The following is a 125,060-nucleotide window of genomic DNA, read 5'->3' on the forward strand; positions in this document are numbered from 1 at the left end:
GGGAATCTCGACTCTTAATAGCATCCATGTGATTCTGAAGCACACTGACGGCTGCCCTGGGGCTCTGTGAGCTCAATCTGAATGGTGTTTAGTTCAATGAAAAGATGGGGAACTGAAACCCAAGAGAGACACACAGCATCACTGCCCTGTTGTTGCTGGCCCACCAGTTAAGTCAGGGGATGACCCCAGGCTGCTGGAGAGAGAACAACCTTCTTCAATCCCCATTTGCCTAAATTCTACCAAGATCCACAGTTATTCTAGGAGTGGGGCTGAGAAGAGGGGAAGGTGGGCCTGAGGGTACTGCACCTAGGTCTGAAAGGAAACAGACTGCGGAGGTGGGAGGCGGTGTCAGTTATGGGGACAGAATCGCAAAGACAGATTTAGCAGAGGGGTAGTGGGAGGGATAAAGAAAAGAGGGGGAAATGAAATAGATGGAGAAACATGAAGAAACTGAGCGAAATAGAAAGCAGAAGGGTTTAGGGACCGATCTAGAGATGTAAAGATGAGGAAACAGAGAGGCAGACAAGCAGGCAGCAGAGAGTGAAGCTCAGCGGGAGGAAGGAGAGGGGACCCGCCGGAAGACGGCAGGCCGAGCCCGTGGGCGGGTGGGCGAATCGCACCTCGGCGGCGGCGCGAGGCCGGCGGGCGGCGCTAGGGCCCCGGGGAGCGGCGGCAGGCTGGGGCTCCCTCCCGCCCAGCGCTCCCGGCTGCGGGTCCCGGAGCAGCCCGCTAGGCGGTGGAGGTGGCTGTGGCGGTGGCGCGGAGGGGGCGCCCGGCGCGGGGCGGCGGTGGCGGGGGTCTCGGGGCGAGGCGCCCTGACGGACGCGGCCAGGTGCGCGTGGGTGGCGGCGCCTGTGAGCTCCGGAAGCACGCGCGGAGGCTGGAGGTGAGTGAGGGGCGCTGGCCCCGCAGGGGTGCGGGCTCCGAGCGCACCTCGCCTCTTGCCACCTGTGCGGTAGCCGGCACTGCCCTGGTGGAAGTGGCACATCTGGGCTCCGGTTCCCGCACGCGGGGGACCTCGGCCAAGTCGCTGCTACGTTCTGGGCCTCAGTTTCCCCATCTATACGGTGGGGTGGAGGGTGGGACGAGAAATCTCGAAGCTCTGGAGCAGCTCAGGAGCCGCGGGACTCCCCGACGCCGGGAAGCTATTCCCTGGGGCTGCGTGGGAGCTTCAGCCCACTGGCCCCAACCGCAAGCCGATCCGGGGCTGGTCAGCCCCAGGCTCACGGGTGGGCAGCAGCCAGAGGTCTGCGCCCCCCAGCGCGCTATGGGAACGGTCGGGCAGGCTGCACTCAGGGAACGGAGGGCTGTAGTCTGCGCGGCGATGACCAACATGGGCGCCCGTGGGGCAGCACAACGGCGTGTGCTGGGCCCGCGCACCCCTTCCCGCGGGCGGGGCGACCAGCGCCCGGGTCTGGCTGTGCCTGCGAGGCCAGCGGGACGCGGAACTGTCCGACCACGACCGCGGGGACCACTTGCCCAAGCCCCGCTGGGGAAATCGAAGCCTTTGCAGCACCTAGGGGAAAGGGGGAACTGTCCTAAGGGCTCTACATCCAATTCTCACAACATGGATGTTCCCGTCCCATCTGCCAGGTGAGCATAGAGGCCCTATAGGTGACCGTGAGAGGAGGGGGGGCTCCTTTCTAACCGCTACTCTGTGGAATCAGGGGGCCCCATCCAGGGTCCTGATAAGACCTCTCTGCGGGCTCTGGGGAATAGACCTCCTTTCCTCCTACCCCAACTTATGGGCTTATTTTTAATAGGGACAGGGACCCCCCCATATCTATGTTGCATGTCTGGGTTGTCTATCAGGGACAAGAGCTAGCAGGGAAGCTGCATCTGACCCACTCCCCACCCTGCCCTGAGTGGCAGGTGGCACTGGAATTAATCAATTTGCTGTGTGATCTTGGGCAATCCCCCTGCCCTCTCTGACTCCCAGTGAGAGTGGGCAGGGTGCATTGGAGATATCAGTGCTGGTGGTGGCTGTAAGGGCAGCGGGAGGATGCCCCGCCCCTGTCACATTGCAAGGATGAGACAGGATGCTGACCAGAGGGGCTACTCTGGAGTAAGGAACTGGAAGCCTTGCTGGTGTCAGCCTGGCCCCACACTGTATTAGGAGCAGAGCCACAAACAAACCGATGACCTCGTCCTCCCAAAATTTACCGTGTACCTCAGGCAGTGGAATAGGAACTCTCAACAGAATTGAAAATGCCCTATTTGCCCAGTGTGGGGGTCCCGTGCCTCTGTCTCTGTATGAGACCTAGGGTTGGTTCCTCCTCTCTGGTCCTGTTTCCCCGTGTGTACAACAAGGAGAATGGACTAGGATCACTCTAGTTTGATATTCAGAGAACTTCCCCCAAACTGTTTGCTGCTGTGCCACCTGGTTCCCAATTACCACTTTTCAGGCTGGCCCCCACTTTGCAGGCTGTGAGCCAACTCCCCCCTCTCCCCACCTCCCAAACTAGTAACAAAATTAAGCTTGGTTGGAATCAGCATTTACATGGTTAAAATAAGGCTTTTAACTCCTTCCCTCCCTTGTTAGCTATTGCCCTTCCCCTAAGATAAAAAGAGGAAGAAGAAAAAGGTCCTGTGGCATTCAGGTGCCTGGTTCCCAACTGAGCCCTAGCCTCTTTAGTCAACATTTTATCTCATCTCCCTATTTTAGCGTTGGGGAGACTGAGGCTAGGGATGGGGAGAAATTTGCCTGGGGTGATTCTGGGAGTAGAAGGCAGCAGAACCCTCTGTCCTTAAAAGAGAGCAGCTCCTTGATAAGCAGGATGGAGCACATATGACCGGAGCCTTCTCTCTGTCTCTTCTTCACACACACACACACACACACCCCTCCCCACATTGTGCCCCTGCTCAACTGTTGACATGCAGCCCCCTGAGCCCACTGCACAGTTCTGGGAGGTGAGTTGGGCAGTGGTCAGCATGCTCCCTACACCTGCCAGGTCTGCCATCCCACAAGGTTGAACACACCTCTAGGCCTAAGGGCCTGGCCTGGGAGGCACCTTTTCCTTCAGGGCAGCTCCCAGGCTTCCAGACATGAGCTCATCGGAGCTGCTGATGCCAGGAAGGGAGGAACTGAGGGGGAAGCAGGGAGGGCTGCCCAGATCGAGGCACCATGGGCCCCTGGGGAAGTGGAGGGGTGCTGTTGTCGAGGTCTTCCAGGCTGTGGTCCCCACTGCAGTGGGGAGGCAGACCCAAGATAAGCCAACAGAGGGTCAACTGGAGTGGGGATGGGGACGGGCCAAGTGCCCTGAGCTGCAGTACAGAGCTAAGGGCTAGGCCAACCTCTGCCACTTGCTTGAAGTTGGACTTCGGGTGAATCTCTTGCTCTCTGTGGATCTCAGTGTCCCCGGCTAGCAGTGGGGTGGGGTGCGTCCTTAGGCATTGGGATTACTGTCAGGTCCCTGCCCTCAAGGAGCTTGCATTTTAATTGGGAAGATAGTCAAGAAAAAGGGAAGCAAAGAAATCATCAAGGTAATTATAGATAAAAGTAGCATGAAACAAAGTAAGCCATGCTGCTAAGATGGAGAGCAATTAGAGGGGCTACCTTGTGTTGGTGGTTAGGGAAGGCCTCTCTTTGTAGGTGACATTGGAGCAGAGACCTGAATGTTATTTGAAGGTGTGGTCATGGCTAGCTTCATAGAGGAGCCATGACCAGAACTTAGATCTAGAATGGGAGGGATTTGGTTGGGAGGAAGGGTGTTTCAGAGGATGGTGAAAGGTCTAAACTAGGAGCTGCATGTGTGTGGGGGGGGAGGAGAGGGTGAGCATTGGCTGTGATTATGAAAACGCCTTTATCCCTTAGAGCTTCAGGCTGCACACCCATAGGACCTTGGGGCCTTGATCTGGTCAGATGGGTGGCTGAGTTAGGCCAGTGTATGTGAGCTCAGAGTCCTTTGTGAACTCACCCTGGACACTGGGGCTCAGTCACTACCCAGAGGAGTCAATGTGGGGATAGCCTCCAGGCTCTGTAATTCCAGAGGCTTACAAAAGCCCTCTCTCTCCAGAATGAAATCTTTACCAACTGGCTACTGCCTGAAATTCCACCATCCTAGCTTCATCTTTTCCACTTGCTGAGGCAGAATTGTATAGTACTGTGTGACCCTACCCTACCCTGCCCCTCCTCCCAGGGCTGCTGTAGATGGAGCGAAATTCAGCCCACTCCTGTTACCTGCTTCCTACATGACCGAGACATAGATTCTGTGGTTGGGCCCCTCCGTTGTCCTCCTGGCTAGCTGGGGGAGCTTGGGCATGTTATATAACCTCTCTAGGCATCTGTTTCCTCATCTACAAGATAGAAACAATAATGGACCCTATCTTGTACTGTTGTTCTCAAAATTAAATGAGATGATACGTGCTAAAAATAACTATTACTTATCAAATAGGATTATCACATTTTGATCTCTGTTAAAATAGAAGCCCTTGAGGAGATGGACACTCGCTCAAGACTCCTATCTCAGTATAAATTACTTTTTGATGTTTGGCCAGGAACAGGTTTTGATGGTGGGAGGATGAGGACAGCATAGTGGAAATAGGCCTGGTCTGTGCTCCAGGAATGGGTACTTGCACCTTGACTCTTAGCTAACGGGCTGGTGGTCTTGGATAAATTATTTGCTTCCTCTGGGGCTCAGGCTTCTGTTCTGAGCTTCTGTGAAAACGGGCTAGGAAGGATATGAGGGGTCATAGGTGTGAAAGAGCTCAACAAACTCCAAAAACATGGGGTCAGCAGGATGGGCTATCACCAGGGTGGATTAGGTAGGGGCGGGTTGGATGACCCCCACAGACAGGAGAGTGGGCTGACTTGAGACTTGCATTTATCCTTTGGAATAACATCTCTTAGAGATGAAGAGTGTTCAAACGGTAAGAACCAGTGTTCTGGAAAAATCGTTAATGTGTATGGTTATTTCCTACTATGTGCCATGGGTTTCTAAGTTCTTTAGATGTCAACAACTCCATGAAATAAGTACTGTCATTATCAGCGTTTTACAGATGGGAAACAGAGGCATAGAGAGGTGAAGTGAACTTCCCAAGCTCACACAACTGGTAAGTGGCCAGATTCAAACCCAGGCAGTCAGGACCCAAGGCCTATAGCTTTAACTACGACTACACAGCATGGGCTCTCCTGCTTTAGGTGCAGTGCCAGAGGCTCAGAGGGACCAAACCACCTGCTTGAGAACACACAGCACTCCTCTTTGATCCTCATCATCCCTGTCCCTCAGGTGCTGGAGGGAGGAGCCTCACGGGTCTGCATTCTGGGGTTCTCGGGTTGGCCCTTGAGCCAGCTCAGTCTCTTTTCTTCCCCTCCCCAGCTCCCCTGGGAGTAGGTCAGGAGGATCACGTGTGGGCATGGAGGTTCTGCCAGGGCCTGGCGAGCGGGCATCGTTAGTGTTGTGGAGCTTGAGTGGATCCCAAGAGTCTGAGTTGTTATGACCTCGCATGGAGTCTGGCATGCCTCCCATCACTGTACAGATGGGGGAAACTGAGGTCAGGGAGTCCAGAGACAGGCCCAAGGTCACAGGCAGGAGGCCCCCTTCCTCCCTGGGTCTCCTGTCCTTCCCCTAGACTGCTCAGTACTTGTGGGTACCATGGGGAGGTGGGACTTGGGGCCCCTCTCTCCGATCCCCAAGGTGGGCCTGGTCTCAGCCAGGACACGATTTCTGTCATGGGGCCCTTCGGGAGGGCACATGAAGTTGGGGGATGGGAAAGGTGCTGATTAAAAAATAGACTGTCACGCGCACGGGGAGCAAGCATGCTACCACCTAGCCTGTGCCAGTTGGCTCCCCCGTGCCCAGCTGCCAGGCCTCAGTCAAGGCTCCCGCTGGGGGCCCCGCCCACCCCACCCTGGCTCTGTGCCTGAGGCTGAATGCTCCCAGCCACCTCTCCTCTCCCTTCTCCACCCCTGCCCAGCCTTCAGGCAGATGGTGCCTTCACTGTGCCTGGGTGGGCCTGAAGCTCAGCTGTTGGCTTTAAGCTGTGCCAGGGGGGTCTGGCATCACCACACACTGACTGTGTGGCCTTGAATAAGGCCATTCCCCCTCTGAGCCTCCAACATGGGCAGAGTGCTCCCAGTTAAAGTTCTTTGCAGCTTTCAGAGCCTTTCTGATTCCACCTCTCGTCTAGACCCAACCGACAGTGCTGGGGACCCCATTCAGAGAGCTCACGTGACTGTAAAGTCCACTCAGCTGCAGTGTAGCACAACAGAAGGCTATATGCCCAGATAATCTTGCAAATCCCAGTCCTGTACAACTTCTCCAGGGTAAGGTAAGGTCACTTGGAACCATGGAGGTGAAGGCTTTGCAGTAGTAACATGAGCAGTGCATTTATTCATTTATTCCCTCATTCAGTCAACAAATGTTTATTGAGCTATGGCTGGGGGCAGGGACACAGGAGAGAAATGACAGCCAAGGTTCCTGCCCTACGGGGGCTGCTCACCATCAGGCACGGCAGACTGATGCTACAACAAATAGTGACGGAATTACTAATCTGATGAAAGTTTGGAGGAGAGGCAGAGGGCGCTGTGGCGGAGGAATGTGACCTCCGAGGGCAGGTAAGCCTTCCCTGAGACCTGTGAACAGATCTGAAGGATGGAGAAGTGTGGTCAGAAAGGGAAAGCAGAAGGCTGAGGGGAGAAGGGGGTCTAGGCAAAAGCAGCAGCCAGTGCAAAGGCCCTGAGGTGAGAAGGGCTTGGCCCTTTCTGAGCACTTGAAGGAGAGCCAGCATGGCTGGAGGGGGAAGCATCCTGAAGAGAGCTGCAGCATGGGCGAAGGGACAGTGGGGCTGTCACGCAGGGCCTGGAGCCTGTGAAGGAGTTTGAGGCGCATCCTAGGAAGGAGGAGCTGTTCCTGGTGCTGGCTTCGGAGGCTGGTCTTGCTTCCTTTCTTTTCCTTTCCCTCCAATGCCCATCCTCATAATGCTGCCAATGGCCCCTTTGCACTTCCTCAGCCACTTCACTGAGGACTGAATGCACGGTGCTCAGGCCATCTCTGCCTCTCCCTGGATCTTGTTTGCATTTTAATGGCCAGCTGTTACATGCCACCTTCCAGAAGGCTTTGGGTCCTTTAGGTCTCAAATGCAAGCTGGTGAGGACATGCTGTTGGGCAGAAGGCTACTGTCACTCAGGCTGAGTGCCTCTGTTAAGGTGAATTTTTATTTCCTCTTATTCCTTGTGGGGCCCTGTGGACCCCAGGAGGTTGAGCTTCTGGCTGAACGAGGCCTGTCCCCGGACTAACTCCCACTGCTTATAACTGTTGCCTGTCCTCTACTCCACTCCAGCCACCTCCATGCAACCCCAAAGCCCCCCTAGGAGGAATCAGGAGGGCTGTGTTCTGAGCCCTGCTCTGCTCTATGCTCTTGGGCACATCCCTTTCCCTCTTTGGATCTCGGTTTCTCCTGTGTTATAGAGAAATATGCTGGTTTTTCTATCCTCATTGTATGGCCCGTGGATGCAATATCAGCATCACCCAGGAGCTTCTTAGAAATACAGACTCTCAGCGCCCCCCCAGACTTCCTGAATCAGAATGCAGTTTAACAACATCCCTGCGTAATTACTATGCATGTTACAGTAGGAGAAGCACTGTTCTAGGTCATTTTTAAACTTAACAAAAAATCAAAATGAAAGCTATAGAATCTCCCTGTCCCTCCAAAGTTTCACATATGAAACACGTCAAGGGGTTCCCCCTCCGTACGTATCCATCACGTGAAGAGGGAGTGGGAGGAGGGTGGAAGGGTGGGTTCACGGACCGGGCTTTATTAGAATGGGCATCAGGAGGGAGGAGGAAAAGAAAACACAGTTCTGGTGGAAGAAGGTGCAGTGGTGTAACTTAGCACTTGAGAGTTCCTGACCAGGAACTTCTAAGGCGTTTCAGCTCTGACCTCCAGGGTCCTCGGTCTCATGGAAAGATGGACTTGGAAGGAGGGAGCTTGCCCGTCCACAGCCTAGCATGTCTTTCCCTGCTTGTCCCCGTCTTGGTGCCCTGCTCTCTTCTCCATGGAATCCCGAAAGGGGAGCCAGTGCTATTCTTAGCGTGACAGGGTGGCAAGAAGAGAACATGCTAGTACATAATTTATGCCTCTGAGTCAACAGGATTACATTCAGGGCTCTCAGAACATGGCTCTCCCTGGGCGGCCTTCGTCATTGCCTTGGCAGAGGAAGGGCACTTCCCAGGTACCATAACCCATCCCTTCCGGCCCTGGCCATCCCCGCTCAGTGCCTCCAGCCTGGGTGAGGAAACGGGTCATGAAATACGACGGTAAGCTAGGAATAGGAGAGAGTTGCTTTGCTGATGTCCTTTCTTCATTGATCGGCGCATATTTATTGAGCACGTATTGCATGTGGTAGATGTGGGTGACCTGATGAATGAGACGGGACTCTTGCCTTTCAGGAGCTCCCACTTTAGTCTGTGAGTCATGCTGCTCCATCCTCGCAGCAGTGTATGTGCCAGACCTAATGCTGGGTGCTCTGCACACACGAGACCTGATCCTCACAGGCACCCTGCAGGGTAGGAGTTAGGAGACTTACAGAAGGGGAAACTGAGGCTCAGCACATACAAGGCTTGCTGAAGGTCACCATAGCCAGTGCTCAGCTCAGCTGGACCGTGAACTCAGGCTAGAACAGAAAGACCATTTTAGATCAAATGGCAGATGTAGTGCTAGGGCTTTGGGAATCCCCTGCGCTGCCCAGTGAGGAGGCCCTTCTGGCTGGAAGGACATTAACTGCTTGAGGTTTTCCCCTTCTCCCTGAATCCCGAGTTACTGGAGAAGTCATGTGTGTGCGGAGTTTCTGTCAACCTGGAAGGAAAGGACACGTACACTATGAGCTGGAGGTCAGAACCATGTGGCACAAGGAGATAAGGCCCAAGGAGCCCCCCAACCTGCATTTTGGACACACTCCCTGAGGGATTCTGCAGCACGGCAGGCTTTGGACCTGAGCCAGAGAGGGGCTGGGACTTGCCAGAGGCCTCACAATGAGCTGGCGCTCCCAGTCCAGCCTGCGGCTCCCAGCCCGGCCCTTTCCTCCTACTCTTCCGCTGCCCCCAGTATCGGGAAGGGATGAAACCAGGGGTGGGGACGCTGGGACATGTGGTGATGCTGGTGGCGGCTGGTCACATTGACAGAGCTGTGCGAGCACCTTGCCTGGCTTATCTGTTGAATTGCAGCAGCGGTAGAAAAGGGGACATTCGCCACAGCATCATGATCCCCGGGGCCACTGGAGCAGCAGGTGGCAGATGTGAATGTACCCCTGGAAAAGGGAAGCCATGAGTGAGGTGCAGAGAGGCTGAGGAGGTGAATTTGAAAGCACACCGTCGGTGGTGCTCTTACCGTCCTCCAGTAGCAGGTGCCCTCCAGGCAAGGGTTGTCCGCTACCTCCATCACCTGGAGACAGGGCAGGCCGGCGGGAGGGAGACACCTGTGCCCGCCCACAAGGTGCAGGTGCACGCATGCCAGTCTGCCACCTGCGTACCCGTGTCTCCACGTGCCTACCTGCAGCTGTTCAGTGTGTACACATTCTTGTGTGGGTTCTGCCCTCTGTGTGTGTGCACACATGCACACTCTGCTTCATGCAGTGCAGGTGTGAAGCAAGCAGCAGCTCTGTGTGGTTGTGTGTGCAAGGGAGGAGGTGCTGCTACAGTAAGAAGCTATTGAGAACACGTGTGTGTGTGTGTGTGAGTGTGGGTGTGTGTGTGTACAAACGGTTGCAAGGCAGGGGGTCCCTGAGATCCCAAAGGGCAGAGGTAGAAGGGCCATTCGAGAACCTGTTTTCCTCACTTGTGCCCCACCTGCACATTATGCGTCCCATCCTCAGACCGGCCAGCTGCGAGCCTGCCTCAAGACCTTAGCACTGGCTGTTCCCTCTGCCTGGTCTCTCTTTCCCTGGGCACGTACATGCTGCCCCCACCCCTCACCTTCTTCACTTCTTTACTCAGAGGTGACTTCTCAGGGACATCTACTTTGGTTACCATATTTACCTTTGCAACCACCCCCATCCCTGTAGTTTTCTCTATAGCATTTACCATCTGACTTACTTGTCTAGTTACTCATGTATTCATTGTCTTGCTCCCCTATTAGAATGCAAGTAGAGCTTTTTGTCTGTTTCCTCTTCACGGCTGTGAATAGTGCCTGGCCCTTAGTTGGTGTGCAATAAATAGTTGAATGAATGAGTCCATGCATCTCTATATTTATTTTCTTTAAATTGTCTAACTTCTGTTACTGAAATACCTACTTTGACCTCTTCCTAAGCAGTACTATACATTTCACAGGTTTGATGTGTTTGTTATACTCATTTTCCAATATACATGTGAAATGAACATAATTATTAAGATTTTAATTATCAGGGTACCACTAAGTCCTTTTGCTTCCACGAGAGGTGTGGGGACATCACACTCTTGGAATCACTGGCCAGTCCTGTCCCTTCTTAGAACACATGAACAAACTAAAGTCCAAAGTGGGTCAGAAACTAGTCTACTAGTCCAATGTCTCACCCAAATTGTGACAGGACAGACACTGGAGCAAATCTTCTGACCTCCTGTCTTAGCAGTTTGAGGGACAGGGGGAGGGTAAAACTGGATAATTCAGCCTCTCCTCCAGCAAGAGACTCCTGCTGGAGGAGAGCCAAATATGCCTGGTAATTGGTGAATGGCATGGGGGGGCATGGCCGGGACAGCAGCTTCTGGCACACCCAGGGCCTCGGTGCCCTCCTGGCTGCAGGGCTGTGTACCGAGTGGTAGGAGCCAGCCTCAGCTGCACGTTCCCTCCCAAGAGTCTTGGACCTGGGGACTGCTCCAAGGGAGCCTGGGCACTCACGTTGAGCAAGAGACAGCCTGGGATTCAAACTCATTTCCCTCTGCTACAGGATATTGGCTAGAGGTTGTCACTGGGGTCCCCTTGCAGAAGATGCCGGGGAAGTGAGGGGCTGAGGGTGAGAGAAGTTGAGCTGTGCCTAATGGTTAGCAGGAGAGTGAGACCAGACGCAGAGAGAGCTGGAGAAGGGAGGGAGACAGACAGAGCCCTAGCCTGGTAGAGTTATGCAGAGACGGGTTTGTGCAAAAGGCTGAGTTAAATCCCTCTCAGGTGTGCACAGTGCTATTATTATACTACAGAAATCATATCTGCATCTCATTTGCTCAGCAGCAGCTCTGGAAAGCAGATTTTATCATCCCTGTTTTACCGATGAGGAAGTTGGCACTCAGAGAGGAGAAGTGATTTACTAAAGGTTGCACAGGGTGCCTTGTTGAGTGGGACCTGTGAGGGGAACAGCCAGCACCTCTGGTTGGATTCGGTAAAGGAGGGCTGTCTGGGGGAGGCCAGGTGGGCTGAATGGACATGGGAGTGAGATGCGGAAGGGGAGACCGCTGACCACCCACGGGCCAAACAACCTCGGCAAATTGCAAAACCTTTCTGAGCCTCAGTTTTGTCATGTGTACAATGGGTGTAACTACTTCCAGTTCACAATTTGAGAAGATAAAATAAAACAACCTGAAATAATAATACTTAAGCTGAACACCTGGAAAATAAGAAGCGTTCAGTAAACAGCAACCTGAAGAATAAAAATGAAGTGCACCTGGCCCCTGACAAGTCTGCCGGTGTAGGCCACCTGCCACGGCCTGGGGGTGGATTCTCAGGCCTTGTTTGGCAGGTGCCAGGGAGCCTGAGACCCGGAGCTAACGAGCACGGCCTGGAGGAGCCCCGAGGGGCTGCGAGCCCCTGGGTGAGGACCCCTCCTGGGCAGAAGCAGCAACGACACGGCGTCAGCCCAGGACGCCTCCCTCCGCTGTTCGCTGTTCGCCAGCCGCGCTGCGATTCCAGCGTGCTTGGGCCGTCATTGCCATTCCTCCTGCGTTTTTTTCCTCCGAGTTATTTATTTTTCTGTGAGGAAGGAATGTGGGGAATTTACCACAGGGCGCTGGCTTTCGCATTCGGCTGCTGGGCGGCCTCCTCTGTCAGAGGGAAGCCGCGGAGACAGATGGCGAAGGCTGAGGCCGTGGAGGGTCCTGGCTGAGTCGGTGGCCCTGGCACTTGGGCCGTTCTATAACCCACCCGGAGGCCCCAGGCAGACACCACAGTGCCTCTGGCCTCTGGGCATGAGCCTTGTAATATCATAGCTCCTATGGAATTCCACTTGGACCGGTCCATTCACCCTCAGCCTCTGGGCAAGCCCACCAGGTGCACTCCTCTGTCAAAGGTGCCTCCCTGTCCACCTGGTCTTGATTTGGGGTATGGGTGGGCTCTGAGCAGGGGAGTGGGGTGGGATTGCCTTGAGCCTTCCAGCCTCTGCTGGGCTGTCCCATTGCTTGCAATGCCTCCACTTCTCCATCTTTCAAGACCTAGAGCACATGCCACCCCCTCCAGGAGTATTTCCCAGATTGCTTCATCCTAATTCATCTCACTCTTAGGCTCTATATTCTCCTGGCACTTCGTAGAATATTCTGCTCTTAGGTCTAACACTGTGATGTGATATTTCATCTCCCTGTTCACCCACCGACTTGTTGCTCCCTCTCTCCTTCCTTCTCCCCCTGCCCCCCAGGAACCACCCTCTAGGTCACTGATCTAGAATCTAGACATATCTGGGATCTAGATGACTCTAGAATTCGTCTGCCGGGAGGAATGGTGGAACAAAAGGTGAAGGTGGCTTTGGACTGTGGGAGTGCTCCTCCTTTAGTCTACTCCACACTTATTAAATCTCTGGGAGTGATGGCCTCTGCTGAGTTGGGCATTTACAGAGGATGGAGACCAGCTGCTGCCCCAGGCTACGAAAGGGCCAAAAAGGATGAGCTACATCTTTGCAGGGGCCCCAGAGTACGCCTGGGCTGGGGACTGGGGACCCAGAAATGACCCAGGCCCAGCCCTTCCCCTAGCAAAGGCACAGTTTAGGGGAAACCGGCACTCCCCCGCCTTGGTTCGTCACCTTTTTGTCTCCTGGATTAAGTGTTTCCTTTGGAAGGGAGGGTGTGGCAGTCCTTTCTGTGCACCCAAGGCTCCTGGGGCTGGGATGTTGGAGGCTGAGGCAGTACGAAGGCTTAGGGGGCAGGCCTGGCTTAGCAGGGCTGGACTGGGAGGCGGGAGCCTGGCTGCAAGCGTGGCTCTCGGTGAACCAACCCTTGCCAGTTTGCTGTACACCTGGGGCTGAGCCTGCCCCTCTCTGGGTCACCATTTCCAAGTCCCTGAAAATCTAATTGTAGATTAGTATTTAGGCCGGTAGAAAAGGCAGGAGGGAAGGGGTGGCGCCTGGCCCCTGGTACAGGTCGACCCCACAGCAGGACCCTGGTCAGCCCGCAGTGTGGCTGCAGGGAGAACTGCCAGCCAAGGCCCAAACCAACTGAGGAGCCCTGTCTTAGGCTCCCCCCAACCCACCCATCCTGCTCTGCCTGATCCCAACTCACTGCCAGCAGGCAGATAGCAGGAGTTGGGTCAGGCCCAGCCTCCTTCCCCTCCAGCCTTGGTTTGAGCTTTCTTTTTTCTGCAGTAGTCTTCCTGCTCTGATGCTCCTGGGCAAGGTTGAGAAGGGGGTGAGCACTGACCTAGGAGTCTGGTTGGACTGATCAGGGCTTTCTGGAGGAAATGGCAGTTGGGCTGGGCCTGGGACAGTGGGTGGGGAACGTGAGTGTGCTTTGTGGGCAGAGCTCTTTAGGAGGAGGTGCCCAGGCCTGGGATCAGTCAGACTCCCGGCTGTAACTCCACTCTGTCTGCCCGTTGCTGACTGGAGGACCTGGGGTGAGTTCACTAATTCTCGGGATCTCATTTTCCTCCTCTGTCAAACAGGTAAGGGAGCCTTCCTTATGAGCTGCTGTGAGGATTCAATGAGAAAGTACATGCGAAACCGTTAGTTAGCCTGGTGCGAACCATTAATGTCTGGTGCTCCTCACATGGTGGCTATTGTCGTCCTCATCAACTTCACTATGATTCTGTGAGCACCGCCAAAGGTGTGGGGGCTCAGGGAGGAACACGGCGCCCCCGCCCCCGAGCCTCCGGCAGCCTGTGGGGGGAAAGTAGATCCAAACCCCGGTTGCTGCAAAGGAAGACATTGGGAGGGGGCAGTGTGGCCCAAGTGTGGCCCACGATGGGCCCTGGACTTGACCCTGGGCCACCCTGGGTTTGAATGCTAACTGTGCCTCTGACTAGCTGTGCCCCCTTGAGCAAGTCACTTCACCCCTCTGAGCGTTTCTTCTCCAATATGGAAATGAGGGTCCTGCTGACCTCTTGGGTTGCTGTAAATGAAGCAAGGGCCTGGCATGTGGCAAGCATGCCCCAAAGGGTAACTCTCACTAAAATGAATAAAGTGCAAAGTAAAGAGGTTATTGAGTGGTACATATAAAATACTGGTGGATCAGGGGAGGCTTTTAGGAGGGGATGGTGGCATTCGAGTTAGGTGGGAAGGCTGGAGCATATAGAAAGGGTGTGAAACAAAGGGCTCCGGTTGGAGGTGTCTGTGCAAACCCCACAGCGGAGGCAGGAATTCACAGCACAGGTAGGGGGACCACAAGACACTGGGTTTCCTGTGGTCCTTGCGGAGTGTGCACAGAGCAGGGTAGCAAGTTCTCAGGTGGGCCCTGACGTCAGGGGCCCTGAATGCAAGTCCTCGTGGGGAGGCAGAAGAGAGACATGAGTGGAGCCCAGCTGAAGAAACTGAATCTGGTAGTGTGGGGTGGGTAGATTGGCGGGGGAGAGAATGGAGGTGGAGAGGCCATTTAAAAAGCTGTTGCAAAATCGGTTTTCCTGATAAAGAGCTGGGCTGAGTCATCTGTGGAGGAGAAAAGTCACATCCAGCTCCTCCGCCTTGCTGTCGATGTGGGATTTTCCTCAGTCAGTGAGGCCATTGGCTGCCTTCCCTGGAGGCTTTGAGAACTGAGGTCGGCTCAGCACCCAGGAAAAAGCTGGGCTGCAGGGAGGACCCAACCAGAGTGAGTAAGGCGAGCACTCAGAGATGCCTCTGTGGTTTGGGGTGTGTGGCTTGGGGCACATGGCATCCCTCTCTGGTCTCGGGCCCCTTCTGGGCATGAAGGGAGAGACATATGGTGACTTCTGCCAGCCTGTTAGAGGCAAGGCAGGAGCTGGTTCTGGGGCGCCCTATTCCCATTTCTAGCATCGCCCATGTCCTGGTAGTCCTTCCCACGCTAGTATGAATTATTGTTTTCCTGAGAGGAGATCTGGCAGTCTGCCGGGACTCAGTTAGGTTGCACTCCCCAGGACTTTGGCATGGACAGAGAACTCCCCCAGGAATAGAGTCTGTGTCATTTCCTCCCTTTAACAGTGAGGATATGGGACAGAGGCTGGCAAGGTAGCCAGGTCATTACTCAGGCCCAGTTCATCTTCCTGCCCCCAGCTGAGCCAGAGGTTGTACAGCGGCCAGCCATTGGTTCCTTCCTGACCCCACCAGGGGGGCAGTTCACCCAGCCTGTTTACCTGTCCCTTTGCCAAAACTCCCCGGCTGCCACAGTGGGCTGCCTCCAGCCAGCCTCTATTCCTACCTCTGGCTCCCTGTCCCACTCCACCCTACCCAGGGCCTGGACACTCCCATTGACGGCAGCCGTGTGAAGAAACATTTCCTTGAATTCTCTCCCCGTCCTGACCTTCTGCTCTGGACTCCCTTCCCCTGGCCTATCTCCCTCCTTCGTCCAGACAGGCCTGACAGTGGGTAGAACAGGCAGCTGCCCGCAGAGCTGATGGGGTGGGAGGAAGGGCGTATACCTGTCTGAGCACAGCTAGAACTCAGGTCTCTTGACTCCCGACACTGTGCTCTTCCCCTCTGCTAGTCTTATATGTCCTAGCAGTCATTTCTACCATAGTAAGAATGAGTTCATCAGCTCTTCTGAGAGGAAGAAGGGAGAGAAAGCATGAGTTGTTCTAGGCAGCTGAATATGCAGGGGAGAGGGCACTGCTGGGGGCATTGATCATGAGAGGAGGACACAGAGGGTTCGGCAGACCCTCGTCCAGGGCACGGGAGCCTCTGTTGGTGCCCACCCTCCACAGTCAGGGTCTGGAGGGCGGAGTGATTAAGAAATGAGGCTCAGCACCCAGACTTTGAGTTTGGAATTCCAGCTCTCCTACTTACAAGTTGTATGACCCTGGGCAGGTCTCTCTGAGATCTGGTTTCGTCTGCAAACTGGGAAGAGTAACAGTTATCTCCGGGGCTTGTTGGGAGGACCGGACCAGATGATGAGTGTGAAGTGCAGAGCACAGCACCTGGGCTGGAGTGACGGCTCCAGCCACTGCAACCTTATGCTAACGCCTCTCAGGGCTTCCTGCTCCCCGCACCCCACCCCACCTTAGGGATTTAATCCTGTTGAATCCTGGTCTCCTATCCCTGGGCAGCTCTTCCTTGTGCCTGTCCTCACACCTGTGTCTCCTGAAGGCCTGTTTTCAAAGCTCCTGATCCATTGTCCAGGGTGGGTCTTTTAAGAGCCAGCACCCCAACCTGGCCCTGCAGAGGCTTAGAGAATGGGGGATGCATCATGACTTTCACAGGTGTGGGCTACAGCCAGAAGACTGGGGGCTCGGCGGGGTTCCTGCCCCCTATGGCCCTTGGCCACCTCCTGCCTCCCTGACACCAGGGAGTACAATCTTGGACTCGCTGGCTGGGCATTTCCAGGGGTGGCAGTTCCCTAGTCTGGGGAATTTTGGATGAAACTGCCTTCCCTGGTGCCCTGCAGTGGGGGACCCTGGAGTGTAGTTTGCCCAGCCCCCCTTCTCTCAGCTTTGTTTATGCAGGGTGGCAAAAACCATCTGGATTACTGGCTGGGTCTGGTCCAAGCCTCCTGTCGAATTCCTTTTCGGTGGAGTCACTGCAGGCTGGGGTTGGGGGCACGGGAGCGTCTCTGCCCTGGCCTTTTCTGCCATGTGTCTCCCGTCCCAGAACAGCAGAATGGAGGCGGCTCCAAGCCTCGCTGGGGGTCAGCAGACGGGGTCCAGGCCCACGGCCTCCTCTGTGACTCTTTCCTTCTCTAAGGCTCCCAGGCCTCCTTATCCCTGAGGGCCTTCATGCTCTGCCATTTGAGCATTTTCTAAACCCATGACCTTTAGAACCAGCCGAGGGACAGGATTGAAACAGACGTGAGGACAAATACAGTGAAGTGCAGGGAGATGAGGAGTTCTGGATTATTCAAACACTGAAGCACTTTCTATGAGCCTCGCACTGTGGGAACCTGCTAGCCAGAAAGCTGGGTGCTCTCTGGAGTCACACAGAGCCAGGGTTGAACCAGCTCCACTACGTTCTGGCTCTGTGACCTTAGGCAGCTCACTTTGCCTCTCTGAGCCTTGGTTTTCTCGTCACTAAAAAGTGGATAATAATAGTTGGTGCTTCATGGAGAGGGTTGTCATGGGAATTGAATAAGACAGTATGCATAAGGCACACGTCTAGGCACACAGCAAGAAGCCAGTGAGTGTTAGCTGTGGTTGCTGCATTGTGTCATAAGAAATATCAGTGGGACTAGGAATGTGTATCCCAACCATGCCCCGCAGGGATGTGCTTTATGCCTGTGAATCTCTGCAGGGCTGTCAGGCTGGAAAGAGGAAGCTTGTTCTCTGTGGCAGTAGGGGCAGAACCACTTGGAGAGGTGGAGGTTAATGTAAGGAGCAACTTTGTAGCTGAAGCATGTTTACCAGTGGAAGGCACCTCTTCAGGGTAGTGAGTTCCTTGTCCATTGAGTGTGTAAACAGAGGCTTATACCCGCAGGGGCATGGTTTTAGGGACACAGGAATTGGACCCAGTGACAGCCATCTCTGCGACTCTGGTTCTGTGATTTGGGGCAGTAATCCCTGTCCCCTGCCCCAGAACTCTGGAATCCCCTGCTGTGTGACCTTAAAAGCATCAATCTCTCTTCTGAGGACCCCAACTTGTGGAGTGAATCTCCTTTGCTAGAAGAAGCTCTGAGCCCTTCCGGGGAGTAGAGTGGGGTCACCAATACCAGCTCATCCCAGGGCAGCAGGAGCCCTCTTCCCCCCACACCTGGCTTGATGACAGTAAGCCGCGTGGCATTCCTGAGCTCACTGTAGCCCCCTAACCCTAATGTTAGTGCTTTTATCACCTTCTCAGTTAAAGAAATTGAGTCTGAAAGGTTCAGTGACTTGCCAGGGTCATACAGCAGTAAATCACAGAGCCCAGATTTGGGCCAGGAGGCCTGGTTTCTAAGCAGAGCAGAGGACAGAGACACTGCATGAGCCAAGCACCTCTCAGGGCCTTCCTGTGGGACTGGCTTCCCCAACCTAAGCTCCACCTAGGTGAGCAGATGGGCTAAACTCCCAAACCCTTCATATTTTATAGATGGGGTGATCCAGGCAAGAGAGGAGCCCTACCACATGGCGCAGGCTGTGTGCCCTCACTGTTCTGGACAGGTGGGCACAGGTGTGTGTGTGTTGGGGGTGTGGGGAGCCAGGTCCTGATGGGAAGAAGAAAGGAGATTGGGGCCAGAGAGCGTGTGGCCGCTGGGCCTGGTCCCAGTGAAACTGCTCTCTGCGGCCACTCTGCTCTGTGCGGCCTCCCTGCTGACCCTGGTGGGAGCTTTACACTGTGCCACTCTCTGGACCTCAGTTTCCCCATCCATAAAATGGGAGTGGTGGTGAAATCACTCCTCCATAAGGGCCTTTCTAGCTCTGCGAGTCCATGAATTCTAAGCCTCCCTGGCAGGATGCCTAGAAAGACTGTCCCTGGAGAGTCACTCAGCATGTCATGGCCAGTGCTAATGAGGGCAAGGGAGGAGGGAGAGCAAGGTCAGATTCCTCAAGAACTAATTAGCTTCCCACAGTGGGGGCAAAGAGGAGTGACGGAGGGAGGAATTTTCCCAGCCACTGAGTGAGCTGCTAACCCTGGCCACAGCCTGTCCCACCCATCCGTCCATCGGTCAGTTTGTTCATGCAGTCATTTGTTTAGTCATTGTTCAATAAGCATAAATTGAGCATCGACTTTGTGCCAGCTGGGTACTGGGGATATAAAAAGAAATGGTTGCCTGCAGTGAATTTACAGGTTAATGGGGGTCTGACCTCATCCTGATCCCTGACCTCAGGCCCCAGACTGAATGAACTCTGACCCTCATAGACTTTGTCCCCTGTGTGTCCCAAAGGGACGTTTTGGGATAAGCAGGCAGCTTGAGCATGGGATGTGAACCCAAAGAGAACTGGTTCTGACTCGAGCTTTGCCAACCTTTGCTGTGTGACTTTGGGTGAGTTATTTACACGTCTCAACCTCATTTTCTGCTTTTGTAAAACGGGCAAGTGATGCTTGTCTCCTAGAGTTCTTGTGAAAATATAATGAAGTAATGCAATGTTCTAGTATAGTTGCTGCTGAAATTAGCCCAATTCATTACTTTTATAATATTAAAATGTGAGATTTTTAAAATGATTGTTTACATAAAAATGGGAAGAAATTCTGCAAGGACATAGAAAAAAAATAATAACTCTTCTTCCCTGATGTGTAGTGTGTGGAGCTCAGGTAGAGGGACATTTGTCACTGTACACCTTTTTACTTTTTTATTTTTTAGACCATGTGAATGTATCACCTATTCTAATAAGAGATAGTGTCAGTGTTGGCAAAGGACTATATTATGAGTTTGAAAGTATAAAGGACTCTAAGAAAGACACATAGACAATGTCCCGGGGAATCGGTCATGCATTCAGTCATGCTTACTGAGTGCCCACTTTATGCTAGGCACTATTCTAGGGGGCAGGGGGAGAGTGCTGAACAAATCAAGCAAGGTCATTGCCCCCTTAGAGCTTATGTTCTGGGTGGGAGACATCATAAACAAAGACACGTGGAAAGAAGTGAATCCTGGATTGTGGCCAATGCCATGAAGAGAATAAAATAATGGCAGACGATAGGAAAGAGGAAGGCTCCTCCAGAGGTGACATTCAAGTGAGTCCTGAGTAGCAAGAAGGAACCCACATAGAATGCCACCTGGGAAAAGACTGTTCCAAACAGAGGGAACAGCAAGTGCAAAGGCCCTGGGGCAGGAACAAAGTTGTCATTTTCAAGGCACAGAAAGCCAGCAGGGCAGTGCCTAGTGAGAGAGGAGTCAGGGAGGCAGTGGAGCCTGGACTGCTGGGTGAGGTGTTCTTCCTGAGATTGGTCAAGTGCTGTACCAGCAACCTTCAGGGGAACTCCAAATGAAGGGCCAGTTAATCCTGAAAGGGCTACAAAGGTGGTGGCATCTGAGTTGGGCCATGATGGTTGGGTTGAGGATCTTTAGGAGTAGCGGGGATTCTAGGAAACCGTGAGTAAAGATCACATGCAGAGGAAAAGAGCTCTGTAGGAGGGTATGGTGACCATCTGACTATCTGTGTACCCCATGGCTCTGCATTCCCATTTGCTAACTGGGCCCCTGTCCTTCCCTGCAGCATTGGGCCGGAGCACTAGCCTCACCGAGAAGGATCTGAAAGAGGCCAAGGCTCGCAGCCAGCAGATCGCTGCCCAGCTGACCACCCCTCCCAGCTCCAACTCCCGCGGTGTCCAGCTCTTCAACAGGCGCCGGCAGAGGGTGAACGAGTTTACCTTGGAGAGCCACGGCCGGAGGGGGGGACAGAAGCCCATCCAGGAGTCCCTCAGAGTGCCCCCTGCCAGCCCCACAGGCCATGCCCCAGGGTTCAGCCTGAGTCCCACCTCACTCTCCGAGCCCTGCCCTCCAAGGAACCCTGACTGCCAGAGCCCTGACATAGGGATCTCTGGTCACGGCATGGAGGGGTGCTCAGAGGAAGCCAGCTTGTTGCGGCACCTGGAAAAGGTGGCCAATGAGGAGGAAGAGGTACCGCTGGTGGTCTATTTAAAGGAGAATGCAGCCCTGCTGATGGCCAACGGGCTTCACCTGTCCCAGAACCGAGAAGCCCAGCAGACCCCACCAACCCTGCCTCCGGCTGAGGTCCACAGCCCAACTGCAGATGTCAACCAAAACCTTCCCTCACCCAGTGCCACACACATCGCACCAGCTTCTAACAGTAACCACAGCCTGCCAGCCACAGATGTTAATCAGAACCCACCAGTGACTGTGACCCCTCAGAGCCGGCCGCTTTCTAGCATCCAACAGAATTCTTCGGACGCACAACTTCCACCAAATGGCACAGTGACAGATTCTAAGCCCAAAACCCTGTGTGCTAGCGGGCCACCCCAGGAGCTGTCTGTGGAGGCGAGATCCAGCACACTCCTAATTGAGAAGGTATCAGCTCCACCTGCCACCACCTTCTCCAGAGAAGCTGCTCCCATGTCCAGTTCGGGGCCCCCAGCCCCTGATTTCACGTCCAGCTCCCTGCTCATCGATGTCCAGCCCAGTGCCCCAGCAGCAGCAGCCGAACAAGAGACAGCTGGGCAGACCGTTGCCACCACACCCACCAAGCTGTATAGCGAGGTCCACCTCACGCTGGCCAAGCCCCCATCCGTGGTCAACAGGACGGCCAGGCCCTTTGGGATTCAGGCACCAGGGAACACCAGCCAGATGGAGCGGAGCCCCATGGTAGAGAGACGACATCTCGGGGGGAAGACTCCAGGTCCCCAGTCCCACAGCATGGCAGACAGGAGCCCTCGAACACAGAGACACGTAATGTCCCACAGCCCCATGGTGGAGAGGAGGCCTGTGGCGCCGCGAAGCCCTGCCTTGGAGAGACGCCCTTTGGGGAACTTCACCCCACCCCCCACCTATGCCGAGACCTTGTCCACAGCACCCCTGGCTTCCCGGGTTAGGTCTCCCCCCTCTTACTCTGCCCTGTACCCCAGCTCTGACCCTAAGCCTTCCCATCTGGCTCTCCAGGTGGTTCCCACCAGCAAGACGGGCATTTTGGAGGAGTCAATGGCCCGAAGGGGCAGCCGGAAATCCATGTTCACCTTCGTGGAGAAGCCCAAGGTGACCCCGAATCCAGACCTGCTGGACCTGGTACAGACGGCTGATGAGAAGAGGAGGCAGAGGGACCAGGGAGAGGCCAGCCTGGAGGAAGAGCCCTTTGCACTGGGAGCCGAGGCCTCCAACTTCCAGCAGGAGCCAGCGCCCCGGGACAGAGCCAGCCCCACCGTGACGGAGGATGTCCTCCCTGAGTGGGCCTCCTGCCTCAAGTCCCCACGCATCCAGGCCAAACCGAAGCCCAAACCCAACCAGAACCTGTCCGAGGCCTCTGGGAAGGGGGCTGAGCTCTACGCTCGCCGCCAGTCCCGCATGGAGAAGTACGTCATCGAGTCATCGGGCCATGCTGACCTGGCTCGCTGCCCTTCACCCACTATGTCCCTGCCGTCATCCTGGAAGTACTCCATAAATGCCCCTGGCAGCCTCCGTGTGGCATCCCGAAGCCCAGCTCGGACCCCGCCTGCCTCCCTCTACCACGGCTACCTGCCTGAGAATGGAGTCCTGCGCCCAGAGCCCACCAAGCAGCCGCAGCCACCGTACCAGCTGCGGCCCTCGCTCTTTGTCCTGTCTCCCATCAAGGAACCTGCCAAGGCCTCTCCAAGAGCCGCCTCACCCGCCAAGCCAAGCTCCCTGGACCTGGCGCCCAGCCTGCCCAAGGCGACCCTCCCTCGGTCACCTGCCCTGCCTCGGCCCTCCCGCTCCTCCCCAGGCCTCTACCCGGCCCCTGGCCAGGATGGCCTCCAGCCCACCACCATGAGCCCCACCTACAGCAGTGATATCTCCCCCGTGTCTCCCTCCAGGGCCTGGTCCCCCCGAGCCAAGCAGGCCCCCAGGCCTTCCTTCTCCACCCGGAATGCTGGGATCGAGGCTCAGGTGTGGAAGCCTTCCTTCTGCTTCAAGTAACGGGACCACAGGGATCCCACTGCCTGTCAGGGCCCCCTCTCTGAGGGCAGGATGGAGAGCAGATGTGGCAGGAAGTGTCACAGGGCTGAGCCAGGAGTATGGACTCAGGGCTCAAGGGCTAATGTTGCCACCAGCTAGCTTTGTGATGTTAAGCAAGTCACCTCCCCTCTCTGAGTTGCAGCTGCCTGTACCCTACCACGAGGGAACTCCATGTCTGAGGGATGTGAAGTCTGCTACTGTGTGGGGAGGAGGGTCATGGAGAGACAGTCCCTGGCAGTCCTTGATGAGGCTGGGGGTTCCTTTGGCCTTCGTGAGCTGTAGGGATGCCAGCGTCTTGCTGGGGAATGGCCTAGAAGAGAGCCCTAGCAGGCGCTTCTGGAGCAAAGAGCCTGCCAGTGCCTGTGGAACCAGCCAGCCAAGGGGCTGCCTCCTCAGTTTCCCCCGTGGGGCCACCCTCACTGTGGCCTCAACTCCTGGCATCTTTCTTGCGTGTTGCTGGATTCTCACCTCCACGGGTCTGTCTCTTCCACCTCTGCCTTCTGGACACCGTTTCCTCTCCTCTGCTTCAGAGAGCTTTGCCTCGGCCGCCACCTTTTCTCCTCTCCTGGGTTCTTCTGCTGGATGATGACAGCCCACCACTGCTGCCTGACGCTTTTCCTGCCCTGCTGCTCAGCTGCCTCCATGCTCTCTCCAAACACCTGGCTCTGCTTTGGGGACAGTTAAAACAGCTCATCCCAGACCTCCGTCCTGGTTCTACCGGGCTTGTCCTCACTGTTCTGGGGGAGGGGAGGGCCCAGGGGATCCCGGACAGGAGAGCTCTGTAGGAGGATGTGCAGATGTGGGTGTGCAGCAAGGAGAGAGGCCCCTAGCCATGTATCCGCTGCTGTTTTGGCTTCAACCTCAGCCGAGACCTGCCCGATTTAAAGCAGCCATCTTTGTACAACAGAAGGGGCCACAGGGAGAGAGGCAGGAGAGGAGGGTTCTGGTCCCACCTCAGCCTCCCATTTGCTGAGTGACTCTTTCCCTTTCTGGGCCTCAGTTTTCTTATGTATACAATAGGGACCCTAGCAGCTGTGACAATTTGTGAGGATTGAGAGGATAGGCTGGTGCTTTGGGAGAAAGGCCTTGTAAGTGATAAGACAGTCCCCTGGGAAGAGAGGGGAAGGAAATGGGCAGTTGCCGTAGTACAGATGCAGGTTAGATGTCTGCAAGAGCATCCTGAGGAAGGGGTAGCTGGAACGAGCTGCTGTAGGAGTCAGGGGCTCAGAAGCATAGGCTGGGATGGCTGAGGCACAGCGCTGCCTAGAGGCAGTGGGGACATGGCAAGGGCTGGAGCAGGAGCACAGCAGCTCAGTGGCCCAGAACGGAGACTTTAAGGTTTTGAGGAAAAGGCTGGGAGTAAGAGACTGACTCCATGTGTATGTATATTTGGGTCTCAGTTTTCCTATTCGTAACAGTGAGGTTATTGAGTCAGATAGTCTGAGAGCCTCACCACCTCTGACACCTTTGATGGGTAGCAGCCCCCCAAAACCAGGCTTTGTGGGGGTGAGAGAATACAGACACAAGAGGCAGAATTCAGATGGAAACTTCCCAAGGCTGGGGCCGACCGAGCACCACCCACTTTCTCTTTCCCAGCCCTATTTCTGGGCTCCCCAGCGGGAAGAGGGGTGGTGGAGGCGGTGCCCATGCTGGGCTGAGCCTGCAGTTTTCGTGAGCTCCAGGCTCATCTCCATGGGAACAGGGGGTGGCTTCCCAGTGAATTCATTCTGCCCAGAACACAGGGGCACATGTGGGGGAGTCGTGAGTGAGCTCAGCTCCTTCATGCCAGGCCACTCCCAGGACAGAGTAAAGCCCCTGCCCCTAGACCACTGCTCCCTTCAATTCTTGAGGGCCAGCAATGGAAGAGCCCACCATCCATCCTGCAACTCCTGCAGCCAGGCTGGCAGAGCCCTTCCCCAACTTTGTTTTCTCTCCTGTTCTCAATACACTCTGCCTCAAATCTGTCTTGCTTCTTTCTTTCTTTCGCGCTCGCTGAATGGTGGTCAGGTCTCTCTCCCACCTCCGATTCTGGCCTGGGAAGTAGGGTGGAGCTGCTCAGTTACTGTGTGTGAATGTGTGGTGTGTTTCGGTGCTGCCTGGGTCTGCTGTGTGTCTGGATCAGCAGTGGGGACAGATGCGTGCTGGCTTGGAGGTGAGGGCTGCCCTCTCTTCCCCAGGAACCAGAATCCTATGGAAATCACGTTCTTCTGTTTTCTCTTTCGGAGTTTGGCCAAAAAGACTGGGGAGCATGGGGAAAACCCACAACCTTTCATGGTGCAAGTTTGAGTTCTTTAAATGTGGGATTTAAATGCCGTTAGCCAGAGCATACACTTTCCAGTTTTGTCAGGTCCCCTCCTCCTCGCCCTCGGTACTATCTAAAGTGGTCCATTTCCCATGTTCGTCCCCACCTGCCTCCTGAAAACACTGAGTTTCTGCCTCTGGTGGAGAGCAACAAACTGCCAGCAAGAGTCAGAAGAACTGGGTTCTAGTCCCAGGTCTGCACCTGACTCCTTGTGTAACCTTAGACAACTTCTTCCTACCTCTGGGCCTCAGTTTCCCCTTCCATGCAATAAAGGATAGCATCAGGTGGTCAGGAGGCTAGCTCTGCTTGGTCTCTGATAGTTTCTGTCTGACTCTGCTCTACTCATGCCTTCACCCCATGCCCTTCTTTGCGGCTGGTGCTGAGTTAAGTGGGTGCTGCCTTCTGAATTTTCACCCATGTGTATTTCCATGGCGTTCTCATGCATACAGTGCATTGAGATCTTTGTCAGAAATGAACAGTTCTGAGTTCCCACAGCCTTTTTGTATCGTGTACCCCACCTCCTCCTCTGCACACACAGTTAGTCCCCAGCCGTGGCAGTTCCGATGAGGTCAGACTCTGGCCCACCACCAAATGACAAGGAGCTGTTCACCACTGCCCTTGACATTCAATCCAGGCTTGAGAAGTAAATCCTGTTACTCCTTCCACTCGCTGGCCCTAGCCTTCTCCTTGTAGCCACCAAAGGCAGAATCAACCCTTAGAGATTTCGGTTATCATAGCTCCCCCTGCCCCAGCCTACTCTCCTGGCTGAAGAGCCCTGGTTACTCTGTCTCAAAGCATGTTGATGGGCTTTGATCATGAACTCTTGGCCCCACTTCCCACAGCTGGGCTGACGGAAACCTTCCTGGGATGCCGCACAGACAGAGCAGCTCCCGGTGTCTCTGGCTCACCTGGACACAACTCTGACCCTGCGAGTAAAAGGGATGGACCCCAGGCCGAGATTTAACTTCCCTACTTGATTGGGGCCTTGGATGTCCCCAGGAGATCCCTAAGGGTCACTCCAGCATTACTATCACATGAAAAATCTGTTCAGACTGCTGTACAGCATTCTTCAGGTTCAAGGGCTCAAATTCTGGGTCTGGACTCATCTAGGAATTGCTGCATTGTTTGGAGAAAACATATACTTTATGTTTATTGGTTCCTTTTGACTGGGAAATACTAGATTCTGATTGGATGAGAGGCTGTCTGGCTTGGCTGTGGCTGATTGATTACTGACTGGTTGAGATAATGGACATTATGAATGGTCCTACCTTTTGATCGGGTAGGAGGCACTAAATGGACTGGCTAGTTCCGAATGCTGAGGGATGACAGGTGCTGAATTTGGATTGGATTGAGGCCTGAGTAGACTGGTTTATTGCTGATCTGGTTGAATGGACAGTTGGAAGTTTTAGCAGTTACATGCTGGGCACAGATCCCCACTCCCTGTACTGTCAAACCAGTTCAAATGGCTTAAGCATGATGTAACCTTAGAGCAGCAGATAATCACACACACACATTTCCTAATAGGGCAGAATACACAGGATAGTTATTACACCTCTGAACTTCACCTTCATCACTGTAAAATGGGTATGATAATGCCAGCTACCCCGCCAGTCTGTTGTGAGGCTCTAATGAGTGATAAAGGATGAGACTTAACCTTGTAGACTGGAAAACCCCTAAGTAGGCAGGAAACAGATAGGACAGTATACAGCAGAACAGTGCTTTATAATCGCAAAGATGTTCCCACTCCCCCGTCCCATGCAGACAGAGTCCAGTGAGGGGAGTATGCTGCCTAGGGAGGAATGACCCAACTTCCTTTTGTATTTCCATCTGTCAGTGGGAACTTCCTCCCTGCTCCAGGCATCCAAGGAAAAAGTAGGAGGTTACCATAGCAACATGGCAAGGGATTAGGGCTGAGAAGGCCTTTTGCCTAAGTCCAACTTTAATGATGATCAATGTTTTTAATTTTTGAATAGATACATCCATATGGTTCAAAAAACCTAAACTTACATAAAAAGTAATACAGTAAAAGCCTTTTTTTCCCACCCTTGTGGCTGTGTACCCTGCCCTGTTCCCCCCATTTCCTAACAGAACCACTTTGGTTAATTTCATGTATATCCTTCCAGTATTACTTTATGGTAACTGACACCTAGTGCGCACTTACTTTCTCCCAGGCAATCTTCTAATACATGTAATATTCCTTTACATGAGTTATGTCATTTAATCCTCATAACAACCCTATAGGATACGTGATGATATTAGGCCCCCATTTTGCAGAGGAGGAAACTGAAGTCCAGAGGCTTCCAGTTGCTACTGCTGCTGAAGCAACTTACCCTGGCTCACTCAGTTAGTAGAGTGTCTCCAAAGTGCGATTCTTCACTCGTCATCTGCCTCCCTGTTAAGCGCAGGGGCAGGCGGTACGCGCTCTTTCAAGCATCCAGGCTGAGAGTGGGGCGCCCACGTTTTACGGCAGGTACTACCCACCTCTGGTCGCCGGCTTCCCCGACTACAATGGACAGTCAGACTCAGCCCCTCCCGAAAGCCCGGTATAGAAGACGCCCGCACTAATGCCTGCCCTCGCCCTCTCTGCTCTCTCCCCAGGACCGCCGCGAGAGCCTGCCCACCTCCCCGCCCTGGACGCCGGGTGCGTCCCGGCCCCCCAGCAGCCTGGACGGCTGGGTGAGCCCGGGACCGTGGGAGCCGGGCCGAGGGAGCAGCATGAGCAGCCCCCCGCCGCTGCCGCCGCCGCCTCCGCCGCCCATGTCCCCCTCGTGGAGCGAGCGCTCCGAATCCCCGATGCGACCCGAAACCGAGATGCGGCCCCCCAGCCGCCAACTGCAGGCGCTCCTGGCACGAAATATCATCAACGCGGCCCGGCGCAAGAGCGCCTCCCCGCGGCCGGCCGGCGCCGAGAGCCTGCGGCCCTTCTCCCCGCCCAGGGCGCCGCCGCCGCCGCCGCCGCGCATGCGCTCGCCGCAGCCCGCCCGGCCCGGCCCGGCCCCCGCCCCCGGGGCCACGTTCGCCCCAATCCCGCGGAGCCCGCTGCCGGCGGCGCCCAGGCCCTTCCCCTACCGCCGCTCGCCCACGGACTCCGACGTGTCCCTCGAGTCTGAGGACTCCGGGGCGAAGTCGCCCGGCATCCTTGGCTACAACATCTGTCCCCGCGGGTGGAACGGCAGCCTGAGGCTCAAACGTGGCAGCCTCCCCGCCGAGGCCTCCTGCACCACCTAAGGCCTCCTCCGCCCCACCTCATCCCCTCCCCGGGATGTCCAAGCCGGAAGAAAAAGCATCAGGCTTGGGAGATCCCAGCACCAAGCCCCCAAGGGCTCTGGTCTCTGGACAGCCCCTGAGAGAAGGGGGCAGGGAGAAGAGCTCTGGGCTTGAGGGTGCAGTAGTGATCCAAGCTTGGGTTCCAGCCCTAACTCTCTCATGCAGTTGTTCTGTGAACCTGGGCAAGACCCTTCCATTGTCGGACCCTCAGCTTTCAAATCTGTTTAATGGGGCTTTGGCCAAAGCAATCTCAAACTTCTTAACGCCCCCTCCCATCAACACACACACACCTTGGAAGAGGCAGGGCATTGTGTATATGGACCCCTGGACTTGCTGCATTCCAGGCTTCCATACTCCTCCCTCCCTTCCTGGCTGTGCTCTCTGGAGTCTGGCAAAGGAGGGGTGTGTTCAGAAGATCCTAGGTCTAAGTTCCCTGTCCAATCCCTGGCTTGACCATCCGCCTCCCTGGCACCAAGTCTCAGGCAGGAGCAGCTGTTTTCCATCCCTTCCCAGACAAGCTCTATTTTTATCATGGTGACCTTTAGAGAGGTCTCCCAGGCCGGCTCAAGGTGCCCCTCTGGCTCCTCTGGAGAGAAGAGGCAGGAAGATTCCTCCTCCCAGATCCCTCTCGTGCTTCTCTCCGCCCCAGCTCAGATGGCCCAGTGCATCTTCTATGCAGCCAGAGAACAGTCAGTAAGGCAGTGATTTCCCCCAGGCCCAAGACTTCGCCCTCCAGGTTCCTCCAACCCACCGATTTCTTCTGGGTCCTTTCATGGCAGCCCTTTCAAACAAAGCTGAGCCCTTTCAGAGTTGATGTGGAGCTATCTATTATTCTGTAGTTTACCTGATGGCCCTGAATTTGAATTTGCCCATTTGGAAAGAGGGAGGCAAAGAGTTCCTTGTTATGGGACGTATGCAAGCAGTGGCCACGATGCATAGAGGAGATTCTAGTAGGGAATGGATTGGCTCAGATGACCTCTGAGGGTTCTTCCAGTCCTGAAATGCATTCCATGGTATTAGGAAGGGAGGGAAAGTAGTGATGGAGGATTGGCTGGGCAGAATTTAGAGTCAGGTGAGCTTGGTGGGGGGTTAGAATGAGGGATTAGACCAGAGTCAGCCTGTGTTTCTGCTTCCTTAGGAAGTACCCTACTCTTAGGTAACAGGCCCCAGTGTCCATATCATGCCCAGAGGAATGGGCACTGTTCTGCCCATCGCTTTCCCATTACTCTCTGGCCTAGCTAGTGCCTGGTGCCCAGTGACCTTAGGGGGCCTGGCTGCAGGCCCTCGCCTGTCCCTTAAACCTTGATGGCTCTGATTCCAATCCCCTGGAGGAACATGGGGAGGAATGTGGCTAAGTTCTATAGTTTCCAGAGTTGGTTGGTGGTGCCTTCTAGAGGTTCAGATACTAAATGCAGGGATGGGGAGCAAGGGGGTGAAGGGTGTTGTAATTGGCTGAGGATCAAAGGTGTATAGGGGAAAGGATACCAGGATGTTGCCAAAGATGAGGGACTGTGGTTTGGGGTTAGAGGTAGACTTACCCATCAGGGTTTTGTTAGACCTGGAACCCTTAGGTAAGGCTAGAGAAAGCTGGGGTCAGGATGGCAGTCAGTGTGTGGGTGGGGTGCTTTGGAGTAAAGAAGTGATCCCAGAGGCTTCCTGAGGCCTAAGGATTGGGAATACAGTCCCTGTTGGTGGGAAGATGAGAGGGTGCTCCCGCTTAGTCAATGATGAGTGACCACATTTACCAAAGTCCCCACCTGCTTTAGGGTCCCTTGTATCATGGAAGACAGGGGCCAAGGCCTCTTTCAGAGAAGAGACAATCTTAGGCCACTGGCTGATGCAGTGGCATAGAATATCTACTTTTACCTGCATTTCCACAAAGAGCCAGCAGGAGGCAGCTTTGAGAAGCTATAGTTCTGTTTGGCTGTTCTCTCCTATCACAACCTTCTCCCCGAATCGTCTCCTGTAACCCTTTAGAGATCGCCTGTGTCCTGTCTCTTGCCTCCTGTAGAAATCGGCTCTGGCCCTAAATAAATGCTTCCTGCATCCTTCTGCCTCCTGGGTCTTTTGCAGCTGCGTCTAAAGCCCTTCCCTTCTCCCCAACCAGAGAACAGTCATAGGGACTTTGGGTGAATGAGAACATTTGACACACATGGAATGGGAGCTTGAAAAATAGCAACCATGAGGAGAGAAAGGGAACAAAAAAAAACTCTGGGCTATAGAAGAAGTCACTGGGTTAAAGTCCTGGCCCTGTCATCTACAGGTAAGCTCATTCCTTCTCCAGGCTTCAGTTTCCCTATCTGTGTCATGACTGAGCTGGGCTAGGTGATGTCTCAGGGTGGTATTATCCAGGTCCTGACCACAAGACAGTGACACTGGAGTGGGCAGGGCCAAGCTGGGTCAGAGCCCAGTGCTCCAGGGCTGCTTTCTCCTGGTAGGTCAGGACTCCAGGCAGAAGGAGAATCTCATGTCCAAGTCCAGGCAACCCTAGTGAGCTCAGGACCCAGACCATCAAAGGTGCTGATGAGGGTATCACTTGATGAGGGTATCACTTGCCTAGAGAAGGGGATTGTGGCCCGACTTTTAGGTGAGGCCGATCAAGACTGCCCTCAGAAGCTCCCTCACCTTCCTCTCTAGAAGCTCAAGGCTGGCGAGGCACCTGAGGGGCAGGAAGCTAAGTACAAGTGGTCCACAGCAGAGTATGGGCTTCTGCCTAAGAAAGTGTCAGAAACATGCCCTTGGACAGTGTCCCGTCACAGGCACAGGTGCTCCCTGCTCTGGACCCAGTGCATCCCTGCTGGCCCCACCCTTCCATGGGTGTGGTTAGTGCACCTCTGAACCAACCTTTATCTTCAGCTGGAACCTCTCCTGAACGCACTATCCCCCTGCCTCTTGCTGATCCCAGTCTCCAGACACTTCAAACCAAGTTCATCGGAAACTGAACTCAGTATTCACTCCCCACCACAATCTGCTCCTCCCATTACCTTCACTAGTCGCTTAGCCAGACATGAGAGTGGCCCCCTCCTCATCTCCCACATCGGGTCTCTCACCAGGACTTGGTGACTCCCCCAATCTCCCAAGTCCCTCTCCTCCTCTGCATGCCCTCTGTCCCTCCCCTGACCACAGTAAGTCCTGACTCCAGTCTAGCTCCCCCTCCCCCATTTTCCACATGGCAGCCAGAGATATCTTCAGAAAATACCAATCTGACAACTCCATTCCACCACTTTAAACTTCAATGACTATAAAGCACATTTGCCTTTTGAAAAGCCTGCTGTGATCTGGCCCCTGCCCACCTGTCTAGCCTCATCTATCAGCACCGCCCCTCCTGCCCCCAGTTCGGGCTCTACTTGTTGACCCCCTACCATCCTTATACATGACGTGGCCTCTGCCTGCAATTCTTGTGCCTTCTCTCTGCCCAGTGAACTCCCACTCATCCTTCAAGGCCCAGCTCAAATGTCTCCTCCTCTGGGAAGACTTCCCCACCCCCAGGCCAAGTTGGTGCAACCCTCCCTTGGCACTCCCAGAGCATTTCCCATGATGCATCTGAAAGTCTTGTTTACGGGTCTGACTCCGGCCTGGCTGAGCTCATTGAGTACAGAGTCCTGCCTTATTTATTTTCAGTCCATAGAGAGAGGCTCAGAGAACGTGAGAAGGTGGGAAGGAGGGAGAGAAGAAGGAAGGAAGCAGAAGGAAGAAAGGAAGGAAGGAAAGAAGGAATGAGTAAGTCAAAGATATCAGAGGACAGTTCATTCATGCATTCATGCATCCATCCATCATCCATCCATTCCTTCCACAAATATCTATTGCATTCCTATCAGGCCATATTCTAGGCACTAAGGATACAATTAGCAAGCTCAAGTGACTGGCGACTGACTCTCAGCATTTCCAGGTGACTTTGGTGTGTGATCTGAATGTGTGTATGTGTGTGCAAACCCTTCTGTTGGCAAGGGCCTGCTGCTGGGGCACCTGTCTTCCCTGGGGGTTGGTACTTTTAGCATCTGTCCCTGGATCCTGTTGCAGCCCGAAATAAGGCTGTGAGCCATGACAAGGCTGAGGCCAGAGCTGGCTGCAGGGCACTCTGCTCCCTGACTGCCTGACTGCTGTAAGGACACCGACCACTCAGCCCTCAGCTTCCTGACAAAGGTGTTATCTTGAGAGTCTGACACTCCCTCTGCCCACTGTGGTCCCATCTCTCAGGTACCAGGTTCCTAGGGGAGCTTGAGGAGCTGTGGGGAGCGGGCGGACATGAGCCAATTCCCAGAGCCCCTTCCCCTCCAAGCAGAGGAAGAGCCCTGCAGAGGGTCTGGGGAGTGTGGGGCTTCAAGGAAGCCTAAATCCTGAGTTGGGAAGGGAGGGTTTCTAAGTCTGAGGTTACTCTATGTTAAATGGGGAGGGGGTGGCCAGGATTCAAGATGGGGGATAGGTAATGGCACTCCTCAGGACTCCAAAATCTTGAGTTAATAGGAGGAAAGTGAGTTTCCATGTCTGGAAAGTGAGGGGCCCTTCCTAATGTCTGTGAATTTCTGGAAGGGGAGTGTTTATCAAGAAACAGCCCTTTGGACTGTGCAGTCCTCAGTGGTCCCAGCCAAAGCACTCTGGATCATCTCATGACCCTCACCCCAAAGGCATGCGGATGTGGTCATATCTGCATCCACTTTTAGGGGGCCTGTGGATGCCTGAAGCCCATCCATGGATCCCCATGGTCTAGCCCAACGCCCTATGTTACAGAGAGGGGAACAGAGTCACAGAGCTGAGTGGCTGCTCACGGTTGCAGAGAAAGTCAGGGACACCGATTAGATTCCAGGTCACCCAGCTCAGTGCCCACTGACCTGGCTGTGGGGCATACAGATGGAGGCAGATTGTTTTTCTTAAGGAAGGAATATAGAAATACCTAGAAGCAAAGCAGAGGGGCACAGGGGAATAATCGGTCAGGGGGCTCAAGGGTCTGCCTTCTCTCCTGGGGGCAAGTTAGGGGATCTGGACTTGGGACCTGCAGGGTTCTCGGGGTCTCTCGACATCATTTTATTTGTAAATCTCCTCCAAGATTCCTAGAAAGTGCCATTAGATGCAAATGGGGGGATGAAGGAGGAGGGAGAGAAGGGACAAGGAAGAAGAGAGCACCATGGGGTACAGACTTACTGGGGTGATCACTTTGTAAATGTCTAATCACTATGTTCTACAACTGAAACTAATATAATATATGTCAACGGTAACTGAAAAGTTTTAAAAATTATATTTTTAAAAATAGAAGAGAGAACTATGTAAGTTAGCTCAGGGATGAGGGTAGAGGAAGGGCGTGATGTTTCTCTCAGCTTCCGTGGACCAGCCTGTGCCCTCAAGCCTTGGGGCCAAGTACTGGGGACCAGAGGGGACGACCTGTCTTGCAGATCCCAGTGTCACCCCAGCCTATCCACCCATATCCCCTCTCCCCCTGACGTAAACCTCCAACCTTTTTCAGCCACTGACCAGACCTCACCTGAGGCAGTGGGTGCAAACAGTCTGAGACCCCCACCTGCCCCACCCCTAATCCCAGAGAGCACAGCCTGAGGAGAGTGCTTCTCCAGCTGCATGGAAGCATCAAGCATCTCCCTCGCCCTCCCTGGGCCACAGGCTTCTTCTCTGTATGAAGAGACCTCAAAGGCCCTTCCAGCTCAGAGACCCCTTGCCTGAGACTTTGAGGTGGAGCAAGGCTGTTCAGGGCTGGAGCGGAGTGGACCACGGACTGGGAGGTGTGAGGAGGAATGGAGGCAGCCTGGCCCATTTGCGGATCATTTCCCCCACAGGATGATCCCCAAGGAGCAGAAGGAGCCAGTGATGGCTGCCATGGGGGACCAAGCGGGACCAGGTAAGGTGGCCCCAGCTGTTGTGCATTCCTTAGACCTAGGAGCTGAGGTTGCGTGCCCTAGACGGGCCCTGACCCCAGTTAAGTCCTCACCTCAGCTCCGAATTGAGCTATGCGGGCTCTGGTCCCAGACCCAGCCCTAACTGCGGCCCCAAACTCCCCTGCACACTTGTCCTTGCTGACTGAAACTGTGGGTCTCACCGACGCCCATGGCTAGAGACAAAGGGTGGGGGGAGAGTGGGACAGGGTGGCAAAAGCAGGCTACCCAATTCGCCTCAAACCTTTTCCCTTAACAGCCAACTCATCCAATGAACAAATCCTCTAAAATACATGTTTATCAACTTTATAAAACCTCTTCCGGAACTTTTGGCATAATTTCGGAGTCTGTTTATTTGGCCTACTTTAGAGCATTTCAAGTATTTTAAAAACAAATTCAACTAAGTCAGGGCTCTCCAACTTTTGTGTGAATCATAGTGACCTGGCGTTGTTGGTTAAAATACACATTCCCAGCGTCCACCCCGGGGATTCTGATTCAGTGGACCTGGGGAGGGGCCGTCCATTCGCCTTTTAGGCCAGCACCCAGGTGCTTCTGACACGGGTGGACAGGGAACCGAGGGAGCGCGGATAAACCCTTGCCCCAGAGCACTGCTACAGCGTTGGCTCCGTCAGAGTTCTAAGAAGCATTTAATCATGTTGTATGACTGTATTTGTGAGTTGTCCTTTTAACCTATCCTGTGTGTTCTTGCCTCCTTTTGTTGGAGTCAAGTTTCTTTGTTTTTCCATTTCATGATTTTGTGTGCTAAAATATGCAAACTTTGGAAGGTGTTGATATTCTAACTAGAAGAAATCAGGCAATGCCTTCTCTCTTCTTGTGTCTAAGTAATTAATTAATTATAGACCTTTGAATATTGACACACATCATTTATGCCAGACTGGAAATGAATAAATTGTTGACTATTACTAGGGTTTTAATTAAAGACAATTTTGAAACTGAAGAAAGGTAGAAAGAAAAAATCATCTCATGGTCTCACCACCAAAAGACAGCCATTGTAAAGTAATAATAATAAAAATACCTACTATTACCATGTGTCAGATACTGTGCTAAGAGCTTTTACACTTTATGCCAGACGGGTTACTTAACCATAACCCTCACAACAACTCGGTAAGTTAGACATTATTATCCCCATTTTGCAGATGAGAAAACGGAGGCTCAGAGGAGCTAGGTGGTCACATATCTAGTAGGTGGTAGAGCTGAGATTCCACTCCAGATTTTTGTCTCCAGAGCTGCTTCTTTATTATTATACACATAACACATCGTTTTATAAAATATTCAGACAAAACAGACATGAATGACTCTGAAAGCGAAAGTTCCTCATAATGGAAGCATCTGGAGATAACCACTGCTCACATATTTGGGTCAATTCTTCTGTTCATATATATTTATATAAATGGATCTACATCCACGTGGGCTAAAGACTATACACTGTGTTCTTCAGCTTAAATTTTTTTTCACTTAGCAGCATACCACAGACTTTCTATCCTAGTATGATTTAGCTCACTGCCTCCCCTTCCCTTGCTCCTTAGTATGTAATATGTTATATACATTTATATTCACACACACATATACACACAGACCTGATGGTGGTCATAAGGGCTATCCTCAGGTTGGGACCCTTAAGAGCAAAGCCTGAGGATTCTCGAGCAAGTGACTTATTGACGTCACGCTCTCAGAAGGGAAGTGACGTTAAGCAAGGATGTGGGCTCAGCTGTAGCTGAGGTTCAATCTGACCCTGTGAAGCCTCCCGAACATGAATTACTCCATAGAATTCATCCCATCTTCAACAAGGGGGCCGGCCACGTCTGTTCACCTGGGCAGTCCTCTGCGGAAGATGGAAGTTTTGGACGGCTAGCTACTGATAAAGGGCATTTGGACAGCATCCACCATAAGACTGATCCCCAGTTTTCACAAATTGAAACCTCACTGTAATAAATATCTTTGTATGAATATCTTCAGGCATGTTTATTCAATTTTTCTCCCCAAGAATGGGTGCTTAGAAATAGAATTGCTTAGTCAAATAGGTTTTATCTATAGCTTTTCTCTTTTCTTTAAATATTGAGCTCCGTTCATCCAGATAGGATTTGATAATACAATGCCAGGGGAATTTTTATTATGTATTTACATATAAATGGTCTTTTATATTTTTTAAGTATGCAGTACATTTTCTTGTTTAAAAGAAAAAAAAACCAGTGCACACAATTTCCAGCCCTCCTCCTCCCTACGTCCCATAAGTCATCACTGCTAACAGGCATGTCTCCTTGCAGATTTTGCAGTATGTGCATAAACATATATTAATGGTTTAAAATATATGAGTAGGACCTTAGAATACAGATTCTTCTGAAACTTACTCCCCCCCCCCCTTTTAACCTACAGTGGATTTCTTTCTGTTCCTGGAAGGTACTTTCTCTATATTTGCTGAAAGAATGAACAGAAACGTCAATCTCCTTTTTGAAAAGGCTGTATAGGAGTCCACAGGATGGAGTCACAGCACCTGAATGGCCTCAGGGCCGCATGGTGTCCACGTCCATCTCCCTGACTCATTCACTCTCCCACATTATTCTCTTAGACAACTTCAGAAACCTCTCTCCTCAAACCTCCCCTACTTCCTCCCCATCTTCATTCTCAGCTAATGACCTTGCTTCTTCTTTCGCTGAGAGAAGTCACCAAAAGAGACCGTCTGCAGGCTGCCCCCTGCATGCACAATCAGTCCACTTGCTTGCCTGTGTCCACATTTTCAGTTTTCCTTCTTGATGTGGTAGAAGAACTCTCCCTGCCCCTGTGTGAAGCCAACCCTTCTAGGTGGGCACCAGATGCCCTCCCCTCCCCTCTCTCCTGCTCAAGGACACTCCTTCAGTCACTCTCCTGTCTCTATTGCATTGTGAAATTTTCCCAACAAACATGCTGTTATTTCTCCCTCTTTAAAAACAAACATGCACTTAACACCACTGAACTGCACATTGAAAAATAGTTAAGATGATCAATTTTGTTATGTGTATTTTACCACAACAAAAAATTTTCAAAGAAACAAAGAAAAACAAACAAACAAACAAACCCCTCTTGATTCCACAGCTGCCTCTAGCCGTGGTCCTTTAGAGCACAGTTCCTCAAAACAGTTGTCTCTACTTTCTTCCCTTCCTCTCGTTTTCTCTTTTTCTCATTTTATTTAGCCAATTCCCAAACACACAGAAATGTAGAGTGCAAAGCCCCATGGTTCCCCTTTTATTCCTGGAATCCAAAGCAAATCCCAAAGAGCATATGACTTCATGTCCTGAATACTTCCAAATACATCAAAAATAATGAAAAGCACATTTCCTTATACCACAAAGATATTAGCAAAATGAACAAAATTAGCAATATTGATTGAATATTATCTAATAACCAGTCCCATAGTCAACTTTCTCCAATTTTCTAGTTTGTTTTAATGAGAATCCAAATAGGGCCATTGTTTTTATTTGGTTGCTATGTCTCTTAAGTCTCCTTTAATCTAAAATGCACCCCTCCCTTTTTTTTCATGTCATTCACTCCTTTGAAGACACCAGGCCAGTTGCCCTGTAGAATGTCCCACATCCTAGAGTTGGCTCATTGCTTCCTGATGGTGTGGTTAAATTGTCCCTCTGTCCTTTTCTCTTGATTCCTTTCCAATAAGACTTTCACACCCAAATACTCCACAGCAACTGCTTTGGTGAAGATCACCAAATAGTAACGGCACGTTACTAAATATTGTGGTCAATTTAGCCCTCATCTTACTTGACACACATCAGCAACATTTGACTGTGTTGATCACGCCACCCTCCCTGAAATGCTTTTATCATTTGGTTTCCAGGATACCACACTCTAGATTTCCTCCTGCTTCACTGGGTGCTCCTTCCCAGACTCCAGGACTGGTTCCTCATCTGTCTAAATGTGGAGGCTCTGGCTACCAACCTGCTATATTCCTAACTATAAGAAATAAACGTAATATTTTTCACTGAAGAAAACCAACAACAAATACCATTTATATGCTTGCGATGCCTCAATTTTTATCTTAGGTCAGTTTTCTCCCATGAACACAAGACTCACATATCCAGCTCCCTCCTTGGCATCTCCACTTGGATTTCTACAAGGCTCTTCAAACCTTATTTGACCAATTTTGAAGAAAATTAAGGGGCTTTGAATGTGGAGTTGGCATGATATAAAACAAAAATTTGTCCACTTGGAAAGGTGGAGATCTTTAATTGATAAAAGAAGTGACAAAGCATGTAGGCTGTGATTTCATTTTGGTTAAAAACTCATATCAACTCATATATAGTCATTGGAAAAGATAGGAAAGGATATATACTAAGGTGTTAATAATGGGATCTCTGAGTGGTAGAAAAGGGTATTTTTCTTTTCTTTCTCTCTTACAGCTGTATTTTCTAACGATCTTTAACACATATAATGTTCTATAATAATAAGAGGCTATTTTAAAAGTAAAAGAACTCATGTCTAAAGCCGAACTCCTGATCTTTCCCCACACCTTCTTCTCCTCCAGCCTGCCCGTCTCAGGGAGTGGCTGCTCCATCTTTCAGGTGCCTCAGGCCAGAAAGCCTCCACTTGTCTCTCTCTTTAATGCCCCACATCCATGGCTTACCTTTAAAAGTTATCTAGAATCTGATAATTTCTTACAACCTCCACCACCGTGGACAAAGAGATGCACCAGAAATTCATGAAAGAAATACAAATGGCCAAAGAATATTTAAAACAGTGCTCAATTTCACTGAGTGTCAAACACATGCAAATTAAACTCGGAGGTGGCATTTCTGCCCACCAGGTGGGCAACACGTCCACTGAATGATGACACCTGGTATTGACACGAGTGGGAGAAGCTGGTATTCTCACACACAGTGGACAGTGCTGTGAGGAGGTCCCCTTAGAGGTGGCTCCGAATACCCTAAGGGTGAGGTCATAAGGGCTCGCTCTGGCCTCTCCCCACAGTCCCTTTGCTGGACCTGGGCAAGAAGCTGAGTGTGCCCCAGGATTTGATGATGGAGGAGCTATCGCTACGTAACAACAGAGGATCCCTCCTCTTCCAGAAGAGGCAACGCCGAGTGCAGAAATTCACCTTTGAGTTGGCAGCCAGCCAGCGGGCGGTAAGACCCCCATTGTGTTCACAAGGAAACTGAGGCCCAGAGAGGGCCAGTGGTTAGCCTAAAGCCAAACCATGAGCTGCGTGAGCACCTCTGGCCCCTGAGAGTCCCTCAAGCTCCAGCTACGGAAGGCTGAGCCCCTGCCTTGCTGTGTGGTCCTAGAAAAGTGTTAAACCTCTTTGGGCATCTCTCCCCAGATACAAAACATAAAGTGGATTGGGCAGGATGAGCTTCAGAGGGAAGGGGTTCTGGCTCCTACAACGGCTGAAAAACAGTCATACGCTCTGGACGAGCAGGATTTAGATTAGACTTGATCTAAGATCGAAAACTCAGAATGCCTTTTTCCCTTCTCACTGGAAGAAGGAAAAGGCCATGGGAACAGTCTAGTCTGCTGGGAGAGAAAGGAATGGTTTATCCCTAGGCTTCAAAAAGGCAGCAAGCAGTTCCAGGTACTTACTTCTAAGGAACTCAGGCCACTGCATCCATGCTCCACACAATTTCTGGATGAGAGGAGGTGACTGAGAAGGAGCAAAGGGTCAGAATAATAAAGATGACAAAACACCTACCTTTGCTATGTGCCTAAGACAGTGCTAAGTGCTTCACATGTGTCATCTCATTTAATGCTCAAAAAGTGATATTATCATCATTATCTCAATTTTACAAAGAGCGAAACTGAGGCTCAGGCAGGTGAAGGGTCAATATTATAGCGACTAACATATAGAACACCTCTGTCCAGAGCAAGGGGTTTAGCGCTCTACACTATTAACTCATGCCCCGCAACATCGCTGGGAAGTGGGCGCTAGGATCATGTGTCCCCCCTTTTTTTGGTGGAGGGTGATCCCTGGCCTTTGCTGCGCTGAACCTCCCTGCGGTTTGTCTGACCCCCACAAATGGTGGCGGGGAAGGAGGCTGGAAAGGGTGAAGGGAAACCCTCCAGGAGGGGAAGCTGGGGAAAGGGGCCTGGAGGCTGGAAGACAAGGAGCCCGCCCGTGTCCAGGTTGCCAACGGCCCGGAGGAGAGCTACGGCTCCCAACTCCACACCTTCCACACTTCTCCCGGGGGCCCCGAGGACGCCCAGCCCGCAGCTTCCCAGGCGGAGCGCGCCCGCAGCCCCAGCGCCCTGGCGCCAGGTGAGTGGCCTCCCCGGGTCCCGGGACCAGAGCTGGGGGACCGGAGCGTGGGAGAGCCCCATGGAGGCGGGCGAGGGAGGAGAGCGGCTAGTCCACGCCCTTCCCCCCCGCCCCCGCCCGTACACACCCCTCCACGGACCTAACACAAGCCCAAAGAGGAGCAGCCCAAGTTCCAGCCAAGACCAGAACCTGCGTCCCAACTCGTGATTCCCCTGCTCTAGTCCTCGTTTCCAGGGAGGGGGAAGGGTCCTCTTTGCTGGAGCAACTTTGGCGTCACCCCCGCCCCTTTCTCGGCTCGTCTTCCCTCCCCCAGCCGCATCCCAGGGGTGGACGTGGGAGTGGGGCCGAGGGAGAAGGGAGCCCAGGCCCCTTCCCGCCCACCTCCCACGCGCGCTGCTCCACCTCCAGGCTATGCCGAGCCACTCAAGAGCGTCCCGCCGGAGAAGTTCAACCACACGGTCATCCCCAAGGGCTACCGCTGCCCGTGGCAGGACTTCATCAGCTACCGGGACTACCAGAGCGATGGCCGAAGTCACACCCCCAGCCCCGCTGAGTACCGAAATTTCAACAAGTAAGGCGGCAGCCAGCTCGGGGAGAGAGAGCCCAAGGGTCCAGGGTGCGCAGGAGCCAGTCACAACGCAGGCAGTAGCTGCATTTCTTGAGCACTTTCTACAAGACAGGCTCTATCTGAACACTTTATATACGTTTAGTGACGCTTGCCTCCGCACATAGTAGGTGCTCAATAAATGCACAGGGAGTAAGTGGGTGAATGTGTCACTCATCTTCTTGGATCCTCCCCACGACAGGGTGGTTGGTGTAGGTGCTACGATTTTTCTTATTCTGTTGGTGAAGAGACCACTCAGGATTATCAACAACCTGCCCAAAGTCCCAAAGCAAGGACGCAGCGGCAGGGCTGCGGTCCAAGTCTGGGTTCGTCTGACTCCAGAGCCGGGTTTCCTGTTCTCTACCACTGCAGTGTGCCACGTCTTTGATGGACATTGAGGTGCACATCCTCCCCTGGGTGGGGGCCCCAGATCTCACCAGTCCTAGACTAGCTCAGCCTTTCCTCACTGGTCTGGAAGAGGCCTAGAAAGTGGCTTTGAGGCTGTAGGAAAGTGGGGAGTGGCAGTGAAACGCTGCACACCAGAGGTGAGAGCCAGAGTGGCTCCTGCTGTTTAGAGCATGGGGCCTCAACGTGGGCTTAAATGCAACTCCTTACCTGGCTATGTGGCCTTAGGGGAAGTCACTTAACCTCTCTGAGCCTCCATTTCCCCATCTGTACAATGAAACTATTACAGTATCTACTTCTTAAGGTTGTTGTGAGGATGGCATAAGGAGCCATAGGCAAAGTTTCTGGCAAGCTCTTAATATTATCAGTAGCTGCTATTGTTATTATTATTTACAGGCGGAAATGAAGGTGATAGCTAGAAAAGCTACTAGAGGAGACATGAAAGGGATAAATTTAACACCCTGCCCTAGGGGCCAGAAAACAAATTATAGGAGTCAGGACAGGAGCTTGGCACTTGGAGGAAGGCCTTGGGCTGGGGGTTGGATTTCAACTGCAGTTGGCTTCCTCAGTCTGATGCTATTTCTGAAAAATGCTCCTCTGGCTTGGACTGCATTTGGTGTAGAAGTGCAGGGTCCACAGAGAGGAGGCCACAGTCCAACTCTTCTGGCACCTGCTCAGACCACACGTAGAGACTCTGTCTGTCTGACAAAGATAGACGGATGGCCGCCAGGGCCTGGCTAGGCCTGGAGACCAGGCCCTCTGAGGGAGGGCTGAAGGATTAGGGATGATGGGCCTTGAGAAGAGAATGTTCAGGAGGGACATGACTGCCTTCATACAGCTCATAGCCACGGAGGGCCCTGACGGAAAGAACTGCACTCAAAAGGCTCTGTGTGAGCCATGAGCCATTGGGGTTTACCACCGGGCAGGCCTGTGCTCTCTCACCTACTGGGGCCCTCAGACCCTGCCTGCCCAGCTATTTAAAACCCTCACTCAGCATTTACTCCTGGCAGCCAGCTCGGATCGCAACCCCATCCATCTTACACCTCAGGTAAGACAGACTGAGGCACAGTCCCTTGAGCAAAAGGAGGGTTTTAGGGAGCCCTGAGCCCAGAAGCCTTCTGGGGCAGAAGGGTGAACTGAGGCAGACTGAGGAGGAAGAGCAGCGTTGGTGGCCAAGCTTTCAGGATCCAGGGCTCTGGGCTCTTAGTCAAGGGCCCAACTGTGAGGCTTGCTCAGCTTGGAAACTGCCCAGCCTGTTCTCACGGGGCCTGGCTGTTGCCGCCAAAGCTGGGGTGGTCCAGGCAGAAACCCTGCCCTCGCTGGAACCCAGGCCCTGGCCCAAGGTTCGCCTCCCTACCGCAGGGGCAAGCACCCCCATTTCCCCATTGGTCACAGGCTGCGGGGAAAACATGACATGAGCCATGCTTTTCATTTTTCTTAAAATATAAAAGGAGTTTTTAAATTGTATACTTAATATTCTCTTAAACGAACTAGGCAACCACAGATAAAGGTAGGGTTCCTTTGTTCACCATCCTCAATCCCAGTTCCCTTCCCAAAGGTAACATGTTGTCAGGCTGCTGTGTAGGTTTTCAGAACATTTTCTATGGGCAGCCCCGTACCTATAGGGGATACAGAATTGTTTTCTGTGTATGTCCATTCCTCTGCCAGGGGACAATGGGTTGTTCCTGGTTTGTCACTAATCCTTGCTCACACCTGCTTCCTTGTGCACACACACACGTTTCCCTACACCATATGCTGGCAGGTGGACTTGCTGGTTGACAGTTTGCACATTTTCAGGTTAAAAATATCCTGCCACATTTTCCTTCAAGGGAGCAGCACCAGTGTACCCTCCAAACAGCAGGATATGAACGAAACTTTGCCCATTATCGAATTGTTTCTTCTTGCCAGTCGTATGGGTGAGAAATGGCATGTGTGTTGTCATCTGTACTTCCCTGATTCTCCATGCTTTTTGTAATCTTCCCTTCTCTCTCCAGTTTGCAGTAGATTGTTCTAAGAGGAGATAACAAGAGGAAGGAAACACTATTCAACTCTACTCCCTCCTGGAACTTAGGGAGAATTTAGAGTTTTGCCTACGACAAACCAATTCTAATGCTGAAAATTTCACTCCAATTTCTAAACAACAAGCCATCCTGACCAGGTGCAGAGCTGGAGAAACCTGTTAAACATAGTACAAAACCTTGCTGTACAGAAGGGGAAACTGAGGCCCAGGGAGAGGCAGGGATGGGGATCCACACGGTGACCCACATGTCAGTATTCTGCCATTCCTGTCCCATAATTCCCACCTCTCCTGCTGCTCTTCTTTCCCCAGGACCCCGGTGCCCTTTGGAGGAGCCCTGGTGGGGGAGACCATGCCCAGGGCAGGCACCCCCTTTGTCCCGGAGCTCATCAGTGGCTTGGAACTCCTTCGCCTCAGACCTAACTTCAACAGAGTGGCCCAGGGCTGGGTCCGCAACCTCCCGGAGTCTGAGGAGCTGTAGCCCCAGCCTGAATCTTCAATTCCCCGATCGCAGACTTCGGGGAACATCTGGAGCCAAGACTTGTGAACAGCACTTCGCAGTATATGAAGGGCCTTTACACACAAAACCTGTTGCAAGTGGCCTCAAAGGTCACAAAGTTCAGTAGTCCTTAAACGTGGTATTTAGAAAGCTTTTCCTTTTACTGAGATGCAGCTGGTCTTTATCTATTCATGCTCTAAACATTTACTAAGTACCTACTATGTGCTAGACACTGTAACAGGGAGAGGGGCCCAGGCCCTGGCCTAGAGTAGCAAAAGACAGCAGGGCAGATTTGTAAGGCAGTAAATTACCTTAATTTTCCCTAAAGCATGCTAGTTGGCAACTGAGGAACAAAGTGCTGTGAGACAGAGGAGGGGGTCTCTAACCCTGGGTGTGGGGTGGGATTCCAGGAAGCTTCCCAGAGGAATAAGAGTCCGTCAAGGGAAGAGGGTGTGATGGGGAGGACATTCCTAGTGAGTCAAGCCGTGTGTGCGGGGAAGATGCAGAGTGCAGGGATTCTGGAGAAGGGAGACGGCTGTGTCAGAGGAGTCGGTGACTCTGCAGAGGGCCAGGTTGAGTGGGCTGTACTGAGACGAAGGACCAAGTTCTTAAGCTGGGGAGTGAAGGGTCTGGATAGTTGCTATGTGGGGCAGATTGGAGGGTAAGGCAGGAAGCCAGGAAGCCTTAAAGGAACAGGCTTGGACTAGGGAGGTGAGCATGGGGATGGAAAGACTGGGCACCCTGTTCTGGAGGAAGGCCTCGGCCTGGGTTTTGGATTCAACTGCAGTTGGCTTTCTCAGTCTGATGCTATTTCTGAAAAATGCTCCTCTGGCTTGGACTGTATTACGTGTGGAAGTGCAGGGTCCACAGAGAAGAGGGCAGAGGCAAAGGGGGGCACTTATAAAGAACCTTCCCACCTCCTTCTGCCCGCCATTCTGAGCAGGCCCTGACGTAGAGCTTGCCCTAGTCCTCAGGAGTAGTTCGGGGCTCTACTCCAGCTCCTTAGGAAGAGGAGAGAAAGGAATGCCTCTCAGTGCAGGTGATGATGGTGGTGGTGGTGATGATGGTGACAGCTGCTTTTTCTACTGGGTGCCTCAGTGCTCAGGCTGGTAGTAGGTTCTCTACAAGTCCTATTTCTAATTTCCAGTACAAGCCTAAGAGAAAGGTATTGCCCCATTTCACAGATGTGGATATCCAGGTTCAAAAGTGGGAAGTGGCTTGTCCAGAGACAGAACCCAAATGGGACTGTGTCCTATTCCAGTGGATGTCTCTTCACTGCGCTGGTAAGCCAATGCCCACTCACTCTGGGATCACGTAATCTTGGTGCCCTGCCTTAGAGTTTAGAGGTTAAGGGAGCAGGCTGGGGAGTCACACTGCATGGGACGTGTTCTAACTGCCACTGTTAGCCATCGAGCAGGTCATTTCTCACATGTGGGCCTGTTTCTCCAGCTGTAAGGTAAGGAAGTCCCTGTATTGGGTTGTACTGAGCACAGTGGCAGACAATACAAAGTAGGCACTCGATCATTATTAGACTTCATGTAACTACTCCTCTTGACTGGAAAAGATGTTTTTGCAGTAGATGCCACTTGAGAAGCAGGCTGCTAGGATGTGACTGGGGGTCAGTGAGCTGAAGCCTGAAGGGAAACCTCTGGTCATTGCAGGGCTCCCTTTGGATATGAATGACCTCTCCTTGCCACCCTCTGTCTCTTCCCTGACACCCTCTTGGGGAGATGAGAAGTTCAGGAATCTAGCTGGTTCTCGGTACATGGGATAATGGTCGCATTTGCCTTTTGCTCTGGACTTCCACTGCGCCCCGCACAGTCTCACAGGGCCAGAAGCCAGACCCTTAGAATCGCTTACAATTAATGGGCTGCCTTGGATATGGGCACCGCCTTTTAAAGCAATGTTTCCATGAAACCAACCATTAAAGTGTCTGAAACAGAAGTGACCGCCTTGGTTTGGCTCTGCTATGCTCTAGAGGGTCGTGGCGCTCATTCCTTTCTTCTTCTGATAATATGACTCGCACTCGTGTTGTTTAAAAAAAAAAGCTTATTGTAAAAATAAACAAAGGAAGAATTAAAATGGAAAGGTATCTGCCCACATGGCCCCTCCCATGCGACACAGACCTTCCCACCCTCCTGCACCTCAGAGATAACCACTGGTAGCAACTTGGTCCTTCTAGAATTCTAGGATTATTTGAATAGATAACTATGTACATGGTAGAGTTGCACAAGTGCAAAGATATGTCTTCGTGTTCATGGGATCATACTACATGTATTAGTCTGTATTTTGCTTCTTTATTCAACCATAAGTAAAATTTGGATCCTGAAAAAGCACGTCATTAACTTTTCATATAATTTGGGGGCCTTCATATAAACCTCTCTATACGTTTGTCTGTTTTTCTTCTTTATATAAATGAAATCACATGATGATATAGAAATAAAAAGGACAGAGGATAGCCAAAACATTGGGAATCTGACATTAGACATGGCAGCAATGAACACGAACGACCAACAGTCGTTCCAACAGGCAACAATCCAGACCAACAGGCAACAATCCAGAGGCATCTCAGAAACAAAAGGGTAAGCCAAAGAGGGCACATCCATATGTTTATGTTTACTGATGCAAAGAAGTGTTGAATAAAGTCAGGATAGTGGTAACTGATAGTGGTAAGAGGATAGTGGACAGAAAGGTTTGCGATTGTCAAGGCACACATAAAATGCTTCTGAGAAAGCTGGAAATTTTCTATTTCTAGATCTGGGTGATTGTTACACAGACATTCACTTTAAAAATATTTAGTTGTACATTTGTGTTCTATGTACTTTTTCTGTACATGTTATGTTTTACCAAAATCATCCCTTCTTTTAAAAAAGTTAGATTAATAGTAGATTACATGTACATGAAGAGAGAATCTGTGAACGAAAAGTGTCCACGATAAATCACAGAGATGTAAAGAAACAGAAAACGTGAGAGCGAAGTTAAAAGACATGGCAGATAAAAAGAAAATGCCCAAACGACTAATAGGGGTTCCAGAAGGAGTTTAAAATGGACCAGCGATTTTCCAGACTTGATAAAAGGTTAACACTCACATAACCATCACCCTGTCATGAGAAGGATAAATTAAATCCACACCTAAGAACGACTGCAGTGAAACTGCAGAATTCCAATGTCACAGAGAAATTTCAAAGGCACCCAGACCAAAAAAGTCAGATTACCTACAAAAGAACAACACTTAGAATAACAGCAATAATGGAAAAATATCTTCAAGAAGCGAGAACAAAATACATTTTTCAGACAAATAAATATTAAAGAGAGCATTCCACCTACCCCAGAAATAACGACAAAACAAAACAAAAAAACACGCTTTGGGAAGGATCCAGAAAGAAAGTATAAAATCTAAGCAGCAATGGTGAGCAGAAAAATCAATTGCATAGTTGGCAGAAAGGATGAAAAAGCAAAGGCACGTAAAATAAAGCGGTATAAATACCTTCAAATGTATCAGTTATCACAATAAATGTAAATGGATAAGACTCACCAGATTGGATGTTCCATGTTGTTCACAAGCATCAATCCTAAAAATATAACACAGAAGTGAAATAGAGAAATGGAAAAGGATAAATCAGTCAACCCCCATCCCAAAGAAATGTGTTTTACCCTTGCGCACTGTTGGTGGGGTTGAAATTGGTGCACCCGCACAACTGGTGCAGGAAAACAGTATAGAAGTTCCTAAAAAAATTTACAACTATGACCCTGCAATTCTGGGTATCCGAAGAAATCCAAAACATAATTCAAAAAGATACATGCAACCCGATGTTCACTGCAGCATTATTTACCATCGCTAAGATATGGAAGCAACCTAAGTTCCCATCAATAGATAAATAAAGAAGATGTGGTACATACGTACAATGGAATATTATTCAGCCATAAAAAAGAATGAAATCTTGCCTTCTGTGACAATGTAGGTGGACTTAAAAGGTATTATGCTAAGTGAAATAAACCAGAGAAGGAAAGACAAATACCATGTGATTTCACTTACACGTGGAATCTAAAAACAAAAATAAAAATAAAGGAACAAAATAAACTCATAGATACAGAGGAGAAACTGATGGTCGCCATAGGGGAGGGGGGTTGGGGGCATGGGCAAAAAAAGGTGAAAGGGATTAAGAAATATAAATTTCAGTTATAAAAATAGTCATGGGGCCATCACGTACAGCACAGGATATATAGTGAATAATATTGTAGTAACTGTATGGTGCTGAATGGGTACTAGACTTACCGGGGTGATCACTTCGGAAGGTATATAAATGTCTAATTACTATGTTGTACACCTAAAACTAATTGAAAACTAAACTTAAAAAAGAAATGTGTTCTAGCCATACTAATAGAGTAAGACTTTCTGACAAAAAGCATTGTGTTAAGGATCCTTACATAACGATAAACCCATAATCATAGTGGAATATTTACACATTGCTTTCAATTACTGATCAGTTATCAAACAAATGAGTAAAGATATGGAAAACTTGAACAATACAATGAAAATGTACAATCCTGTACCACCAAGTTGGAGAATACTCATTATTTTAACTACCTAAGAAACACTTTTAATAAACAGCAAATTAACATCTTGTGCATCAAATGACACTGTCAAGAGAATGAAAAGACAACTCCCAGATTATTACTCAAAGAATACATCCATAGGCCCATGGTGATAAATAAATGGGGGGAACAGGACAATCTCCCTTCTTTACAGATTTTCAAATAATATATGTAGATACTCCCCGCTTCAAGAGGCGGAACATAATTCCCCTCTTACTGATTAGAGTGGACTTCCTGACTTCAAAAGAATAAAGCATAGGAAGGGAAAATAGTATCTTTACAAAGAAACCTGAAAGACACCACCTTAATCCAGTGGTCAAGCCAGAGACCTCGGGTGTTGGGGTCACCCTAGACTCCTTTCATCTCCATTTATCTCAGGTTACGTTTCACTGATTTGGTTTCCAAAATATGTCACATCTCACTCTGCCCCATGGGCATTCACTATCTTACTTCAGTTGTCATGCTGCTGTACCTTCTGAGCCTTCTCTACGAGGGGAGCAGCTCAAAACACTACAGGGGAGTGAGAAGGGTTAGGAGGTGAGGCATTATGACAACTAGTTAGAGGTTAAGTAACATGCCCAAGGTCACATAGCTGAGCAGTGCTGAAGTGAGAATTTGAACTCAGGTAATTTGGTTCATCTGTTTAAACCATTACTCAGTATAAACAAAAATGGCTTTTGGTCTTTGTGATCAAATTTGGCTACATCTGTTATTAGAGTAACATTAACCACTTGAATAGATAAATCCCCAGGTCTCAATGGCTTACTATAACAAAAATGCCTCATGTCATAATGCTCTCAAGGCAGTGACAGAAAAACCGTTTCCTTCCACCGTGACTCCGCCATCTTCCAGAGATCATCCTGTGCATTTGGCCAGAAGGGGAAAAAGCTTATAGAATTGGGTGAGATGTTTTCACAGACCAGGTCTGGGAACGGCACAGGTTACTTTTTACCAAGTGTACCCCCAACTGTGTGCCCTAGAAGAAAAGGAAATGGAGTCTGGTAAGCACCTGCCTTTTCGTCAAGTCTAATTGCTCATAGTTCTGATTTACTTAAGAAAGACTGAGCATCTATTCTACAGTTAGTTTTGTATTCTATTCTATACAATTGTGTTCTATACAATGTATATTGGCTTATGCTATTCAAAAAAAAATATACCCACAGCCAGACAGTGCACAAAATTGAAAATCCCTTCCTTCTCAAAAAGGCAAGAATATACAATTGGATAGTCGTATATTTACAAGTATGTACATGTAAGTATAGGTATAAATAATCAAATCTGGCCATTATTAAAACACTACATGACTCACATCTTATTCAAAACTGGCTAAAAATCTTTTACATGCTCAAAAGTGGACCAAAAAAACAAACAAAAACAAAAAACCCAAAATCCTACTCAAATGTGTCAAAATACTTGAAGTACCCTGTATTGCTTCTCATGTGATATTACTAGAAATAAAATCAAATTTTATAAGTGTTTCTAAATTTTTAAATCTTAAAAAAAAAAAGGCAAGATAAAACCCTCTAGAGGAAAATAAAAATTCTCCCATGAAGCTAAAAGTGTGTTATATGGGGTATGTCCATATCATAAGTATATATTTTATATAAAAGTGACACGGAATTGGTTTCAGGAAAAAGGGATTTGTAGATAAACTTTGTTTTCTTTTCAAATGACTTGTATAATATGAGGGTGACATTTTAAAGCAACCGCCACACGGCAGACTCTGGGACTTTTCTATCATCACAGAACGGATACAGAGATGAAAATCAATTCAAAGCAAAAATTTACATTTATATATAACTTGTTTCTAACTTCCACTGACCTGAAGTTCAGCTGCCAAAGGATAAAGAAAACAGAAATCTAGAAATAAGCCTATGACAACATTTGGAAAATTGACCCATTTTAATTTTTTAAAAACAAAAAACATAACAAAACATCAAATTATTTTTACCATCTACAATTCAGTTCTACCCAAACATTCAAAGACCAAACAGAGTCCCCTGCCCAGAAGCAGGGAATGAAAATGTGACACACGAAGCGAATGCTGAAGGTCAAAGTTCCAGCTGAAGGTCACAAGTCTTCCATTCAAACACACTCCAATGCTTTCTGTTTCACAGTTGGTGAAAGTGTTTTACAGGAAGTTCTTTAAAAATAATTTCATCCCAGACACCAGGTTTCTTCAATGATACACAACTCCACGACACGTTTCCATCCGACTGATAGGATTAAAAAATAGCTTCTCCTTGAGTTTTCTTTTGGTAGCACAGCATTTACTTCTGTGAAACCATCAGCCAGATCCCTTGGTTAATCAATGAGGAAAGGAGAGGTAACAGACCTGGGCTGTGCTCAGTCTGCCGGTTTCCACTTGTCTTTCTGAGGGTGTGACTTCAGATGTGTTAAATCACACTCAAGCCGCTACAATGATTAGTACTAGTAATCTTTTTCCAGATGATAAAAAGGAAAATATCCAATGGACATAAAAATGGTCAAAAGATTTTTACTACAGGTCAATTCCCCCCACCCCCAGAAATACAAAATGAACATATAATTGGGATGGTCACTCTGGCTGGACACTCCAATTCACCCCACTGCTTGTTCCGCACAGAAGTTAAAGGGAACAGGTATTAAGTTTTATTAGTAATGTTATAGTAGTAACCAGACGTGTTCGTGGCAGCTTATTTGAGGTCCATCAATCAAAGCATGGGTGTCATTCTTTGACTGCCCATATCTGAACACATTTAGCTACCATGGAAACTACAAAGGGAGGAAAAATATATTTATTCCAAGATTCATTTACTGGGATTTTTAAGCGCCCTGTCTTCCGTAGAGCCCGAGAGTGATGATAATGTGCTAGGGGCTGCTGTGTTTCCCGGCATGAGCTCCCATCCTTTGAGGGTCCTGAGAAGGATAGTGGATTGGTCCTGGAGCCCTCATGAAAGGAGGTGGTGGTCCCATTGGGTGGAACATGTGTGGCCCAAAACCTACAGATAGATGGGAGAGGACAAATCTGTTAGGCCTGCAGTTCCCCTCACCTTTCAAACCTCTGAATTTCGCTAAGGTCAAAACCATCTACACATAAATCAAATGACAGGGGGCTTCAAAAACTGTCAGTTCACAAGACTTGCTTAGGAATATCTCTTTATGTTACTTCCTTGGTTGGAGAAATCGTTCCTCTCAGTCCAGATTAAAAGAAAACTCCACAGGACTCAAGGTATTTGCCAGTATGTCATCTGAGCCCCTGCTATTTCTCAAACACGCCGATCCTACCAGGCAGAATTCAATCAGGATTTGGGAGCTGAGGCAGCAATCAGGCTGGTGGAAAACCCTGTCATCATTAACTGCAGTGCTTTATATTAGAACGGAGGGTGTTCCGAAACCAGGACCTTCTTCAAAGAGTATAGGATCTCTGCCACAGGAGAACTGGCAACGTGGGATTTACTTACACCGTTCACACTGTTACTGACATTTTCTAGAGCAGAACTATACAAAGTGCTGGTCCTCGCACTGTTTAGACCTGGCCACCAATGAGATAAAGACCGTGAGCCAAATGTAACTAATTACACAACCAAGCGCACTGCTTAGTTAATCTGACAATTTTTTGTAACAAGACTTTCTTAATGAATTTCTATTGTGGCACAAGCTCCTTTTGTTGTTGCAGACAAGTAACAATGCTTTGTGAAATGTCCACAGCATACACTTGAAGCAGTGGTACTCTAGAGCATCGGGATTAGGATGGAACAGGGAACAAATTGGGGATAGGTCACTGCAATCCAGTAACTCCCGTTCTGATTTTACGTATACTCAGATCTTCAGAAAACTTGCGAATTTCCTCTCCTCAGCAGGCCAGGAGAAAAATGAAATATCAAGAATGCTAACAAATCCGATTTACCTGGAGACTTCTATGGGGCAAACTCAAAGGACCAAGACTATCAGGCATGATGGTGAGGTGTAAAGACACGGCTTTCACTTGGATTTTTCCGGACTAAGTCAGACTTATTTACCAAGAAGGAAGATGAAAGTTACCTGGGGGTGGGGGCGGGGCAATACCAGGAGGTGGCGGCAGGGCAATGTTCACCATAGCGGGAGGACCACTGGGCGGAAGGTTAAAGTAGTTGGCAGAGGCCTCCTCTTCTGCTGCAGGAGGAGGAGGAAGAGCTGCAGAAGATAGCCAACAGTTAGAGGGGGAAACAATTGTGCAACGTTGCTTCCACCGCCTTTAAATCCTGGGGGTTCCTGCTGGGAGAACAGGGCTACAACAGAGCCAGAGACCTGGGTCTCTTCTAACATCGGAGGAACGGGCGTCTGAAGCCAGCTAGCTACTGGTTAGGCAGAAACTGCACTCACCTCCTGGCAGTCCTGGAACGGGCTCTAGCTTGATCCCAGAGTCTGTGGTTCCGTCCTTCTCTTTTTCTTTTCCTCTGGCTGCTTGGGACCTGGGAGACACAGACACACACACCTTCTTTCATACCTCTTCTTCTGTTTCCTAGTCACATGGAGTTCCTTCACTCCTTGCCTCATCTTCAGCAAACACTCTTCCCATAAATGCCACAGTGCAGAGTGGATAAAAGCAAAGCTTTAGAAGCCAGAAAGACCTGGGTTCGAAATTTGCTAGAATGGTCTAAGGACAAGAGACAACCTATCTGTGTCAAGCACAGAGCCTAATTAACACACAGGAAGCACTCCATAAGGGTTGGTGCTGCTATTCACATCTCCTGGTTCCAAGTTGAAAACATGTTCCCCTTTGAATTTTTAGGGCACTTTCCCTGTATCTCTCTTACACAATCATCACTTTCAAACCTAAATCAGGTGCTCTTCTCCACTGGACAACCAGCTTATGGAGGACTGGCATTATAATTGGTCATAAAAAACACAAACTTTTTTCAAAGGAGATTACTACACCAAAACCCTGAATAAATTCCAAAGCAGGATGTTCCCAACATCCACAGGAATGACTGTCAGAGAATAAAAAAGGTCCTATTGACTTAAATCTATTCACCAAAGCCTTACTAGTCCCCAAATACTACAACAGTTTCTTGAAAACTTCAATAAAGGTATTTTAGAATAGTCTAACTCTCACCTTCCCCATTTCACGTTGAGTCTACGGCCATTGACAATCAACTTATTAAAGGACTTCTCCGCAGCCACTTCCGCAGCCTGCCTTGTGGCAAACTGGATGAAAGCACATTGTTGTCTCTGTACAACGGTGATCGTCCGGATTTCTCCAAACTGATAGAAATGATTTCTGAAGGGAATACCAGCAGAGAAAAACAAGAGTTAATAACACAGAGATACTCCCAGGAGATCAAAAGTGGATTATGAACTTTTCCACTGACTCACCACAAAATTACCTGCCTAACTATCTGCAGGTAACTCCCCCCAATACTTCACTCTACTGTGGGTGCTGCATATTGAGAAGTAAAGAAAAATAGTGAGCAAATAAAAGTTACTGAACATCTCAGGGTTTTCTTCTGTGGAGGAAAAGGGGCCCCACTAGGTTCCTTAAGACCCCTAAACTCTAGATAAGGGGTTAGCAAATTATAGCCCCATGGACAATGAGCCAAGAACATTTTTTTAAAAAAATTAAAGGTTGAAGAGGAGGAGTAATAAGACGGGAAAAGTCTGCCAACCCCTGGGGATTGTCTAATTCACTTAGACAGGGTTTAATGGAGACAGGCTAACAAGGGCAGGTTATAAAATTATAGGAGTTTCTTCTCCACTTTAATTTCTTTGGAAGAGGTAATTTCCACTATTTGCCCAGATGTCTCATCTAGCTGAGCAAAATACAAGCCAAGAATCACACAAGTTTACCAAATGCCAATCTCTTTAAGCCTACAATTTAAACCACAAGAGTTTTATAATTGCAAAGCTCACCCTCCCCTACATAATTAATCATACTTGGATGTGTGCCCTATTTTAAAAACTCTAATTGGCTGTTAGGCCAAATAGAATCTCACGTAATTATTACCCTGTGCAAGAATGGAATAAGCACTGTTGATGAACACTGTCACTCTGGCCTCATAAAGGACAATTTCATAACAATTCTAGTCAGTGTGATACTTACTGACTATGGAGTGACTAAAGAAAAATGTACTTTGTACAGGATTATCATGCTTGCCTGTGTTTTTGCCAAAAAAAAAAAAAAAAAAAAAAAAAAAATTATTCCAGGGCCGTTAAAAGCAAAAAGAGCTCACCGAAGGTTTATATCCACAAACCTTAGATCTGTCTCGGTAATGGTGTCACCCAGACCACCAACATATAGAGTGGTGATGGTCTTATCCTCTGGCGGGTCCAGACGAGGCATTGTTGAAGCCCGCTTTAGCAGCTTATCTGCCACAGGGTCGTTGATTCCATAGTATCGGTCTTTAATGTTCTGATCAGCAAGGGGGTCATCTGGATCTGTAGGCTTCTCATGTCTATGGTTCAAGAAAGAACGCATAAAGGTGAGACGCAGGAAACACATTTATAGGTATCACCCAACAGGAGCTACGAAAGTCTCAAATACGTGCCATGAAATGCTGTTCGAACTAAAACTTTGGCCATGCCGAAACATAATTATCAAAACAGAGCTAGTATCCACTGATTTACTGTATTACACAAGGACTGCCAGCCTCCTAAAAGCCATTTAAATGGCCATTCCGGGTGGCAGAGTTTCCTTACACAGATATGCTTTGGGCACGATCCACCTCAAAACAAAAGGTAACCAAACCACAGTTATCCCTCTCTAGGTCCATGGCTCTCAACATATCTGAGGCATGCATTCCACTGAGAGTCCGATTACAGCTCTGGACCCAGTCCGAGAAAAAGGAATAGGTAGTTCTTTTCGGCAGAGGTTGGGAAGCCAACTCCAAGTTAAGAACTCCCAATCCAGATGCCTGGCAGTCTTGACCAAAACATACTCACATACCCTTTAAACACCTGGCCTTAGTTTATACACTGAGATTCAAGCCAGCTACACCATGACAGTGAAGACATACAGCTCAAGTAACAACTTTTAGGGTCAGTATCTGTACTAGATGGCACAGCAATTTAGCTTCCCAGGCTCAGATGTGAAGTAAAAGTTCTGTTCCATGTAAAAACAATCGAGCTCTTCTAAATTTAACAGTCTTAGCACACGAGACACAGCACACTAGCTGTATCAACTTATCGATTTGAAAGCAGAAATAGTTTAAGCTAGAACCTCCTGCTTCTTAGATGCCTCGTCATCTGAAAGCAAATACTGAAAATGCACTTCAGCTCTTGCCTGTATGGACATTCTTCTCCTCTCTTACATTCTCCTTTCACCCAGAAGGAGCAAATGTGAGGTCGATTCCTTCTGTAGTAGGGTGTGGTCCGGGCCAGTTTGAGCAGCATGTCACTGGTGGATGTGGCTTTCCCCAGCATGCCAACTGGCCGCGTCCCGTCAGAGTTAGAAATCTACACAAGGATGACAGATTCAAAAGATAAATTATATACGTTGCGTCAATCCACTAGGATTCTTTTATGAGATATAAGAGTACAACAAGAAGGTGGCAGCATACCTCCCTCTCCATATTCTGTGTGTAGTACTCTTTGTTGACATCTGACTTGGGCATGTCATCCTTAAAAGACAATCCTGCATCACGAACCTGGATGGGGAGGCCTGGTACAAAGGAAAACAGGAAAACAACCTCAGGTATATTTAAACACATTCATAGCCAGTATGCACACGCAACACAGTGTCACTCTTCCCTTCTCCACTTTCTTGTCTGGTACCACAGGATTTACTGTATTTTTATTCAAACTCTTTAGTACCACCAGGCAAACACTGCTACACAGCATTCTAAGAAATTGTCCAAATTCCGGAACTGTCACCAATTTGGTTGAAACACATGTTTTAGAAAATCTTCTAGATGAACAAACTTTGGTTACAGTCAGATTTGGCCTATACATGAATAATGTGTCTAGCTTTTAGTGCACCACCATTTATTTACTATAAACATAAAATATGGTTGATTTTTAGGCCAGTCCTCTATATTCTCTGGATAGTCAGTCCCTCATACAAAGGTCACTGTATTCCAGAACTAGAACACCTCCTTCACAGACATATAAATAATACGTGACCAGGACTCTGATTAGCAGAATAACTTTCTGAACTTAACATACATAAACTCCTACTTTCCTTTTCCCTTTTATTTTATTGTATAGTAAATGCTTGTTGAAAAAGTATTTTTCTCATAAACAAAAAGTCACCTGCAGTTAAAAAGAAAAAAATCACTCCAAAAGCAGTTACTGTGAAACAGTGGCAGAATATTAGTCCTAACAACCCAGTTAAGACAAAACCCTAAAACACAATTAGCCTCTGAGCTTCTCGGTAGGGACTGTGGGAGAAAGTTTTGGATCTAGAAAGAAGCCCAAGGCCAAGAAGTTACCTATCATAAGAACAATGCCTTTACCTCACCTTGGCTACATGGATGTACCTGAGGGCGGTTTAGGCCAGTTCTGATTAATTCCCAACTTTTCCTACTGTTGTTCAGAACTCCAGAACGGCCTAGTATGGCTCTTCTCTTAAGAAAAGCAGACCACAGCAGACATTCCAACGCGGGTCAGAACAAGAGATAGGGTGAGATATGGGAGACAAGAACCTGATTTGTTGTCTAGGGCACCTGCACCTGCATACTTTCAGCTCTATTGGACAGGGCAAACGTACCATACTCTAGATCTAAGAGGCAGGTCTGACAGACATTCTTCAATTTACTGCAGGTTTGGCACACTTCAGTCTTCTTGAAACGCATGCGGACCCCAGGGCACCAGCGAAACACTGTGAATGGCCTGGCACAGATCTTTAACACAAAATAAGAGCCACAGAGTGTGAATGGTCCTTCCCTGGACAATCAATCCAGGAGACTTAATGACAACAGGGGATTCAAAGAAAGGATCTCCAAATGCAGGGTGTAGAAGAGACCTGAGCAATCAGCTGGTCTAAATGCCGTCTGCTATTTCAGTATTTACAACACCCTGCCTCAGTAGTAAACAATTCACATAGCACAGAAATGAAATACTCAAAAATCAAAGTCCTCTCCACCCCCGAGGTAACCAGCATCAATAACCTGACCCTTCATCTTTTTTGGGGGGGAGTGGGGAGTGCCATATACTCCTTGGAGAAGCTTATGACAACTATGACCTTCCTCCTCTCATGTGCAGTCATACAGCACTCTGTACACAATCTCAGGGGGTTCAAAGCCCATCCATAGACACTAGGTTAAGGACACTTACAGCAAAGGGCTCATTTTCTTACCTTGCACACTAAATAGTTAACAGCCAATGAGTATATAAATGATACATGAAAGTTGTGTAGCATTGACTTTTACTGGAGGACCTCAAAGCTCCAGCAAGGTGATGGCTAATTTGGTAGAGAAAAGAAAAATACAATGAAATCATTACTCTTTAACAGACATACTTACTTTGCATTCCTTCCCATATTTTTCTTTGGTCTGAAACAGAAAAATAATAGAAAAGTAAGAACTAAGAGTTCCAGAAAGAAAAAGATCAGATGGCTGTTCCTTCCCGAAATACAACCCAAGAAATGTGTCTGGAGGTCCATGGCACCCTAAAAGGGGTTGAAGGGAACTTTTTTTTTCCGGGGTGGGGAGGGATTGTATTTTCTAACCACCTACTATGAGTTATACTCTCTTAAGAATCTTATGGGTCTAACAGGTAAGTAAGTGTCTTTCCACAGCCACAACTCTTAGGTTCACTTTTGATTAGGAGTCAGAAAAACTAGTTTCTAGTCCTGGCTCTCTGCCCAAGTTGCTGAGGTCCCTGAATTGAGAATATCTGAATTTAAATCTCAGATCCACTCCTCACTTGCGATAGGAAGACAAACTCTCAGCCTGTGGTTAATAGATCTACCTTCTGGGTAAATGCTCCACAAGTCTTAGCTACCGTGTTTCCCAGCCAGACCATCAGCTCTAATGTGTCTTTTGGAGCAAAAATTAATGAAAGACCCGGTCTTATTTTAATATAACATATGACCGGGTCTTATATAAGACCGGGTATATAATATAACATAATGTAATAAATACAATCTAATACCAGGTATAACATAATGCCAGGTCTTATATTAATTTTTGCTCCAAAAGACACATTAGAGCTGACGGTCCCACTAGATCTCATTTTCGGGGAAACCTGGTACCACGGCTCCTACATCACAGGACTGTCGCTGAGTTCCAAGGTGAGAGCGTAAGTATGACAGTCCTCAGCAAATTCTCCCAGGCTGTGGGTTAGGGAAGGGGCATCATTACTTCTGCTTGGCTACGAGATGCACTTCAAGGACAGCGTGCGAGGAACCACCGTCACAGTGACAGAATAGAAGTCACTCCCGTTTCACACGCGGTCACTCACCATTCGGATATACGGGTTTTCTCCAAGACACGTCTGGCACAGAATGGGGAAGTCCTGGGGAAAATGGGAAATCTGGTTGGGGGCCCCGCTCCGAAGACGCCGCCACCTCAGCCACTTGGGTGGGTGCGGAGGGGGCGGGGAGCGCGGGGCGAACACGGCAGGGCAGGAAGCCGAGGTCCGGCACCCGCGGGTGGCGGGGGTGGGGGGGGCCGTCTGGGCTTGCGGCGGGCGGCGGGAGCGAAGACCAGCAAGAAGAGGGCAGGGGGGGAAAGGGGGCTGGCCCCGAGCCCTGGCGAAGCCCCCTCCCTCCAGCCCCCGGAGGGCCCTCCAGCCTCCGGTTCTGGCCGAGCTAGGCCGCAGCGCCGGCTCCTCCCTGCGATTTCCTCGGCCGCGCCGCGGCCGCAGCTGTGCCCGCCCGCAGGGGGCCCGGCTCTGCCGCCTCTTTCCGTCCTGCTCCTGCGGGAACACTCACCGCATCCTCCCAGTTCTGCCTGTTGTAGGTGTTGGAACCCAGCGAAGTCGCCATGTTCAGAGCGTCCGGCGGCAGAGGTAGCTTCCGAATTGGGAGAGAGGACCGCCACAATCCCGTCAGGCCCCGGGGCTGCTTCCGGTCTGCTGACGTCTTATTCACGCGCCGTGGGCGTCGTGACGTCGCGCGATGGGAGTTTCTGAGCTGCACAATTGGCGTGTTGGTCCGTTAGGGCCTGTTGCTTCCTTGGGGTTGGTGCCCGCTGGGGATGCAGAGCCCCGAGTACAAATCGTGTATTTAAACATCGAGTGAAAGAATAGAGAAACAAGTAATGAACGAGGGGCTGGGACTAAAACGGCGTTAGCTCGCCCGGAGCGTTTCTTGTCTTGCCATGCCAGGGTCTTTTTTAATTCTCACAATGACTCCTCTGTGGGGTGGCCCGATGTAGCCAGTAGAACCACAGAACGTCTAGCTAAATTTGACTTTCAGACAAACGACCATATTTTAGTGTAACTGTATCGCAAACATTTATACAAAAAAAAAATGACTCGTTTAATCTGAAAGTCGAGTTTAGCTGGATGTGTTTTACCTGCCGGAGCAACCATTACCCTCTGGGCGAAGATGACTGTCCCTCTCTAGACAAGGAAACAAAGATGACTGTCCCCCTATAAGCAACTTGCTCTTGGCCGTGTAACCAATAAATGGCGAAGCCACAAATCCAATGACAACAGTACTGTTTTTCCAACTAATGAAACCAAAAGGGTCTTTCGGATCCACACACGCCTTGTTCATACCGTTTGGGGGGACAACTCCACCACTCTGCCAATATTTTACGAATTTCAAGCCTTCTGGTACCACTGTCAGAATTTTTGACCTGTCATCAAACTACCTCAGTCGTGGAAGTCACCTCGTAGTTTTATAAAATCGGGTTTATTTCAAGTATCACTTATGTACGGTAAAAATTTACCTGTCAGTTGTAAAGTTGGGACATTTTACATACATTCACTACGAATACATCGTCCCATCACCCCAGAAAGTTCCCTCGTGCCCAAATCAATCCGCTTCTTCCCACATACAGTTCCTTCTGTCCCTATAGTTCTGCCTTTTCCAGAATGCCATCAATGGAATCCCACGTAGCCTTTTGGGTCTAACTTCTTTTACTTAGCGTCTTGTATTTGAGGGTCACCCATATTGTTACACGTGCCAGTAATTTGTTTCTTTTTATTGCTGAGGATCCCGTGGTATGGTTATAGCAGGGAGGTTAAAAAACAAAGCCATTTGTCAGTTGGTGGACATTCGAGTTGTTCCAGACTTCCATGAATATACCTAAGTATAAAGCCATTATAAACCTTCACATACAGGTTGTTATGTGGACAAAGGTTTTCATGTGTAAATTCCTAGGAGTGGGATTATTTGATAGCATATGGCTAAGTATGTGTTTTTCTGTATGAGAAAGACCTTGGCTTTATCTGAGTTTCTTGGACCTGTGATTTCATTATATTTTGAAAATGTTTAGACATCAGCTCTTTAAATATTCTTCTGTTTCTTCTCCATCTGGACTCCAGTTAAACACATTAGGCCATTTGATATTGTCCCACGCATCTTGAACACTCTGTTGTTTCATTCGATTTTTGGTGGGGCGGGGGTGGGGGTGTCAGTTTGGATAATTTCTACTGACCTATTTTCAAGTTTCCTGATTATTTCCACAGCGATGACAAGTCTACTGATGAGCCCATGGAAGGTAGTTTTCATCACCGCTCCTGTGTTTTTTCCTTCAATTTGTCTTAGTTTTCACCTCTTTGCTGAAATCTGTTCATACATATTATCCACACTTTCAACTAGATTCTTCAACATGTTAATCAGAATTGAAGTTCCTGTTCAGTAGTTTCAACGTCTGGGTCACATCCGCATATAGTTTTGTTGATTTTCTATGAAAAATGGGTTGGTTTTTCTTGGTATATGTGTTTTGTTTTCTTGAATGCCAGCCATTGCTTGTAGAACAGTAGAGACTGAGGTAAGTAGTATTAATGCTTGGAAATGGACAAGCCCCTTCTCTCAGGCCATTTTTGTGGGGTTTGGTCAATCCAGTCAGGAAGTGGGCTGGGTTTGTGCTCTGCTGCCATGGTTGCCTTCAGTGTACCACAGCTTTCACATCCTCCAGCATTATTTTGTGCTTTAGGTTGGGGCTGAAGAACCCTTCTCAAGTGGTTCCATTTCCTCCTAAGCTTTCAGCTGCCCTTGCTCACCCCGCCCCAGCAGCTGATGTTGGTTACCAGCTGCTTGCTAGGTTGGTGGTGGTGGAGGGGTCAGGGGTTCTTTGTTCTAATTCAGCCTGTCTTTAGCAGGTCCCTTGTGGCCAGGTCTTGGGAATGGGTCGTCTCAGCGTTCCTGCCCCTCTCTTTCTGCAGCAGCCAAACCCTGACGTGTATGTGTGGCTGGTCTTTGTGGAGGAGTGTTCCCTGCCCTTCCTGCAGTGGTAGGAGAGCTGTAATGGTATTAATTAGTACAGAATCTTGGGGCTCAGGACTGAATCCTGTCCCTCCCAAGGTGGAGGCTGTTCTTACCTTGCCCCAGCCGCAGTGGCTCTTTCCCTGTGCCCTGGAGAGACACGATTTTCTGTTCTTCCCCCAGTGGCTTGGGCCTTCTTGCTCCTTATGAGGGAAGGGCCTAGGCAGAGGGAAGGCAAGGTTTCAGGCCTCTCCTACAGTGGCAACCCCCTCCTGCATGCCTCCGAACCAAGGGAGGCTGTGTACCACTCCTCGTCTCCACAGGTCTTTCTCACGAACACCTGGTGCAGCTCTTGGAAAGAGCTTGTGAGTGCATGTAAGCTTCCTTAGTGTCTTAAGCTCCCAGGGGTTTTATACTGTATCGTTAGCCCAAATTTGGCCTTTAGCAATTCTTCAGTATTTCAGTCGATTTCCTCTTACTTGCTTGTCTGGAGGTCAATGCTTCTTCCTCCCTGCTCTGCTACAGGTGAGCCAGTCTACAAGTCTGATCTTTCCTTGGAGGGGCCTGTCCCTCCTTGAAATTCGGGCCACACCAGCTCTCCGACAGGTCCAATAAAATTTATGATTTTGTCATCTATCTTTTCTTTTTGAGTGGAGGTGACACCTTTTCCAGGTATCTACACCACAGGCAGAAGTGGGACTCCTGAATCACATTTTATTTAAGTGTATTTTTAAAAGAAAAAATTGATCACTTCTTTAAATGGGAAATTAGTATCGTATGTTCAGACGTATCCCTAAAAACAAGTACAAGGAAAATGGAACAGTATTCTTTAGTAAGTAGCTACTGTTGTCTGCCAAAGGCTCTGAACCAGAAGCCTATGTTAAAAAAATTTTAAAAAGGCTGTTAGATGTTACAAATATGAGTATCAATACTTTTCCCTTGATTTAACCAGAAGTATGATTTTCCCTTGATTTAACTTTTCCCTTGATTTAAACAGAAGTAACTTTTCCCTTGATTTAGCCAGTAAAACATGTGAGAAGCAATGAACTTTCTCACTGTTTAATTCCATATTTAATGTTACTTTCATTTAACACTTGAAGTCAGTACGTTGTGTGTGTCACATATTTCACTACAGATGCCCCTGACCATCAGAAAATGAGGATAAGGTACAGTAGCCCTTTCCCAATCTACAGGGGATACATGCCAAGACCCCCAGTGGATGCCTGAAACCACGGATAGTTCAGAATCCTATATATACTATGTTTTTTCCCATACGTATATACATACACACCTTTTCACTTCAAGGAAGCACTTTATACTACTCTTTGGCATATCTGAATTGCCAGCATCACTACTCTTGCACTTTGGGGCCATCATTAAATGAGGAGTACTTGAACACAAACACCATGATACCTACCAATAGTTGATCTGATAATCAAGATGACTAACAGGTGGAAAATGTAAACAGCTCGGATAGCTGGACAAAGGGATTATTCCCGTCCTGGGTGGCACAGAGTGCGACAGCATGAGATTTTATCATGCTACTCTGCATGGCACGCAATTTAAAACTTATGAATTCTCTCTGGAACTTTCCATTTAATATTTTCAGACCACAGTTGACAGCAGGAAACTGACATGGAAAAGGGGGGACTACTATATCGCAATTGAGATGTGACTTAGCTCTGAGTTTTTGAGTTTGCTCCAGGCTGCCCTTTGAATGGAATACAGGAGAAACAAATGACAACGGGCTCTGGATTTGGCCCTGAAGGAATCTGCAATCCAATAAAGGAGCTACATACATACAAGACCCCATGATAAAAGGAAGAGGCAAATGCCCTGGAGAGATACAGTACTGATGGGAGTAAGAGCGATGGAAGCAAGAAAGTAATTCTGAAGAAGATGCAGAAAAAGGTTAAGAGTATTTATGTAGAGAAAACACCATAACTAGAAGGCTCAAAGGAAGGAAGATATTTTCCTTAAGATAAAAAGAAGCATATGTGTATTTAAAAAATAGAGATAAAAGATCAACAGCTATATAAATAAGGAAAAGGATGACAGTACTATTCAACAAATGTTGGGTGCCTGCTATTTGCCAGGCATTGCAGCTACAGCAATTTTTTAAAAAGACAAAAATGCCTGCACTGTAGAGCTTATGCTCTAGTATGATAAGTCAGAAAATAAAGTATACAGTATGCAGATGGTATTTAGTGCTCTGGGGGAAAAAGGTGCAAAGTGGGATGGGGAACACATTTAGGGGAGAGCAGTTTGCATCATTAAATAGGGCAGTCAGGCAAGGTCTCACTTAGAAGGAAATATTTGAGCCAAGACCTGACTATGGCAAGGGTGACAGACACCTGGGAGAGGTTTCCAGGGAGAGGTAACAGCCAGTGCAAAAGCCCGGAGAGGGGTGACTCAGGAACAGCAGACACTCATGGCTGGGTGGCGGGGTAAGCATGGAGAAATAGGTGAATTTGGGGGTGGGTTTCAGGTCACGCATGACCTCATTAGCTATTGTAAGGCCTTTGCTTTGCTCCTGAGTAAGCTAAGAAGCCTAAGGGTTTTAAGTAGAGAAATGACTTAGCGCTCTGGCTGCTATACTGAAAATTAATAAAGGTTTCAAGTCTAGTTTAGATGTTACTGTGATGATAATCTAGGGGTCTACATAGACGATGGTGATTTGGCCCAGGTTAGTCATGTTGGAGAGGGTGTAACGCGCTCCTAGTTTGAAGGTAAGTGCTGACAGGATTTGGCTTACTAGACGTGACATCTAGTAAGAGGAGTCAAGGGTGATGCCAAGGTTTCTGTTGTGACAACCACAAGAATACAGTTGCCATTTAGTTAGGGACCAATGCAGGAGAGGCAGGTGTGGTGAGAGAAAATCCAAACTGTGGTTTTGAGATTTCAGACTACCTAGAGTTGGTATGTAAATTTGGGAGATGGCCTGAAAACTGGGTGAGATCACTAAGAGTGAGCGGAGAGAAAAGAAGTGTAAGAAATGATACACTCCAGGGAGGGGAAGATGGGAAAGAACTAGCAAAAACTACAGAAGAAAACTTGCCAGTAAGGTAAAAGGAAAACCAGGAGTGTTGTGTTCTGGAAACCAAGTGAGGAAAATCTTTCGAGAAAAGAGAAAGTTCAACTGTCAGATTGACGAAGTACGTAAGAAGTGAGAATGACCACGTAGCAGATTGTTGGGGACCTTGACAAGAGCAACTCTGATGAAGTTGTGGGTAGCACACCCTAAGTGGGATGGGTTCAGGTGAGAATGGGAGGAGAGCAACTGGAAGGTCGAGTTCAGAGTTTTGCTGTCAAGGGAGAAATGGGATGGTGGCTGAAGAGGGGTGTGAGGTCCATTTCTTTTGTAAGGAGAGGAATCATAGCATACTGCTGGAAACCATGTAGGAGAGGAGGGGTCTGATTGCTGAACTGATGTCCTTGAACAGGTCAGAGGACGCGACCAAGCACATTAAGTGGTGGGGCTGGCTTTAGACCAGTGAACAATTCATTTACAGAACAAGGAGGGAAGGAAGAGCTACAAGAGTACAGGTAAAGGTGGATGAGCGGCTACTTTTTGGGGTTGGGCCATTTTGTGTACCTGAAAGGGTATCTTTGGAAGCAAATGACCCAGGATAAATGCTGGCAGAGACCTAACATTTATATAATGGTTCTGAGGCTGTCGGTAAGGAGCTCACGTAACATCTACCTATATAATGTTCCAGTGAACGGACTTGCTATAAGGTTTTAGCCTTGTTCATTTAAAGAGATGAAGGGAGCAGCCCCACTAATTCTCGTCCTGTCTTGACTCTACCCGCCATCTGACTCCAAGCCATGCCATTCCAGTCAATCTTCATGAAACCAAACAAAAGACACACTCAAGCTTTGTCTGCTTTATTTCACTACATTAAGTTAAGCAATAAGGCAAAACAGGAACCTGTCATTCATAAAGATCGAGGAGTGCCTCTCATCCCCAAAAGGGACCAAAAAGGATGTTTCTTCACAAATATGCATGACATTTAGCTCATTACGCCTATAAGCACTCTGAACAGAAGAAAACTTTGGTGGCCTAATCAAATCACAAATCCAAATTAACTTAGCCTCAAGTTTCCAAAACTGTAGTTTCTAGTGCTAATGATACCTAATTTGCCTGCAGTAGTGTACAGTGACTACGCATTAAAAACCTTGCACCTGATCTAATACAAAAAGGCAACAGATAAAACTGAATTCACCAGCTGCAGGTGTTGAGCCATTTCTATTAACACACAGACTACCAACTGCACTGAAAACTATCTTGAGGAAACATTAAACAAATGGCTCTGTAATTCTGCAAGTTAATTTGGCTTCTGAAGAAAAAAAAAATTCTATGATCAAAAGTGCTTTTGTGTTTGTGTGTCACAGAGGGGTGATGAGATCCATTACATCAACATTACTTTTGGGAACAAATACCAGCTACATGCCATAAACACATGACATACAACTGTGTGTAGTCTATGTCAAGCTGTAAACATGGGAAGCTATTCTACTTTGACGCCCATTTCCTCCACTGGTAAATGTGGAGCAGTGGCGTCACAGTAGGCTCTAGCAGGTAGTGAAATAAAAATCAATTTGACACTCTGTGGGGTCACAACAAATTAAACTATTTCTATAGTCTGTAAATTTGTCATTACACAACCCCCACCCCAACTCCTAAGAGGCTAAACCTTATTATTGTCCTAATGTTAGAGATATGAGTATTTTTTCTTACACTGCAGCATATATTACTCTGTGGAACATTGTTTCATAAAATTGGCTTGACCTTAAGAGTACAATTTAGTGTTTTTCAAAGGCTTACTAAATATTTTTATCTTCCAGGGGAAGCTGACAAGATACTATGTCCTGTCTGTATTCTAGATTACTACATATCCTAATTTTTTTTTTAAACTAAAGGCTTGAACTTAAAAAACAAAAATCTAGGGTAAACAGGAAATTTCACCAAGTCTGTTGGCCACTTGCTAATAATACGTTTACAGAAAATGTGGTACAGCTGGTTGTCTACTTCGTCAAGTCTCATTTTAGAAAACATCACAGAAATTAAAGTTAACAACCCAACCCCAAGATACCAATCGGAAACAGCATATGGCTGTTAGGCAAGTATTCGGGGCTACTTGCTGAGCTATTTTGTGGTTTATAATCAAAATAGTCGTATGTGACATACCGTATGATAAAAGTCAAACCCAGGAAATGGAAAGGTTCTTTTTCTTAATACCCAGTTTTGGATTCAAGAGATTATAATTGTTAATTTCCCCTTCAAATCAATGGAAAGAACGTTAGTTCAGATCATGCTGAAAATCTGACCTTTAAAATGTTTTCTGCATTCCAGAAGTGAACTTGTCCACCAAGTTTTCTTTGGGCTGTTTCAGGTCCCAAATACTCAGAACAATCTATTGTGTTAAAGAGGCAGAGCATAGAAGGGGCAGGGAGTAAGACGTATCAACATTGCCTCCCTGTGACAGCATTAATCCTGTGATATTGTGGCAATATTTAATGAACGGAATTTGCCAGCCCCCTTGACATGACATGTAAGTGCTTGCTTCTCAAATGAAAAAGTTCCATAGTCCAGTGGGAAAAAATTTTAAGAGCCACCAATAAATAAGTATCCGTATTTACTAAGAAGAAGGTAAATAGGAGTGCTTTAAGAATTTCACAGGCTTTTCCAATTATCAGAAAACTAAAGACAAAGTGACAATTCTATTTTTCTGTCAAACGGAAATCTGTGGTAAGATGGGAGCCATGATGGTGAGTGAAGGGATATGTTTAGACTGCTAGATTGCATATAATGGAATGCAGAAAGCAGTTAGTACATTGAGACCAATGCTGGATCATGGCCAGCAGGTCTACCTTCTGATTATCGTTTTAAGTTCATCTGTGAGATTGTGATCCCTTGCAAGATCAAATCAGGAGATAGTATGTAAGAGTCCCTCAGGTTATAAATCTAATGCCACTCCAAGGAATAACCATCCCCTTCCTTGGGATGGAACTATGCTGTTGATATTCAACGTGCAGGGTTCAGAGAGGGAGACATAGATATACTGGTGTTAACAGAAGTGAGAGCAAGAGGAACAGCAATTCCCCAGTGTTCCCAATGCCTTGCCTGTGCCCCCACCCTCCCAGGAACAGGATTCAGTAGAGCATGGGTACATCGTTCTAAACAAGGCCTGATGAAGCAGCGCTTCCGCATTTTAACATGGGTTTGTGGTGATACTGTCCTTTGGGCTCTGCCCACCAGTAAAACCTTTTAAGGAAGAAGCGGGCCCAAGCTGAGTTCCACATGCTGGGTGAGCCAGATGACTTCTGTGCTCTGATCACCCTCTTCGATGGGGCGGATGGGGGCTGCCAGGTTTTTAAAATCATGCTTCATCTTAAAGCACACGGTCACTTCGCCCTCCTCACGTTGTGGGGTCACTTTGATGAAAAGACCCACTTTGTTGGCCTTTCGGAAGGCTATAACACTACGGGAGGAAACAAACACAGTATTAGGCAGGTCACAAGTCAGCCAAGCCGCTAAGACTTACAGTCATTTTATGGCCCAACAGGAAATCTCTGATGACAAGATCTAACCACCATCTCATTTATCAGCAACGAAGAGTTTCTTCAGCAAAATATTGATCCCATTTTTTTAATGTTATAAAAGGAAAATACCGTCACATAAATTCAAATAGGGAAAAGCAAAAGTCTTTGTCCTTATTTTCCCATTCACCATAAGAGAAAAGAAAACTTTGGTTCTTAACCTGCCAGGTATTTTTCTGAGTTTCTATTTTTCTATTTTTTTAACCAACACAAAAGGGACACACTATTCTGCAACTTGCTATTTTTCACACTTTTCCATATTGACTCAAATAAATCTTCTCCATTCTACTTAAGGATTACCTAGAATATTATTCTATATTTACCACAATTTCCTAGCATTCTATTCTATATTTACCATAATTTATACACACTGAGGTTTTTGCCAGTGTCCCTCTGTTATAAACACAGGTGCTGCGAACACCCCTTTACATTCACCTTTGTGCACCTGTGGTCCTATTTCTATAGGACATACCCTGATACTAACCCCGAGCTAAAGGAATATCTGAAACAACGTAAATCAGTGTTTTTGTAAACAAGTTATGTTCAAATAACTGACATGATTGCTGTCTTTAGACTGGATCCTGACTGATGCATTCCCAATTCAGGAAAAGGTTTGGTTTCTACTTTTCAGTTATTAGTTATGAAAATCTATTAATTACTCTAAGGGAGCAAAGGAACGGGGGGAACCAATCTAATGATAAACTATAGGGGAAGAATATTGTATCCTGTTCATAATCATTAAAAATCACGCACATGAAAATTTTTTATTAACGTGGGAAAATATATTCATGTTAAAAACAAAGGTTAAAAAAAGTGCTTATAGAATGATACTAATGATGAAAGAAACATGTAAGGAAAAACAGCAAAATGTTAATGATGCTTATCTCTGGTGATGAGATTTTATTTTATTTTCTTCTTCATAGTTTTATATGTATTTCCCAAATTTGTATAGTAATTATCTTTATAAATAGGAAAGACCATTTTTAAAAATCCAGGCAAAAAAACTGGGATCTGTAAGTGGGCCTCCTGTATCAGCCCATTGTGGCTGGGGGTGGAAGGGTCACAGAAAGCTCACTCACTCAGGATCGTCCTGAAAGTCCTGGGGTTCGGCCAACTCATCATATTCTGCTGCTGCATCCTTGCCGGCTAACACCAGCTCTTTGGGTGGCACCGCCACCTGGAGAGAAACAGAGAGGCCTGCCTCAGAAGGCACCAGTGTGTCACAGGACAGTCATTCATACAGCAAAGTATGACATTCATCTAGACATGCAGAAGTCATCAGCCAGATTCAAGAAACATGCAGCTCCATGTCACTGTTATAACATTTAAAAACGTGGTTTAAAAATACAGACATTTCTAGTAAAAACGTAAGGACAAAAAAATTTAGAGAGTGATAAAGTCAATGGAGTGCTTCCTCTATTGTGTAATTCAAGTGGGAAGGACACGGGGGCTTTAACTGTGTCTCTAATGTTTGATTTCTTAAGGGGATGGAGGTACATGGGTGTGTGTGAGATTATTCTTTATACTTTGGGTATATGTGAAACAGTTCATCAGTTTCTTTTGTTTTGTTTTGTTTTTAAAGAAAAACATAAAGAAATAATGGTTCCAACATTATTTTCTGAAATGGGAATGTTGGTATGTTGATGGTCAGGGAAAACAGTTAAGTGTTCTTCAGACTCGTTCTTGTGTTTTAACTAGTCCTCAACTTTGCTATGTCAGATGTTAACAGATAACAGTATCACCCACATTTCTACTTATGGATACAAATGGGGCTGGGGGAGTGTAAAGAAAGACAGTGAATCCACAAGCTGGGTATATGCACCAGGCACTTATTTCTTCATCCTCACTGGAACCGCCTCTCAGAGTTTTTTTAAGGAATGTGTCATCTCTCTTTGAAAGTAATGCTAATAAGTGAAATCATTAAAAAGCACAAGGAAGAAAAAAGGGGAAAAAATTCTCTACTAATAAATAGTATTTGAATAATAGCTAATTAAAAATATAGGCATCCTTTAGTTGATTAGAGCGTGGTGCTGATAACACCAAGGTTGCCGGTTTTGATCCCCGCATGGGCCACTGTGAGCTGCGCCCTCCTTAAAAAATAAATAAATAAATAAATAAATAAAATATATATATATATATATGTTTATGTATGTTCATCCTTTTTACCAATTTCTGTTAATGAGTATCATGCTGAATTATGAGTCAGTAATAGTCTATAGAGAGAAGTTCTTTATCTAAAATTTCAAGTACTAGATGAATCACCAAGTAGCAAAATGTACAAAGGCCACATTTCATTCATTCAACTAACACCAAGAGTCCAAATCACCTACTGTAATATTTAGTTAGTGCTATGTATCCTCTATGTAAGGAGAGGCATCTGGAGGAGGCATACTAGCTTTCCAAAGGTGTTAATTTCTATGAGTCTTGAAGAACGAGTATGTATTAGACTGAGAGATGTGAGCAAGTATATCAGGGAAGTTGGAATAGGAAGAAAGCATCCTAGATAAAATGAATAGCATATGCAATTCTCCAGCATGAAAGTTCACAACCGTTGGATCTGCTTGGATCACAACCACTAACATGTGATTCAGAGAAAGCTGTACTTGGGGACCTGGGGAAGATCCCTCTGGATGAATAGAAAGAGGTACGCACACTGAGGAGCTCTTATGCTATGCCAAGGAATTTGAATTTCATCTCCAAGTCAGAGGAACGGCAAATAATCAGCACGTCATGATCAAAATGAGATTTTAGAAAGATCACCCCGGCAGCAAGACAGAAGATGAACTGGAATGGAGGCAGTGGTAGACTGAAAATAGTGAGGTCAATTAGGAAGTTACAGTCACAATTTAGGAAAAAATGATGAGTCCTTCATATAGGGCAGAGAATTGTGTATTTACAGATAAAGTAAAAAACTTAGGAGGTAGAATCGAAAGGACTTGATGACTGCTTGGACGTGGAAATGAGACATAGTGTGGGGTCCTTGAAGCCAGGTCAAATGAGGCCACTCGAGGAAAAGTCAGCGTGAGTCAGGATGAGGCAAAATGCTCCTACCTTAGCAGTGCTGTTATTATCAGGGTCCCCCTCATCGCACTCCACGAGTGTCACATGGGTGAGATTCTCCACTGGGTTCGTAAGAGTCAGGAGGACCTGGCTCTCCTGTGGAATAGGAAAAGCATCTCAGACATGGTCCACTACGGCCACCTAGGTCCACTTTCTCAGTTGCTATACCAAATATTTCACAAATGCTTCACCCTCCCTTCTCCTATTATTTCTCCTGAGCGGTAACACCCACCTACACCTCTATCTCATAGCATTCTCAAAGTGCTCACTGATTCCTATTCTGTTATTTATAGATTAGGTCATATACTCTCTGGAGTTGCTGCTTCACTAAGGAATGGGCCAGTTACCAGATGCAGAAATTCTGAGGAATGTACATTATCTAAGTGGTTATTTAAAGTTTACAATTCTTGCTCTACCCAATCCTCCACTTAAGGACTAAAAAGAAGGAAGCCCTCATAAATAAAATATGGAACCACAGGCTAGTCAGATGTATTCACAGGAAAAAAAAAAGGCACATCAAACTGTAAAAGACTTTTTAAGATTTCTTGAACCATAATTTGCCCTTGTTTGGTACTCTGTTGAAATGAGCAAAAAAATCTTTAAAATGAACAGGGACTATATAAATATCTTCATGACATTTATGGCAGCATGAAAGGAAAGACCTAACGAGGCTGCTGCTGAATAGTATTCTGTAATCCAGCAGGGGTGTGTGTGGGAGGAAGGGCCATAGACAAGGACCTCAAAGAAGACAGAGGCTGTGCTCAAGAAGAAATCTAATTGATTCCTGCTATCTGCTCCGTATGCACACATGAGATGGTGGAGAAGAGCTAAAGATGCCTGGGGGTCCATCCATCATCTCCTTTCTTTTCCCCACCCACAACTCCATCTCTATATAATACACAACTGCTCCTTCTGTATACATCCAAAAATGCTATTGTCAAGAATCCCAGCTTAAAGAAATTTAAAATCCCAATCTCTTTTTTATTCCAAACTTTCTTCTTTTCTATCTCTTGCTCACTGTGTCCCGTGCCAAATACACACCGCCATCCACATGCGCACAATGAGCTTTCTTTCTCTTCCTTCCTGTTACTTCAGCAAGTACTAACCTTCATATAGCGAAGGTTGGGGATTGACATGATTCTCACTTCTGGGATGTAATTGCTGTGCATGAATAAAAAAAAAATGTATCAATGGTTACTGGAGTCTCTTAAAATTATTACTTTCTTAAAAGCTAGTGCACCAAAGAAAGATTTCTTCACGTTAATTAGAACATGTCAGAGAAAAAGAATTGTAGAGAATTGTATCATCATCACCACAATAAAAACTTGACATGAAACCAAACTGGTAATAAGTTCTTTCTGAAATCTTATGTATACTTCTAGTTGAGAGCCTGTGTGTGTGTGTGTGTGTGTGTGTGTGTGTGTGTGTACCATGGAAGATATCTTCCTTATATATTTATTAGATATATTTTTGAGATTTTATTAATTCATTTCTGTAAATCTACAAGGCAACTGGCTATGAGACCCAAGATTGATTAAAAAATGCATTGTAGGGGTGTAAAAACACTACCACATATTTTTATATAGTACTTAACATGTGTCAGGCAACGTTTTAGGCACTTCACAAATATGAAGTACAACTTAATGAGATAGATATTATTAGTATCCCCATTAGAAAGATGAAGAAACTAGGCCTGGCAAGAGAAGTAACTGGCTGGTAAGTGGCCAGGATTACAACCCAGGCAGTCTGGCTCCAGGGTCCTTGCTCTTGATCAAATGTTACACTGCCTCTCTAAGGAAGACCACAGAATATTGTACATACACTGCTTGTTCTGGATTCAAAACTGTCCAGGTTCAAACCCCAGATTATATACCAAGGTACCCCTTTGTAAAGATCAGGGCAAAATATTTACCTCTTTGTGTCTTGTTTTTCTCAACTGTAAAATGAGGACAATAATATATCTGTATCTCGAGGTTATTGTGAAGAATACATTAAATAGTAAGTGCAAAAGTGCTTGTACAAAGTGCATATAAATGTTAGTAACTGTGCATACATTAACATAAGACAAAACCTATTGCACAAACACTAAAAGTGGAGAGGGGGAAAGTTACCTTAGAATTGAGGCAATAAGGTATTTTAACTTTAGACTAGATATTTTTCATACTGGTCATCAGGATTACCTGAGTAAGTTAATACAAATTTAAGGGCCCTACTGTCAAAGATTTGAATTTAGCTCGTCTGACTTGTCAGAGATCTGTATTAAGATTCCCAGGCGATTCTGCCATGTCAGAAAAAAGTACTTTTCCTCAAAGCAAGCCTAAGAAATTAATGCTGACTACATCGTGCCATTCAGGGTTTCTGTAATGCGGGTAATTCTTAATCAAGAAAGGCATTGGTAGCAGACTTCACATGTACCATGTTTGTCGTTCTAGTCCTTGCTAATCAGTCATGTATTAAATAAATAAGAGTAGTTACGTAGGAAGACAGAACATATTTTATGGTGATTTAGTTATAAAGCATTTGCAAACAGAACAGTTCATTTCTTCTTCTCAACAACCCTGAGAAGCAGGGTTGGTATTATTCCTATTTCAGAGATGAAGGAAATAACTTTAGATAAATACAGTGATAGACCCTGTATCAGGCCTTTTTAACTTCTTCCTAACTCATCAGACCAACACTTCTCAACCTTTTGACTGCCAGTGACTTTTTTCTAATTGCTGCATAATATTCTACAGCACTAGTGTATTTCAATGTAATCAACGATTTGTTAATGGTTAATCCATTTGAAAATGAAATTGTTCCCAGCTTTTGCCATGAAAATGTTGCCAATATTACACATCCTTATTATAAATGTATCTTTAGGTACTGGAGCTTTTGTTTCCACAAAATAGATTCCTGAGACAATACTGCTGGGTTAAAAGATCTCCATAAGTTTGTCTTGACATTCCAGACCACTCTCCAAAAAGACTAGCAATTCGTATGCCTACCATCAATGTATGCAAATGTTTACCCACATTTTCACGAGCACCATATGCTGTTTAGTTTTTTAAACTTTTCCTATCAAGTTTTAGCATATTTCCACGTTTGTTGGCCATTTGAAATTCCTCTTCTGTGAGGTGTCCGTTCAAATTCTGTGCCCCTCTCATCCCTCCTCCATTTTTATCTTTTTAATATTTAGAAGTGTGTACAAACTTTAATAAGTATAAAGTATATAAACAATTAGGTAAGCTTGTGGAGAAGCTGACCAAGATACATAGATTAGGAGACACAAGTGTCCATCTCAATTTTGGGTTTTCTTTTATATATATAATTTATTAAAGTTGTTTAATGTAAAGTTTCTCATGTATCATTTTGGAAGTTCTTTATTGTAAAGAGGAGTCTTTTGTCTGATGACAAATAGCAGCCACACTGTCAGTGATTATTTTGGACCTCTATCCATGTCACATTGGATAAATTCGATTTCTTCTTGACACAAGTTTCCTTCTGTATTTCTGAGGTAATGTTTGTATTACTTCTGCAGTGTCCGGTGGACTTTGATCCATCAGCCAGTCTAGTGATTTACTTTCCTTAGCATGCTGTGGAACTGAAGAGGGATGAGACAGTAGTCCTGCTCACCTCAAAACTTCTGATGCACTGGGTGTAGGATTGTCTCTTCAGTCAGGGAACCTTATTAATGGAGGATGTGGCTTGATTACCTGAATGACGCTGCTGGCAGATGCCATCTTGCTGCACATCACGACCTCCATTTTTATCCTTCCAATTTGTGGGAATTCTGCATTCCAGGGTATTAAACTTTTATTTGTCATGGAGCAGGCAAATATTCTTTCCTGTTCTACGTTCTACCATTTGTCTCAGGACTTTGTTGTCAATTTTTTTACAACTCATATTTGCTAAGGTCAAAAGTCTATTTTCCTTAGTGGCTTCTGAGTTTCCTGCCTTATATATATATAGGAGGAGTCTCTCACCATAAAGTCAAGACAATATTTTCCTAATTTTTCAAAATATTTTTCTTGTTTGATAGGTGATTTTCATACACAAAATTCCCTTCTAGTGACAAGTCCCAGTGAGTTAACACCAACTTAATCACTTTTATCCCACTCAATGAAGTGTTATTAGAACACACTTAAATACAATGAACTTTGTGACAGGGACACTCTACTATACTTTATTATTTTTCACTTTAATTTTTTAAAAGATCATTCCTAAACTTAGGTACTTTATAATTTGTAATGAATGACTAGTAACTCTCCATCCAATAATCAACATGCCACATTACCACAGACCATACTATCACTGTGTCCCTGATACACACACACCCTGGATTCCGTATCTATAGATTTGCCTTAAATTTCATGACATAATTCAAAACCTAAACCTGAACAGAATAACAGGATTATTCTGATAATAGTTTTTTCCCCCGTTTTAAGCCAAGAGTAAGCACATTTGTCATGGAAAACTAAAAAACAGTAACCAAAAACCAAACCAAAATACTCACACAGCAACCAGCTGGATTTTGAATTTGATAGAAGTTGGATTAAATTCTGGCTTGCTTAAATTATGTTCACATTTCTAGAAAGAAAAAAAACATGTCTCAGGCAAATGAAAATGTATCTGATAGTCCACAGAACTGCTAAATTCAGAAGGACAGTATTTACTAAAGTTTTGTTTCATTTTGCTGCAAGACCACATATGTTCTGAAATAGTGTATACTAATCATATCCAAAATATACAAAAAAACGATGTTTTGGACTTTTGGATACAAACAACCACACTATCAAATATTATTATACCTTTGCAGTGTTTCAGAACTATTGAAATAATAAAACTACCATATATTGAGTACTTACTATGTGTGCTGAACAATGTGGATTTTGCTTATTTTTCTTTCTTGTTTTCTTTTAAACTGATTATTTTTTTATACGTCCTTTTTATTTCCTCTCTAAATGGTGTAAAAGGTATACATTCTTGCTTTAAGTGGATTTAAACATCATGTCCACTTTATGAGGTACCAGGTATAGGTACTGTAACCATTATTATCCCAATTTCACAGGTGATGAAAATGGGGCACAGGAAGAGTAAGTAATCTGTGCAACTTCATAGGGCCAGTAAGAACTGGAGCTGGGATTTAAACACCAAGCAGTGATTCCAGATCTCATATTTTAAAATAGAGTAATATTTATTTATTTCTTGAATAACACACAAACATGGTTAAAAATTTTTTTAACAGTACAAAAAAGGTATAAAGAGACCCATTTTAGCTGTCCCCTTGTTCCTTTCCCCAGAGCCAACCAGTTTCTCACGTGTTTTCTCAGATAGCCTATATATATCATCCTTTTTCACAGTAACACAAAAGGGAGCATTCTATATACTCTTCTGCCCTTTGCTTTTTAAACTTTATTTATCTTGGAATTCCATACCAGCACACACAGAGGTGCCTCTGTATCCTACTGTAACTTACTGAACCAGACCCAAATTGATGGATGTTTCCATGACTTTGCTACTACAAATAATGTCGCAATAGTATTCTTGTACATGAATCATTTCCCACTTGTAAATGTGTCTGTAAGATAATTTCCTAAAAGTGGACCAACGGGTGAGTGCATTAGTTATTTTGATAGGTACTGTGAAACAGCTAACTTTTGCCAATCTGGTAATTATAAAATGGCATCTCACTGTAGTTTTATGTACATTCTCCCCGATTGCTGTATAAGTTTGAGTATCTTTCCTATTATTGAGTATTGGGATTTCCTCTGCGTGACTTGTATGTTAGTATCTACTGGTTTTTTATACTGGGATAGCTTTTCCTTACTGATCTGCTAAACTTCTTTACATAGTCTGGACACTAAACCTTTGTTAATTATATGACTTGCAAATTACCTTTCTAAGTTCACGGCCTATCTTTTCATTACTGTATGGGTTTTCTTTGGAGCAGGAGTGCAAGTTTTACTTTTAATGTGTCAAATATATAACTTTTTCCATTATAGTTTATGCTTTTTTGTCTTATGGAATACTTCCTTACCCAAAAGTTATAAAGATATTCTCTTCTATTTCTTTCTAGAAGTTTTGCTCTTTACATTTATTCTTTAAAGTTTCCAATGTTCTAGAAAGTGACTTTTGTGTATAGTGTGAGACAGACCCAATTTTATATTTTTCATATAATCATTTGACCTGGCAAAACTTAACAGCTTTCCCCAATGATCTGTAATGCCATGTTTAGTAAAACCCAGTTTCCTCGCATGCATGATTCTGTTTCTACTTTCTCTATTCTGTTCCCAGTCTACTAACCTATGGATTTTTCTTTTTGTTTACATATACATGTATTTTCCTTCCTTTCCTACACAAAAAGTAGTGTACCTGCCATGCAACCTGCATTTTGCATTTAAAAATATATCCCGTATTAGTATATTTTTTTAATAGATTTATAGAACTCATTATGTGGCTATATCCCAATCTCTGCTCATTTTGGTTTATGCAGAGGTGTGTCTTCAGGATAGACTCCTAGAAGGGAGGTTGGTGGGTCAAAAGGACACAGCTTATTTACTTTTGGTAGATTTTCTTGTAATGTCTTTCTCTGGTTTTAGTATTAGGGTAATGCTGGCCTCATAAAATTAGTTAGGAAGTATTCCCTCTGCTTCCATCTTCTGAAAAACATTATAGAGAATTTGGTACATTTCTTCCTTAAATGTTTGGTAATATTTACCAGTGAATACATCTTGGCCTGGTGCTTTCTGTTTTAGAAGGCTATTAATTCAATTTTTAATACATATAAACCTATCAGATTGTCAATTTCTCGTGTGAATTTTGGTAGATTGTGTCTTTTAAGAAAGTGGTCCATTTCATCTAAATTAGCAGATTAGTGGGCACAGATTTGTTCATTGTATTCTTTTAGTATCCTTTTCATTTCCATGGAACTCTAGTGATGCCCCTTTTCATTTCTTTTCTTTTTTTTTTTGTTGAGAGCCCACTGGCCCATGTGGGAATCGAACCGGCAGCCTTCGGAGTTAGGAGCATGGAGCTCTAACCGCCTGAGCCACCGAGCCGGCCCCGCCCCTTTTCATTTCTGATATTAGTAATTTGCGTCCTCTCTTATTTCTTAGTTAGCCTGGCTAGAAGCTTATTGATTTTATTGATCTTTAAAAAAAAAACAAAACCGTTTTTGGTTTCATTACTTTTCTCTACTGATTTTGTTTTCAATTTCGTTGATCTCTGCTCTAATTCTTATTATTTCTTTTCTTCTTCTCACTTTGGATTTAATTTGCTCTTTTTTTTCTAGTTTCCTAAGGTAGAAACTTACATTACTGTCTCTTAGATCTTCTTTTCTAATATACGCATTCAGTGATATAAATTTCCCTCTGAGCACTGCTTTCAAATTCATCCCACAAATTTTGGTAAGTTGTGTTTTCATTTTCAGTTAGTTCAAAACATTTTTAAATTTCTGTTGAGATTTCTTTTTTGACACATGTGTTATTTAGAAGTGTTGTGTTGTTTAATCCAGATATTTGGGGATTTCCGTTATTGATTCCTAGTTTAATTCCATTTTGATCTGAAAGCTGACACTGTATGATTTCTATTCTTTTAAATTTGTTAAGGAGTTTTTATGGCCCAGAATGTAGTCTACTTTGGTTCATGTTCCACGTGAGCTTGAGAAAAAAGTATACTCTGCTATTGTTGGCCAAAATAGTCTACAGATGGCAATAATATTCAATGATTGATGCATATAATTGAATTCACCTATGTCCTTACTCCTTACTGATTTTTTGCCTGCTGGATCTGTTCTTTTTTAAATGATTATTATTGAGGAATATTAGGGAAACAGTATGTTTTTCCAGGATATCAAGTCGTTGTTTTTCAATCTAGTTGTGGGGGGCACAGCTCAGCTCCAAGTCAAGTCGTTGTGTTCAATCCAGTAGTGGAGGGCGCAGCTCACTGGCCCATGTGAGAATCGAACCAGCCCGTGCTCTAACCAACACCCGTGCTCTAACCAACTGAGCCATCCGGCCGCCCCTGGATCTGTTCATTTCTAAGAAAGGGGTGTTGAAGTCTCCAACCATGATAGTGGATTTACCTATTTTTCCTTGTAGTTCTATCAGTTTTTGCTTCATATAGTTTAGCACTCTATTGTTAGGCACGTACATGTTAAGAATTGTTGTAACGTCTTGCAGAATTGACCCTTTTTTCATCATGTAATGCCCTTCTTTACCCCTGATAAGTGTCTTTACTTTGAAATCTGATCTGTCTGATATCAATATGGCTACTCTTGCTTTCTTTTAAGTTTTGTGTTAGCATGGTATATTTTTTCTCCATTTACTTTAAATCTATGTCTTTAAATTGGGTTTTTCCTTTCTTTTAAAAAAGGTTTTGCATTATAGAAATTCTCTAACATATGCAAAAACTCAGAACACTGTTATAAATCCCTAGGTACCCCTTACCCAGCTTCAACAATTAGCAATAATGGCCAATCCTGTTTCATCTACATTCTCTTGCACTCCTCATGCTTGATTATTTTAAAACAAATCACACATCATGTCATTTCATCCACAAATATTTTGGTATGTATCTCTAAATGATAAAGGTATTTTAAAAAGTAACCATACTGTTATTATCCCTTAAAAAAAAAAAAAGAACAATTCTTTTAATAGCATATAAAATACAGTGTTTAAATTTCCCCAAAGTTTTCATAAATTTTTCTTTCCTTCCACATTCTTTCCCTCATTCTTCCCTTCCTTTGGCCCCTTTCTTTCTATGTTTTGTTTGAATCAGGAATTCAAGTCTACACAGTATGACAGGCCTATTAAGTCTCTTCTACTCTAGGGCTATGTTATTTGCAGTCACTAGTCATATGTGCTTATTTAAATAAATTACAATGAAAGGTTCAGTTCCTCATCTGTACTATCACATTTCAAGTGCTCAATAGCCACACGTGACTAGTGGCTGCCATGGTGGACTGCGTGATAAAGAACCTTTTCATTATCACATGAAGTTCTGTTGGACAGGACTGATCTAAAAGGTTTCCTTTTTTTCCCTACAATTTTTTTACTGAAGAAACTGTTGTTTCTTCTATAGATTCTCAGAGCCTGGATTTTGCAAATTTTTCTTCTTTCTTGCTTTCTTTCAAATTGCTTCTTTTTCACTAGCCCTTTTTGTTTCCTCCCCTAGACTACTAGCTATATACTTTTTCACCATTCTTTTAGCAGTTAGTACTATGAACTTAAACTTCAGATACCTCCGTTTCCATATCTGGGGTAAGACAGGGGTAAGTAATAGTAGTACCTACCTCATAGATTTATGAGGATTGAGTTTATCTTGAAAGCATTTAAAATAGTGCCTGGACAACTATACATTCTCCGCATTTACTACATTTCAGAGGCTTTGATATTGGCCAGATAGCCACCATGTTAACTTTATGTTTGCTTTTCCCTGGTACAAAAGGGACTTCAATAAATGCAATATTTACCCGGCAGCGCAGGGACCGTTTGATCAGAAGATGTTTGTGACGAGGATAGAGCTGAGAAGCACAGATTGGTTGGAAGTCAGGCTGTAAGAGGCGCTGCTGAAGGGTGGTGACTAGCATGAAAGGCAGAAACCAGGCTTAGTTTAGTAACTTGCTCAAAACCAAACGTAAATGAAATAATACATAAAACAGCACAGCTCTGTGAAGAGTGTTCTTCAAAAAACAATCATATAGAAACTTAAAGTTAAGTGATGATTTGTTACATCTACCTTATTTTCTACATGATTCATTTTACTAACAACTATGCTGCTAAAAATCTCACATCACAAAGTAACAAACGTACAATTAGTTATAAAAGATAAACAAAGTAGAATCATGTATAAAATTACCCTCTGTTAAATTTACTGGTCTTGTATAATAGTCTTCAGGTAGAGGTTCCACTTCATCTACAGCTTGAGCTGGCTCAATCTTTATCTCTTTCTGGTCCTCTCCTTCTTTAAGGCTAAGAGAGAAAATACAGTAATTTTTCAAGGGTCCACCTTAGGTCTTTTCCAAGTATGAGAATCTTCTTCACAATTGGCAATTATTTATTTAAAAATCACATTCCATCAGTGTTCATTCTCATACCTGCTTTTTTCTCAAAGGTACTTAATGTCCAAACTTACGAAAGTCCGGCAAGGGTACTGATGGTTGCACCAGCTCGTGGTCGTTGAAGCCTGGTTCCAAGACCATATTTGTCCTAAACAGAGTTCAGAAATTCCTATTAGACATCCTACCTTTATACATCCTATTTAGCAAAAGAAAGAATTTTGGGTGGGACAGCATGAGAAGCTTAGGGAAATAAGCAAAAAACAAAACAAAACAAAAAAAACAGAAACAATCTTTTAGAAAGAGTAATTTGTAGCCTCGTATCATATTCTTAAAATAATAATAAAAGCACCAAACATGGAGACTGAAACTACATTAATACAGTAAAATTTAAAATGCGTGGGTTTTTGTTTTCTTTTGCTATTGTATCTAAATCTATGCTATGGCTTAGACTAGAACTACGTAGAGTGTCTAAGACACATGATGAATGTCTTCTTGGAAGGAACACCAGTGATCATCTGCTAACTTCTTCAGGGTTAGCAAGAATGGTAAAAGAGAACTTACCACTACATGAATAGTGTGTTGCTGTAGGCCCCAAATTAGCAGCAGGTTGCAACAGAGACAAAAAAAATGCAGCATAAGATAGAAGCAAACTCATACAGCAGGCAGGTTATATGGGAAAGTTGGAAGAATAATGCATTTCATTCCAATTCTTCTCCTAAATACACTAGTGCATATGCTACTTGTACCATTGGACTATGCAGAAATATTCATCGAAATTTCATTTAAATCTTCGATTTTCAGTTGCTTTCCAAGTTTTAATGTTTTATTAAATTCTAAACTAGGTATTTTTATGTGGACCTTACCAATTCTTAGAGTTCCAATGGCTTAATTAATTCTCATGCAGAAGCAGTATGACAAGCCATTTCACCTTTACAAGCCTCATTTCCTCAATTGTAAAATAGGGATATACCATCTATTCCACAGGATTATTGTGAGGATCAAATGATATGTGCAATGATATGATCAAGCACAAGGCTTGACACATCACTGCTATTCAATAATTATTATTCATTAAATGCCAAACTGCATGGCTACAAGCAAACACACAGAAAACACACTGTTCTGTGAGAGCAAATAAAACTTGGGGGACAAGAACAAAAAGTTCCAAATACTAATCTCTTGTTTCTCATTGGTAGCATACAAACTTGTAGACAATGATGTCCATAAATAATTCCTATCCAAAATTACATTTGCATATATTACTATTTATTTAACCACACAAATGCACCGTGTAAAAGTCAGCGGTTTCATACTGGAGAAATATGTGAAGCTTCCCCCCCAAGTTATGATACCTAGAGCTTGGAAACCAGGATGTCAAAGGTGGGCGCCATGGTACTATGAATAAAATCTACCACTTGCCGACTTCTTCTGACTTTCCATAATATCTAAAAGCTGTAAGAGTTCTGTGGTGCCTATAAATGGTGGCCTCTTTGGGGAATAATCAGAAGAGAAAAAGGGGAGTGATGAAGAAAGAAAACACAAATTTCCTTAAATCTCATAATGATACGGCAAAAGCATCACTGCTTAATTTAAACATCTATAATTTAAGGAACTTTTCTCTTTGCCATAATTTCACGAATCTAGGTACAACGGCCACTTTCTGAAACGGTCAGTGTCCTTATGCAATACATGTCGCGATCAATGAAGTGCAAACTCCTTTTTGTACCAAGTCCTCACCGAGAAGGCCAAAGGCATATAGTTTCTACGCCGTGCCAGTTTCTTGCGATCTCGCTCAACCTTCTCTTTCTGAGCGAGCTGCTGGTAATATTCAATCAGTTTGTTCATCTGTAAGAAATTGAAGACTTTTATTTGTTTCATGAAAAATCTAACAGGAAACATACAAAATTAATCAACACCACTTACTAGACACGTAATAAATACAGAAGACAAATTATTAAGGTAGGCAAGTTTGCCCTCTTCTTCAAAATGAATTTGTCTTCATTACATGGACTACTTCAGAATTGAAATGGAACTTTCAAGTTCAACAACAGGTAGAAACGGGCAATGAAAAGGCTTGAAAATTTCAGGCTCTCTTCTCACTGCTTTTATTTCATTACTTATTTCCCTTCATAACTGCTCCTATTTTTTTCTGCATGGCCACAGGACCACCTATGCCTAAGAATGTGACATTTCATACTCTATTTTCTCGCCTACTCCGCAACACATTTTCATTCTCAAAATCTATTTTAATCATAAAAACAATACGTCTATATTAATGGTGAAAAGTTCAAACGATATACAAACATAAAATAAAAAGTGAAACTTCTATCTCAAGTCCACCTTTCCTCTCACCAAAGGTATCCACTATATAGCTATGTTTGTTACACTTACAGATACAAGTATGATATTATATTTTGTATACATTAAAAAAACCCATGTATAGACATATAGCTTTTATGTGTATAAAAATATCTTTTTATAATTCATATAAGAAACTTTTGATAACTTTTATACTGAAAATATCATGAACTGTCCCTTCCAGTACAAATAGACCTACCTCATTCTTTTTAAAGGTTGCATCTCATTGCATTGTACAGATGTCCTATAAGGTATTTAACCATTTCCTATAATAGGACTTAAATTGTCTCCTCATACCCACTCTTGTCCTCTAAATTCAGTAGCAACTTCGTTTTAAAAACACGAATTTTATGCTTTGCTTAAAACCTTTAAAGGCTTCTCAAACTCCTTAACTTGGTCTATATGGTCTGCTCTCCAACCACCTGATGCTGTGCTTCACACTCCAGTCACGCTCACCTTGTCTGCAACTTGCTTTGCTTCTTCCACTTACAAGCTCCTTGTATGTGCTGTCCCGCTGCCTTGAATTCTTTCCCTTCTGTGCTTGTTCTCCTTAAATCTTAGCAACTTCCCTATACATGGACCTAGCTAGTTGAAATTTCCGTAAATGTTTCTATGACACAATTTCTCTTATTCCCATTCCTTACCGCTTTCCTTTATCTGGGAGTTATTTGATTTTTGTCTTCCCATTAGACTTAAGCTCTGTGAGGGTAGGCAACGTGTCTATTATAGTTCAGCATAGTCCGTGGCACACAGTAAGTGCTCAATAAATATTTGATGAATATATATATATATATTTTTTTGTGCATAAGTATTTCTGTTGGTCAAAGTCCAGTAAGTAGACACCATTGAGAGCTTAAGAAATCTGTACTAATTTACACTAACAATAGTATATGTAAAAAGGTTCAATTCCTCACACTATTATCCAGGATATAGTCAGTATTTCTACTTTTTGCTGATGTCATGAGTGGATAATTATAAACTGTTTAATTTGCAGCTTGATCGTACATACTTCATTTCAATACTGTCTAATTATCTTTCTTATAGTCTAGTTCCGGGGGGCGGGGGGGATCAGTTCTAACGTATACATAGTACCAAGATCAGTTCACTATGAACTCTTAAAGGATACTCAAGTCATGATTCTATAAGCAACCACCACTGAGCCCCAGGGCAGCTTCTAAATTAGTGGAGTTTCCAGGAGTTAACAGGTCTGTATGTTGATGATACTTCTAAGAGTATCTGAGAACAAATGGAACCTTAACTTGGTGCGTATGTGAAAAACAAAAGCATACAGTTTCCTTTTTTCAGTTCACATCTTGAGTACAGAACTAAAACTACACCTCGGTTTCTCTATTAACTTAGCGAAAGAAACTGCCATTGTGATTTAATGTCGTACAATGAGAAGCACTTTCTATGTGTAACAGACAACAAAACACACATGATAGATTTCTAAGCACAGGTCACGTCACTGATAAAATGCAAGATCTTCAGTCTTTCTCTTTAACTTTGCTTGTTTCATCCTCTCTCTGATGACCGTTGACTTACCCGTTGAGTGTGAGGATTTTCAGGCTCCTGCCAACCACCACTAGCTGCAAAACAGAAGAACGTCAAACAAGAATTTCCTAACTTGATAATTTTATTTTCACAAAAACGAGTCATCTGCAGGCCACAAAATTAAACTTGAAAACATAAAATCTCAGAACTTCCAAGAAAGAGTCCTAGAAATTATACAGATCAGAATGCCCAGAATAAATTTTTTCTTTAAATGTAATGATAATCCTCATCCCACCACAACTAACACCTGTGTAGCTTCTCTGCCACGCACTTGAAATGCATTTCATTTCATTTCATTTTATTCTCTCATAACCCTCTGCGGTAGGGTTATTAGTCTCATTTTACAAAAGAGAAAACTGAAGATCAGAGAGTTAGATAATTTGCTCAAAGCCACTCAATTAATAACTTGCCCAAAGCCAGGATTCAAACTCTGACCCCAGAGACTGCTCTTATCTGCAATACTGCAATTTCTGTGTTTTATGACTTTGGTTTGGAGGAAATTTTCTTACGTAAAAAGTGAACAGCACAAATCATAAAAGAATATTACAGAAAGCTGAAAATAAAACCATAATGAACACTTTCAACAAGTGGTGCTACAATAATTGGATACCCACATCTAAAAAAAAAGAAAAAAAGAAAGAACCTAGACCCTTTCCTCAGAACATATACAAAACTTACCCTGAAATGAACCATAGACTTACATGGGCGAGTTAAAACTATAATCTTTCTAGAAGAAAACATCAGTGAAAATCTTAGTGACTTGGGTGAAGCTAAGTTTTTTTTCATTGGGACACAAAAGGCACAAACTATAAAACAAAAAATTAATACACCGGACCTCAAAATTAGAAACTTGTGTTCTTCAAAAAACACTGTTTAGAAAATAAAAGGGCAAGTCACAGACTGGGAGAAAATATTTGCAAAACATATACTGAACAAAGGACTTGTATCCAGAATACAGAACTGTTATAACTTAATAAAGAAACAAAAATTTAGTTAAAAAATGAGCAAAAGATTTGTACAAACACTTCACCAAAGAAAACATATAGATGGCAAATAAGCATATTAAGAAGATGCAAATTACAACCACAATGAGGTTATCACTACACACCCACTAGAAGAGCCAAAATGAAAAAGAACTAGAACTCTCCTGCATTGCTGGTGAGAATCAAAAACGGTATAACCACTTTGGAAAATAGTTTGCAAGTTTCTAGTCATTAAACACAACTGACTGCAAAGGGGCATAAGGAATCTTTTTGGGGTGATGGAATTGTTCTATAACATGATTGTGGTGGCTGCTACATTAGTGCACATATTTGTCAAAAACCAGAATTCTACACTTAAAATTGGTGAACTTCATTATATGTAAATTATATCTCAATAAAGCTAATCAAAAAAGTAAAGTATAATGAAATACCATTATCTCATTATAGTTTCACAACCATCAGTTTGGAAAAACACTACTATGTACCAACTGCCAAGGATCGAGAGCAATGGGTACTCTACTGGTATACGTTACTAGTGGGAGCAAAACTGGTAAACCAGTTTGGAGAACTAAGAATGGACATAACTTAAAACCAGCAATTTTACTTTCAGTTACGCAAAGAAATTCTTGTGATTTAGGAAACACACACAAGAATGCTTCTAACAGCACTGTTGTCAAAAGGAAAGACTGACAATCTATATATCCATCAAGAGTCTGAGTTAAGTAAACTGTAGTTAAGTCATTCATGAAATCTACTCTCACAAACATAATACTGATAGAAGACATGCATGGACACTGATACACACTGAATTCAGGACTGATGATTACCAACCTGGGAGGTAGAGGAAGGGGGATGCAGTGGGCAAAGGCTACACAGGGGTTTATACTGTTTTGTTTGTTTACTTTCTGAAGCTGGGTGATAAATACACAAATGTGTATTATCTGTACAATTTTAAACAACCTTTTTTCAGAACAAAAAGGACTCATGGAAGGTGACACTATATTCCCTTGCAAGAAATAGCAGCAATAACATCCTTTAGTACAATATTCGTATTTTAAAGGTTGCCTTACTTAAGGCAATCATGAAAAATAATTATGTACAAAGAAATGTTTCAGTTGTAATATTTTAAAAGATCGGAATATCCTACCTAATTGCTTCGTTAGAATTGGTAATTTATTCTAAACAGCAATTTGGGAGACAAAATGATCTCATTGTTAAGCTTTTCTCTGCACATTAGTGATACAAAAGCTCCCTTATAAATAAACAAATAGTTCCAACTAAAGTGGTTTCAGAGCGTCTTAGCGATGACATCATGGAAAAAATGAAATTATCTGAACTCCTTTAAGAGCTCCCAGGATTCAATCATCACTGTCAAGATAACATAGAGGAAATAAGATTTCTAGAAGCAAGCACAGGTTTTAAGTTCTGAAATACAAGTTCTCCGATCTTAATGACTAATAACCCAAAAAGCATAAAAATTCACTTACAGAGGAACAAACTAAGAAATCTATTTGGATTTCTGGGCTTTGTTTCTTTAACTTGATAGAGACAAACTACAAACATGGAAGAATACACTTTAACTCACTGAGGCATACACTGGCACTGGGAGGTTGTTTTTTCACATTTAACTTAGATTCATAAACAAATTCAAACAACGTGCTTGCTACACTGACATTAAAACATATGCACAAATATTTACTCGTATCTAAAAGGATGCTACAGTATCATTCTAATATAATTCACATTTCAGGAAATATTTACCCACCAACGAACACTTTTAAGGAATTAGATACACTTGTTTAGTTAACATTTTTGTTTTGGAAGAATATTGTATCAATTTAATATACAAAGTCAGAAAAACAACCAGGCGCTCAAGCATTCTGAACCAAGTGGCAAAGTAAATAGAATCAAGGATTAAATTTTTAAGAACAGTTGAATCTAAAGAAACTTCACTCCTCTTTACTTCCAAACTGTGTAAGAATCTATGGAAAGTTTTTAGCTAAAGTCAATCTTCATTTTCGTTACATCAAATGACATGAGTTTGTTAGGGGCTTCCTCATATGTTAATAAGTAAGCTAAAACTTTTTTATGAAAATTCAAAAATGGGAATATTTAACAAGTCTAAATAGTTTTCAGGAAATTAAACAAATGAAATTTCAGAAAGTCAGAAAAAAGAAAATGGGGAGTTAGCAATGCTACTATTTATATAAAAAATAAATAGCAAGTGAAGATTTTGAACTGACTGTGTAAACAGTATCTCTATTCTGAAGCTAACCATGAAGTATGGGAAATGTAAAAATAAAGGAAGTTTCCAAATAAAGATAAGTGCAACCTCAGATATGAAAGGCTCATATGATGAACAGGTAATTAATGTGTTAGGTGATGTTTACTTCTAAACACACACAACTTTTCTGTTTCATTGACAAACATTTCATATGTACACATGTATCTTTGAGCATGTATTTGAATGTGCCAGAATAGATACCTGGGACATGGAATTGCTGGACAGAAGGAAAAAAAGCAATACAAATTTTAATAAATGTTGCCAAACTGCTCTTCAAGGCAGTAGTGTATGAAAGAACTATTTTCCCATATTCTTGCCAACACCTGATATTACCAGATATAAACAATTTTGCCAAAGTCAACGAAGTTTTCATTTGCATTTCCCTGACTACTAGTAAAGTTGAACATACCTTTCCGCGTATTTATTAACTTAAAAAAAAAATAATATTACCTCACCAAGTTGTGTGTGAAAATAAAAACTCCAATCAACCAGACAATGAAAACTAAACAAAGAATTCAGACATTCAAAACAAGGACTTTGTTCCCAAAGAACTGATATTAGAGTTGAAAACAGTTGAAAAATTCACATATAAACAATATTAATAGTACAAGGCAGTTCGTGATACCCAAAGGAGTAGAAATAAAAAGAAAGGTCTATAAAATTTGAGAGGAGGGAAACACGAGAGGGTGGAACTTGTCTTTGTAACTTCATAAAAGGTTCGGGTCTTTCCATGGAATCTGCAACGTTACTGAGGAGTTTGGGGTGAAGGCAGAGATCATTTTAACATGACTGTGGCCCCTTCCGTGTGCACATTTTGGTCACTGACCATTTTTATTTCCACTCTCGAGAGTTCATACCTTTTGTCTATTTTTCTATTTGGTCATTTTCTTATCAATTCATAAGAGTTCCTCATTATCTTTCGTCTGTTACATATGACCCAAATATTTTCGTAACTTGTCACTTTTATCTTTTAGTTTTGTGCATGGTGTGTTTCATCATCAAGAGCATTTATTATTTATGAACGGCATCAATATTTTGATTCTAAGTATCAGGTTTGTAAAAGCTGTTTTACCAACTCTAAGAACTAACTAGTGAAACTTAGTCTCAGATGAAATACTGTCCATAAATGTGAGAATTGGGGAATGCAGATTTATGAGAAAATACTCTGAATTTAGCACCTACCACCCAACAGATAACAGAAATAACGTGCGTGCAGTTACAGCACTGCTAATTTCACAAAAGCTCATGTTGAAGTCTACCTCACTCACCCACAGATTTGTCTGCCATGCCCACATCTCTGGATGTCCAGCGACAAAATCCACAGGCCAGGTAATAGGCTTTCTTCATGGTGGTCTTGGCTGGGTCATCTGGAAGCTGTGTGGAGATGCTTGTTGCCCGGGTAGAGAGGGTGTGCATGCAGCCAGGACAGTCAAAGCAGTTGGCACATCTATGATACAAAAATACAACAATTTATTCCCTCAACAAATATTACCAAGTACTGACTATGTGTCAGACATTGTTCTAGGTGTTAGGAATTCAAGAGAGAACTGTAATGGAGAAGTGTCTCACAAGCAAAACGAAATAAGTATTCCTGAGATTCTTACAAACTTTGTTTTAAAATTTTTTAAGTGTTATATATTCATTATTAAACAAAAGAAGAAAAAGCAATCATCACCAAAGTTCTTGAAGAATTACAGCCTGCCCAATCTACTCCACAGAGAGAATCAGTTTTAAGAGTTTGGAGTTAACTATTTCAGACTCTTTTTATGCCATGTACAGACTACAAAGAATTCTGAGAAAAACAGAAATGTCACAGCTTGCCTTTAGAGCGAAGAGACTAACTGCACAATGGAAAACTGAGAGGCAACAATACAACAACCTATGAAATTGATTTGGAAAATAACTTTTTGTTTGGAAAATAGCTGCAACAGACACCAAACAGTGCTAACAAACTGTAATGGTTCAGAAGCGCTCCATCTTCAGGGCTTTCTGCTCTCTCCTCAGGCACTATTCCTCCTAGTGCTCAGCCAACATTTCCCCTTCAGGGTCCACTGTGCCTTGTTGCTTTTAACTTTCCCACCACCTCAGATTATCAAGATTTCACCTCTAGTGTGGCTCTGAAGTTCCATTCCATAACTCCAATTATCTGCAATATTTTGCCATCTGGATGGTATCCTCAAACAAGAATAATAAGAGTACCTACCTTACTGAGATATTTTGAGGATAAAATGATAAAATTAATGGACAGCATACAAAACAGTGTTTAGCTTATCAGAAGGTATTTCTCACGGATAGGAAAGATAATCGTGGTTCGCATCCATGGAGATGTAGGAATGTGACTGGTAGCAAAGGACTTTCACACCAAACTAAGAACCAAAAGGCACCTCAGAGCAATGAGCACACCCACTACCCAGATCTTGGTTTTTAATACCTCTCTCCAATAAAAGGAACCAGGGTTCCTTGGAGAAGTGGCTAATTCTAGGACGGAGGCTGAAAATATACAGGATGAGCCTGGAGTATCTAGTAGTACCGGAAAGTAAGAAAGTGCTCAAATGAGTGAACAAACCACCCCCAACACACACACAAAACAATGGGGGTACGTCAAAGGAATACAGGAGTCTACTGAAAGAGTTCCCAACAGCCAAAGGTGGAACAATTTGAGCAAAGGAAAGTAGTATGGATTATAACCGAAATATTCACGAGCCCGTACTGCTTTAAGTAAATGATTCAATAGATAAATAGGGCAGAAAAGACTTCCATGCAAAAGAATTCCAAATAATTTATGTAGATAGCCCTCCTGGAGCGGGAGCATAACGCCCCGATATTTAAGTGTGGGCTGGGACAGTGATTTTCCTTTCAAAGAGGACAGCATGAAAAAGGAGGGGAAAACCAGAGTAACTTCACATGGGAGAAACGCGACAAGCCCTCGCTCAAGCCAGGTACCCAAGGTTAACATCAACAGTGGTAAGTCATATGGATAGCATTCCATGCCTGGATACCTTGATACGACGTGATGAAAGATGCTCTTTACCTCTGTGGTCTTCCTCCCCAAAACACATTCCCCCAGCCAATGCCAATAACATTCGACACATTCCAAATGAAGGATACTCTACAAAATACCTGACCCATACTCCTCAAAACTTTTAAGGTCACCAACACCAAGGAAATGTCACAGTTATAGGAGCCTAAGGAGACTTAACTATTAACTATAATGTGGATATCCTGAACAGAATCCTGGGACAGAAAAGGAGATTAGGAAAAAAAACTAAGGAAATCTGAATACAATGTGGAGTTTATTTAAAAATAATGTACCAGTATGGTTCATTAATTGAGACAAGTATACCACACTAAAGTGTATTAACAACAGGGGAGACTGGGTATGAGGTAAGTGGGAATTTTCTATTCTCATCTTCACAATCATTCTTAAGTCTAAAACCGTTCTAAAACAAAAAGTTTATTTAAAGAATCAAAGGACATTTCATCTTTGGCAAAGGTGATGCTAAAAAGTGAAAAAAAAGCTAGTTAAAAAGAGTTAATTCCTTGTGTTTTCTTACCAGCTATTAAAAAAAGAGTTGAGGAAAACAGAAAAAATGGATCCCAAGCTTACCTGTTCTTTTTTAGTTTGGCTTCAGCTGATGGCATATTTTCTAAGCAACTGGGACAATAATGGGAGTCCACCTAGAAAGAAACAAGAAATCAAAACATCAGGGGAAAAGAAACTCAGTTTAGCCTGTGCATTATGTCCATGCCAAACAGTAAAATTTAAAATATACTGAAGCAGAAGGTGAGAAATCACTGATCTGGCAAAGAACCTAAACTGCTTTCAACTTAGGGTTTATTCCTCAGTCACCTGTTTTCTTTGTTTTTTTAACCGTCCAGATTTTCTAAAACCCTTCTATTTTTCCTTTCTGATTTTTCCTGTTCCCTCTCATCAGGGTTTTACGTATTAGATGTGTTTAAATATTGTCTACATAAAAGAACAACTCTATGATAAGCTAAAGAATAGATTAGCAAATAACCTAATTTGTAAAGCTGTGATCAAATATCCTTCTATCCAGGTTAGCTTTATTGTAATATAGTAACTTGACCACACTTAGAGAGACTTAAAGTTTTCTTATTACTGAAGTAATACATGTACACTGAAGAACAGCATAGATTAACATTTACAAAGTCAGTGATAGCCAACCAAATAGATTTTTAAATGACAAAGTACTAAACTAACAAGATAGTCTTACTGTATTTAACTCAAAGTATAAAAATTTAATTCATTGTGTTAAGGTCTGTATAATTATTTTCTTAAATGTTTCTTAAACATTTCTTAAAATGTTCTATTTGACAATTCTAGAACTCTAGTCAAGTGCAGATGGAAAGACAAATTCACTTGAATATAAATACAATGATACAAACCGGCTTCTTTTTTCATCATCTATTATAAACAGGGCCATCTTTGGAAAAATTAATAAAATTGCTGCTCAAATAATCTCAAGGAAAATAAACTATAGTTTTGCCAACTAATATTTGCCCTCACTCATTAAAAAAGGCAAAATATAATTAATTCCTTTGTGCCCCCTTTCTGAGTTATGCTTGTCCCTTCAGGTGCAACTCCAATCCCAGATTCTCCATTAGAATTTTCTGGACTGCTCCAGCCCTCACTAGTCTCATCCTTCTTCAAACCCTACTACTACCTCTTAGATACACACCAGTCTGTAAAAGATGCAGTTACAGACTGAAGGTCATAGCTGAAGAGATCCTTATTATAGACCATGAAGACTGTGCTCCCTAATAACCACCAAGTGAGAATTCTGAAGGTGGAGCTGGAACAGGGAAACATCTAGAAGAGAAGGGATCTGCCAAGGAGACACACAGACACGTACACACACACGGTGTTAATGAAGAAAAATCAACGCCACGTTATATACATGAAAAACCAATGCCGTATTAAACATATGTAGCACTGATTTTTCTTGGTATTAATTAAATGCTTTCCCTGACGATTCTTAATGTTGTGAAAAATACCCCCAATAAAACAATATGTAAACTGGTTTAGAGCATAGAACATGTTTTGTCACATGCATTTTTAACACTCCAGGGATCTTGACTGAAATTCTCTTAAGTCAGGATGCTCATTTTCTAATCCTGGTCTTCCCTCTAATCTCCACATTTCTGGCTGTGTGACTCAGGGCAAACACTATGTATCTGTTTCTTTACCTGTACAATGATTTTTAAAAATGTATGCACTCCATTGGGTTGCAGGAAGATGAAAGGAGATTACGTAAAGCATATTGCATATAGAAAAGATACCGAACAAATGGCATCTATTCCTATCAGCTTTTCTTTCATTAGACTGTAAGTTACTCCACAGTAGGATTTATGTCATAGTCATCGTTTAATACCCCAAACTTACTGAATGAACGAGAGGTGCCAAGCCTGCAGAAGTTTTGGGTTTGGTGATTTGGTGATTTTTAGCGGGTGGGGTCGTTTCCAGTTCTCAGCACCATCACCACCAACGCCCATTCGTGCCCGTGCAGGACAGCATCCCACCCTCAAGGCGAAGCGCTATGGATATTAACAGTTTCGGCCTCTTACATGACACGCCCTATTACAAGCACTCTTCACTCGGCTCATCCCGTCCCAACCTCTTCCCTGGTGCAGGCCTTGGCCCGAGCCAGGATGCGGAGCAAGGCAGTCTGCTGCGGGCCCCGTTTCTAGACAAAGCAAAGCAGAACTTCCAGGATGGGAGGGGCATGAAGGACAACGCCTGCATCCACTCCGCCCAAATCACCCGTGGAAAGACGGTGTCTCGTCCCTCAAGGGGCGCGCACACAGCACGCCCACACCTTCTGCTCCCCAACCCACCCTACTTATTACCAAACCCCCTAAGAGACAGCCAGCATTCGCCTAGTCAAGTCTGTCCAATCAGAGGGTGCTCTGGAACCAGAGGATCCGCTCAGCTCCACCCAAGGCTGCTCCAACTTTCCGAGTGACAAATTACAAGCAAATTAAAGCGCAAGCACATCTGAGTGACGGAAGACAGAGCCAATCAGCAAACGGGGAAAATGACCACCCGCCTCCAACCTGCGGAGCTTTGCCCGCCCGCCGCGGTGACTAATATGAACGCCTCCCCATCCCCCCAACACACACACACACACACACACACACACACGTTTCATGGGACGAGCGCGTTACCTCGTGAGACACACATTCCAGCGACCGCAGCTCGCTGCAATAGCGGCAGAAGTAAAGCTGCGAGAGCGGGGCGCGAACCTTCTTTTCCCCCTGGACTAGGTAGAGAACCCGCTCGGATTGCAGCAAAGACGCCATCTTGGCGAGGGAGGAGTCAACGACGCTCCCGCCGCATCAGGTGACCCGAGAGCCGGCGTTTCCCTCGCCGCCTTCCCTACGTCGTTCCACGTAGACGTTGACGTAAGGTTTCCCACCTAGTGGGGCGTGGCGCCGGGCGGAGGTCCACGTGCGCGTGCGCAGTGGGGGTTCCTGCGTTCCCCGCCCCCACCGTGGGCCCGCCCCTCCAGGGTGTTCGTGAGTGTCAGCGGCCTGTGTGGAACTGAGGCTTTTCTATCATTACGTACATAATCACAGATAAAATCCAGACGGGTTCAGGGATCTCCTGTTCTTTGTTTCTTCCGGAAAGGAAGGCTGCTCTTTGTTTTAGTTACAGCTGCTTTGAGAGCCGGCCTCACCTTCCAGGCCAACGACCCCAAGGTAGATGGAAGGTCTCAGCAACAAGGGTCCCCGGGGCACTGGACAGCTGAGAGCCACGCCAGCACTTTCTCCTGAGGGTCTAGCCACCGACCTGTAGGAAGCTATCACAGACTTTGTTATCTCATTTGAAGTTTGTTAGACTGTGAGTTCCTCCAGGCGGAGGCCACGTGCCTTCCCAGGTTTCCAGGACCGAGCCTGCAGCACGCGGTCTACGCAGGAGCCCCCCGTATCTGCGGTGTCGCCCTCTGCTGCAGTTCCCTTAGCGCCCGGCTTCCGCCGTCCAAACACATTCAATGGGAAATTACGGAGATAAGCAATTCATAAGTTTTAAATCGTGTGCCCTTCTGGACAGCGTGATGGAGTCTTGCTTCATCCCGTGCCGTCCCACTCGGGAAGTGAGCCGACCTATCCACGCTGCACGCGCCCCCCGCCCGTCAGTCACTCAGCAGCGGGCTTGGCCATCCGACCTACCGACGTCACAGTCAAGGTAGTGCAGTGCTTGTGTTCACGTAGCACTTATTTCACTTAATAATGGCCCCAAAGAGCAAGAGGAGTGATGCTGAGATGCTGACAATTGGGATATGCCACAGAGAAGCCGCAAAGTGCTTCCTTTAAGTGAAAAGCATGTGTGTATAGGGAAAAACATCATATATATAGGGTTCTGTACTATCTGCGGTTTCAGGCCTCCAGGGGATCTTGGAACGAATGCCCCGTGGGTAAGAGAGGACTGCTTCACCCTGGGCTTTCCATAAGCATTGATTAATGAAGGAATGAAGTTAATGAATGAACCATGGCACTAGGTGTCATTTAGGTTTTTCTAATGTATAAACTAAGGCTTAGGTGTGTAAAGTGACCACTTAGAACTGGCCTCGCAGAGACTGGAGCCCATGTCACCTGCCATCAGTTCTCCGGCATGCTTTTCTCACTGTACTAGTATTGTATTATTACCTGGTGACTGAGAAGAAACGAAACTGAATAATATTAGCTGACATTTACTTAGCACTTGAGTGCAGGACACTGTGTCAAAACTTTATATACGCTGTCTCATTTAAGTTTCACAAAAACTCCAAAAGGCAGGTTTTATCATTATCTCTATTTGACAGCACATGTAATGGGGGCTCACAGAATTACAATTACTTGTCTAAGGTTTCATAAATAATACAGAACTCTGTTCTGTTTGGCTCCACGGCTTGCATGCATTACTCCTATGCATACTGCCTCCAGCATATTTTCTTAATTTCTTTTTTCCAGCTTTATTGAGGCATAATTGACAATGAAAATTTATATACATTTAACGTGTACACCTTGATGATTTGATATACATTCTGAACTAACACAATCAAGCTAATGAACATATCACTTCACAGTTACCATTTTCTTTCTCTTTCTTTTTCTTTCTTTCTTCCTTCCTTCCTTCCTTCCTTCTTTCCTTCCTTCCTTCCTTCCTTCCTTCCTTCCTTCCTTCCTTTCTTCCTTCTTTCCTTCCTTCCTTCCTTTCTTCCTTCCTTCCTTCCTTCCTTCCTTCCTTCCTTCCTTTCTTCCTTCCTTCCTTCCTTCCTTCCTTTCTTCCTTCTTTCCTTCCTTCCTTTCTTCCTTCCTTCCTTCCTTCCTTCCTTCCTTCCTTTCTTTCTTTCTTCTTTCCTTCCTTCCTTTCTTCCTTCCTTCCTTCCTTCCTTCCTTCCTTCCTTCCTTTCTTCCTTCTTTCCTTCCTTTCTTCCTTCCTTCCTTTCTTCCTTCCTTCCTTCCTTCCTTCCTTCCTTCCTTCCTTCCTTTCTTTCTTTCTTCTTTCCTTCCTTCCTTTCTTCCTTCCTTCCTTCCTTCCTTCCTTTCTTTCTTCCTTCCTTCCTTCCTTCCTTCCTTCCTTCCTTCCTTCCTTTCTTCCTTCTTTCCTTCCTTCCTTCCTTCCTTCCTTCCTTCCTTCCTTCCTTCCTTTCTTTCTTTCTTCTGGGGAGAACACTTAAGATGTACCCTCTTAGCAAATTTCAAGTATATAATACGGTGTTGCTAACTATAGTTACATTGTTGTACATTAGCTCTCCAGAACTTATTTGTCTTGCATAACCGAAACTTTGTACTCTGACCAACAAACATCTTTCCATTTCCTCCCACCCCGCCCCCCAGGCCTTGGCAACCACTATCTCTGTGCTTCCATAGGTTTGACTATTTTAGATTCCATATATAAGTGAAATCGTGCAGTATTTGTCTTTTTGAGTCTGACACCTTTTACTTAGCATCGTGTCCTTTAGGTTCATCCATGTTGTTGCAAATGGCAGGATTTCCTTCTTTCTTAAGCTGAATGAGCCTCCACTGTAATCGCCAGTAACATAGTCCCCAGTGTATAGATAGCAACTAACATGGGCCCTGGGCAGCAGCAAAGCACAGGAACTGGCATGAATACAGGCACTGGGAGCAGAGGGAGAAAGAGGGAATGCAGGAGGACTTCTGGCTTGGTTTCCAAGGCTTCCAGGGCCAGCCTGCTAAGGTGGTGCTTGGCAGGTTTTACAAAAACAGACAGCAGCTGTGGGTTGGAGTGTGTTGATGCCTGCTATAGCGACCTCGTATACTAAACTGAATGACTTAGAATCATCATGTACTAGAAAGATCCTAGTTCAATCCCTGTATTTTTCAGATGGAGAAAATGACGTCCAGAGGAGCAGCTGTTACCCAGTTGAGGTCCAGGAAGTCAAAGGAACATACCCACAGGTTTTCTCACTTCTGGTACCATATTCTGTTCTCTAATTCCGTAAATGCAGTTTCCTGCACACCACATCAGTCAATTCATATCCATGCCCAAGTAGGAAACTGATTGCTTTTCTAACAACACTTAAAAAGAAAAGAAAGCAAATGAAAGGGAAAGCGAGGCTAATGGATAACTTGTTTAATTTTGCTTTGGAAGTTGGCTGGAATTGCATCATTTCCCATTTTGGGCACATGAGTTTCACATCTCCAGAATGCTCTCCCCTTGGCTTCCGTGGGAATTCTCAAATATACCTCAAGCCTAACCAACGCTTGTCCCGCCCCCTCACACTCCTTTCTCTGTGCTTGGTAGACTAACCAGAAGCTAACATCAGTTTGGTGGCACCATGGAACACTTCCTCTGTGCTCTGCTGAGGATGCAGAGACGTGAGCTAGGCATCCACTACTTTCGGACAGAGGAAGCGCAGGGTGAGCTTGAGTTAACCACTGCAGCTGTTACCCAACTGCTGTTAGTGTTTAAGGCAAACGCTAGCCCTGAACTGCTGGCTCGTAAGAACACACTCAGGGACATGCACTGTCTAGTCCACTCATCTCTTCCTCCTGCACGTTTGCCCCTGGGCATTCACAACTGACTCAGGAGCTCTGAAGGAAGTGTGGAGCCATTGCAGGATTTCAAGCAAAGCAGTGACATGCTCTACATTTAACAAGGGTCCCTCTGGACGCTGTTTGGGGACGCTATAGAGAGGGGACGCTATAGAGAGACAGGAACAGAAACAGGGGCTCAGTTTGGAGATGACAGCAGCAGTGAGCCAAGCCTGAGATGACAGTGGCCTGGCCCAGGGATTCTGACTATAGTTTGAAGGTAGAGCCTGACGCCCACCTCTGGGAAGTCATGCACATAGACTGCCATATGAAGGGTAGTTTGGAGTCAGGCACCAGGGAGGCCCTTTTGGGCCAGAGGAGAATCCATTTCATGGTTTGGCTGAATTCAGCGACTGGAAGTTTATTTCCTCAGAAATTATCAAGGCTATCTGTTTCTTCTCCCTGAGACATCATGGAAAGAAGGAGATGAAGCTAACTTGTTGAGTCTCTACGTTTTTCCAAATCACAAAGCATTCTGGTTACCACACAGGAAAGCGTATTTCACAAGAGGCCCCGAGGAAGAGCCAGTCTGTTGCTAAACACATGAATCACATCAGAGCTCCATCTCAGGCTGAGAAGGAGAGGCTGATGTATGAGAGAGCCCAGCTCATTTGGAATGGTGCCAAGGGTTCTTCTAAACAAACTTTGCCCGTTGCTGTGAAGGCAAAGTGCATTAATAAAAGTTAAAGTGGGTATAGAACATCATAAGTTGCTATATAAGTATTTGCTAGTAGGCCATAGAACTTAGTCCAATCTCCTCATTTGTAAGTGGGGAAACCGGTTCAGACAGAGGAAGTAGTTTGTCTGAAGTTACACTGGTTCTCCAGCTTACTTAATGAGCACTAAGTTGATTCCTTTTTATATGTTTGGGTCATTAGGATTTCCAGTCCTGCCCACATTCCCATCTGTGCTTCTGGGAAGCCCTTTTAGATTGAGCTAGCTGTCGGTGTCTGTGAATCTTTCTGCTCTCACAGGGAAGTTCAATGGGATGTTTTACTACTCTTGAGCACCTGTGGACAGCAGCCCCCAAATTAAGCCTCAGTGGTATTCATACTCTTGTATATTCTTGTGCCAGGGTTGGTCGGTGTGACCAACAGCATACAAAAGAAGTGGCGGTATGACGTTTCTGAAACTAGATTATAAAAGGGGGGGAAAAAAGTCTGTGGTTTCTCTGTTGGGTGCTCTCTTGTTATTTTGGGTGATCTCTTGGATCACTCGTTTGGAAAAAGCAAGCTGCCATTTTGTGAGCAGCTGTCTACTACTAGAACCACCTAGCTCAGTGGCTCCTGGACTCCTGACTCTCAGAAACTCTAAGATAATACATGTTTGTTTGAAGCTGCTCAATTTTGAGATATTTTGTTACACAGAAACAGGTAACTAATATACCCACCTTCCATTACCACCATCCTAAAAGTCAGCCTTTGTTGTTCTGTGCTCTTGTCTTTCCATCTCTGTCACCTCCACCATCCTGTCATTGCCTCGTGGGTTCCCCATGTATCCTTAATCGCCAACAATCTGAGGCCAAATCCAGAAGTCATCAAACCTGCTAATTGCTCATTACAATTACAAGTACCAAGAGGAGCAGATAGTAGGCTAATATCAGAATTTGAGAGAAGTTTAATAAAGGGACCATTTGCAAAAGTGTAAGTGGGGTAGAAAGTAATTACAAGGAATACAGCAGTGCCGCAGGGCAAGTGAAGGTGGGGTGCTGTTTATGCTGTTTTCAGGCCTGAGGCCTGAAAAGGTAAAGGGTAAGGAGCATTTAACTTCCTGGAACCTGGAGACTGAGAGCTGGGTGAAGAGGTCCCCCTGACAGGAGTTGGACCTTTGGGTCCAGGACAGAGCCAGGTTCTGGGAGACTCTGGGGTGGAACGTAGAATGCGACATACCTCAGCTCCTGCAGGCACTTCTTTCTTAGCGGAATCCAACAGGAAGCCAGTCATCAAGGAAATCTAATTTAGTTTGGGTTTCTCAGGAACAGACTATGGGACAAGGCTTTAAGGGAAAGTCTATTGAAGTGAAAAGTTTAAGTGAAAATGTATTTGAGAGGTTCTTGGTACATCAGTAGAGGAGTGAGGAAGTGATACCAGGAAGAGAAGGCAGCCAATAAGATTGTGTTATTAGGCCCCCTATAATAGAGAGTGACTGGAGCTTAGGCCCACAGAGAAACTCTGGAAAACAATGTAAACACGCCAAAGAGTTATTCTAACAGTGGATGAGGGAGTTGGGGCGTTTGTGCCCCTAAAGTCTGCTTGAGGGCCACTCCCCAGGATGGGTTATTCCTTGGGTACTTTGGATTGCCAGGCTGGTAGACTGGCCGTCTGTGGGTTCGGAGAAAGCCCTCAGACACAAAGACGCAGGTACTGTCAGTTAGAAGTCTGGGGAGAACTGAAGTGGGTGAGGTCCAAGCAATTTGGGCAGGGCATAGACAGTGCCTGCTACAGGGCCCTCTGTTGTGGGCCACATGTGGTACAGATGTACCACCCCATGCACAACGCAGGATGGAGAAGTGTGTGGAGGGTGACTCTAGAAGGACAAATCAAACTTACCTGCATATGTAAAGTAAATAAGCAATATTTACCAATATTCTCTAAAATGGAACATCACTGTTTAGGTGCCCAATTTTTCCTGTTGATTCTCACAGTTGCTGTCCTCTACCATGTATCATAATCATGTATCTAATGGAGTGATTGTGCGTCTGCATTTTGCACTGTGCACTAGCAGCAGGAATTAGCCTATTTCATAGGGTAAAAGACAGGCACAGAGAGGACTTAACTCAGTAAGAGTCAGTTAGGTGTAGGACATTTAGAAGCTGTTCTGCCACTTACTGGCTAGGTAATCTTAGCCAAGTTAACTTATTTCCTTTCCTATGTTCTCATGTGTAAAACGGGGGTTAATAACATTTTCATTGTAGAATTGTTGCAAGAACTAAATGGTATGATATATGTGAAACACTTGCTACATGGTAAGTGTTGAAGAAGTGTTTTTAAAGTAAATAATCCTTTGGGGGGAAAAGGCAAAGGGCTTTTATTATACGCGTATATATTCTTTTCTTGAGACCACATTTCCTCAAAAATTAGACTGACTGGACTGAATGTATCTACCAGTAATAGGCATTCTCTTCTCTCTCAGCTGCATGATTGTATGATAATGGACCATTTTGGAATTAAGCCATGAGAATTGATTCAAATAATTATAAGCACATTCATGAGATCACATGACCATCACTCCACTTCAAAGCCACAGAGCAGAACCCTTCCTTTTCCATTAATTCAATTCCCTTCTTTACACTTTTGGGGTCTAAAGACCTAGGGAGGGGAAGGGACTCATTGAAGGTTACTTGGCAAACTTGTGCTAGAGCCAGGATAAGAAGGCCTGGTTTAGTGCCCTTTGGATTGTGCCCATTTGGTACACCCACTTCCCTCTGTCTCCCCAGCCCTACCACCTTTCCAATAAAATCCTCTACAACGTCCCTCTGCTTGCATGCCTCCAGTGTCAGGGAGCTCACGACATTACAGTGAGCTGAGACCTGCCTCTCTTTCACTGACACTAGCTCTCGGTTGGCCCTCAACTCAGCTCCCTCTGCCCCAGGATATACCTCAGAGGTTTGCTCAGGGTCCCCACGGTCTACACTAGTGCCCCCATCTCTGGACCAAACAGCTTGGTTTCTTGCAACTCTGTCTTTCTATAGTCTGTTTTAGAAGTTGAGAGGAATTTTATCTTCTAGACACATAATTACCTTCAAGTTGCGGTGGCCAGAAGGGAACACAAATTTTATGTGTGAACTTGGCTGAGCCATGGTATCCAGATACTTGGTCAAACATGTCTTGGTGTTGCTATGAAGATGTTTTTTTAGATGAGATTGATATTTTAATAAGTAGACTCTGAGTAAAGCAGATTACCTTCTATTATGTGGGTGGGCCTCATCCAATCAGTTGAAGCCTTAAGAAAAAAGACTGATGACTCTCGATGAAGAGGGCATCTGCCAGCAGATGGCCTTCAGACTCAAGCTGCAGCATCAACTCTTCCCTGAGCCTGCAGCCTGCTGGCTTGCCCTATGGATTTTGAAGTTGTCAGCCTTGACGATCATATGAGCCAATTCCTTAAAATCAATCTCTATTTTATCTATCTCTCTCTTTACACACACACACACACACACACACACACACACACACGCACACACACGCACACAACTAGTTCTGTTTCTTTGGAGAACTATGACTAATACATTTTCAAGCATGCACTGCCTTTAGGCACAACCCCAGAACTATAAAGAGAAGCCTTAGTTGACCTCTCATCTTTCTCTCAGCATCTTCATTCCACAAATGGTGCTGGTGATAGAAAAAGGAAAATCTTGCAACCAGAGTTCTGAACTTAAGGCCCTGAAAAAATCAGTCCCTACCCCAAATTGTTAGTGCAGAGTGGCATAGAATTTAGGCTCTGTCATCCAAGTTCTAATCTGGCTTTGACAATTGCCAGATGGTGACCTTGGGAAGTGACTCAACCTCTCTGAGTCTCAGTCTAGTTTCTCCATCTGTAAAAGGAGGCATTTGGATTAGATCGTTTTTAATTTTCTCTTTTCATTTTGGACATGCTCAAGGCCTGAGCTCCTGTTTGTCAGAAGACAAAGACTGAAGAACTCTGGACGACTGAATTAAAGTTTGTGAGTGCCAAGATGGGACGGGGAGTCCTGGTCACTGGTTGGACCACAGAGGCGGGCAGGAAATCGCAGAGTTGACTGTCCTGTGTGGAAGCTGGGCCTGCACTGGCAGGGGGGCATGCGAGGTCTCTTCAGACCCTGAACTCTAATGGGCCATTGATCACCTGCGATTGGGCCATTTCACTGCTACCACTAAATAAACAGGATGCTCAGAAACGTGACAACAGACAAGCAGCTAGCTTCACGCTGGACCTCTAAGTCAGTCCTCTGGACAGGGCTGGGAGACAGATGTTATCATCCTCAGTTTACAGAGAAGGAAACAGTCAGCGAGGGGAAAGCCTCTTCTTAGGATCCTATACTCAGTACATTGCAAAGCAGGAGCTCTTCCACCCAAACCCTTTGGCTAGACTTTCCCATGTGTAGATCACCGCTGGAAAGGCTCTCGGAGGACACGTTTTAGGCCAGCCCTCTCGGTTTACAATACAGAAAGCGCAGCCCCCACGACGGGCGAAGGGATGGTTCAGGGCCACACGGCGAGCGCGTGACAAGGCTGCGAGGGGAAACCGAGCGACGCTTCATGGTCTTCTGTCTCTCGCTCGCTTCTTTCTCCCTCGCAGCCCGCGGGGAGCGGGGGGAGGAGCTGAGCCTGGTGGCTGCGGCCCCGGCCCCGGGCCCCGGCTTTCCGGGGCGGTTCCTGGCGGCAGCGCATTCCAGAGCCACCGGGTCGGCGCGGGGTGCCCCGCGGTGCGTCCCGGCCGTGCTGCGCGCGCCTCGGGGAGCCGGGCACGTTCTGGGCCTCGAGTCCAGGGCTAGGGGCCGCTTCCCGCTGCCCGAGCCGGGCGGCCCTGGGGGCGCCGAGAAGCTCGGGAGCCGTTCCCGTCCCAGGAACTTCCCGCAGACCCGGCAGGGGCCGCGCGTTTTGAAAGCAACTCTGCGGATCCGGGGTGAGTGGGGCCATTGGGGGTCGTGCGTGGGGCTCCCTCCGGTCCTCGCGCGCCCCTACTACCCCAGGGCCTTCCCAACGCCCCTCTTCTATCCCTTCTTCTTCTTCATTTCTCCCTTGATCACTTTCGCAGTTCCCTGTTCCCCTTGTCTCAGCTCTTAACGTGCCAGCTGCCTGCCACACACGGTCTTGGGCCTCTGGGGAGGCAGGAGCGTGGATGGGTGAGCCCCAGCCCCGCAGGAGACAGGCTTCTGTCCGGTTGTCGCTCTTGCTTTGCTCAAAGGCTCTCATAGAAGTTTGGAACCAGGAGTGGTGGCTTCCAGCCCTGGTCTGTCACACTAGCGCTTTCACCATCCTATCTCCGAGCCTTGTTTCTCCATCTGTGAAACGGAGAAGAGAGGCTTTGCGTACAGAAATCAGGCGAGAAAGGGGTGTGCAAAGTATCTTGGAGAGAAGCCATCCTTCCAGGCCCCCTCCTCTCCTCCCTCCACCTCTTTACTGAGGACTTGGTTGTTCCGGGTGCTGGTGCTCTTGTACCCTGTGCCCGCCACAAATTCCCTGACAGCAGGGACTCGCTAGGCTCATCACTGAGGCACCCTGAGCACCTGGCACACGGCCTGGCACAGAGGTGCTCAACACGGTTCACGAGTGAAGCCGTGAGGGAAGTGAACCGTACAGACCTGTACGACCGTCCGGGGTTCTGGTTTTGGTTGGGTGGTGAGGCTAGGCTCTTACTGCTGCTCCTCCACTGTGTCGGCCTGAGTCCTGACAGCACTGGTCCTGTTGGGCCCCGGGGCTCCTGCCTGTGCCTTTTCTCGGGAGTCCGCAGAGCTCTAGGCTATTGAGGTGAAAGCTGCTCATTCTCGTATCAGATTCCTTGCACACCTGCTATGATCTGTGCTTCCACTGCAGGGGGTAAGCGGTCAGCAAGCGTGAACGCCTGAATGGGGTCGGGGGTGGGAGTGGGGGTGGGAAGAACAGTTCCTGGGGAGTCAGGAGACACTCTGAGTTACCTGCCTGGGGCATTCCCACTGTCTGGACCTTGCCTTCCCATCTGTAAAGTGAGGAAGCAGAGGTGAAACAGATGGACAGCTGTGGTTAAGCGTGATACGCTCTTTTGTGTCATGCAGGCCACTCTGCAATCCTTGAGCACGTCCGAGATAGCCCAGCTGAGCTTCAGGACATCATGTATGTCTGTAGTAACAGCTGAAAAAGCCAAGGAGACGTGTTTCTCCGCTCTAGCAGGGACCTCTTGTTTCCAGCTGTCCCAGGGTGATGAATCACGCTATGGAAGTTTCAAGTCATGCTCCACCGAATCTTCCAAACACTGACCTCGCAGGGCGTCCAGACTGTGGTTTCCATTACAGGAAAGGTCTGGGGAATTCTCCCTTTCTGGCACAGGCTGAGAATCACTGAGCTGTGGTGAGGTGTTTGAGACATAAAAGAAATGAGAGACTCTGGGGGCTCTGATGTGGTCGGGTCACACAGTGAGCCCGGTATGGCAGAGCCAGGGGTAGAGGCAGTCACAGCTTCAGATGTTTTCCCCACCATGTTCTATTCCTTCTTTAAAACAATGTGCTTCTGTTTCTTCTCCATGGGTTAAACACACAAACAAAGGAAATATCTCCAAGAAAAGAGGAACTTTGTATGAGCTGATCTCATACCGCCACGACTGGCTGTGGTGGGTATCAAAGATGGACACGTGTACTCACACTCAGTTTACAGGAGTCGATGTTGGTATTACCACACCCTGCAGACCCCCACCCTGATTGGCCAGGGAAACTGAATGATGTAATAATAATCATACTTGACATATGGTGAGTGCTAACTATGAACCAGGCATTATTCTAAGCATGTATTAACTCATTTAGTCTTTAGTTCAATCCTATGAGTTAGGGACCATGATTACATCCGTTTTGGAGAGGACTAGGGTCCCTAGGGATTCACTAGCCCACTGGCTGTGAAATTCTCAGTTAACTTCCCCTGGGTCACCCTGCAAGTAAGTGACAGAGGCAAGATCTGAACCCAGACCCCCCCCAATTCCAATGAGATTCAGAGCATTGGTCCTGGAGCCAAACTGCCTGGGTTCAAATGACAGCTCTGCCACTTCCTTTCTGTGATGTCCAGAGAGAGTAAGCAATTCACCCATGGTCACACAGGAAGCAAGCGGCAGAGCTATCATTTAAACCCAGGCAGTTTGGCTCCAGGACCAACGCTCTGAATCTATTGGAATTGGGGGGGGGTCTGGGTTCAGATCTTGTCTCTGTCACTTACTTGCAGGGTGACCCAGGGGAGGTTAAGTGAGAATTTCACAGCCAGTGGGCTAGTGAATCCCCAGGGACCGTAGTCCTCTCCAACTCACTAGGGAAACAGACAATGTCAGGTGAGAGTGGTGTATATCCAGGAATTAGGTAGCCAGGAGGGGAACAGGTCACTGTTATAATTGCCTGGCACATGACATTACAGCAAACCAGATTCATTTTGAAACCATGGACTTTAAATTGCTTAGTTGTATACAGATATAGCTTCCTTATTTTATGAATTTGGACTTTAACTGGCCAACTGGGCGTGTGAAGTACTGGTGACCCACTATGTAGGATCAGGGGAAATGAAATGGAGGAGGGAGAAGAAAAGACAGAAAACTAAACTGGGTTTCAATTAATGATGACACTTCTGACACACATGTCACTACTGCTAATCCCCTGTCCCAGGTAGATATTGATAATCAGGACCTTGCACGTAACCTCCACGAGGCCGGGGAGTCCTTCCTGACTCTGCACAGCCTCTGCCCGTTGTTTGTGAAGCTTTTATCTTGCTCTCCCAGCCTTCCCATTTCAGTCCTCTGTGTTATGGTCAAGGAAGTACCGCATGGCAAAACAAGAGACCTTTCTTTTCGAGTGCCCTGGTGGCATCTTAGGAAACACATTGGGGCTTTTTAAAGATTAATCTTCTCTTCCCTTCACTGCTTTCTAGTTTTTCTTTAATGGTCTTCAACCCAGGACTGTTCTGGACCTGGGCAGGGCTCTCGGGGAGACAGGATGTCAGGAGAGCAGAGTTAGCCTTGGAAAGGTGGCCAGACCCTTAGAGGTCACCTTGTCTATCCTTTCCAGTTGACTGACAGGAGACTGAGGCCCAGTTTGAAAGAAGGAATTACTCAGGATCACACAATTTATAGGTTTTCTAATGCTGCCACAAATTACCACAAATTTAATGGCTTAAAAAAATCAAATTTAGTATATCACAGTTCTATAGATCAGAAATCTGGTATGGGTCTCCCTAGAATAAAATCAAGGTACCATTAGGCGGCATTTCTTTTGGAGTTTTTAAGAGAGAATCAGTTCCCTGTTTATTTGAGTTGTTGGCACTATTCAGTTCCTGTGGTTGTAGGACCAAGGTCACTGTTTTCTTGCTGGCTATAAACTGAGGGTCATTCTCTGCTCCTAGAGACCACTGCATTCCTTGGCTCATAGCTGCTTTCCTCCATCTTCCAAGCAAGCATGTTGACGAGCCGTGTCCTTCTCATGTCAGCTCTCTCTGGCTCGCTCTTCTGCCTTCCTCTTCACGTGTAAGGACTCGTGTGATTAATCCAGGGTCATCTCTCCATCCCAAAGTCCTTAATTTTAATCATTTTTCCTCTGTTCTTCTGACTCCATCCTGAGTCATGTTTTCTTTTTCACATTCGAGGTTCCAGGGACCAGGACGTGGACATCTGTGAGGGGCCATTATTCCGCCTATCACGCCCAGCGAGGCGGGATTGGTGACACTCAGGTGCCCTTGCGACTCTATCACTGAACCCCCCCCCCCCCCGACAGCCCATGTCCTGGAGAGTCTTCTTTTTGGGCCAGCCAGCAGCAGGCACTTAGTCACTGGCAAATAACAATGATGGATGGTAGAGGTTTAAACAGGATGCTGTGGATTTGGCCTGCATTTCTCCTCTGCTAGCTCCCTGTTGGTTTCTAAGACTCGGTATTGGCTGGGTCAGATGGTACGTGCAGTCTTGAACAGCTCTGGCAGCTTTCTGATCTCTTTGAAATATCCTGGTGTTTTTCCATCTTTCCAGTCACAGAGGAGCAGATAGAAACTCGGGCAGAGAACAAGTCTTTAGACGGTTAAGAATTTTGGAGGAGACAGAAGCCAGTTGTGGTAAAATGAGAACAGAGTGTTCCTCGGGGACCTTGGGTCATTGGAGACATGCCTCCAATTTGATTTATTTCACATTTTTGATAGATGTGTATCCTGCCCATCCCTTCTTCTGGCCCCTTTCTTTGGAACAGAAGTCCCCCGTGGAACGGACTCTGTGCTGGGTTGGTAAATGCTTGAGGCTAACTCTCACATAATGGGAGGAGAACTTATATCTAAGTGTAAATATGAGCTGGGACGGCCTTTTCACACTGAATTGGGCATGGGAAATCCCCTCCCTTTTTATCAGCCTCCCTGTCTTCTTCTAAGAACAGAGACAAAGAGATTCATACCCTGGGAAACTCCATCCTACAGCCCTACACCCACCTCAACGCCCAGCTCCTGAGCGCAGAGAATCAGACCTCACATTGAAGCTCACCAGCCCAAGAAAGGCAGCAAGAGGGAATCCTAGAGGATGTTATTCTGAAAGGCCAGCCCTCCTATCCCTGGCATGTACCGGGTAGACTGAAAAAGAAAGAGGTCTCCATAATCCTTCCTGGATGGACAGAGAGCACAGGAAATGATCAAATCAGAGGATGTTGTTTTATTTTAGAGATAGGGTTCTGACTTTTAAAGTCATTGGACTTTCCACAGGGGTGAGGATCCTTTCTGGACCTCTACCAACTAAGTTCTAGGAGTTGAGCTCAAATGTGAAGTTCCCCAGTCTGCCCACATTCATTCCTTCACCACTGTCACATTTATTGGGAACATACTGTGTGCCAGGGCCTGTGATAGGGAGTGAGGGTACAGCAAGTGAACAAGAGACGAGGCTTTTGCTCTCCTTGTGCTTGTATGTGAGCAGGCAGAGATGGCCAATAAAAACAAATAAGCAAACAAACACGTTAATTTTAGGTTGCGGAAAGCGTGTGAAGAAAACGAAACAAGGTGTGAGACAGAGAATGGCTGGTGGGTGAGGGTGGGTCTGGAAAGGTTTTTCCAAAGAAGTACCGTTTAAATTGAGATCATGGACATTGAGACACTGGATGTTGAAAAGAAAGATCTGGGGGGAGGAGCATTCTAAGAAGAAAGAACAGCAATCACCAAGGCCTTGAAATGGGACCAGCACTTGGGACCCAGATCATTAGGTACCCCAGTGGGGCTCCTTCTTGGTATTTGAGTTGCTCTCTCTGTCTGGCCTCATTGCTCCATTCTTCTCTGACAATCTCACCAGCTCCTTCCGCGAGTAGAGCTTTATAAGGGTCCTATAAGCTGTGTGATGCTGGTAAACACCCAAGTCTACTGCCTTGGGAACCGTCAGCCTCACCGCTCACATTCTGCAAGGGGCTTAAAGACACACAGCTCAGCATCAGTGACTAAGAGCTGGTTCTAGTTGCCTCCTTTCAGCCCTCTCCCCGCCCCCCATGTCTGGTGGAAATGAAATAGCAGCAGTACTGTCTACGCAGAGCTCTGGCAGTGCTGGACTAAGACCACACCTACAGGAAGCCACCTGCCTCTATCTGCCTTTTCTCCCACTTTGGGATAATTAAGCCTGCCTGCCAGCAGGAAGTCATTTCTTTTATTGCCTTCTTCCTCTGTGAACTCCTTGGCGGTAAAACCGGTTGGATAACCATTGGCGATCTCTCAAAAATTAACTGTTAGCTGCAGTTCAGAGGTGTAGGGTGTGCATTTCCGGTGGAAGGTCAAAACTGGGACAGATCATCAAAGGCTATTTATGAAACTATCACTGTGGTGCCCTAGATCAGATTCACAGCATTCGTGGCACCCAAACTAGTGGCGGGCCTCTGAACTTTTTTGAACTTAGGAGCTGTATTGTGTTCACTAGCTCAATTGAACATATATGAAGCCCTTACTATGTATTCGGCATTGTCCTAAGTAAGTGCTTCGCATCCATTAGTTCCTTCCATTTCCACGTTATCCCAGTGAAGTAGTTACTCTCATTATTGACAATTATTCCCATTTTACAAATGAAACTGAAGCTTAAAGAGGTAGGCTTCTCGTCAAAGCCACAAGCTGTACACTCGTATGCTCCCCACACACCACAAAGCTTCACCTCAGAGCTTTGCTGATGATGTCGACTCTGGTCATCCTGCCGTTCCCCTCACTTCTTCCTTTTGAACTCCTACTTATCTTCAAAGCCCATAGCCAGAGGCCCCCTTCTTTGTAAAGCCTTCTATTTTACTTAGACAAAAACGAAAGAATGAGGATTAATATTTTTGGAGCATCTATTATGTTCCAGGATTCTATTCATTTTGCCACACTTTATTCTCACAGTAGGATCGTGCAAGGTCGTGCTTTTAGGGCCCCTGTTTTACAGATGAGAAGACCGAGGTTTAGAGATTTTCAATAACTTGTCCAAAGTCACACCTCCTATAAGGGTAGAAATCAAGATTCAAATCAAGATGCTCTTAACTCCAGAGTCCATGCGCTTTCTACTTCTTTCCTCTTGTCTGGAAGCAGCATGTGGTTTGGACCGTCAGTGTAGCACTTCTTTGCCCTGTATTGCAATTAGCGACTGTAATTAATGTCTTTTTCCTTCAGGAGAGAGTAAGTGTCTTAAGAACAAACACTATTTATCTCTACACCCACTGCTCGATCCCTAGTGGGTTATTTTTTTAATTTAATAAAGTTTCATTTTTCAAAATGTACAGTTGGTAGGACCTGTCGTTCCTGCATCTTCCCCAGCAGCTGGGGCAGCCCCACCCTTGGTGTTTCTGGTGTAGATGATGTGAGCTCTGTGCTCTGACACTAATTTAATAAGTCCTGTACTAGGGAGCTCCTGAAGGGCTGTCCTGGCCAAGGACCTGCGGGTCTTGAGTCTCTCAGAGACAACAGCTGGGATTATAAGCTTGTAGTTGGGAACTTCCTTACAGTTTGTCATATGTCCCTTTGTCACACAAGAGTAGGTTATTGAGCTTGTCCTGGCCTCCAGATTTATTCACGGGGTCTTTGTTTTTTTTGGCCAACTTTCCAGCATCTTTCTTCTTCTTGACGTCCTTGGGCTGCACGGCGAAGTTCAGAGAGCAGTGGCTGCAACTGCAGCCTTGCTAAGATGTCGGACAAAAAGGCCCTTGATCCCCGTGTTTAATCAAAGTGCCCTAAATGTTTATTGAATTAGATTGCATTGCTACTCTACCAGTTTCATACTTGGACTGGAGGAATGGGTCAGGTAGATCAAGCATGCTGCTAGTTGATGTTAAAAAATCATTAATATAGGGGGGAGGGGGGCTCACACAGTGTGAGGGATATAAATGATAAACGTCTAAGTATTACTTTGTCTTGTGCACCTGAAACTAATAAAAAAATCATTAATATAGATTAATCATCTATCATATTTTTTGATAAAGACTTAGGGATGTGAACAAACTCCAGCTGAAGGAGGCGAGGATATTTGCTTCAGTCTGCGAGACCTGACGTACGGCCAGGAATTATTAATCATAGGATGGACATTCGTAGACTGGTTACTGTGTGTCAGAACACTGCTAAGGACTATGTGTGAGAACTCCATGGAGTTCTCCTAAGCCTATGGGGCAGATACTATTATGTTCCCACTTTTATTTTTCTTTTCAGCTGAGGAAATGGAAGCACTAGGAAGTTTAAGTAAGTTATTCAAGGTTGGTCACCTAGAAATCGGTGGAGCCACATTTACAACCGAGCTGCACGGCCTCCCAGCGTGGGTTTTTGTCACTACTCTGTAGTGTGAGTGTAAAGGAAAGACTTCCCTGCCATTTCCCACCCAGAAGTATCTCCTGGATTGTCTTTACCCAGAAGAGCGTCCATCACCCTCCCAGAATGTAGGAACTTGGGATTTGTGGATTGATGAATCGTTTGTGCAGTACCTACACCACTGAGTAGAGAGGGAAGGCATTCGGTGAGGAGAAGTAAGCTGTGCTGGGGGAAGGCATTGCTGGGCAGAGCTGGAACCTAGTGAAGTTATCCATTCCTCTCCCACTCCTTCCTTCCACAAGCCTGTGGGCTTTTCCAATTGGTGGAATCTCCCAGTGCCAGTAAGATTCCAGTGTCTCTGCCTCTCTTCTCTGATGTTCTTACCCACAGTGAGGAATACATAAGTTACAAGCCTCAGCCATCACCTTCTTCACTAGCTTTGTTTGCATTTGGGCCTTAAATCAAAGAGATAAAATGTAAAGGGTGGAACTGCATACATCAGTGATTCTGACAGGACATTTCTTTCCTTTGCTCTTGGAGTCTGTGTGTGCTCCTGGAAAACCATCTCACCTGCCTCACCTGTGGTGAAGCTGCTTAGGGCTCTGGGCCTCAAAGTGCCCCCCCAGACTTGTACATAGTAAAAGGGTATAATCAAGAAGCTTGGCTGGCTCTCCCTGTTTACATCAGTTTATTTTCTGTCACTGCTTTCTCCAGCCTGACGCCACTTTCTTCCCCAACTCCTGTCTCAAACGGGATAGCGATGGAATTAAAAAGAGCACTGCACATCGGGAGGCCTGAGTTCTCCCCTCCATGGTGCCATTAACTTTCTATGTGACCTTGGGCAAATCATTGTCTTCAGTCTGTAAAATGAAAGGTGGGTTATGTGGTTTAAACTACATAGTGTCTAAATTCTAGAATACCATTCGTTTGTAGAAGTTTCATCTACCCAGAACAAACCCAGTAGGATATAAAATTGCAATCTTAGTTTTCTATTGATGCCATAACAAATCACCACACATTCAGTGGCTTAATACATACACGGTATTCATAATCTCACAGTTTCCATTATTTCCATTATTGTATTTTTCAGTTCTAGAATTTCTATTTGGTTCTTTTTTTTAAAAAAAATATCTTGTTTTCTTATAGTTTATAGTTCTAGGTCAAAATTCTCAATCTCGGATTTTTTTTTTTCTCTTTGGACACAGTAAGGTTATTAAAGTGTGTGTTTGTCTGACAATTCCAGTATCTGGAGCCCTGTGGATCTTTTTGTATTGTCTGTTGTTTCTGTTGGATCTGTTCTTGTCCTCTTGCCTTTTTCCATTCCTGCTTATTTCTGATTATATAGTGGACATTATATCTAAATAAAGAAACTGAAGCCTATTGTGATGTTGTCTTGGATAGAGAGGATAGAGGTTATCTTCTGCCAGACAACTGACAACCTGGAAGTACCTTAATTCAGTTTGAGGGAAATGAAATGAAGCAAAGCTGCTTGTAGTCTCTGGGATTGGTAGGCCTTTAGTTTGTTCTTATTACTCAGAGTGCTCATTGAAGCCCCACATCAAAATGCAGGGCTTTTATTCTCCCTGTCTTCACAGTCGTGAATTTCTGAATTCCTGAGTTTGTCAGAAATACTGCTTACTCTCCATCCTCCGCTAGTAGAAATGCTGCCTCAAATGCCAGGCTTACCACTCTGGATTTCTGTCTTCTCCCAGGTCTTAGCCTGGTAATTCTTCATTATTTTATCATTTCTTAGTGCCTTCAAGCAGATTTTTTTTTTTTTTGGTCCAATGTTTTTAGTTGTCCTCAATAAGAGGATTGGTTAAAATTGTCTAGTTTGTCATTGGATACTGGAAGTAAAAGTCTTGATTTTTGTAGATTGCTATCTCTTCTCAATTCTCTAAATCTAGAATGGCCTTTGGACAAAAGCAATAAGAGTCTGACATGGACTTAGAAAAGAGCTGTGGTTCTGGCATACTCCACGCTCACTCTCCTGGGTCTGTATGGATGATGGCTCTAGGTAGTGGTGAACACAGGCTCAGGAGAGCTGAGTTTGAATCTGTTTATTTAGCTTTACGATCATGAGCCAGTTAACCTCTCACAGCTTTAGTTTCCACATCTGTAGAATAATATATCCTGCACAGGGTTATCGTGAAGGTTAAATAAGTTGATGTCTGGGACAAGGCCTATCACAATACTTAGTACTTGGTAGTTGTGAAAGAAATGCTGGTTTGTGTGATTCTGTGTTTGAAGAAACAAGAGGGAGGGATACTACACTTCTCTGCGCTTCTGGGAAGTAAAAGTGCTATGTCTTCTGAGTAAATAACGGTGATTCCTAAGAGAGTATCTTACATATAGCAAGTACTTAGTAGTGCTCAACCAAAACCACTATTGCTCTGTCGGAGAGGTAAAAGTTGCTTGCTGGGGAATCAGCCTCGTAACTGAAAGTTAGGTAGATAGCACAGATTAGTCACCTTAAATTTAGTTATTCTAAAACTCCTGACTTGTAGGAAACTTTAATTTATGAAATGTCTATATTTTTTTGTTGGAACTAGAAAATTTGCCATAAGATGGAACTGACGAGAACATTGTTTCTTTCTTTTGATTTTTATTGTTTCAAAAGGACTTTTAGTTGGTTAGAAAAATGGTCCCAGAAGTCAAACTTGATGTTTGTCAAGCAGGCAGCAGGGCACTCCCTTTCTTTCCTAGATTGGACCAAGTACAGTATTTGATAAATGGAATCAATTTTCTACCTTTGGAGAAGGTGCAAGGTTTTCCTTCTTTGGAGGAACTACACTTTTTTACCCTTACATTTGGTCTTGTTAATGGACCCAAAATAGTCATTTGGGGATTATTAAACTTTCCACTGAATTGTCTAAATTGCTTAAACTTGGGACTGGTGGTGTAGGGCCTGGATGGTGTCAGGGGCTGGGGATACAAGTGGCTTCTTCTTTTGTCAGTTCAGAGTGGTGTTAACGCAGTTCCTTAGACAAATTTATGTTGAACATATGTCAAAGTTTATTATTCATTAATGAGACAAATAGATAAAGTATGCCAGTTTAAAATGACAGGAATTTACGCCTGACTGCTGTCTACCACCCTTGGTCAGAAAAAATATCATATTTTTATCAGTGATAAGTTTAAATTTGTGACACGAATGGTTTGGGCCATTATGTTGATGTGACCCATTAATCAGAAATAACAAGCAATATATCTGCAAAGCAAACAGTAGGCAGATTGATCTCTGGTTATTAATTAGATGCACCAAGAAACAGGGTTTTATGAGCCGTCACAATGAGCCAGTGTACCCAGATGCCAAACAGAGGTCAAACATAAGTCAGCTAGCAGCAGCTTAGAGTCCTGCTTTGTCTCAAGTAAATTTTTCCAGAGTGCCATTAAAGATGCTGAACACATGCTTTGCGGAGTTCTTACGTTGGGGACAAAATTTTTCTTTCCCAGTGGGGAGAGCTAGAAGTGACTGGAACCCCTATTACGTAGAAAGGAACAGCCCACTAGAAGATACATGTCTGAGGATTGAAAACTTCTGGACCTGTTTCGCCATCTGTGAAATGAGGCTGGTTCTAGCTTCAGTGCTCCATGATTCTTGGTTATGGATGAGCTCTGAAGGCTGAGTTCCTGTAAATGACAGGTTTTGCTTACAAAAATCAGCCAGGGAGATGATGTATTCCTGGCATGCGGAGTCACAGAGACAGTTTGATGTTAATGGGTTTACGGGAAAAAGCTTTTGTGGGGTTCTGTTGGCCCAAGGCGAGCTAGCTGTTGATGTAATCAGGAGACCACAAAGAATGACTTCTCCCCTCGCCTCCACACTCCTTAGCTGTGCGTGAGTCTGTGACTCATGCTTCTGTACCTAAGACCTCAGAGAAAGTGACCACGTTTCTAAGGCTGAGGTAGGGCCAGACTATGCCTCTCCCCAGCCTGATACCCCTGAGGCCCTCGGGAGCCTTGCTCTGCAGACGCTTCTCCTTCATCCTGGACTTGCCTAGATCTGAGTAGACTGGTCAGATCAAAACAATCCAGAACAAAAAAAAAAATCCAGAAAAGAAGAAAAAAAAGAAAGAAAATGGGGTTGCTTCTTTGACAATATCAAATTCTTAAGCTCCAGGGATTCCTCATCTATGCTGCTTCCAATGACCAGAAAAACCTATGCCCAACCCCACGGATCTTAGAATCTATGAGCAATTAGCAGGTGTTACATAATATCAATGAAAATAACAGCAGCAGTAAATTTTTATATATGTACAGTAACTTTAAAAAAAGGAATACATGCCCATGTTTAGGAAATTCAAACAGTATAAAAACATGAAGAATGAAAAGCAAAACCTTCCCCTCCTTGTCTTACTCCCCAAAGGTGATCACTAGTAACACTGTCATTTCCGTCATAAAAGAATTTTCATTTATATAGCCTCACCTATCTATCTACCTCACTCTACAGAATCTGAACCAAAAGAATCATCCTACACATTATCCTACACTTTATTTTCTTTCCTCTTAAAATAGTTTAGAGCTCACCGCAGCTCATCATTCTTTTTAATAGCTATTGAGTTACTATTCATAACATACTGCAACGATGCTTGGTGTACATTTGTTAAATGAATAAATGAAAATTGATGTATGGTACTCCATTCCATGGAGATACCCGACTTTACTTGACTATTTATGGACACTTCTGTTCTGTTGGTTGCTATAACAAACACTGCAGAAATGAACATTCTTGCATGTCCATCTTGGGGTTTCTCCTTTGGGTATGGTAATCAGTACCCTACTTAGAGTGGCAACAGTGGGCCTGGAGCCAAAGGCATTCGAGAGGAAAAGTTACTGGTTAGGTAGAAAAGCAGGAAATAGGACTGGAATTGGGAATTTTGCCCAGGACCTAGGATCACAGAATTAAAAAGATATTAGATGCAGAAGGAACCATCAGAGGTAATTTGTTCCACCCGCTGGGCAGGGGAATGTGCTAACATTTGTGGTTCTCAGGTTGTGCACTGAGCCCTGGGAGCCACAGTGATGAACTCACTGGAAAAGTGTGTGTATGGGGGCTGCAAGATCTTTAAATTTTTTGACAGGAATAGTGATATCTGACATCCCTCAGACACTATGTAACCTCCTAGCTCAAGATAGTTTACGGTTTAACATTAATCGCAGTACATTCCTTTTGGTGATGTTATAAGTTGTGAAGCTAAGTTTTTGGCGGTTGCCATGATACAGCAAGTACTCGCAAAATTGAAGGTGGAGTAAGAAGTGAGCACGGCATTGTCCAACCCGACTCCAAGGTTTCAAAAGTTATGCCGTGCCCAAGGTTACACGCATCCCATGAGTCGGTAATTGGTTAAGAATGAAATAAAAATATTTTTTTCTTTCAATTTGTGCGTATTATTATTTTTTTCAAACAGCTACCAATTAGTTAGGACATAAATGCTTATTAAGTTGTTTGAACCCAGTTATGTAATAAACGGAACTGCTAGGCATTTCTTTTGGCCTGGAGTGCTGTGAGGAAATTACTAAGGCACTAAGGGTGCTGTGAATTGAACAAGTTTGGGAACAACTGATTTACATACTTTACCATCAGAACTCTTTTAGCTGCAAGTGAGAGAAAGCAAACTGACAAGGCTTAAGCAAAGCCAGGGAATTATAGGCTTATACACCTGGGATGTGCCAGGTTGCAGGTGGCGTCAGATAGGGCTGGGTTGAGGTACCCAAATGCGGTTATCAAGGCTTCAGTTCTCTTTCCACCTCTGGACAGGCTCTCTATGTGTGGGTGAGAAAGCCCCATGCCTGTCCTTTCCAGACTCACACCATTTCAATTTACCATCCCAGCAGAAAGAATCATCTTTTCCAATAGCTTGTGCATAAAAGCCTTGTGAGGACTCTGGCCGCCCTAGACTGGGTCACTTTCCTGTCCCTGAATTGAGACTATGGAGATTTGCAATGGTGAAGCCTAGGTCACATATCCATCCCTGTGGTCAGGTGAGTGCCCTGACTAAACCCCATGGAGTAGGTCGGTTCTTCACAGAAAAGAGGGGGTTTTGTTACCCCAGAATGGGAGAAGAGGTACAGGGCCAAAAGCAAGGAATTTCCTATTTTACAAGGGAGGGGACAGACTGGCAGTAACGTCATGTAATAGTTAAACATGGAGACTCTGGAGTCCCACCCATCTGGCTTCACTTCCTTTGGCACATTGACGTCGACATCTTTTAAGGCTTTGGATTCCTCATCTGTAAAATGAGAACAACTGAAGATAAAGGCCAAGAAGTGAAAAAAATAAACACAATAATCATCCCTATCTCAGCGTTCATTGGTGGTTGAAGTGGGGGCTGAGTTAATACATAGAAAGTACCTGGCAGAGCACCTGGCACATAGGACGCCCTCGGTAAATGAGGCCATGGTTATTATTGATCGGGGGACCGTAAAGGTCACCCAGCTGGTAAGTGACCCAAGTGTCTGACTCCTGGAGCAGGTTGTCTTCCAAGGAGGGAGGCAGGGAGGGCGCACAAAACACTGATTTCCTCCTTCCTGTCTGTTGCAGACTGAGGCAGCATGGACGTCGTCAGCCAGGTCCCCGTGGAAGTTGTGCTCCCCAAACACATCCTGGATATCTGGGCCATTGTCCTCGTCATCCTGGCCACCGTTGTCATCATGACCTCCTTGTTGCTGTGCCCAGCCACGGCCGTCATCATCTATCGCATGCGGACTCATCCTGTCCTCAGCGGGGCTGTGTGAGACCCTCCCAGGAGGGGCAGGGGCGGGGTGAGGACAGCGGCCCCGCCCCCAGCCTCTTTCCCTTCCTCCGAAAAGCAGCAGGAGGGACTTTGGAGCCTGGACTCTGGAGCTTGACATGGGGGAGGAGACCTGAGTTCTGGTGCAGAGTCTGCCACTGGCCAGCTGAGTGAGTTCTGTCACGGGACCTAATCCTATGAGTTCCAGGTTCCTTGTCTTTCCAATGGGGCTCACTATCCGTGCCCTTCCTACCTCACAGGGCTGGGAGAACCAGTGGCTGGGTAGACGTTAAAACCATGTGTGAGCAAGAAAACCACCACACATGTGCAGGTGTTACTGCTGAGTGCTGGAAAGCTCTGAAGAACCAAAGCACCTGACTGCTGCTGGCGGCCTTCAAGGTGGTGACGGACATGCTGGGGGCAGAGCTGCCTTGGCCAGTGCCCCTCAGGTCAAACCAAGCAAGAGCACCGTGCGTGTTCTCATTCCAAGGGGCCAGCAGCGTGTTGGCTCAGTTGTTTTCTTTGAGGTGCCACTCCCTCAAGTTTCCTGATTTGCTAGAGAATTGATCATGACACAGGGAGGGAGCTGGGTGGGAGCTGGGTGCGACTTCCAGGACCTTGTCTGTGCCAGAAATCTCTGCCTTTGTGCAATCTGGAGGAGGGCTCTCCCCTTGCTTGGCAATGCCGAGGGAGCTGGGACAACCCTTTCTGGAGTCTCATAGCTTTGCCACTCCAGCCATGTTGGGAAGTGCAGGGTAGCTGAGCTCCCCGGCCAGCTTTCAGAATCTCCAGCCCTAGCCCCTGTGTGTGCCACACGCAAGCTGCCTCAGCACCTGTTGTAATTAGCTTCACAGTGTAATGTGTCCTTCCTTCACTCCCTCCCACCAGCACTGCCACCAACCCAACATACAGACTTACATTCTAAGAGCTATTCCCAGGACTTTTGGAACTAACTTAAATCAATGATGGTTGTTTTAGATGCTATGATTAATATTTATAGAGAGAGATTTCTGCACTACTCAAGCTCTTTGACCAAAATCAGGAGCATCCTGGGATTTATTCAATTATGTAAAAAGATAGCACAGATATCAGGGTATTATTATCCTGAAAATGATGCTTTTCCTTTGATCTGATTTCACTGATGTACACCATCAATTTCCAATAAAGTACTAGAACGAGCATGTCTGCGGTCTTTCTTTAACGAGCACGTATTAAACTCAGGAACCGAGGTAAAAGGATTCCACTGAATTTATGGGCCTTAGAGTCATAGTTTGAATGTAGGAACAGAGAGGGAAGAAGAAGACTCAAATTGACTTCCAGGGTTCTAGCTTTGGCAAGTGGGTGAATAGTTGTGCAGTTTACAAAAGAACAGGTTTTGGAAGTGGGATGATGAATTTAGCATTGGCCATGTTGAGTTTGCGGTGCTCGTGATATTGACGGGGACACTTTTGGGATGCAGTTGGAAACCTCGGTCTGTTCACCAGGAGAGATTTTATAGCTGGAGTTACGTTTGGGGGTTATTTGCATATATACAAGTGGACAAGAATCACCCAGGCAGAGCGTACAAACGGAGAGGCGTGAGGTGCTAAATGCAGAACCTGGAGAACACTAAATAGAAGTGGAAAGGGAACAGAGAGAAAAAAGCAAAGTAAGGAGATCAAACACATCACGTGGGAAGAGGTGATATGAGAGGCATGCAACCATACTTTGAGAGTTAAGGAACAATTGGGTACTTAGGAAGTGGAGATAGTGGGACCAGACAACGCCTTCTAGAAACGGGACAGTAGGATAGAGGGAGGAGCTACAAGAGGTATCGGGGAAAATGCTCAAGGGTAAACATGAGACGTATGAGGCTACTTCTGGCATAACACAGCATACTAGGTTACAGCAGACTTTTTTATAAGTAGAAAAAGTAGTCTAAAGGATCCAGACCCTTCCTCCCCTGTGTACACCAGTTCGACAATACACAGACCAATTTCATTGGTGAGAAATCTAAAGATCAATTGAGAGGCTCCTGTACCCCAGTGTGAATGCAAACGTAGCTGTCCTGGAGCTGATAGGAACCTTTGTGGTACCCTCTTGCCATAATCTCTCCCTCAGCACCGCAGCACATGGTCAAAAGGTAACCACAGCTCCCAGCTTCTCCCTGGGGAAGAAAGGAGAGCAGTGGATTGTACACCCAATGTTCCGACTTTTGGGGGGCTGCCTGAGGGACTGGTTTCTGTCTTGCCTGAATCTGAACACTGACAGGAAAGGACCCCAGGTTGGGAGCCACCAAGAACAAAAGCAACAGTTTGGACTAATAAACACTCATTTTTCAAAGCCTGACCTTGTGAAAAAAAGTGCGCCGTCTGAAAAAATACAAAGAGCTACACCGCCATCTGGTGATCACAACAATTATTCTTTTACTCATTGGTTTTTGAGTGTTTAGAAGAAAACTTATTAATATTCATCGGTAATTAAGGTATGAAAGTTTCCTTAACTTGTTGACAACATTTTCTCCTCCAGTGAATTTTCTCTGTAAGATCCCCTCCTCTAAAAGCCTTACTTTGTTTCTCCTTTTTATTTCTGTAAATAATGAATTTTTGCAGCTACATTCCCATACAGTTGTCTGATTTCTTTGCAATAATTTCCTGAGAAAGGAGATGCTGGATCAAAGACTAGTGCTTAATTTTAAAGCTTTTGATATGCATTTTCCAATTGTTCTTCCCGGAAATACTGTAACAATATGCCACCCTACCAGCATTTTATAAGGTACCTTATTCACTGCACCCAATTCTACATAGAATCGTTACGCTATTTTTTTTTAACCTATTTGAATTTATTTGAATGTGGGTAGAATATCCTCTCTTGTAAGTTTGTCATTTTTAAATGCTAGTTATGTTGGGGCCGGCCCGGTGGCCAGGCGGTTAGAGCTCCAGGCTCCTAACTCCAGGCTGCCGGTTCGATTCCCACATGGGCCAGTGGGCTCTCAACCACAAGGTTGCCGGTTCAATTTCTCAAGTCCCGCAAAGGATGGTGGGCTCCACCCCCTGCAACTAAAATTGAACAGGCACCTTGAGCTGAGCTGCCTCCCTCCCGGATGGCTCAGTTGGTTGGAGCGCATCCTCTCAACCACAAGGTTGCCAGTTCGACTCTCGCAAGGGATGGTGGGCTGCGCCCCCTGCAACTAGCAACAGCAACTGGACCTGGAGCTGAGGTGCGCCCTCCACAACTAAGACTGAAAGGACAACAACTTGACTGGAGAAAAGTCCTGGAAGTACACACTGTTCCCCAATAAAGTCCCGTTCAAAAAAAAAATTTTTTTTTAATGCTAGTTATGTTGAATATTTAAAGATATATTGTGTAAATTTTCTGTTTTCCTTTCCTGCTCATATTTTAGCCTGTTCGTCTTGAATTATTGATTTGGATGAGCTCTTTATAAAATAGTAATTATTTTTAAAACATTGAATATCTTTAGAGGCTAGGCATAATATATGCTGGTAAAGCATGTATTTGATTGTGTCGGGGAATTTTCTTCGTCTCTGTCTCATCAATATATAATCAACTAAAAATAAAAATTAACCTAATATGTGCTAGGCACTTGTGGATGCTGGTGATACATCCATGCCTTATCACTTGACCATACCTCTTATAAAACACAGGAAATAACCGGGTACTTCTATTAAACTTGGGAACTTTTCATGGGAAACTGAGATTCAGACACACAGAGGTTTAGGACGGGGTGGGCAAATGTTTTCTGTAAAAGGCAAGGCAATGTTATATGGCCTTTGTGAAGCCATGTGGTCTGTCATAGCAACTCAGCTCTGCCCAGGTGGCACAAAAGCAGCCACAGACAACATGTTAAAGAATGAATGTGGCTGTTCTCTAGTAAAATTGTATTTACAAAACAAGCAGTAGGCTGGATGTAGCCCATAGTTGGCTGACCTCTGGTGTACAGGGAAAGCTGCTCAGGGGGATAGACAAGTAAACTGCAATAGGCCTGGGGCAGGGGAGGCTGGGAAATGTAAATCTGAGGTATGTGACAGAGTCTGGGGCCAGCAAGTCTGTCCCGTAATTTTGTGCAGGTTGTTCACTGCACAAGGACTCCTGGCTAGGAGGCGAGGGTAAGAGCCTACAACCCAGCTTTCATTCCATTCACCAAGTTATGGATCATCATCCTGGCGCTGGTTTGCATTTGCCTGGAGGAAAACCTGTCTACTAGCCAAACAGTGCCAGAGGGGCTGTGTCTGCCCCCACAGGGCCCCTTTGTCTCAAAGGGCACTATGTGTGGGTTTACTACATGTACCAGGTGCTATGCTTGTGGCTGCTAGGGAAACAGACCCTTATGAGGTTATTAAGGAAACTGGGACAAAAGATAATGTGCCTTTCTGGCTGGCTTAATAAAAGACAGCCATAAGCAACATGAGAATCTGTTACTGCATTTACAAGGTTCAAATGTCTCAAGCCTACAAACACCCGAGAGCTGACCAGGTGAGTCTAGGGTTTCAGTCCTTCCCCTTAAGACGTGCATGGCAGCAACAAGACAGTGAGGCAAATGATACACTCCAACATGGAGCCCTGGCTGTTAGGGGCCTCCACCGCAGGACTCCCAAGTCGGCACGGGTGCAAAGGAATGAGAGCCCTGACAGCCCCAGAGGTTCACAAAGGCTTTGCAGAGGAAGGGGAGGAAGGGACCTTTGAGGATGTGAGGCGGGCGGTGGGAAGTAGGACCAGAGAGGGAGGTTAGGGATGAATCGTGGGCATTGCTGCCAGGAAAAGGGAGGGATTTGTGTGTACCTTTTTGGGTAGGTCGTGGGGAGCCGTTCAAGGTTTTTGAACTGAGGCATAATGAGATTAGTGATGTGCTTTATTAATGTTAGGGCTGCACCTGTCAAGAAAAGGAGTAGGATGTGTACATTGAGGGTTCTTCAGGAGAATGTCCAAGAAAGTTTAAATTAAATGATTTCTCAATTATCCCCTTATTCTAAAATGGGCTATTTCTGTATGTTTGCCTTCTTTCTAAGAACCTTATTGGGATCGTTTATAGAGTGGTGTCCCACATCTCACTGCTGGAGATCTCATCTGCTCCATTATGGAAACCAGGTTACTCAGGGCAGTAGAACCAAGGGAAAGGGCTCCTATATCACTCCTAACAGAAGCCAAACTGAGGGAGGCTGGAGGATGAGGGCCCGTGAGGGCATCTATTGCGTTCGGCAAATAACATCTTTTCCACAACAGAAAGACTGAGAATAACACTCCATTCCATACCAAGATCAAACCAAGGTCACAACTGAAGTAGTGCCACAAGACAATAACCCCTCTTACTCCCGCTTTCCAAGCCCTCAGTCTCTTTCATATACAGATCATTGAACTCTTCTAGATAACCAACTTCCTCTCCCAAATCACCATCTTACTCCACCAGGTCTCAACCAGGGACAAACTCAACTAGTCATCACATTACCCCCAGCCCACTCACTATTAGATTGGCCTCACACCCCAATAAAGACAGCAACCACAGAAACGCAGACCACAGTTAAAATAATACTCAAAAGTATCCATATATATTATTTCTGTCAAAGGAGGAAAACACAGACATTAATTAGAGTAAGGGGCAATGTCTGTCAGTACATACTCTGTTCCTCAAAAGAGCCAGTTCGTGCTGACCTTAAAGCATCTTCCCATTTCTCTGTGTCTTTTTTCTAACATTTAAATTCTCTCCTGTCTACACTAAAAGGTGTGGGCTCATCCTAATCTAATCTACACATGTAAGTTTTACATAAGTAAAGTAATCCAAATCTACATAAGTAAAGTAAATCACTTCCTTGGTGTCCTACAGACAAAGCAATCATTTCAATGATTTTAATATAATTCAACCATTGACTGTGTCATTGAATAAATATCTGTATGAATATTATAGCTCTTCCTTAAGGACAAAAGAAATACTGTGACTTCCAGTCAATTGCTATTAACAATTATTGTATTCATTATTTAAAAATCACACTCTGTTAAGAAAACTAAGCTCAAGAACGAATAGCGAAGCGTAACTTTTGAATTTCATATCACACCTCACTTAGCAAAGATATGTTAGCAGTTCTAGTCCAAGTAGGAGCCTTCGACTAGTACATTGCAATTTGGTATTG

General features: G+C 45.7%; 5 protein-coding genes and 2 pseudogenes across 21 annotated transcripts; 3 read left to right on the plus strand and 4 right to left on the minus strand.

Annotated features, from left to right (window-relative positions):
- Positions 1-431: 431 nt before the first annotated feature.
- On the plus strand, positions 432-30,368 carry SYNPO (synaptopodin). 5 transcript variants are annotated; one of them, XM_081035685.1, is made up of 3 exons: positions 17,051-18,219; positions 20,329-22,688; positions 27,658-30,368. In XM_081035685.1, the coding sequence occupies exons 1-3, from the start codon at positions 18,156-18,158 to the stop codon at positions 28,285-28,287; spliced, it is 3,054 nt and encodes a 1,017-aa protein (XP_080891811.1). In that variant the 5' UTR covers positions 17,051-18,155; the 3' UTR covers positions 28,288-30,368. The 5 variants fall into 5 exon arrangements, with proteins under 5 accessions (XP_080891808.1, XP_080891807.1, XP_080891810.1 ...); XM_081035682.1 differs by lacking the exons at positions 17,051-18,219; positions 27,658-30,368 and adding an exon at positions 432-886 and having other exon boundaries at positions 20,329-24,719; XM_081035681.1 differs by lacking the exons at positions 17,051-18,219; positions 27,658-30,368 and adding an exon at positions 1,317-1,593 and having other exon boundaries at positions 20,329-24,719.
- A 1,524-nt stretch (positions 30,369-31,892) lies between these two features.
- Positions 31,893-47,519, plus strand: MYOZ3 (myozenin 3). 6 transcript variants are annotated; one of them, XR_013992371.1, is made up of 7 exons: positions 31,917-32,046; positions 34,110-34,171; positions 39,180-39,334; positions 40,329-40,461; positions 40,870-41,032; positions 43,800-45,269; positions 45,648-46,314. XR_013992371.1 is itself a non-coding variant. In XM_081035312.1 (7 exons), exons 3-7 carry the CDS (start codon positions 34,111-34,113, stop codon positions 43,966-43,968), a joined length of 681 nt encoding a protein of 226 aa, XP_080891438.1. In that variant the 5' UTR covers positions 31,946-32,046; positions 32,145-32,215; position 34,110; the 3' UTR covers positions 43,969-46,376. The 6 variants fall into 6 exon arrangements, 4 of the variants coding, with proteins under 4 accessions (XP_080891435.1, XP_080891438.1, XP_080891437.1 ...); XM_081035312.1 differs by adding an exon at positions 32,145-32,215 and having other exon boundaries at positions 31,946-32,046; positions 43,800-46,376; XR_013992372.1 differs by lacking the exon at positions 31,917-32,046 and adding an exon at positions 32,345-32,523.
- A 2,831-nt stretch (positions 47,520-50,350) lies between these two features.
- On the minus strand, positions 50,351-60,530 carry RBM22 (RNA binding motif protein 22). Of its 2 annotated transcripts, none has more exons than XM_081036095.1 (11): positions 59,414-60,530; positions 58,942-58,995; positions 58,002-58,031; positions 57,248-57,380; positions 56,100-56,200; positions 55,823-55,995; positions 54,795-54,995; positions 53,660-53,824; positions 52,927-53,015; positions 52,606-52,737; positions 50,351-51,563 (listed from the first exon to the last, which is right to left on the minus strand). In XM_081036095.1, exons 1-11 carry the CDS (start codon positions 59,465-59,467, stop codon positions 51,433-51,435), a joined length of 1,263 nt encoding a protein of 420 aa, XP_080892221.1. In that variant the 5' UTR covers positions 59,468-60,530; the 3' UTR covers positions 50,351-51,432. The 2 variants fall into 2 exon arrangements, with proteins under 2 accessions (XP_080892221.1, XP_080892222.1); XM_081036096.1 differs by having other exon boundaries at positions 50,468-51,563; positions 57,836-58,031; positions 59,414-59,538.
- A 5,200-nt stretch (positions 60,531-65,730) lies between these two features.
- On the minus strand, positions 65,731-95,143 carry DCTN4 (dynactin subunit 4). Of its 2 annotated transcripts, XM_081036097.1 has the most exons (14): positions 94,926-95,136; positions 92,347-92,417; positions 90,008-90,186; positions 85,464-85,507; positions 83,301-83,408; positions 82,125-82,145; positions 81,638-81,711; positions 81,362-81,474; positions 80,976-81,085; positions 76,017-76,090; positions 72,628-72,682; positions 71,513-71,617; positions 69,541-69,638; positions 65,731-68,343 (listed from the first exon to the last, which is right to left on the minus strand). In XM_081036097.1, the coding sequence occupies exons 1-14, from the start codon at positions 95,058-95,060 to the stop codon at positions 68,130-68,132; spliced, it is 1,401 nt and encodes a 466-aa protein (XP_080892223.1). In that variant the 5' UTR covers positions 95,061-95,136; the 3' UTR covers positions 65,731-68,129. The 2 variants fall into 2 exon arrangements, with proteins under 2 accessions (XP_080892223.1, XP_080892224.1); XM_081036098.1 differs by lacking the exon at positions 82,125-82,145 and having other exon boundaries at positions 94,926-95,143.
- LOC308491910 (alpha-ketoglutarate dehydrogenase component 4-like) lies at positions 74,806-75,429 on the minus strand (annotated as a pseudogene). The gene has a single exon. The product of its transcript is annotated as an alpha-ketoglutarate dehydrogenase component 4-like (transcript).
- A 677-nt stretch (positions 95,144-95,820) lies between the features above and the next one.
- On the plus strand, positions 95,821-120,118 carry SMIM3 (small integral membrane protein 3). Of its 4 annotated transcripts, XM_081036101.1 has the most exons (3): positions 95,821-95,946; positions 98,089-98,162; positions 118,749-120,112. In XM_081036101.1, the coding sequence occupies exon 3, from the start codon at positions 118,760-118,762 to the stop codon at positions 118,940-118,942; it is 183 nt and encodes a 60-aa protein (XP_080892227.1). In that variant the 5' UTR covers positions 95,821-95,946; positions 98,089-98,162; positions 118,749-118,759; the 3' UTR covers positions 118,943-120,112. The 4 variants fall into 4 exon arrangements, with proteins under 4 accessions (XP_080892227.1, XP_080892228.1, XP_080892225.1 ...); XM_081036102.1 differs by lacking the exon at positions 95,821-95,946 and having other exon boundaries at positions 98,112-98,177; XM_081036099.1 differs by lacking the exons at positions 95,821-95,946; positions 98,089-98,162 and adding an exon at positions 103,199-104,402 and having other exon boundaries at positions 118,749-120,118.
- Positions 111,177-111,683, minus strand: LOC308491946 (small ribosomal subunit protein eS25-like; annotated as a pseudogene). The gene is made up of 2 exons: positions 111,675-111,683; positions 111,177-111,585 (listed from the first exon to the last, which is right to left on the minus strand). The product of its transcript is annotated as a small ribosomal subunit protein eS25-like (transcript).
- Positions 120,119-125,060: the final 4,942 nt, after the last annotated feature.

This window comes from Rhinolophus hipposideros, assembly GCF_964194185.1.
Source record: "Rhinolophus hipposideros genome assembly, chromosome: 23".
Classification (NCBI taxonomy): Eukaryota; Metazoa; Chordata; class Mammalia; order Chiroptera; family Rhinolophidae; genus Rhinolophus; species Rhinolophus hipposideros.

What these genes read in the sequence shown, in the direction of transcription:
- SYNPO (XM_081035685.1), top strand. Translation starts at nt 18,156, where the DNA reads ATGAGCCAAGCACCTCTCAGGGCCTTCCTGTGGGACTGGCTTCCCCAA. An exon ending in CCAACCTAAGCTCCACCTAG is followed by an intron (nt 18,220 to 20,328) that starts GTGAGCAGATGG and finishes CCTTCCCTGCAG; the next exon opens with CATTGGGCCGGAGCACTAGC. An exon ending in ATGCTGGGATCGAGGCTCAG is followed by an intron (nt 22,689 to 27,657) that starts GTGTGGAAGCCT and finishes CTCTCTCCCCAG; the next exon opens with GACCGCCGCGAGAGCCTGCC.
- MYOZ3 (XM_081035309.1), top strand. Translation starts at nt 34,111, where the DNA reads ATGATCCCCAAGGAGCAGAAGGAGCCAGTGATGGCTGCCATGGGGGAC. An exon ending in TGGCAGCCAGCCAGCGGGCG is followed by an intron (nt 39,335 to 40,328) that starts GTAAGACCCCCA and finishes GCCCGTGTCCAG; the next exon opens with GTTGCCAACGGCCCGGAGGA. An exon ending in CCCCAGCGCCCTGGCGCCAG is followed by an intron (nt 40,462 to 40,869) that starts GTGAGTGGCCTC and finishes CTCCACCTCCAG; the next exon opens with GCTATGCCGAGCCACTCAAG.
- RBM22 (XM_081036095.1), bottom strand. Translation starts at nt 59,467, where the DNA reads ATGGCGACTTCGCTGGGTTCCAACACCTACAACAGGCAGAACTGGGAG. An exon ending in CCTCTTAGATCTAGAGTATG is followed by an intron (nt 56,201 to 57,247) that starts GTACGTTTGCCC and finishes CCTTTGTACCAG; the next exon opens with GCCTCCCCATCCAGGTTCGT. An exon ending in CGTTCCAGGACTGCCAGGAG is followed by an intron (nt 52,738 to 52,926) that starts GTGAGTGCAGTT and finishes TATCTTCTGCAG; the next exon opens with CTCTTCCTCCTCCTCCTGCA.
- DCTN4 (XM_081036097.1), bottom strand. Translation starts at nt 95,060, where the DNA reads ATGGCGTCTTTGCTGCAATCCGAGCGGGTTCTCTACCTAGTCCAGGGG. An exon ending in AAAATCCTCACACTCAACGG is followed by an intron (nt 83,409 to 85,463) that starts GTAAGTCAACGG and finishes AATTTCTTACAG; the next exon opens with ATGAACAAACTGATTGAATA. An exon ending in AACGGTCCCTGCGCTGCCGG is followed by an intron (nt 76,091 to 80,975) that starts GTAAATATTGCA and finishes TTTTCTTTCTAG; the next exon opens with AAATGTGAACATAATTTAAG.
- SMIM3 (XM_081036099.1), top strand. Translation starts at nt 104,036, where the DNA reads ATGGTCTTCTGTCTCTCGCTCGCTTCTTTCTCCCTCGCAGCCCGCGGG.